The sequence below is a fragment of the Nylanderia fulva genome, unplaced genomic scaffold (genome assembly GCF_048542155.1).
Source record: "Nylanderia fulva isolate GAGA-0341 unplaced genomic scaffold, ASM4854215v1 Scaffold282, whole genome shotgun sequence".
Lineage (NCBI taxonomy): Eukaryota > Metazoa > Arthropoda > Insecta > Hymenoptera > Formicidae > Nylanderia > Nylanderia fulva.
Window position 1 is genome coordinate 12,507 of NW_028190350.1, and position 128,177 is coordinate 140,683.

At 41.4% G+C, this 128,177-nt stretch overlaps 6 protein-coding genes, 2 non-coding genes and 2 pseudogenes across 11 annotated transcripts; 5 read left to right on the forward strand and 5 right to left on the reverse strand.

Annotated features, from left to right (window-relative positions):
- The first annotated feature begins 69,056 nt into the window (after positions 1-69,056).
- On the forward strand, positions 69,057-73,646 carry LOC146722719 (uncharacterized). Its single transcript, XM_085483973.1, has 2 exons — positions 69,057-70,623; positions 71,260-73,646. The coding sequence occupies exons 1-2, from the start codon at positions 69,057-69,059 to the stop codon at positions 73,644-73,646; spliced, it is 3,954 nt and encodes a 1,317-aa protein (XP_085340099.1).
- A 2,067-nt stretch (positions 73,647-75,713) lies between these two features.
- LOC114941239 (uncharacterized) lies at positions 75,714-76,769 on the forward strand. The gene has a single exon (XM_029316163.1). The coding sequence runs from the start codon at positions 75,714-75,716 to the stop codon at positions 76,767-76,769; it is 1,056 nt and encodes a 351-aa protein (XP_029171996.1).
- A 274-nt stretch (positions 76,770-77,043) lies between these two features.
- On the forward strand, positions 77,044-79,702 carry LOC114934423 (uncharacterized). The gene is made up of 2 exons (XM_085483974.1): positions 77,044-77,909; positions 78,481-79,702. Exons 1-2 carry the CDS (start codon positions 77,044-77,046, stop codon positions 79,700-79,702), a joined length of 2,088 nt encoding a protein of 695 aa, XP_085340100.1.
- Positions 79,703-80,606: 904 nt separating this feature from the next.
- On the reverse strand, positions 80,607-102,617 carry LOC114934422 (uncharacterized). The gene is made up of 3 exons (XM_085483975.1): positions 98,922-102,617; positions 89,531-90,634; positions 80,607-80,918 (listed from the first exon to the last, which is right to left on the reverse strand). The coding sequence occupies exons 1-3, from the start codon at positions 102,615-102,617 to the stop codon at positions 80,607-80,609; spliced, it is 5,112 nt and encodes a 1,703-aa protein (XP_085340101.1).
- Positions 84,679-84,831, forward strand: LOC114932894 (5.8S ribosomal RNA). Its single transcript, XR_003819973.1, has one exon. It is a non-coding gene; the product is annotated as a 5.8S ribosomal RNA (ribosomal RNA).
- On the forward strand, positions 85,875-87,523 carry LOC146722720 (large subunit ribosomal RNA; annotated as a pseudogene).
- On the reverse strand, positions 92,141-93,789 carry LOC146722721 (large subunit ribosomal RNA; annotated as a pseudogene).
- On the reverse strand, positions 94,833-94,985 carry LOC146722722 (5.8S ribosomal RNA). The gene has a single exon (XR_014924978.1). It is a non-coding gene; the product is annotated as a 5.8S ribosomal RNA (ribosomal RNA).
- A 9-nt stretch (positions 102,618-102,626) lies between the features above and the next one.
- LOC146722723 (uncharacterized) lies at positions 102,627-103,946 on the reverse strand. The gene is made up of 2 exons (XM_085483976.1): positions 102,933-103,946; positions 102,627-102,890 (listed from the first exon to the last, which is right to left on the reverse strand). Exons 1-2 carry the CDS (start codon positions 103,944-103,946, stop codon positions 102,627-102,629), a joined length of 1,278 nt encoding a protein of 425 aa, XP_085340102.1.
- A 5,735-nt stretch (positions 103,947-109,681) lies between these two features.
- Positions 109,682-115,472, reverse strand: LOC114932892 (uncharacterized). 4 transcript variants are annotated; one of them, XR_003819968.2, is made up of 12 exons: positions 115,191-115,458; positions 114,879-115,035; positions 114,254-114,435; positions 113,977-114,081; positions 113,592-113,816; positions 112,982-113,210; positions 112,672-112,844; positions 111,985-112,146; positions 111,600-111,824; positions 110,994-111,217; positions 110,687-110,856; positions 109,682-110,172 (listed from the first exon to the last, which is right to left on the reverse strand). XR_003819968.2 is itself a non-coding variant. In XM_085483978.1 (12 exons), exons 1-3 carry the CDS (start codon positions 115,334-115,336, stop codon positions 114,289-114,291), a joined length of 333 nt encoding a protein of 110 aa, XP_085340104.1. In that variant the 5' UTR covers positions 115,337-115,472; the 3' UTR covers positions 109,682-110,172; positions 110,687-110,856; positions 110,994-111,217; positions 111,600-111,824; positions 111,985-112,146; positions 112,672-112,844; positions 113,019-113,210; positions 113,592-113,816; positions 113,977-114,081; positions 114,254-114,288. The 4 variants fall into 4 exon arrangements, 3 of the variants coding, with proteins under 3 accessions (XP_085340104.1, XP_085340105.1, XP_085340103.1); XM_085483978.1 differs by having other exon boundaries at positions 113,019-113,210; positions 115,308-115,472; XM_085483979.1 differs by having other exon boundaries at positions 111,031-111,217; positions 115,308-115,472.
- Between the last annotated feature and the right edge of the window lie 12,705 nt (positions 115,473-128,177).

Here is a 128,177-nt window from a genome sequence, read left to right on the forward strand (position 1 = left end):
AAGCATAGCGACAGTTGAGACATGGAATAGAAGGTGCGGTTTCACAAACAAGAACGTGATAATTGCAGATGTCATTAGGTGCGGATCGGGTTCTTCGCGTAATGCGACAGGTTTGGCAATAGTTATCATAAATTGTGCTTTTGTAGCATCTAGCTCTGTGCATGTTAGGAAAGAATTCTATCATTTTCTGTATTAAAGGGAACCTTTGTAACATGGTGTGGAGTTCGACAATATTAGGATGTTCGTAGTATGTGTTAGAGGCTGTTGCGTTGTGATCGCATGGATTGTTGGAAGACATTTTTTTTTAAAGTTTAAACAACTAGAGGTGGTTAAAAGAGTAGTTCTTGATTTATGCTCATTAAATAATTAGTGCAAATTATACAACTTCGTATTGGTTTGGAAATTGTTAGGAGCTCGGAACATACAGAACACTGTGGTTCAGGATAACCTAACCCAATCACAACGGCGTGAGTATACCGTGTTTGGTAAAAGGAACGTGCGGCTAGATCGAGATTTGAATAACAATTCGTGCAACGTGCAGAATTAGTGACTACATTACGATATCCGTATACCTTTACGCAGCTTGCGAATGCGAATATCTGATGTAGCGAGGAGCTTGTAGTTTGTCCTGGATGGACTGGTTGGCGATGCCAACACATCTGAAACCCAAAATTAGAAATACTGTTTTTCAACCTGGCTCTATATGTGCTAATTTTAACTTATCGATATGGACAATCCGCGGTTTATGGTCGATTAGGATTTTGGCGTTCTTTGGAAATTAGGATCTCTATTATTTCGTAGGGTCCTACATAATGTGCTAAAAATTTTCCTTTCTTCGGTTCCTTTAGTAAGAAAACGTAATCTCCTATCTTAAACTGTCGAGAATTTATACGTTGATCATAATAGTATTTGCTTCTTTCTTTGGCTCTAATAAGATTTTGTCGCGCTTCTTCGCGGACATCATATAATTTGTTAAATAAAGTATTTATATATTCTTGATAAGTAGGTTCTAGAGGTTCTTCGATAGGTTGATACGCGGATGGCAATCTGGCTAGTCGTCCGAATATTAGTTTGTATGGTGAAAATTTTGTTCCTTCGTGGACGCTTGTATTGTAAGAGAACATGGCGAGTTTGATGTATTCGTCCCAATTATCTTCCTTATCGATTTGTGTTTTTAAATATTCTACTAATACATGATGTGACCGTTCTATAGATCCATTTAATTGAGGATGGTAAGCAGTGGTTTTAAAATGCTGGATATTGAATTTCTTTGTTAGGATGCGCATTAAAGTTGATAGAAATTCAGTACCTTGATCGGTAAGGATAGCCTTGGGGGTTTCGTAAATGCAAATAAATTCTTTTGTAAAAGCGTCGGCTATCGTTAATGAAGTGGCTTTTTTTAATGGTACAGCTATGGAGTATTTTGTTAATAAATCTTGCATGGTTAAAATATATTTATTTCCGTTATTCGTGATAGGGAATGGCCCTACTATGTCTAGTGAAACTTTGTCGAAAGCTGTCCCGGGGGTATCCGTAATAATCATTGGTTGTTTGGTTTTGACGCGCGTTAATTTCTTTAACTGACATTCGCGACATTTTCTAATAAATTCTTGAATATCTTGTTTCATCGTACTCCAAAAGTAATAAGGTCGAAGTCTATTAAATGTTTTCGTAACTTCTTTATGGCCACCGTATGCTGAAGCATGGTTTTCTGAAATTAATTTTACACGTTCCGTAGGGATAGGATTGTCAACTAGATTCTGGCAAATAGTTATATTTACGCGGGTGTCGTGGAAAAATCTTTTTAACTGGTTAACAATATAAGACCAGGGAATGTCATCGAATTTATGCGTTTTACTAATGCTAAAGGAAGTTAGTTGTAATTCGTTAACACAGTCTAATAAAGAGCGTATACAATTTTTCACAGTTCGCGGTTCTATAGACAGTCGATTGTTTGTTCTTATCGGGATTGATATTAAATTATTTAATTTGATTTTCTTTACGTTAACTGTTTCAAAATTGAGATTTTTGTATGTGGGTAAAAGATTTGCAGTGGAATAAAGTTCGGCTCCCTTGTCGTAGGGTGATCCATCTAGACTTATAAAAATTACATGATTATCCTTTTGGTTTAATAAGTTGTCTCTTATTTCGCGTATTCTTACTTTACTCGGAATTACGGGAGAGGGTTGTATAATAGGTATAGTTTCAGGAACTGCTGGGTCTACGTAGTCATATTTTAAATTTGTATTTGACATATTTGCATAGTCGTGATTATCGTTATTAGGAATTGAACTTTCGTCATCTGAATCGGAATCGTTTTCGGTTATATTAACATAATTAGGATTATCAATATTGTTACTGCGGTAAGGGATTAAAGCATTTGTTTCAATTGATCTGACGGAAGGTCCTGGTCTGCTTGAAAATATGGATTTGTCGGATGATTCGTCATTGTCTGAAGCAAATATTGGTAGAACTAAATCAGTGGGTGGATTTTGCGATAAAGCATCGGCGTTGTTATTTAGTGATCCCTTTTTGTATTTAATTTCGTAATTGTATTTTGCTAGTTTAGTTTTCCACTTTCAGAGTCTGGAAGTTGGGTCTTTTATAGAATGTATTCAAATTAAAGGTTTGTGATCTGTTATTATAGTAAAAAGTCTTCCGTATAAGTAGGGTCTGAAATAGCTAATACAATATATGATGGCTAGGCATTCCTTTTCGATCGTGGAATAATTTTGTTCCGCAGTGTTTAAAATTCGAGAAGTGTATGAGACAGGAAGATCTTTTCCTACCGGTCCCTGACTTAAAATTCCGCCTATGGCATACCCTGATGCGTTGGTAGTTAGTATGAAAGGTCTAGTAAAATCGGGATATTGGAGAATGGGATTTGAACATAACGAATGTTTCAAAGAGTTAAAAGCTTCTACTTGTTTTAATTGCCAATTGAATATGCTATCCTTTTTTAATAAATCTGTTAATGGTTTTGCGACTTTAGAAAAGTTAGGTATAAATCTTCGGTAATATCCGGCTAAACCAAGGAATTGTTTTATGTTTTTCGGATTTTTTGGGGTTGGAAAGTGCATTATTGATTTTATTCTGTCCTGGTCTGGTTTGACTCCGTTTGCGCCTATTATATGGCCTAAATAAGCTACTTCGTGCCTTAGAAATTCGCACTTATCTGGCTGTAATTGTAAATTCGCGTCTCGTAATCTTTGCATTAATCTCTCATATTTGATTTCGTGTTCTCTTAATGATCGTGCGTAAATGACAATGTCGTCCATATAGACGAATAATTCGTTTCCTTGTAGTCCCGATAATACATTATCCATAAGTCTTTGGAAAGTAGCAGGTGCGTTTTTTAAACCGAATGGCATGCGCTTGAATTGATAATGCCCATATGGCGTAGAAAATGCTGTTTTGTGAGCGTCTTTAGGTGACATAGAAATTTGATGAAATCCGGTAGCTAACCTACATGAAAGACCGGTATTAACAAATATTTAATCTCACATATAATTGCTCATAAGTTAAAACATGTTTTCTCACGAATGACAATGGGAATAGCAACCCACTTTTAAGTAACATTTCTGTCATAAAAAGCATAATTAACAAGGGTGCTCCGTTCCGAATCATTCGTTAGGAAACATACAGGTTAGAGAATGATAGATATAAAATATTAAAAAAAAAATAGAAATTCGTTACTAACGCGAATTACCCATCAATTTACATATAACTATGGAATAAAAATGTAAATTGATGAGTTTTAACCGTCTATTGTGATTTTCAAATTATAAGTATAAAATATTAGAACAATTAGAAATCCATAGAAATTCGTTACTAACGCGAATTACCCATCAATTTACATATAACTATGGACCAAAAATGTAAATTGATAATAAGCTTAAACGACTTGACTACGACGTAACTAGCAATTTTATTTGATTATTTCACGACGTTTCGACCATTTGGTTGTGGTCCTTTTCAAGTGAAATTTCTACAACATAATGTTACACAATATTTTTTAACATACGAAAACTCATTTAAGTGTTAAATTAATAAAATAAGTATAAATTTTATAAACATACCATCAATTAAACCGAGGTTAACATAACATCACACCGGTGTTATTTGAAATTGCGTAAAGAATTGCGTTTATTAATTAAAATTACAAATGTATTTACTATTTAATATTTTATTACTTATTATTACTGTTTTATTTAAAAAAGTCATTTTGCTCATTGTCAGTACAAAATGACACATTACTGAAACTGCAAGAAAGCACTTTAAAATTTCTAATTGTAAATTACATACTTTTAAAAACCATTTCGTGTTTTTTTACCAATTAATTTCTTTTATTATATTGCGCATAAAAGTATTGAGATAAGATCATCGAAAAAAAGTTATTGTACGCGATATTTCACAGTTTATGTAAATTTATTTATAAATTAAAATACAAAATATTTCATAGCTATTCATTTTTTAGCTATTCTATCTTTATAATTTTTTAATGCGAGGAATCTTGCAAAAAATTGATTTATATATGTATAAGAATTAGGTTAAATATGCAGTGTAATTTTATAATCAGTAAAAGTATAACTAATCTAAAAATAAATTTTGAATTTTATTTGTATAGAATTGAAATTATAATTACAAAAATATTAAAATTTAAAAATAATTAATTTAATTAATTAATTAATTAAATAAATTAATATAATTAATATAATTAATATAATTCTTAAATATAATTTTAAAAATAATTTAATATAATTCTAATCTTATTTTAGTTATTAATAAAATTTATTAATTTTATTAATACAATATATATAAATGATTTATTTATATTTAAAAAAACTAATGTAATCTTCAAATAATCTTAAAAAGTGACTTTAATTAAAATTTAAACTAATCAACTTTTTTCCTCTCAAACCATATAAATTTTGTTTGACACATTTTTTTCTATAATGTCTTATTTTTGAGATGTTTGTGATGTACAACACATAATATATATTGTGTGTGCGTATTACATATTTTGTTCACAATTCTATAAATTATAAATCGTCTAAAACTTAAAGCATTGTTTCAAATTACAAGGTAAATCTTATCATGAGCATGAACGTAGCGAATACACTATCTCGAGTTATGAATATCGTCACAAACATTTTAGTGTTATGCGACTTAACTTTCAGCATCTCATCACAGGAGTAAGAGTATATGCTTCAGTGGACAGTGCCACATACAAGTCGTGCCTCGAACAATTAATATATAAACTTCATGACATGAATATATAAACTACATGCATACATAGCTCAAGCAAAATTTAGACCACAGAATTGTTTGCTAGGACATGAGAAAATACTTAGCTCAATAGAAATGTAAATATACATATATACAAAGTGTCCGGTAACTCGCGTTTAACATGTTAATGAGAAATTTCTAAGGTAATTTGAAGATGATTTTTCCTCAGCGAAAATGTCCAAGCACCAATAATTTTTGAGTTATAAATGATTGAAAATAAGAGCTTTTTTGTAAACTAAGCCTTGTAAAAATAAATTATTAACAAAACTACATTTTTTAATTAATTTCAGGTAAAGTTTACTCTAATAGAATTTTAATTTAAGGCTTAATTACATAGATACATGATTCAAAAATTAGAAACATTAAAAAAATGATGACTTTTTTCATCATTTTCGCTAAGGAAAAATTATCTCCAAATCGCATCAGGAATCTCCCATTAACGTGTAAAACGCGAGTCACCGGACACTCGGTATATATATATATATATATATATTCATCAAAAATACATTGTCGACGCACAAATAAAAATATTTTAATTTAACTTTATTATTTGCTTATTATTTCAAATATAAACAAATAATAGGTAATAAATTCTATAAAATAAAAAACTGTTTAATTATCATATTTTCTAATATTGATGTCTCTTATTCAATGATAAAAAGATGTAAAATTTTCGAAGAACACAACTCGATTCCTCTTATTTATATTACTCAATGAAATTCAATTATGATATAAACTTTGTATGCTGGTACTATTCAAATCACAAAAGTATCCTTTATATCAAATGTGTTAAAGATTTTATCAAAAATTGAGAGAAATTTTCCTGTTCATAAAATAAGCATTATCTTTATACTAGGAACAATAAAATAAATAATTTTGCAATGATAAATTATTACATTTAGTATACGACATATTGTTAGGACGTCAATTTAGGATCACTAGAACAGTGTATCACACATTCTCATTAAGTCATCGCAAACATTAATATCACATCAGTCTCACTAATCGTAAGATATCACAAGGGTTTTGTGAATGAGTTTAAGAATGCAAATTACAAAATATACAGAGTCCTATAATAATCATGCCACCTTATGTATCGATAGAGCGAGTTAAAACAAGTAAAAAGATTCTAGTATTATTTTGTAATCTTCGCAATAATTAATAAAAAATAATTTAAAAAAAAAATTATCCGGGCAGACAATCTATATAATATAAACTTCTTTACATTAATATTATTTATTAATCAAGCTATTTTTGCTATTTTAAAAATGTTTATTTGCATAATATGCACTATTGATCATCGATATGCAGTTAAAAAAATTCACACTTACAAAAAATTAAACATTAGAAACCAGTCAGATCTAACTCAAATCCATTTCTGACTAAATACAAATTAGATTTATTATATTAAAAATTTTAATAAAAAATTTCTGTAAAAATAATCTCTTGTCAAAAATTTTAAAACCTTAATATATTTTTTCAAAAAAAAAACATTAAAATTTTGAGACATCTGAAAAATTATTGATCGTAGTGTATTGTATTTTGCGACATTCTTTTTTTTATTATTAATAAAAAATATATCTAACAGATTTATTTAATTGAGAAATTCCTAAAATAACATTATCCCTATCGAACTTTGAATAAGATTTATAATGTAAAAAATAGAATAAAAAAGGCTAAATATTTCAGAAATTATTAATTTTAGGAAATATATACATTCGTCTAAAAATTAAAGCATTATTTATTCGAATCATTGAAAAATCAATGCAATATAAATATGTGTAAAGTTGCGAAAAAATAATTATATAACGTTGTTCCTCGAAACACTTTAGAAGCATGATGTCTCAACTTTTAAATATTATTTTAAGTTCAACGACAATTCTTATGCAGATGCTCTATTTCCAAGTCAATCGTGAAAAATCGAAAACTTCCACAATGCATTAATTAATTCAATTTACGATAACAAATTATACAATTAGCGACAAAAAACACAACTTAATTTCTAAAAAGACATAACTTAATTATAAAAAGAAGAAACTTCATACTTTCAAATCATTTAAATCAAAGTTATAATAACATTTTTTTCTTCAATATACATAATTTTAAAGTTAAAGTTTCCATCAATTTTTCACGATTGAGTTAGAAATAGTGTCATTTACATAAGAATCATTATCGAAGAAAAGGCTTTAGTCCAGTCAATGACCCATTTTAAGTAAATAACAAAAATAATTCCAAAAGTTTTGAAAAATGGTAGAGATGTTTGTTTATGCTTATTAATGAACGTCCAAAAAGTCCTGAAAATGGAAGATAAGCTGTTGTCATCTTAAAAATTAATGACATTTTTTCAGTTTTTTGCACATACTCGTAAAATATTAACTTTATTGAAAAAATAGTTATTATCGAAATGATAGAGCATTAAATTTTCTATAAATAAGATATTTATTTTTTTAAACTTTAATAATTTTCGAGAAAATGGGGCGCGAATGTTGCGTGAATCGATTCTTGGGAATGTTTGTTCTTATTGTTTATATTATCTGTACAAAATAAAAATGTTTATTGTAAATACATTAACTAAAAAAAGAATTTAATTTTAATACATTTTTTGAGACTCACTTTTTATTATAGACGTAGTTTTTTGTTAGCACATACAAGGAATGTCCTTATTTGCAATTGGAAAATGCTTCCATTGGAAACAATTTCGAATTCCTTTGTACAGGATGATGCTCTTGAGTTTGTCTCCGATTCTTCATCTACATCTTCTATTTCATCCTCTACTTTACTTAATCGATAACTATGCTACTATTTAAAAAATTTCCATGACAGTTATTGTAAACTGTTGTGCAAATGAAAAAAGTATACATTTAAAACAATACACTTTACTTGGCACTATTTACATTGGCTGCCTATAATATAGAAAGTGTTTGGAACAACTTACATAACATTCGCGGCCCATTTTCTCGAAAACTATTAAAGTTTCAAAAAGAATGAATATCTTTTTTGTAGATAATTTAATGCTCTATCATTTCGATAATAACTATTTTTTCAATAAAATTAATATTTTACGAGATATGTGCAAAAAATTGTATGCAAAAAAATGTATTTTTAAGATGACGATAGCTTACCTTCAATTTTTCAGAACTTTTTGGACATTCATTATTAAGCCTAAACAAATATCTCTATTTTCAAAACTTTTGAAATTATTTTTATTATTTTTCCTTTATTGACTGAGCTACTTAAAATTTAAAAGTTGAAACATCAAGTTTTAACATTCTTGAAGAAATATCGTTCTATCGATTATTTTTTGCCAGATTACATATATATATATATATATAAATTTCATCAATTTTGCGATTAATTTAAAATAATGTTTCAATATTTTTGAAAATACGTTAAGACTTTTATTTTTTTGATATGGTTTATGATAAATAAAGTTTAAAATTTATCACGTTTTTATATATTTACAGAATCTTGGCAACTGATTATTAAGAGCATCAACGTACCAGACATTATAAAAGTCAGTAATGATTACATTATTCTCGACTGCGATTACGATCTCGAGAATACATCGAGCAAGGGCCTCGTCATCAAATGGTTCTTCAATACCAACCGAGTAGTTTACCAGTGGATCTATGGTAGACACCCATTAGCAGTTGAACCGGCTGCGAAATATGTCGATTTAACATACAAAGCCAGCGATGACCCATATACTGAGTACCGAGCTATGAAATTGAATAAACCAGGCATCGATCTTACTGGCGAGTACACATGTGTTATATCTACATTCGAAGATGAACGAACGGCAAATGCATCAATGATAGTGTACTGTAAGTATAACTTTATTTTTAAAAATATATAATATTTACATATCTATTTTTATTATAATATACAATGTATAATTCGTAATCACAGCTGTATATGACAAATTTAAGTAATAGTAAGAGGAAAATATGCTAAATTGTACCATTCGTTAAATCGTACTTCTATAAACAAAATTAAAATATTTTAGTATATTATAGTTGTTGAGGGGATCCCTCAGCAAATGACGAACACCGACAAAATAGCAGCACACATATCTAAAACATATGCATGTATACACAATACACGCACATATACGTATAAATCGTATTTCTAATTACAAATTTTTATTAGACTTCTAATCTAAGTTTAGAGGATAACAGTGCTTTCTTTCGTATCCTCTAATCCCAAGGAATGTTCATTGTTATTCAATATTACAAAGTACATATGTTTTATATAATATAAAACACATATTATGATGAGGTTGACAGTTTGTCTGCAATACAAGATGTCAAATCGAGATAAAAATAAATAAAAAAAATTGTTATTTCTCATTTTTTATATCAAATCGAATTTCCCTGGGATTATTGATGCAAGTATTGCAATCGTAGAGAAGCATTTTTAATTATATAAAATTAAAAAAAGATACTAGAAGTACGAAAATATATGATTTTGTCGATAAAACAGAAATCGTGAGGGATCCCCTTAAGAGGATGCCGGAGGTATACTTTTACCGACCTAACCAATTATATTTTTCCACAATCAAGAAGTTTTTATTGCGTTAATAAAATAACAAATGCTTTTCCACGATTAAAGTTAATACAATAATAAAGGAGGGAGCGGTCTGAATTTGTGATAAAAAGACAAAAAATTTTTAAATACGAGTTTTTTTTGGCTTTTCGCGTCACGTCATAACAATATTTGCTTGTATAAAAGTTTCACAATTTATACGTACAAAATAAGACCGCTTTCTTCAAAAGATTGCATAAAGGAATATTAGTGAACTTGCAGAAATAGGTTTAGAAGTCTAATAAAAAAGATCTCGATTGTGGAATATTTCATTCAAATGTGTATGTGCGAAATAACATTTAGGAATAAAACAGAGCAGAAAATTAGTTGCGCCATGTAGCGATAGAGGAAACTGCAATCGTGCAGTTAGACAAGGACAGACAGTCATATCTTCGTCTCTCTCATACATAGAATAATATAACGCAAAACGTCTGCCTCTTTGTCAACATAGAGTTTCTTTCAAGAAAGGCTGGATGAAAAAGTTAGTATATTTCTTTATATGCATGCATGTTAGTATATATATATACATATATATATATATATATATATATATATATTATATATACATATATATATATACATATATACCTATCGATATATTTAGCTATCTGCCTGTCTATCTATTGAACTATCTATCGATCTATCTATCGATCAACCTATCTATCTATCTATCTATCTGTCTCTCTGTGTTCCTGTTTCTGTCTCTCTGTCTCTTCTCTCTTTTCTACATTGTATTCTTTCATACATGGACACGTATATGTAAGTTTTTTTAAATAATCTGCATTACATAAATAAAAATAATTAAATTTATAATCTAAAAATATATAAAAATCTTTTATGAATATAATTGATTATAAAGTTTTAGTGTATAATTTTTTGTAATAAATAAATGATCTATATGATTTATTCTTATCTAACTACTGCTCAGTTTTGATAATAATAGTATTATTATATTCAATCTCTAAAATACTTTTATATAAATCATTTATTTATTACAAAGGATTATTTACTTTATAATTAATTATAATTATTATAGATAGGCCTGTTATACACATACACACACACGTCGCATATAACTTGTTAGCTAGAATGTGAACAAAAAAAATTTTTGTCACACTCACATGTGTATATATACGAGGGCAGTCCGATAAGTACTTAACCTCATCGCCCGATTGGTGCCAGTATCGCAAGAGAGTTTTACTATCGTGTAGTACATTCTCGTAGACGGCTACTGTCAAAATTTCAGCCGAATCGGACTCGTAGTTTTGTTTTGACCGTGTGGAAGCGGGCGTGTCCGCGGATTTTAGAAAAATGGAAAAAGAGCAATATCGGTCGGTGATTCGATTCTTGTTTTTGGAAGGGAAATCGCGCAGCGAAATCGAAGATTCTTCATTTCAACTCAGGTCGATAGAAATACAAATAGAATTACAAAAAACGGAGGACAAAGCGTTTTCGGTCAACCTGTATGTTTTACACTCCGACGCGTTTAAGGGCGATATTATCCTCGGTAGAGAATTCTTTGCAAACAATAATATCACCTTCGTGTACAATTTAACGGCACAAGGCAAACACGAACGAATAAATATGTTTTCACAGTCACCTCTTGGTATAGTTGGGAACTCGAATCCTAAACAAATAATGAAAAATTGCAAAACAGACTTCGAACGCGAAACAAAAATACGTTCGGAAAAACGCGCTTTGAAGAGTCAAGAGCGGGAAGCGTCACCTGTAAGGGACGACTTGGCGGTACAAGTGCACGAGCACTCTGCAAGGTATTTCCCGTTGGTGGCCCCGGATGGTCAATTTAAATTTGCCCGATTGTCTTTCGGCTATCGCAAGGCACCGACTGACAGGTTGAAGTTGCAGCGTTTCATAGCGATCGCGGGTTGTTTTAAAAAGTTTATTAGAAACTTCGCGTTAAAGTCCAAACCGCCTCAAAGTCCATTAGGTAAAGGTATCGGATATATCTTTGATGAGCGGTTCGCCCGAGTGTTTGAGCCCTCAATAAAGAGCGCGACAATTAAACGAAAAAAAAAAAAAAAAAAAAAAAAGATAGTCAACATGTAAATAACCTATATTGCATACTCTAGTAGTAATAAGTTTCGTAACCTATATTATATATCATAGTATTAATGAGTTTCAAATACGTGTTCATATAGTTAATAAGTATAATTAGGATAAGAAAAAAAAAAAAAATTATATTGGGAAAAACGGAGAATAAATGTAATACGTACCTGCGTAGAGTAATAATGGAATACGTACCTGTATAAAATAAAACCGAGATATGCGTTGTAACATGGTATTAAAATAGTAAATTTATAATTTCGAGACGAAATTGAATGCAGAATGGCCGAGCTGAAAGGAATCAGCCGATAGGCTGATTGCGCACGCGCCAATCCGACAGCTAACTGTCACCGGTAACTGCTGCCCTCGGTGATGTGCGAAAAGGGCGCAAACTAAAGCGGCGCGCGCTCGCGAGAGAGATCTGAAGGGTACTCTGGCAAACGAGCCGAGAGATCAGACACTCTCTTTCAAGACGTATACCTAAGCAGTCGAAAATTTTGTATACGGGAGTCTTTAGAAATAAAAGTGGTCTTTGTCTTTAACAGTATTCTCAGTATTTTTCTATAGTGACTTTGAAACATCCTTGCTCCGATCCACCGCACAGCCGCGCTTTCACTAAGATCAATTTAAATTTATAACGGTCATCCTCAGACATTTATTTAATTGAATTTATTTCGTTTTAAATAATCATTTCTTACAACACTAAAACTTTATAATCAATTATATTCATAAAAGATTTTTATATATTTTTAGATTATAAATATTATTTTTATTTTGGTAATGTAGATTATTTTTAAAAAATTATTATATACGTGTGCATGTATGAAAGAATGCAATGTAGAAGAGAGAAAATAGACAGAGAGATAGAGACAGATAGATCGATAGATAAATAAATAGATACATAGACATATAGACAGACATAGATAGATAGATAGATAGGTAAATCGATAGATAGTTCGATAGATAGACAGACAGATTGCTAAATAAATCGATATATATGTATATATATACATATACAGGGTGTCCCAAAAAGATCGGAACACTGAAAAATCTCGAAAAGTATACGTTTTACAGAAAAAAATTTCAGACAAAAGTTGTAAAAAATCTAATTGACCTTATCAGTTTGATCTTGGATTGCGTTACCAAGGTCAGAATAAGGTCACCTTGAATTTTTTAGATGGAATCCTATATTTTTTATTACATAATCTTGTAGCTTATCTAGAGAGCTTTCAAAACACTAATAAAATTATTTTTCATGGAATACTCTTTGAGTTACAAAGGCTAACAATTTGTTGACATATAATGTAAAATATCTTTGTAAAATATTCCATTTCCGGTAATCATATCTTTTTTTGCACATAATAATGAGACCAATGAATTGGTGTAAAAAAAACACAGTTGCTTATAAAAAAGTATGCTTGCTGCATATTGAATATTACATATTTTTTTTAACAATTATCTGTTTTTTTTTATTGATTTTATTATACTGTGCAAGAAAGTAGGTATGATTACTGAAAATGGAATATTTTACAAAGATATTTAACATTTTATGTCAAAAAATTGTGAGCTTCTAACCTTTATAACTCAAAGAGCACTTAATGAAAAATAATTTTATTATAGTGTTTTGGAAAGCTCTCGAGATAAGCTACAAGAATATGTAATTAAAAATATAGGATTCCATCTAAGAAATTTGAGGTGACCCTATTCTGACCTTGGTGACGCCGTCCAAGGTCAAATTGATAAGATTAGTAAATAGATTTTTTTCCCTACAATTTTTGTCTGAAACTTTTCTGTAAAACGTATACTTTTCGAGATTGTTCAGTGTTCCAATTTTTTTGGAGCACCCTGTATATATATATATATATATATATATATATATATATATATATCGCAAAAAATTTATAGATGGAGAAAATATTGAAAAATTATCTTTATTTTTAGAATGATATCAAGAATACAAAGTTTCACTGTGGACATCAGTTGCAGGACATCCTGCATATACATACATACATACATACATGAATAATATATATATATATATGTATAGGGTGTCCTGCAACTGATGTCTACAGTAAAACTTATATTTATATTATAAGAGTTTTAACAAGGCTCTGTAATATAAATATAAATTTAACGTATAAGACGGGCAACAAGAGCCAAATCGCGGATGACAATGCGTTATCCTAACGAAACTAAATAATTTTTCGTTAGAATTAAATACCGGTGCACAAGGCACCAAATTTTTACTTGGACACGGCCAAGATTTTAAATATGAAATAATCTCATATTTTGAGATTTAATTTCAATACCCCTTTTAACCCCCCTACGGAAAATAAATAAATGAATGCAAGAGAAAAATATAGATCCGAAAATCGCTGAATCGGGAATCGAACCCGAGACCTTTCGCTTGCCGGGCGACTGCTCTTCCAGCTGAGCTATTCAGATCCTTTCGATTCTATACTTTTCTCTGTTATATATATTAATGTTGGTAAACAAACGCATTTTTTAAGCCAGCGTGTATCAAATATAAGAGTTTTAACAAGGCTCTGTAATATAAATATAAATTTAACGTATAAGACGGGCAACAAGAGCCAAATCGCGGATGACAATGCGTTATCCTAACGAAACTAAATAATTTTTCGTTAGAATTAAATACCGGTGCACAAGGCACCAAATTTTTACTTGGACACGGCCAAGATTTTAAATATGAAATAATCTCATATTTTGAGATTTAATTTCAATACCCCTTTTAACCCCCCTACGGAAAATAAATAAATGAATGCAAGAGAAAAATATAGATCCGAAAATCGCTGAATCGGGAATCGAACCCGAGACCTTTCGCTTGCCGGGCGACTGCTCTTCCAGCTGAGCTATTCAGATCCTTTCGATTCTATACTTTTCTCTGTTATATATATTAATGTTGGTAAACAAACGCATTTTTTAAGCCAGCGTGTATCAAATATAAGAGTTTTAACAAGGCTCTGTAATATAAATATAAATTTAACGTATAAGACGGGCAACAAGAGCCAAATCGCGGATGACAATGCGTTATCCTAACGAAACTAAATAATTTTTCGTTAGAATTAAATACCGGTGCACAAGGCACCAAATTTTTACTTGGACACGGCCAAGATTTTAAATATGAAATAATCTCATATTTTGAGATTTAATTTCAATACCCCTTTTTAACCCCCCTACGGAAAATAAATAAATGAATGCAAGAGAAAAATATAGATCCGAAAATCGCTGAATCGGGAATCGAACCCGAGACCTTTCGCTTGCCGGGCGACTGCTCTTCCAGCTGAGCTATTCAGATCCTTTCGATTCTATACTTTTCTCTGTTATATATATTAATGTTGGTAAACAAACGCATTTTTTAAGCCAGCGTGTATCAAATATAAGAGTTTTAACAAGGCTCTGTAATATAAATATAAATTTAACGTATAAGACGGGCAACAAGAGCCAAATCGCGGATGACAATGCGTTATCCTAACGAAACTAAATAATTTTTCGTTAGAATTAAATACCGGTGCACAAGGCACCAAATTTTTACTTGGACACGGCCAAGATTTTAAATATGAAATAATCTCATATTTTGAGATTTAATTTCAATACCCCTTTTTAACCCCCCTACGGAAAATAAATAAATGAATGCAAGAGAAAAATATAGATCCGAAAATCGCTGAATCGGGAATCGAACCCGAGACCTTTCGCTTGCCGGGCGACTGCTCTTCCAGCTGAGCTATTCAGATCCCGTTGTTGCCCGTCTTATACGTTAAATTTATATTTATATTACAGAGCCTTGTTAAAACTCTTATATTTGATACACGCTGGCTTAAAAAATGCGTTTGTTTACCAACATTAATATATATAACAGAGAAAAGTATAGAATCGAAAAGATCTGAATAGCTCAGCTGGAAGAGCAGTCGCTCGGCAAGCGAAAGGTCTCGGGTTCGATTCCCGATTCAGCGATTTTCGGATCTATATTTTTCTCTTGCATTCATTTATTTATTTTCCGTAGGGGGGTTAAAAAGGGGTATTGAAATTAAATCTCAAAATATGAGATTATTTCATATTTAAAATCTTGGCCGTGTCCAAGTAAAAATTTGGTGCCTTGTGCACCGGTATTTAATTCTAACGAAAAATTATTTAGTTTCGTTAGGATAACGCATTGTCATCCGCGATTTGGCTCTTGTTGCCCGTCTTATACGTTAAATTTATATTTATATTACAGAGCCTTGTTAAAACTCTTATATTTGATACACGCTGGCTTAAAAAATGCGTTTGTTTACCAACATTAATATATATAACAGAGAAAAGTATAGAATCGAAAGGATCTGAATAGCTCAGCTGGAAGAGCAGTCGCCCGGCAAGCGAAAGGTCTCGGGTTCGATTCCCGATTCAGCGATTTTCGGATCTATATTTTTCTCTTGCATTCATTTATTTATTTTCCGTAGGGGGGTTAAAAAGGGGTATTGAAATTAAATCTCAAAATATGAGATTATTTCATATTTAAAATCTTGGCCGTGTCCAAGTAAAAATTTGGTGCCTTGTGCACCGGTATTTAATTCTAACGAAAAATTATTTAGTTTCGTTAGGATAACGCATTGTCATCCGCGATTTGGCTCTTGTTGCCCGTCTTATACGTTAAATTTATATTTATATTTATATTCTTGAGATCATTCTAAAAATAAACATAATTTTGAAATTTTCAAGATTTTTTCCATCTATAAATTTTTTGCAATATTCTAATGATACCCCTCTCATTCTTATTCAACATTTGTGGGGTTCAATTTTTATAAAATTTTTTTACATAAATAAATAAATATATATATATATATAATTTCGAAAAATAATAATTTTTGAAAAATAAAGTAGTCACTTGCTTATTTTAAATAGTTATTAGTAATAGAAATATTATAGTAGTAATAAATAGTAGTTACAATAGTACAATAGTAGTAATAATAGTTATAAAGTTGCAGTAGTAACAAAAAAAGATATTTTATGCCAAAGACGATCCATTCGTCTGCTAGTTGCTTCTAAAATATCTTCTTTTAGAACGATTTGCATGTGTGCTGTGGAAAAAGATATTTTATATCAGAAACGATATATTTGCCTGCTAATTGTTTCTAAAATATCTTCTCCCAGAACAATTTGCATGTACGTTCTGGTTATTAAAAAAAGATATTTTATACCAGAGACGATATATTCGTCTGCTAGTTGCTTTTAAAAATATCTTCTCCCAAAACGATTTGTATGTGCGTTCTGGTTATTAAAAAAAGATATTTTATACCAGAAACGATATATTCGTCTGCTAGTTGCTTCTAAAAATATCTTCTCTCAGAACAATTTGCATGTGCGTTCTGGTTATTTAAACAAAGATATTTTACATCAGAGACGATATATTCGTCTGCTAGTTGCTTTTAAAAATATCTTCTCCTAGAAGGATTTGCATGTGCGTTCTGGTTATTAAAGTTAGTATCCAATCGTTAGTACCTACGATGCAATGCCTGGAGTCAAATTCAAATACAGGTACGTGTAGTAAAAATGTCAAACTTTGCGAAAATAACAATCATTTTGTTATCTGGAAAATAGCCCTCTGGATATAAATCTTTTTATATGTGGAATGAACTTCAAAAATGATTCAATAATCATATAAAAGAAATAAAGTGTCAATTTAAAGATTGGAAACTCATAAAAACTAAAACCAAAGGCCAAGAGGCAAATGGCTCTAGGAATAGCACATATAAGAATGCTAGCAATGAATTCATCGATTTTCAAAAATCGGTGGAATTATTCTCAGATACGATGAATTCTAAAGTTAGTATTCAAAAAGTGTCGCCTTTTCCTGAATAATAAAAATTTATCAAATCAATAATTTGTTATATTCCAATACATATCGTTGCAAAAAAACGCCTCAATGCAAATGTCTCGTTTGCTATAATCGGATAGACGAAAAGAAAAGCATTTTGTGGCTGCGTTCTCACGGGAATGGGCGATGGAAGGGCCCACTTTTATCCTCAATATTTAAAAAAATATTATATAATATTTTTTCATTATCGAGTTACATATAATTATCAATATAATTAAATATAATTATATCAATATAATTATAACTTATCATTCACATGTGTGTGTATGAATATATTTACTGAGCATTCACATGTGTGTATAAATATATTTACTTAGTGTTCTAAATAAAATGTTACAATTTTTTATTTCTAAAAGTATAATTTTTAGAAAATAATGCTGCAAATAAAAGTTCCAGTATTTCAACGGAGATATACATATTTTGATGTTACAGAAATGTTTGTAGAAGACAATTTTCAATATCATTAGTCAACTTGATTATTTTATATTGATTAGTCTAAGTAAATATGTAAATTGATTCCTTGTAACATATTCTGCATACAGAGTAAAAGTCAATAATTGAACGGTTAACAAGATATTTTACATAATCTAACATATTTGATATAAAATATAAAAAATATTTTGTAAATAAAATATTTAGTTCGATAATACTTTTATGTATAGAATAATTATAGACAAATAAAAAAAGATACACAGTAAAAAAAATATACAATTTGCTACATGCAACTATATATTTTTTTCGTAAAAACATGTTTGTTGTTTATACCAATTGTTTCGTCTAATTATTCTATACATAAAAGCAAGACTATTGAAAACTAAATATTTTAAGAGATATTTTGTATTTTATATCAAAAATATGTCAGATTATGTAAAATATCTCGGAAACTGTTCAATTTTTGGCTACATTTCTTTATATTTTTATGCAGAATATTACAAAAAATCTATTTACATAAACGCTTAGAATAATTCCATATAAAATAATTAACTTGAGTAAATAAATAAGCTTGAAAATTGCCTCTTACAAACATTTCTATGACATCAACTATGCCTTCCTTGAGATACTAAAACTTTTATTTGAAACATTTTTTTCTACAAACATTTTTAGCGATAAAAATTTGTAATGCTTATTGAAACACCCGGTACATATTTTTTACATCTCTATTTTTCCTATATATATATATATATACCGGGTGTCCGGTAATTGTCGCCTCAACCGTCGTGTGCAGGTAAAGTGAGTTAAACCGAATAGGAAAGTCCTCTACCGTTTTGCGATTTTCGCAATAATTATTGAGTTATTAAATAAAAAAGATCGGCCAATCTACGCGAATAGAAGCGCGCAACGAGAAGAGACGTCCTACTGTAACACGATACACGAAGATTTCTCGAACACGATTCGTAGACAGTCATCGTTCGCCCCTCCTTCCGCTTTGCGGCGCGCCGTGTATCGTGTTACAGTAGGACGTCTCTTCTAGTCGCGCACTTCTATTCGCGTGGATTGGCCGATCTTTTTTATTTAATAACTCAATAATTATTGCGAAAATCGCAAGACGGTAGAGGACTTTCCTATTCGGTTTAATTCACTTTATTTGCACACGACGGTTGACAATTACCGGACACCCTGTATATATATATATATATATATATTGTAACGTGACGCTTTTGGAGCGCCGTCACAAGGGCGAAAAGCCCGATCGGGTAGGACGCGGGGATCTGGAGCGCCTCTCATTTCGGGGAGGGTGCGATCCGTTTTCGTTTATTTTGTTTTATCGTATTTTTTGCGAGAATCGCAATTGCACGCAGCATCGGCCTGTCGATGCGCGTGCAACGCGATTCATAGAGAGAGCGACAGCTACGGTCCGAGAGAGCGGCCGAAGAACTTTGTGAAGCAAGAGGAAGAGAGACGGAGGATGCCGGAATGCCGCAGCAGAAAAAGAGAGATGGAGCAAGAGTGAGAGAGAGCACGGGACCTCGCGCAGATAAGTATTGAGTGGCCGAAATATAATTAAATATCTCTCGCGCAATATTTATGAGGGTAAAATATTCCAGAATACCGAAAGAACTCCGAGCAGTATAAACCCCGGGGCCGATCCTGGAGAGAGACGACGGAGGGCCCGGCCAGCCTACCGCCTATTCCCCCAGAAGAAAAGCCAAGGGCACGAACTAAGAGAAACATCCTCTCGCGCAGCAAAGATACCAGCGAGAAAATTACCCCAGCTAGGGGGAGAGTCAGGGAGACCCTAGGGCCCCCGCCATCGACCCTATCAACGATGGAATACGCGAGAGATCAGCGCGGCGATTAAGGTACCTAGGCGCGCGAGGTCCGGCTCTTCACTGTTCGGTGTGCCATACGACACAGAGGATGCCTCCACATCTCCTACTACACTACCAAGGGACGATTTCTTCACCGCCGAATATTGTAAGCCGCCTCTCGAGTAGCCGTAAATAAGTGTTGGTTGGTGCCGTGGGTATTGAGAACAAAGAGTAATTACCGTGAGTACCGTGCCTTCTCATTATCGTATCGTTTTGTGTTAAAGAGAGCGGTCTCTTTCTCTGAGTATCGTACCGCGGGGCCAGCCGACTTCGAGTTTCACGAGCCGAGCCCTCTCCGAAAAAGTGCCGCCGACAGTCAATCATTTCGAGAGCGATTACCGTAACTTTTCGTTTACCGCTATATTCAGAGTCACGTTTCTTACAAGTTCTATCATTAGATTTTCGGAATTTGCGTGCAGCCGTTCTCCGCGAGAGTGTTAAAAATTTAAATTTTCGACTCGGCGAGAGAATCGTACGAGAGAGTCACGAAATTACCGTTATCTCTTTGTTACCTTTTTTTGTATACCGCGCCGTGTCTTGACTTATATTATTGTGACCTCTGTATATACCGCGTGTCCGCGATAATAAGTTTGAACAGCACTGTTTACCGATTTTTCTTTGTAAATTCCGTTTGTATAATATTGTTTAAAATATTTAATATTGTTAAAATTAATGAGAATTTAACAAATCTATTCCGTCCTACCGATATTCGCCTATACATTTAGATTATATTATATTCTATCATACCGTTAGCCAATGTTAATGTTTGTTATCTAATTATATTGTCCATTTATATTTATTATATGTAAAATTGTTAGTCCTAAGTGTCAAATATATTTCTATGTCTAATCATATCAACATGTGTATGTCTCTTTATACCTCTCTCTCAACCATAGACTAACATTCAATAGACCCGCGACTCACTACCGAATTTTGAAGAATTACCTTAAGTACCGTTTTCATTAGTATCGTGGCGCATTCACATGCGCCTGGCGCCCAACTTTACCGTGAGTTACCGAAAGTACCTAAGTACGAGTAATTAACTCTTTTGTTACCGATTTTTACCGTTTTAGGGTTTAAACTTGTAGAATATTTAAATTGAACGCTCCCCTGTCCGAACTTGGCGTTTCGGAGCAGGAAAAGACGTTGCAATATAATATTGGTTTGTGTAAAATATCTCATAAACCGTTCAATTATTGACTTTTACCCTGTATGCAGAATATGTTACAAGGAATCAATTTACATAAATACTTATTATTAGACTAATCAATATCAAATAATCAAGTTGACTAATGATATTGAAAATATCTCTGTTGAAATACTGGAACTTTTATTTGCAGCATTATTTTCTAAAAATTATACTTTTAGAAATAAAAAATTGTAACGTTTTGTTTAGAACACTCAGTAAATATAATTATACACACACATGTGAATGCTCAGTAAATATATTTATACACACACATGTAAATAATAAATAATTATATTCATACATACACATGTGTATAATATATATAATATATATATAAGAATTGCATGTAAATATATAAGCAAAAAAACAAATATATATATAATATTATTGTGTTCAAACTATGTGATAAAGATAGACACAATTATGTATGTATGTTTTACTGCCATTAACACGCTTAGATAAATACGCGTGTGCGAGATAATTCAACAGTAAAAATATATTATGTTGTCTAAAAAAATATAATATATTGAACACAATAAAATTGTTTTTTTTTTTTTGACATGCATATAAATTTTTAATATATAGAAACTGCCGATAATAGCAAAATTAAAATTGTCGGTAATTATCGACAATTTTAGTTTCGCTTAGATAAGGGCGCTAACCCGTCGGAGTTCGGCCAACGCTCCGGCCTTCAAGCAATCTGCTGATGAGTGACATTTATAAAATTTTGTGTGATTTTCATGTAATATTCAGCACCCCGTGCCTAAGCTATCACATTTAAAAAGATAAGCAATTAAACAGAAAAATTTGAAGATAATTTTTTTAATCACAAAACAATAAAAGTTGGTAAAACGTACCACTAACTTTTCTTTATATTGTACTGGTGCAATTTACTATTTTTTTATTTATGCATTAGTTATTTTCTTTCTTTATGTTAAAATAAATAATTAAAAAAAATATTATCAAATTTTATTATTATATTGAGATAATTATAATTTTGTTATAATTATATTTTTGTGATACAACTTAATTATATTTTTGTGTGATACAAATAGTATTTTTATTAAATTTTTGAAGAGAAATTATAATTACAAATATCTTTATAGATTATATGCTTTGATACAGACGGAGAACTGTTGTAGAAAATGAAACGTTTTGTTACAATTTCTTAATTTTACTGTTTTCTAACAGTCTAATCGTACTTCTGTACGATTTAAAAACTCATGATACAATTTAGCCGATATTATAAAGCGTACAAAATACTTTTTTATTTTTAATTTGCAATATAAATAAACAATAATAAATTTGTATTAATGTTTAATATATTAATGAGAAAGAACTAGAGTTTCAAATAAATAAAAAAACATTTATCGTTTTTGTTTCGTGGCCTCGTGGCCTCCACGCGGTAATCTCCGGTGAATGTCTCGGGATCGGCGTGGTCGAGGAATAATTACACTCTTCCTCTGATTTATGTATATCTTTATTGAACGCCTCGCAACGCTGTTGAGGATACAAACACGCGGTACGCACTTATGATCGTGATTCACACGCACGACTTGGTACGGACGATGTTACTCGGTCGGATGATGAGAACGAAGAGAGCGATCATGGCACAAACTGCCGCATCACCACACATGAGACGCACGCAGAGAGAGGGGGTACTAGCGCACGCAACGCTGCTTAACGCTGGTATCGAGACTTCTCGATAGAGTCAAGTCGCGCGGTAAATGCGAATCACGCGGGAATCTCAAGTATTATTATACAGTTTCATTGATAATTTTATTGCAATTTTAATATTTACCTTAGGCAGTACAATTTAGCATACTTTCCCCTATGTAAAAAAATAAATTTTAGATATTTTTTTTAATGTAAAAATGCCAAGATTGTATTAGTACATTTATTTATATGCATATGGTGTATATGGTATTTATATTCAATGATATTAAAATGCACTGATTAATTATATTTATTGGAGAAACCACTCAACTAATCAATCATTCGAAAACACGGCGCAAAGTGCCTTTTTGATCTACCGCGCACCGTATGGAGAGGCACCCAATTAATCACATATTCCAATTGTACACCAGTCAAACCAGTTCAATTTAATCTTAATCTAACAGCTCTATTAACTTAGCCGGTCAACTTCGACTTCAAAAATTTTTTTTTAATCGTTTGTTGGTGATTATTGGCCTAATTGCAACGTTTGTTTGTTCATATTTTTTTATTTAATTAAAAAAGAAAAATTAGCATTAAGTTAGCTGGAAAAATCTCATTTTTAATTTAAAAACAGTCTAATTGATGCATAATCGTTTGTTAATGATTGTTGGTCTAATTTTATCGTTTGTTGGTTTATTATTAGTCTTAAAAACGAAAAATTATCACATTGAGGCCGCATCTACAGAAATCGAATATGATATTGGTTTATTGCTTACTGGTTTATTGATTTAAAGCTTATTTCTATAAATGTAAGACTATGAATACGGGCCTTAACATTGGCAGGAAATTGAAAATATTTATTTCCTTCTCTAATAGTAAGTTGAAATGATAAATTGCAAAATGTGAGATATTTATTAGACAAAGAATAAACTTGTATTTATATTTTTTTGTAATCTTGAAGTTTTTAGATCTGTATTATATATCATCAATAATTCAATGCTAATCAAAATATGAATTTTACATGAATAATTATAAGAAAAATATTTTGACAGATTTATACATAATAATTATACTTGGTAAGGATCCTTAGTATAATTATTATGTATAAATTTGTCAAAATATTTTTCTTATAATTATTCATGTTGAATTTATATGTTGACTAGCATTGAATTATTGATAATATATAATACAGATCTAAAAACTTCAAGATTACAAAAAGATATAATACAAGTTTATTCTTTGTCTAATAAATATCTTACATTTTGCAATTTATCATTTCAACTTACTATTAGAGAGAAAATAAATATTTTCAATTTCCTGCCGATGTTAAGGCCCGTATTCATAGCCTGTTAGCTAAGGCTCTATAGAAGTGAGTATTTTTGTCCGCTATTTTTCATCCACCGCATGGGAAGGTTAAGTTATACCTCGTATATACATATGTCAAAATGTCAATAGGTATTATCGTTGTATACCATTCAATCTCGCAGTTAATTCAAAAAGTTATGTTAATTAAATATCGAGTCTATTTAACTTAAAATAATTGTTACAACAACACATCATGTTTTCGGTGTCGCATAAAATATGATGCTTCCAGAATACGTACAATGAAATAGAGACACGATATGTTGATTAACGAAAAATATGACACTTATAAACGAACACTTATTTTGAGATTAATAGACTCGATATTTAAGATAATTTAATTAACTGCGAGATCAAAAGACGTACAACAACAATATGTTTTAACCTATGTATATACGACATATAACCTTGCGACCGACCACTGGCCGCGATTCTACGGACGTCATCCCGAACGAGAACCCAGCAATTCCCCAAACCTCCAAGGTCTTAACCGAGAAGGCCAAGGGAATAGCCGAGAACCTTACACCTGATCAAATGGATAGACACCCATCGGACACCTAGACGACATCCCAGGAGTTACAGGAGTGAGTCAGGGTCACGATGGAATCCCATTAGGCATCCCGCCTTAATGGAAAAGAGTTGGCGTAAGGTCATGTACATATGTAAATAACCAGTTTAGTTCTAAGTAGCATAGCATTAATTTGAACGTCCTAACGCGTCGATTTTATTTTATTTGTAATGGACACAAAAGCGCATCGGATTCGTACTCTCCATCGCCAGGCAAGCCAACACATGTATTAAAATGAGCCCCAGTGGATCAAACGGGCAGATTAGCTTCCACAGGTGATGGAAGGCCAAATATGGCTGGAACATGCTTGATAAGCGAGGGCGAGTGCGAGCCCGAGGCGTTAGACGTCCCAACGCGTGAAGCGTTAACTTTATTTTATTTTATGGTTAGGATTAATTTTATTGATTAATATTAATCGTAGACTTTAAGTAATATCAAATATATAATTAGGATCGTTCCAGCGGGTATCCCAGAAACACACGTTTGTATCTAGAAAAGATATCCCGCGAATAAACTACGTTCATCGATAGAGTCGAGAGGACCCGTTGTAACGACCCTAACATAAAAATCCATATATACAGAAAAATAAAGACAAAAAACAATATAGACATAACGTATAGGGTAAGCGCACAATATATCGTTCGCACATTAGTTAATAGCGTTAAGTTAATTTTGGAAGCGTAATTTTTAAGTTTATGTATTTTTATTTCAGACGGGTTGTGAATTCGTGGAACCTATACTACGCGACCACGAATCCACAATCCGACCGCCAAGAGTGATTTTAAGTTATTTTTTAAATAAGCATATATAAGGCGTAAATAATTTAACTTTAATAAATTTTTATTTATTTATTTATTAATAAGCACTTTGCAGCCTCAAGGGATGCTCGGAAACATCCAACGAGCATTTCTTGTGGTTTGAGTAATTTATTTAATAAAAGGAACTCTTGTCGAGTCGAGTTTACCAACGAAATAGGCAAAGAAAGAACTCTTGCGGAGCCAGCGCTATCCGACCTCGCGATGATTCGTTCCGAGTCCCGCGGTGGGGCGGCGTTGCCCGATTGGCCGGCGGGTCGATGGAGGGGCAAGCGCGCGGCATCGCGAGTGCTATAAAAGCCCGAGCGACTATCGCTCGACACACACACACAGTAACTGGCTGCGAACGCAGTGACACGCTACTGCGAAGTACATAGTGCGACACAGTAACCGGCTGCGAACACAGAGTAACAGACAGTGCGTGTCCGGGACACCATCCAGTCTCGTTAGAGATTTTTGTCTCGTCGCGACAACCGATCGTTAGTACGTAGCCGTACGCGAGTCCAACTTGTACCGCTCGTGCGTGTAGTCGGAAGTGCCCGAGATAACCGTCTCAATCAGGACGACAGATAACGCGAAGTCTCTTCGCGAATCGATCTGTCCATTGGATAGAACGCGAAAACTTATAGGCGTCACGACGTGTGTCGCAAGCGTTAATTCGCGAGTGTTCGAACCCAATGTAACTAGTTAGCGCCTAGTCTAACAAAGCGTGTAAAGTGTTAACCGTCGATCATTCGTGTGTAAACCGTAGGCGATTGTATAAGACAAGTGATTACTGAACGCTTGATAAGAATAAACTTCTTGTGCAAAGTTAAACAGTGTATACCTCACTTACCTGCGTTTCCGAATCCCTCGGTGATCCTCCTGCAGTTGTAATTCCGCGTCAAGGACGACATAAAGGTCTGGCGGTATCCTGAAACAAAGGAGAAGTAACACAATTAAGATCCTGCGGCAATCCTTTGTCCGCGAGACATCTGAGCAGTTCCGAACTGCGCAACCGTGGCGGCAACCTTCAGAGGGAAGCGCGGCGCCTCACAAAGGGAACAAAGGGACACGGCGTCTCAATCCTCCCTACTTCAAAGGATCTACATCAAACCAACCACCTTCTTGCTTATTTAGGCCAAAGCAAGTGGCGACCATTCAGGTGAAAGCGGGGCATCTGATGACCGATAATACGAGTGAGGGGCCATTCTCATATTACCGTCCGGTCACAGTGAAATAGTGCTAGTCACAATGCCGCCGTGAGTATTGCCTAATGTTTCACCGGAGATTTCTATTGCCTTATAGAAGTCCAAAGCCCCACAGTGGCGACCGTGACAGCCGTCGAAGCGTAATTCGACGGTCCTTTGGTTAAAACCTGTAGTCTTCGGATACGAGCCACAATGGTCTAAAAACCCACACAGTGGAGACCGTGACAGCCGCCGAAATATAATTCGACGGTTTCGTATGGGTAAAATTGGTAATCTTCGGATTCAAATAGTCAACATTGGCGACACGAGTCACACAAATAAATCGCGAAACAAATAAGCAGGAAATTACAAGAAGTACGCGAAGATATGTAGCGTCTGTAATATTCTGAAGCTAAAATCGCGACAACAAAAGATTTTCGCGGAGATTGAATTCAAAGTGAAAATAAAGTTAGTCACCTTCGCTGTAATCAGCGGTGCATTTTTAAATTCTCTTTTGAATAGATTAAATTCGAAACAAAAAGAAGCAAATCTATTGATCGAAATATCATAAAACTAAATTCGCGTGTAATTCTTTCGATTAAGTATCGCAAAATTATTGATCGAAATATCATAAAACTAAATTCGCGTATAATTCTTTTAATTAAGTATCGCAAGATTGTTGATCGAAATATCACAAAACTATTTTCGCGTGTAATTCTTTTAACTAAGTATCGCAAAACTATTGATCGAAATATCACAAAACTATTCACGCGTGTAATTCTCTTGATTAAGTATCGCATAATTAAGCAATCGGAAAATTGTAAAACTAAAAATTGTTTTCTCGCAGAGATTAACTTCAAAGCGAAAAACTCGAAGAGTTAGTCACCCTTGCCTTAAATGGTGGTGCATTTAGCAAATCGTTTCGTGCGAAGATAAAAATCCGAAACGATCGCGTGAGAAAGTTACGCATCCGACGGCAGAATTCGTATAGATTAAATTCGAACCGAATAAATTCTAGTAAATCCGTCATAATAATAGCGTGTGTCAATAAGTCGCTTAACGATCAAACAAATAATAATCCGCGAAATAGCACATCGGCTACATCCCTGAAAATACGTGAAAGTTATGTAGCGCCTGGGACAAGCCGTAACAAAGTAAACGGATTAAAAATATAAACCGACATTTTGCATGGAACGTAAGTGCACATCTAAAACACCTGCCAATAAAAGAAGACGGACAAATTGTTGCGTCTGGCTAATGGTGTAGTGCATGCAAGAAAATTCCCATTTTCCTTGTATTTTCATAAAAATATGCAAAATAAAAAACGTTGGGAAGGCCAATAAAAGAAAGCAAGAAATTGCTTGGCCAATTATACAAATAAATTGTGATTCTAATTACAGTTTATTTCAGAGAGAAAAAAGAAAATTCTTTCTAGATTTTCGATCAGATCAAAAGCGCGGACCACGAAGAGTGTCCTACCGCTCGAACAGAGCGCGGACCACGAAGAGAGTCCAAGCGTACGAACAAAGCGCGGACCACGAAGAGAGCTCCAAGAGAAACGCTCGACCAAAGCGCGGACCACGAAGAGAGCCCACAAAAGAAATCGCGACAAACGCGCTTGAGCAAAGCGCGGACCACGAAGAGAGACCACCTCGAACTTCGAAGAAAAATCGCGATAGCGCTAAGCAAAAGCGCGGACCACGGAGAGTGCCCCTAAAACACTTTCTACTTAAATAGTCTTTTAGCTAATAATTATTCGTGATAAATATCGGGTAATTAACTAATAGCAATCCGTTTTGAATTAATTTCACTAAAAGTCATAGGGTAAAGTCAGTTTGACAATAAATAAAATTAATTTCTTTCTTAATTAGAATAAATTAATAAATTCGGTTTCGTACTAATATTCGGTAACGATGGACAACAACGAAGACCAGAAAGAACAACCTTTCAAGGGAGTACAACACTCACCTGTCTCAACCTTAAGATCCGGAAGGATGAGGAACCCAGTACACAAATCCGAAAGTACGCTACAGGGAACATCTTCAACGAAGACACCCTTACAAATGGCCGAAGAAAGAATCAAAAACCTAGAGGAAGAACTCGAAACCGTTCTACGAGCGCTAAAAAACGCCAACGCTTTCAAGTTTCGATACGATTCGCAGAATTCTGTTGCAGAATCAGACGATGTTACAAACGTGGTCGACTCAAAGCAGTACGTAGCTCCGATGAATGGAATTAGATTACCGAAAGGTGGATGGTTAAAAAATCCCTTCGACGAAATTAAATTCAACGGAAAGACCGAAGAAATGAACCCAATAAGATTCATTAAAAAATTTAATACGATCGCACTCTACGAAAAGATTGAAGATCGTGATTTGCTACATTTCTTTGGAAGAAGTCTTAAGGATCAAGCATCGATATGGTTTGAAATCCAGGACTTCGCGCACATAAACGAAGCCCGCGAAGCGTTTATCCAACACTATTGGGGCGAAAATCAGCAAGCGAAATTTAGAGAGAAACTCTACATGGGACAGTACCACGCGACGAAGACAAGCAATATGTCCGACTACGCGATGGACTTGGCAAGACAGGCTAAACACCTCAACCCACCCATGGGAGATGTTGAAATAATCCGGTGCATAAAGAGACACTTTGACAAAGATGTCTCGCGAGAGATTAAGTGGTCTACCACAAAAAACATCTCAGACCTGACTGCGATTCTAGAAGAAATTCAAGATGAGAGGCAGGCCGCAGCTGAAACAAAGTCTGCAAGAGAAAGATCTTCAGACAAATCAACAACCAGAAGCGCATCCAAGAAGAAGCAAGATACACCAACATCCAATCGCAGACCGCAATGGAATGTGAAGAATAACCCATACAGCCGAAGAGGAGAAACGAAAGCACTCCCATGGTATGGACAAAACGTAGCGAAAAAAGCCAAGCCTAAAGTGGAATTTCCAGATTCTGACAGTGATCAGACCCGGAATAAAAACGCAGCGCAATCAAAGGGAGGCGCGAAAGCAGAAAACAACCTTGAACTTTGAGACGAAAGCGCCGGGAAAGAAGGGAATTTCATCGATACGGCAGAAGCAAACATCGTCTACAGAATCAATCTCGTCCTCGGATGAAAGCTCACAATGCAGCGAACCGACGGAGAAATACGAGATAAAACAGGTCTCGATCATGAGAACCAAAAAGATCTTAAAAGATCTAAGTGACGATAACGTCACAGACCTAGACGACAAACAATGTCACCCAATTATTGACATAAATGTCGGAAAAACCGAAATCAACGCCCTAGTAGATACAGGTGCTGAGATTTCAGTAATGTCAAGAATGACATTAGAAAAGCTAACAAAAGCCGGGGAAATCATCAACAGAATCCCAATACGAAAATGCAAACTTAAAGGTGCATTCGGCGAACAAGAGCTAACCATAGCCTGCAAGATACAAACAACTCTAATCATCGATAATACGCAACTGGTACACGAATTCTACGTAGTGGACAGACTTGCGTTCCAGATGGTACTAGGTCACGATTTTCTGGTGAAATTTGATGCAAGAATAAATTATCAGAATGATAATTTCATCGTCAAGTTTCAAAACGCCAAAAATCCAACGAAACTAATATCAACCATCAGCAGAGAAGAAAGAAGCAGAATGAACAAGCGCAAACACCAGCTCGAGAAACAAATACGACAGTTAGAGAAAGAAAAAACTCGAACAACAAAAGAATCGCGAAGAAGAAAGAAAATATAGCCAACTTAGAAGCAAGACTGCGCGATATGAAACTGTCGAATCAGCAGAGAACACCCAAGAAGAAAGACAACAACAATGTGTACTCCACTAACAATGATAAGTGGAATAAAAAAACAAAACATAACCAGAAACCACACAACAACAAAAAAAGACCAAAACCGAAATGGGTCAATAGTATATCGGTTAAACCGAAAAAGAAAACCCCAAGAAAATCTAACTTGGAAGGGGGCAATTCATCAGCCCAAAAATTAAATCTTCCATCAACTTCGAGAATGGAAGGGGGCAATTCAGCAGCCCATATATCAAGTTTCCCATCATCTGTCAGATTAGAGAAAGACAAAAGAATTATTACAACAACCCAACGACAGAGCACACATCAAGAAGAAATCCAACAGCTAAAGGAAGAAGTAAATAAGCTTCAAGCTGAAGCGAAAAAATTTAAATACTTACGTGCTAAAACATTCAAAAATATTGCACAAAAAGAGAGAACCATCAAAAAATTATCTAGTCTCCAGGAAAACCAAAAACCCAAAAACATGAGTTGGAGACAAAATAACAACCTGAATCATCTAAAGACACCTGAACAACAACACAAACGTGAAAACGAAACGTCCAGCACATCTTCGGAACAAACTTCATCAGAACCGAAAACAAACAAAAGTAATAACCCAAAACAAGATACGTTTCATACAGAGAATTTAAGTCAACCAAAAATTTCACAAGAACAGCTTAATAATAAATTATTAAGACTAATAAACAAAACGGGAAAATTACTGGATATTGATACATCGACATCTGAATCAGAAACAACATCCACAGATTCGTCGAGTGAGATAACCATCGATCCGGAGGAGATCATGAGTTTCTTCATTAAAAAAGATGCCGAATATCAAAAACGTCAAACAACTTCCCAACCCACACGGAAAGCTTCTAGAAGAATAAAAACTAGAAGGGGGCGTAGAATCTCTAATAGAAAACTCAAAAAGAGAAAGGACAGAAAATAATTCATTTTTCTGCCATAGACAATGTAAATATGTATAAAATAACATTATTATTAAAATTTTCTAACTTAAGACTAAATAAATATTTAAATGTTAATCTCTCTAGATATTCACAAAGTAAAAATTTTTTTTTTTACATGTATGTATAAAAATATAATATACTATAAATTAAGTTTAGATAAAACATAGTTATCCCTAAATATAGTCAATAATGATAAATAAAACGACGAGGTATAATCAATCGTGAATTGAAAACATTTTTATTTCAAATTTTAATTCCAATTTAAGTCCAAATTGGAAGGGGGTGTAAAAAGCCCAAGTTAAATATATAATAATTTAATTTATTTTATGTAAAAGGAACCTCGTAACAAAATTTTATTATTTACAAGAACACAAAATTATTTTTTATTTTACAACAACTTAATTTCAAGTTTTTGTTAAATTTCGTTTATCTCAGTAATTAAGGTTTTCGTTATTATTATTTCGCTTATTTTATGTGATTCGCTCATTATAATATCACGTTACACATAATTTATAAGACAATTCCCATTTTAATATGTATATATAAATAATAAATGTTTTATGGCAAATTGTTTACATATAATGCAGCGGATCATTAGACAACAATATTATTTTAAAATATTTTAGTAACTTTAAATATTATACTATTATTTTAAATTTAGAAAATAAGAATTAATTTTAAGACGCATACTAAGAATTAAAATAACTTTAAGTCAAGTAAAATAAGTTAAGTTAAGTGAACACAAAATCGTGCAAACTGACAATTTATTTTAATCAGATCAAATTAGGTAAAACATACTTGTGTCATTATCTAGTTTTAAATTTCAAAATATTACTTTATTTAATTATAAGTATTAGATAACTATATCCAATTACAATAAATTTATTGCTTCCATAGTATAAGGTTCTTATTTATATTAATATAATCTCAGTTATACAAATTGATAATAAGCTTATTATTTAGAGCTACATTAATTTTAAGTCTAATTATTATTAACCTAGAATGTAAGAAACAAATATAGAAATAAATTTATATTAGATACAAGTAGAAACACAAAATCAAGTACGTATCCAATACACGTTAGGAGTCTAAAAAGTCTGGAAATCAAATAATACAACATTAGACAATGCAAAACTCACATTAAATCTACCCCAGCGTAAAAGACTCAAAAGTCAAAATACTTACCCAATGAGACATCTACCCAAGTAAAAATAAAGCTCCCGACGTCAGAGAAGAAACCCCAGCGTGCAAAATCCAGGAAGGAGGGAAACAGCTCACTTACCACGAGACGCTGTCAGAAGAAAGCAGCAACATCACCGAACCTAAAAAAAAAAAAAAAAAAAAAAAAAAAAATTAAAATATCTCTCCCCAGCAAGCGACGCTAAGTACACCCCTGTGAAGCGCGTGGAGAGGGAAGTCCAAGCAGACGACGCACCGTACCGCGTCATAACGACAGCACGTAACGACGCGTCAAACGATAGTTACGCGTCATACGAAACACACGTGTCGACATATATCAATTACGCGTCACGCGATCAACACCTAATTACGGATAATAAGTGCGCATCACACACGCAACACGTACCGATAGACAATTCGTGTGCAGCGGCTAATACTCGTGCGTTAGTAAATTATCACCCAGTATCGGATAAAAATAAAAAACTGAACAGATTGACGACAAGTTAAACATCTTGTCAAAGCAGGAACTCGAATTGACTAAACAAATTCAACAAGAATTAAAGCGCCGACAAACAGCGCGAAAGAAGAGTCGCATCCAAAGAATGCAATCAGCTTTACAAAACCTTCAACAAGCTCCTCTCTTGGACACCGAGAGTGAAGAAGAAGAGATCCTAAACGGCATCAAAGCCCAAATAATTGAAGACACGTCAGAAACGCACTCACATATGGACAAATTTACGCTCGTCGATTATTCGGACAACACGGTCGTTACAATTACATCCAAGACGACAGTGACGTGCAATAAAAACTTTGACATTTTCCAATATAAACCAGTCATCGTCACCCAAGAGATTACCGGAAAGGAATCGGCTAAAAGAATACACGCCGACTGGGCAGACAAGTAATCAACGGTCATCCTAGAAGGTCCAAATAGAAACAGACATTATATTATTTACGACAAAAAAGGTCAGCATTGCGAAGATCATCCGGAAGCGAGCATCTATGACCCAGAAGCCATTCGACAACTCCGAAACAGCAAGCCATTAGCATCGGTAGATGGAGATACACCGATACAGCTAGCATACAGGCATCCATCTACATCATCAAAAAGTACAACACTTGGAACGCCACCGACAAGCGAAAAGGATAAAGATCCACCTAAAGCTGTCAAGGACAAGAAAAAATCAGGTCCAGCGAGCAAAGAAAAAAATTCTTCCACGGTGTCGGAACCAAAACCCAAATCATCAGGAAAGAGAGCCACACCGGAAGTAGTCGAAGTTCACGCTAAGATAAACAAAAATAAAGATCTAAAGATGCAACACGCTACGCCATCAACATCATTCTCAAAGTCATCCAAGCGAGCTAAGGACTATAAACGGCCCATAATAATTTCGGACTCTGAAAAGGAAGATGACGAAAACCGTCCTCCCAACGGACAGGAAACACGAAAACGCCTTTCACCCAAGTTCACTGATGCAAAACTAAAAGCTACACCGGGCATCAGGATCAAGAGCATTCAACCAGTATCCAAGGAGCTGAGATGTCTCATCAAGGATGCCGGAGCTCTCAAATCGATCCCAAAACAACGGATTAAAAGAAAAATATCATATACAGAGGAATCCTCCCAAGAAACCGACGAAGAGGACATTGTACAACTAAAATCGTCCAAAGCTAAGAAAAACAGAAGTGACGAAGGACAAAAACTCAATTCAACAACATCGTCCGAGATACCTCCTACGAATTCCATGGAGATATCTCCGGCAGCCAGCAAGCAGGCTCCCGAAGGTATCGAAGGGGGTATGCGACCGACCACTGGCCGCGATTCTACGGACGTCATCCCGAACGAGAACCCAGCAATTCCCCAAACCTCCAAGGTCTTAACCGAGAAGGCCAAGGGAATAGCCGAGAACCTTACACCTGATCAAATGGATAGACACCCTATCGGACACCTAGACGACATCCCAGGAGTTACAGGAGTGAGTCAGGGTCACGATGGAATCCCATTAGGCATCCCGCCTTAATGGAAAAGAGTTGGCGTAAGGTCATGTACATATGTAAATAACCAGTTTAGTTCTAAGTAGCATAGCATTAATTTGAACGTCCTAACGCGTCGATTTTATTTTATTTGTAATGGACACAAAAGCGCATCGGATTCGTACTCTCCATCGCCAGGCAAGCCAACACATGTATTAAAATGAGCCCCAGTGGATCAAACGGGCAGATTAGCTTCCACAGGTGATGGAAGGCCAAATATGGCTGGAACATGCTTGATAAGCGAGGGCGAGTGCGAGCCCGAGGCGTTAGACGTCCCAACGCGTGAAGCGTTAACTTTATTTTATTTTATGGTTAGGATTAATTTTATTGATTAATATTAAACATAGACCTTAAGTAATACAAAAAATATAATCAGGATCGTTCCAGCGGATATCCCAAAAACGCGCGTTTGTATCTAGAAAAGATATCCCGCGAATAGACTACGTTCAGCGATAGAGTCGTGAGGACCCGTTGTAACGACCCTAACATAAAAATACATATATACAGAAAAAATAAAGACAAAAAACAATATAGACATAACGTATAGGGTAAGCGCACAATATATCGTTCGCACATTAGTTAATAGCGTTAAGTTAATTTTGGAAGCGTAATTTTTAAGTTTATGTATTTTTATTTCAGACGGGTTGTGAATTCGTGGAACCTATACTACGCGACCACGAATCCACAATCCGACCGCCAAGAGTGATTTTAAGTTATTTTTTAAATAAGCATATATAAGGCGTAAATAATTTAACTTTAATAAATTTTTATTTATTTATTTATTAATAAGCACTTTGCAGCCTCAAGGGATGCTCGGAAACATCCAACGAGCATGTCTTGTGGTTTGAGTAATTTATTTAATAAAAGGAACTCTTGTCGAGTCGAGTTTACCAACGAAATAGGCAAAGAAAGAACTCTTGCGGAGCCAGCGCTATCCGACCTCGCGATGATTCGTTCCGAGTCCCGCGGTGGGGCGGCGTTGCCCGATTGGCCGGCGGGTCGATGGAGGGGCAAGCGCGCGGCATCGCGAGTGCTATAAAAGCCCGAGCGACTATCGCTCGACACACACACACAGTAACTGGCTGCGAACGCAGTGACACGCTACTGCGAAGTACATAGTGCGACACAGTAACCGGCTGCGAACACAGAGTAACAGACAGTGCGTGTCCGGGACACCATCCAGTCTCGTTAGAGATTTTTGTCTCGTCGCGACAACCGATCGTTAGTACGTAGCCGTACGCGAGTCCAACTTGTACCGCTCGTGCGTGTAGTCGGAAGTGCCCGAGATAACCGTCTCAATCAGGACGACAGATAACGCGAAGTCTCTTCGCGAATCGATCTGTCCATTGGATAGAACGCGAAAACTTATAGGCGTCACGACGTGTGTCGCAAGCGTTAATTCGCGAGTGTTCGAACCCAATGTAACTAGTTAGCGCCTAGTCTAACAAAGCGTGTAAAGTGTTAACCGGCGATCATTCGTGTGTAAACCGTAGGCGATTGTATAAGACAAGTGATTACCGAACGTTTGATAAGAATAAACTTCTTGTGCAAAGTTAAACAGTGTGTATCTCACTTACCTGCGTTTCCGAATCCCTCGGTGATCCTCCTGCAGTTGTAATTCCGCGTCAAAGACGATATAAGGGTCTGGCGGTATCCTGAAACAAAGGAGAAGAAACACAATTGAGATCCTGCGGCAATCCTTTGTCCGCGAAACATCTAAGCAGTTCCGAACTGCGCAACCGTGGCGGCAACCTTCTGAAGGAAGCGCGGCGCCTCACAAAGGGAACAAAGGGACACGGCGTCTCAATCCTCCCTACTTCAAAGGATCTACATCAAACCAACCACCTTCTTGCTTATTTAGGCCAAAGCAAGTGGCGACCATTCAGGTGAAAGCGGGGCATCTGATGACCGATAATACGAGTGAGGGGCCATTCTCATACTACCGTCCGGTCACAATGCAAGAATTCCCCGAAAAAAGGGGGAAATTGTACGGCTTTCGAAATAATCCCTGAAACAAGGTTTCGGGGTTGTTTGCTCGAGACACAACTGTTTTTATCGACGTAAAAAGAAAGCTAAAAAAGGGAAAAGTTGCACGCGTTTCATTTACACGCTGGCAACATTTTTTTCCCGGTGTATTCAGTGATGATCACTATTCCACAAAAAGGATTTTTAACTCGCACAATACCCTTATGGAGGGGAAAAAAATCCCAAGTAACGGGGCCCCTCAAAAATTTTCAAGACGTGGAAAATAAATTCGGGGCTGAAAAATTTGGGTCCCCCAAATATTTGGGGGGTCGTTATCACCAGATATTTAACTGGCCAACGTACGGGGAACTTTTGAAAAAAAAATTTTGCTTGTTTTTTTAGAAAAAGTGCCATTTATTGAAAGAAATAAATGTTCTTCACAAGAGGGTTTGCTGGACCACACAACGCCAGGATGGTAACAAATACTTGAACGAGCTTTTCCCCTGGACTTTGGGATGGTCGATACGCGGTATGGCCCTTTAGTTGGCCCGCAAGATCCCGGACCTAATCCTCTTGATTTCTTTATGGGATAATGTAAGGAATAATAAAACAAACGCTTCCCCGAGGCCCCTCGACACTGGACAGATTGCGATATGAAATTTTGGGAAAAATATCGAAGGGGGAAAAAAAAAAAGGGAAAAAGAACCCCCCCCCAATTTAAAAATTTATTAAACGAAATGGGAGTATGCTTAGATGGTTTGGTGGTCATTTAAAAGCACCTTTTTAAAAAATAATCCCCCTCTTTTTGGAGCGCCCAAAAGTAACCCCCGCCCTTTTCAGACCCCGACCAAGTCAACCCGCTCTTTTAGACCCGACAAACATTTAACAGGGAAAACATCTTTTTCCCCAAAACTTTTAATCTTTTTTCTCACTTCCCCTTAAAACAAAAGGGGCCCAAAAGGGGGCGGATATGTTAGTCATAAAAAAAATTTTATTATAACGTATTAAAATACGTTACAATATGCCTTTTTTATAACATAATTATTAACGTTTTAATACATGTTCGATCATAACACGTTCGCAACGCCGCGGATTGTTATCGTCTAGACGTGTCGCGAGCGTCGGACCCCGTCGCGTGCCCCGTCGCCGCAGTCTTTTGTCGTGCCCTTTGCCGTTAAACTATTGTCGCCCACCCGAGAAACTTTGTCCCCTTTTTACAAGAATTTTTTTAATAATTAACCCGGTACATGAAAAAATTTTCTTTTAAATTTACAAAAAGTTATGGTAATCGTGGGACAATACGTATGAAAAAATTTTTTTAAAATTTCTGATAATATTTATCACATTAAAAAAAATTTATCTATCACTTTAAATTGAAATAGGGTGTATTAATTTTACTAAACTGTATTAAAATAATCAAACATATTTTATATTTATTGTGATAAAAATTATTATATTTTTAATATAAATATAAAGAATTCTAATAAAAATTTTTTTCACATCAAAAATGTCCTACGATTACCTTTAATTTTCAAAGAAAATTCTAGAGAAAATTCTCTTAGATTGTGTTTATGATGGTCTTTGTCCTTGCCGTTTTAAAACTATTGCGTCCGCACGAGTAACTGTGTCGTGCGGCCGCGGTTTACAAGTATTTTAAAAATTATCAACACGGGAGAGAATTTTTTTTTAGAAGTTACCCAAAAGTTATGGTAATTTTAAAAAAAATAAGTATGGAAAATTTTATTAGAAAAAATTTGTCGCACTGACAAAATCATATGCCCCCATATGCGTAATAACATATTATCCGGCTCCTACCATATCAAAGTATCTATTAGCTATGCAATGTGGATGCCAATGCGAATGAAGTGTTAACTTAGTCGAAGGGACAGGTTTTAGAAATTCATTCTAAGAGCCATAAACTCTCTAGTCATATTTACATATAACTATAAAAAACTGTGATGTAAATTGATAAGTTTACCTGTCTATACATATTATCAAATCATAGATATAAAATATTAGGAAAATTAGAAAATTCGTTCCTCATGCAACTTCTCTATCAATTTACATATAAACTATGAAATATAAATGTAAATTAATAGTTTTAACCTCCATCGCGATTTCCAATGATAGATATAAATATTAGAAAAATTAGAAATTCCATGTCCTGATGCGAGTTATCTATCAATTTACATATAACTATGGAATGTAAATGTAAATGATAAATTTTTACCCGTCTATCATGATTAACAAATTCTAACTATAAAATAATAGTAGAAGTTACAATTAAATTTTCTACATTTACATTCAAATATGAATATAAATTAAGGCAAATAGATTATTGTGATCTATAACAAATTTACGAAGTAATAGCATTTTATTCAAATCCGCAAAGGAATCGACATATTCTAAAGGAATAATACCTAAAATATATAGATACCGCTAGTAAAGTAGTATACTATTATACAATAATAAGATAATTAGGTATGAAAACCGCTTTATTATGTGAACTCCGGCTTTACTCTCAGAAACATCTAAAAGATATCTAGAAGGTTCTAGAAAGACGTTGAGAACCGTTACCTTCCAGAAGCATGATGCATGCATGATGCAACGCTGATGTTAACACGTTGCAACCCCGCAAACCATTATAAAAAGCCGTTAAGAATATCACTACCAAGAATAGATAGGAAGGCCCGTTGCAAGGCCGCATAGCGGTGAGTCACCAAGAAGCACCGCTATCGCACTAAGAATACGATAAAAAATCAGAGCGCATAGCGATGAGTCATCAAAGAAACACCGCTATCGCTACCGAGAATAAAGGACGGTTGAAACCGTTAGCGATGAGTCACCAAAGGAACACCGCTATCGCTACTGAGAAGCCATCTCTCCGGGACTTAACCGACGCATCTCTACCAGGAACAGATTATCTCCGGTACTTCCCGGCGTATCTCACTTGCCATTGGCTAAGTCGCATCGCCCGATGGGAGGAGCGAGCCAATTTTACGGTATATAAACCCTGCATCCAGCACGAACGGCGTTTGTTCCGCCAGCCACACAATCAAGTTCAGTACTTCTAACAGCAGTCATCTAACCAGCTATTACTACGGGGTCCGAAGACGACGAGACATAGCCGCCATTCGGACCGAATGTACCGCTGGCTCCTCAGATCTTCAGACTCAGAGGGAAGAACACAGTAGCGAAGTGTACCATAGCAAGGCACATTAGACATAGTTCTAACCTTGTGATTATTTAAGCCAGTTCACATATCCCTAAATAGTAAAGCGCGACGGACACTCATTATATTTAATCATTATATTTAATATCCAATATTAACTCAATCTTACATTACATTCCGAACTCTGAATTTGAATATAGACCTAAGCCATATATTACTCTGCATTTCCGATATTATTCGATCCACGTATTGCATCTGCACACGTCTGCGTTACAATCGTCGATTTATTCAATATTTTACTCAATACTATTTGATACTATTACCAATATCGCATACTACTACTCAATTATTATAATAAATAACTTATGCATTTTATTGTATCACTGCTTATTTATATATGTATGTAACTCTGTATCCTACCACATATTAGACGAATTGAATGCCGCTAATTCCTCTGTTACACATTAGAAACTATATCCTGTCAGAAGGTATATTCGCAAGTCATTGCGACCGACGGCTGGTCGCAGTCCAGAGAGAGCATCCAGCGTCCAGGAATCAACAGCAATCTCAGAGATGATCACGGAACCAACGACCCAGAGATGACATCCCGGCGACGGAGCACGAGAAGACTGTAAATATTATTAGTTGTAAGGGTAAAAATTGCATCACCTAAAATAATTAGCAAGCAAAATTAAATTATGACTCAGTTGCATAATTTGTCTAAGTTTATTCAGATACGCTTGAGAGAGAAATAATAATTAAGTTTGTTTTGTAAATTAAAATTAAACAAAAATCAAGGGGATTATTTTTATGTTTAACAAATTGACAAACAAAGGTCTCACGTTGCCAATTAGTTTAGTAATAGTTTAAGTGTATTGACAAGATAAAAATTAAGTTGGATTTAAATTTTATAATTTTAGTTAGAATAGCGAAAATATGTGCACAAACTGGTTACGCAGGGCTAAAGGTGATTGCCAATACTTAGTTGAATTAAATTCAAAGTTTATCTATTAAGTTCAATCGCGACAGGATTTGCCAAATACAAATGTTAAATCAGACACTAGTCTTGAGCTAAGCCCAACTCACAAATGTGATTAATTAGCTTTAATTTTGGGTATATTTTTTTTTCTTTTCTCGATCGTCATAAACATTATAATACGTAATATGATATCTAGTTATTTTTTACCAGTAAGGGCGTTTCATACGACATCGTGATATTTTAATTTATTATTAATTTCTTAGTTTAAAACAAGTCTGATTCGGCTAAATCAACAGATCGTAATTAATCTTATATACTAAGGTGCAGAAACATTTAGATTAGGTCTAATGTCATTTTAATTTTTTGCGAAGGAAAGTATTCAAGTTCAGGTTAAAAATGTTAAGGACAAACAATTTATTCATTTTCGTTCAAAAGTTTTTGTAAATAGTTATTTTATAATGCATCTGTAATAAAGATTAAGTATATAATAGTTTTCCTAATAATCACAATTATACTGACGCGCGGAGTAATCACATTAAGTTTAATGTCTAATATTATTTTGATATATAAATGTTAATTTTACGTTGAAAAATATTTAAACAAATCTTTATTTTAAATGAGAGGTCTCAGTTATTCTAAAAACGCGTACGTAATATATTTTACTTATATTTAGCATAATAATGATTTCAATAAAAGGAAACTCTTGATGAGTTAAGTAGATCCTATAGCGTGGCGCGCGATGGGTCGGAAGTCCCGGTGGCGGAGGCGCCGCTCCATGATTGGCCGACGGGTCAGTGGTGGGCGACGCTCGGGATGAGGTATAAAGCCCGCGGCACAAGAGAGCTCGAGGGCCTTTGCTCTGGGCTTTTTGCTCTTAAGACATTGTGCCCGTGGCATCACTGGATGGACTGTTACTTAGTAAGCCTTTATGGTAATCTGATTAGTTTTAGTCGCGAGATAAAAATTCAGTAATTTAACTGAAGCGCGATTAATGAAGTGGCGAATTATTGTGCGGGACATTCAAAATTGTACTGAAGAATGTTACCTGCAAAGGAAATAAAAGTTTTGTAAAAACCAGAACGAACGGCTCAGTGCATTTACCTGCAATTCGTGGTTCCCACGACGATCCTTTCCGGCAGCAAAAGTCGACGGCGATCCAACGGCTAGGTCCACAGCATCCCTCGATGTCCTGGAAGAAAAGGAGATAATTAGAATAATCCTAAGTCGAAAACCCATTGTGTGTGACGACAAAGCGTTGCGTTACTTACCAGGCGGAAACCTGATACGGCGGCCATCTTAAAATTCTTTGAGCGGCAAGCCGACAAAGCAGCGACAGGGATCCCTGTATCCAGCTATCCTGTAACAAAGAAAGAGGGTCATCGACAAACTACCTTGACACTGTATAGGTTAAAGTGTCTGGCGACCATTAGTAAGGCAAAGCGGTGCGTTCTGCTTCCGGTAAGTTGATTATCGATAATTGTCCGTCACAGTGTAATAAGCAACCGTTAGTATTGTCAAATGCCTGTGCGGTATCGCAGCTTCGCGCATTCTATTGTAGCGAAGAGTTAAAAGCACGATATTTAGCCAAAACACGTGGCGACCGTGACGTGTCGGTATATAAAACCGACAATACGCCTTTTGGACATAATCTGCAAAGATCGGTCTAAATTAAAAATGATCAAAGCGATATATAATTCGCACAAATGTACACGTTACCACAAATTCTAAGGAATCACGTGGCAGAATGTGACAACGTCATCAATATGATTGACAATACGCAATTGAAAATGATGTCAAACCAATCAAGCGAAATAAAAGCGAAAAAATCGTAATATTTTGGCAATTAACGCCATACGAGTAAAATCTACTTAGGTCAAAACGCGTAAACATAAGTTTTTTTAACTCGGTTTGTAAGACGCATAGAAACAAATTTAGCTCGGTTGATAAGACGCTTAAGAATTAAAATTCTATATGGTTAACTAAGTCGCCATAAGAAATTCGCGATTTGGATTGCGCGTGAATCCTGTACGGTAGCATATACAAAAGCGCGTGTATTGTGCATGAATAGTCGTAAAATTGCATGGATTTTGAAGAGAAATAGATCACACGCCCAATAAAAAAAAGGGGATCTTAAAAGTATTTCCTGGCGATTGTGGGAAATTGTATCGAGCAAAAAACCTCGATACCTTTAATATAATCTATTAAAAAGCCAATGGCTAATTAACGTGTAATCCAAAAGGCCAATTAAAGAAGGTGAGCGATTCGCCTGGCAAAAAGTGAGAATCCAATAATAATCAAAATCAAAGGAATATAAAAAGCGCGGACCATAAAGAGTGCCAATAAGGGCTCGAGCAAAAAAGCGACGGCGGTTACCCCTAAAGGGGGAGTGCCTAAGGCATTCAACCAATCAGAACGTCCAGAGTTCGTTCAAAGCGCGGACATACGAGTGTCCTTCAGGCATCCAGCGCGACATACGGTGCCGCGCAAACACTTATATCAAAAAAGGCATCCGGAAAAATAAGAGCGCGGGACCATTTACGAGTGGCCAAAAATTTCAATCATTAATTAAATTGATAATCCGTTCTTATTAATAATCCAGCGATTAATAAGTCAAGGCAATAATTAAAAAATTGGAGAAACTAACGGCAAATCTAATTAAATTTAGAAATAATTTTGTTAACTCGAAATACGTTCATAAACTCGGTAAAATAAAATAAAACAACAAGATGGACAACAAGGATGACAAAAACCAAACCGCGTTCAAGGGAGTACAACACTCACCGCCAGCGACGCTTAGATCTGGGAAAACCCGAAATCCACAAGAAAAAAGCCGATAAACCTCAAGAGGACACTGCATCGAAGCAATCCGAGGATCAAACTGAAAAAGATTCAGAAAACCTCGAACAAAAGTTCGAACCATTCTCAACATACTTAAAAACGCTGACACCTCGAAACCTCGATACGATTCCGCAAGAATCTTTAATGGAAAGCGAATATACAACCAAATGTGGTCGACACGAGGCCGAACGTCATACTGAGATGATGGGATTAGGCTACCAAGAGGGGAATGGATCAAGAGCCCATTGACGAGCTGCGATTCAACGGTAAACAAGATGAAATGAATCCAATGAGGATTCATCAAAAAATTCAATACGATCGCGATATACGAGGATATTGAAGATAAAGATTTGCTGTACTTTTTCGGCAAGTGTCTACGAGACCAAGCCGCAATTTGGTTTGAAATCCAAGATTTCGCGCATATTAATGAAGCCCGAGACAAGTTTATCGAGAACTATTGGGGCGAAACACAGCAGGCCAAGTTTCGAGAGAAACTATACATGGGCCAAATACAAACCAAGCAAATCCACAACCATGTCGGATTATACACTGGATCTAGCCAGAAAGGCTAAGTTTCTAGAACCGCCTATGGCAGATCTACGAGATAATCAGATGCATTAAAAGACACTTGAAAAAGATGTCCGCACGAGAAATTAAGCTCGCTACAGTTGAAGAATATCTTCGAATTAACATCGATCCTAGAAGAAATTCAGGACGAAAAGAAAGCCTAGCTGAAAATAAATCTACAAGGGAAAGGAACACAGAAAAACCAAGTACCAGCGCATCAACCAAGAAAAAGCAGCAAGATAATTTCCAAAATCGCAAACAAACATGAAACATTAATACAATATCCTAAATTCCAAAAAGGGGAGCAAAAAGCGTTTACCCTGGTACGGAACCAACAAAGAGGATAGAAAAACGAGAAACCCGAACCGAAAGGAGCAAGTATCGTCATCCGAAGATGAGTCCAGTAGGGAGAAAAGCCAACAACGACGAGCGAAAAATCCCGAGAAGAGAGACCTACAAGGAAAGCACGTTTCCATAATGCGAACCAAAAAGATCATCAAGGATCTTGAGGAAGATGACGTCCAAGAAGAGGATACATCAAAAGTTGTTCCGGTTATCACAATTAAAATCGGAAAAACCGAAGTACGCACTCTAATTGATACGGGGCCGAAATATCGGTTGATGTCTAAATACACGCTAAATAAATTCATAAAAGGGGGGGAGCAATACGATAAAATCCCATTAGAAAATGAGATGCGAGGGCATTCGGCGACAAAGTTAACGATTGCGTTGTAAAAAGACAAGTCACAATCGAATCTTAACGAAAAGAATATTTGGTATACTTCACGCATTTAGTGGGGATCGAGTAGCATACCCGATGGTATTGGGAAAGATATGTGGAAGAAAATTCAAAGCGAGAATCAAAGAAAGGACAAAAAACTATGTCACCTAAAGACGCTCACAAACACAGCATTATTTTCTACCGCCATTATGGGCATATCAATTCAAGAGCATGACATTCGTTTTTTTGGTTAAAAAACGCCTGCGACTTTCCAAAGACTATGGATAATGTTTTTTAAATATTATCGAGATTAAGGAAACGAATTATTCGTCTATATGGACGACATTGTCATTTACGCACGATCATTTAAGAGAAACACAAATCAAATGTGTGAAAGATTAATGCAAAGATTACGAGACGCGAATTTACAATACAACCAGACAAGTGCGAATTTTCTAAAGCACGAAGTAGCTTATTTAGGCCATATAATAGGCGCGAACGGAGTCAAAACCAGACCCGGAAAAATAAATCAATAATGCACTTTCAAACTCCAAAAAATCCGAAAAACATAAAACATTTCCTTGTTTAGCCGGATAATTACCGAAGATTTATACCTAACTTTTCTAAAGTCGCAAAACCATTAACAGATTTATTGAAAAAGGATAGCATATTCAATTGGCAATTAAAACAAGTAGAAGCTTTTAACTCTTTGAAACATTCGTATGTTCAAATCCCATTCTCCAATATCCTGATTTTACTAGACCTTTCATACTAACTACGACGCATCAGAGTATGCCATAGGCGGAATTTTAAGTCAGGGACCGGTAGGAAAAGATCTTCCTGTCTCATATACTTCTCGAACTTTAAATACCGCGGAACAAAATTATTCCACGATTGAAAAGAATGCCTAGTATCATATATTGTATTAGCCACTTCAGACCCTACTTATACGGAAGACTTTTTACTAAATACTGATCACAAACCTCTAATTTGGCTACTTCTATAAAGACCCAACTTCCTCCAGACTCTGGAAGTGGAAAACTAAACTAGCAGAATACAATTACGCAAATTAAATACAAGAAGGGAGCACTAAATAATTAGCCGATGCTCTATCGCTGAATCCACACACGGATTTAGTTTTACCAATATTCGCTTCAGATAATGATGAGTCATCCGATGAATCCATATTTTCAAGTCAGACCAGGACCTTCCGTCACAGATCAATTTGAAACAATCTGCTTTAATACCTTACGCGCTAGTAATATATTGATAACCCTACTTTAGTTAATATAACCTAAAAACATTCTGATTCAGATGATGTAAAGTTCAATTTTTAATAACGATAATCACGACTATTGCCAACTATGTCAAAATTCAAATTTCAGATTACGTTATTCCCGTCGTTACCAGTATTCAAGCATAACTATATTCACCATTATACCTATTACTCTCTCCAAGTTTAATTAGATGTAAAGTAAAAATACGTAGAATAATAAGCGACAACTTATTAACACTTTTTAATAAGGCTAGAAATCATGGAATTTTTTCTAAGTTTATTGATGGTTCTACCTTGACCACTACGCACCCCCCAAGAGAGTTACCAGCACACTTGTTCCACACACTGCAAATCTTTACTCCACCATTTATCGAAAAACCTCTCCATTTTTTGAAAAGACCCGCTTTATACCGTAAAGAAAATCACCCAACATTTTACCCCTAATCATTGACTTTATCTCAATCCCGATATTTAGAACAAGACACTCCCTGAATTCCGTGTCCTACTTTTAGAACCGCCAACTGTTTGACAACTTGTCTACGCTCTTTATTAGACTGACCCGTTAACGACTTATCAATTAAATTTTCCATTTCGTTAGCATTAATAATTCAAGTTCAAAATTCAATGACATCCACCATCGGTCTTGATCTAGTGTTACCCCGTTAAAGAAACATTTTCTTCATCGACTTTTGTCCCGTTTAAATCTAACTATTTGTCATAATTTAGTCGCTTTAATCTTTGCTCCCCCTATCCATACCGAACTGGTTCTTATCTTAATAACTTTCCCCCAGACAATCACACCAGGCCCACTCAGCATGCGCGCTCCGGCCATTTCTAACACAGGCAGTTACGAAATTATCACTTTAAATAATAAACTTGACCTCCAGTACCTGGGTCACCCGTACAACAATTGCAACACGATAATTCAAGAACTTTCCACTTATGCAATGTCCCCCGCACCGCACCGTTGTCCCGTTAAAGAAAATTTTCATTACGCGCATCAATTTAAACCATGATACACCACACATGATTCAGTACGGGATTACCGTTCCACGCTTACGATAAAGTCTTCTACTAGACATTGTAGCCTAGGTGCATGTCCATTTCATTTTCGAATATACGGAATATAAATATTTATTTTAACCCCCAATGTCACTGATTTATAACAAAATACTCCAGAGTGTACCATTTCTTAAATGTTTACAGCCACATTCTTTTCCTTATTAACGCCTGGCTTAGCTTCGATTCGGCTTTACAAAACTGATTGTTCATTTTTTTTGCTTTATTTACGGAACTACAGCGGCTATCCTTATCCGATCAATGTTGTATTAATTGTCTCTCAACCTTTGATACGCCCATTCCTAATTTTTCATAAGAATTTATTCATTTGATTCGCCATTTTTTAAAACACTGCTTACCTCCATCAAATTCAATTATTGGAGCTAAGGACACGGTCCCCCATCTTATGCTATAGAGAATGACCCTAATTTCAAAAACCATCATGGGATAAAGAAGCCTATTTATCATTGGACTCCATGAACTACATAAAAACTAGCCATTTTGTTTTCTTTATCCTCATAATACAAGTGTTCACGAATCCTGGTACAAAATTCTTCACCCTATGATCTTTTCCCGCTTATATTCGACGATCTAGCAAGATGCCATCCGCCGCGATCCACCCTATTGAAGAACTCTACCGAACATACTACCCAAGATATATAAAACTCTTATTTAACACAAATTATTGACTATCCGCCCCGAAGATTCAGAAGCGCGACCAATTTTAATCCTTATAATAGTATGCTATCAAAGAACAGATAGCAAATACTACTTACGATCATTTCGCTATTATAAATCCTTTCGACGTTTAAAATAGTGGCAATTTGGATTCATGTTTTCTTACTAAAGCGAAACCGATAGAACAGGAAACTTTTCACCGCAAATACAGTAGGACCCTTTTTTCTTTTTTTTTTTTTTTGTGTAACGCCTGGGCCCGACAAACAGTCAATAGTAACCACACCTCAACTCGGGTCTTCGATGGTGAGGGTTATTTGTGCGCCGACTCACTTGTTCACCAATTGATATGAGCAACGAAGTTGCGTTAGTACCAGAGGTGCAACAACCGACACTAACATAACTAATTAACCCCGCGTGGTCCGTTACTGCCTTTTTTTTTTTTTTCTTTTTTGACGCCCCTGGCGGCAATCGTCCATTTGGTTATTCCACTCACCTCCATTCTTGTGCGTAGAGGTTTTTTCGACGGCGTTACAGGGTTATGTGGACATAATTGTTACCACTGGATCACTGAGACACGAATTGTGTCTCGACCACGGGCGCCCCCACATGACCTTTTCTCCCTTCCAATACCTACAATTCTTAAAAATCCAAGCGGGTGTCACTGCCCCATGGGTTCGACTTGGACCCTACGGCCGGACGGCCCCTCCGCAATGCTTTGGCCTCCTACTCACCCATGACGACCGCGCCCCCCCGCATGCCGTTTCGGGGAGGATGCCATCCGGCACTTGCACGACTACAGAGATTTCCACTACACTTTCACGAACGCCCACACACACGTCAAATGAATGTTGCCGGTTTCCCTCAGGTGTTGCCGGCGCAGAGCGGGACACCAGCACCCATACGATCGTTTTCGCCCTTCTCCCAAACGAGTTTTGGTCGGGGATGTTTTGGGCGCCTGGCTCCGAGATCTACCAAGCTTACCTCGCCAGCAATCAGCCCTTACGCCCCCCACGGTGGGCTATTATGACGTCCCCCGGTTAAAACCCCAAGACGGCCGTGGTTTTTTTCAGCTCCTATGGCGTTCACCCCCCAGTTTTTGTGCGAGCCCCCCCCCTTTCATTTAGAGGCGTACTATCCATTGAAGGCAGAGACTAACACCCTTTTTCCATCGTCGTGAACGTAACAGTTTGTATCCACCTCACACACCACGTCGTACTGCCGTCTGGCTCCCCGGTGCTGGCAGCAGGGCAATCCGTACGTCCACCTGTTTTCTTTCACGTAATTCTCGAGGAGGGAACACAGGCCGACACCCCGGGTACCCCCCGCATCGGGTGGGCCCCAACACCACCGCCAAAGGACATTTCGCGGGCTCCACCCTCTCAATGGACAACGCTGCCACCCCTCTCGCCCCCCCCCCCCGACTGCGGGCTCCCCTCCTGCCTCCCTTGGAGTTTTGCTCCCAGGAGCTGTCGCTTCCTCCTCCCAGGAGTCTCCCTCTGGCACCATGACTAGCGTGTTCATCCGCATAGAAGATGACCCAGTCACAGCCCGGGGGGAAAGGGCAGTCCTCAGGGGTCACGTCGTCAGGCGAGGTTCCACATGAGGGGGCCCCAATCTGACCCATTGCGGAACTACCGCACGACACTTCGACCCTGCGCATCCATCCGGCGTTCGGTCCACCATAGACCAGACCTTCTGTCCCGAAAATAGTCCGAAATTATTGACACCAGGTAGGGGGGAACCCTGTGGTATTTCAGGGGCATCTCCCACCCGGTGCCATGGCAGGGTGTTGAAGGCGTTTTTGATGTCTAGTGAGACCGCCAACAACACCCCGCCTTCCCTCACGACGGCTTCCGAGACCAAGCGGACACGCAAAATTGTGTCAACTGTTGACCGCCCGGCCCGAAAGCCGTACTGCTTCTCGTCCAAGTTCGGACCATCTCGGGACAGGTGGTGGACGAGGCGGGCAGCGATGATTCTTTCCAGAATAAGCTTAAACGACTTGACTACGACGTAACTAGCAATTTTATTTGATTATTTCACGACGTTTCGACCATTTGGTTGTGGTCCTTTTCAAGTGAAATTTCTACAACATAATGTTACACAATATTTTTTAACATACGAAAACTCATTTAAGTGTTAAATTAATAAAATAAGTATAAATTTTATAAACATACCATCAATTAAACCGAGGTTAACATAACATCACACCGGTGTTATTTGAAATCGAAAGTTAAACGTTAAAAGAGGAACACGTTCCATCGTTGTGATGTTAAAAGTTAAAAATTAAAAGAGGAACACGTCCCATCGTTATGATGTTTCGTCAACGACTAAACTTGAAACGCGCCACTAAACAATCTTTATTATTTTGTCGTAAATGTTTGTCAAATTCTCGGTGTCTTTCTGTAAGTTAACTGTATTGTCATGCTTCTTTATAAAGAACATTTCAGCAATCTCTCTCTTTCTTACATGTTTCTCGTTATTTAAAATTGTCGGTGATTTCCAATCAAAGTTATGCCCAAAATCACATCTGTGTTTGCTCAAAACCGAATGATTAGATTCATGTAATTTAATATTGCTGGCATGTTCCTTCACTCTAGTGCATAAATGTCTTTTTGTTTGTCCAATGTATGATGCATTACAATTTTCACAGTTAATCTTGTAAACTACATTTGTTTTAATATCATTAGTTATTAAATCTTTACCTCGTTTTATCAGCCTATTCAACTTTTTTGGCAAATTATAAACGACATTTATGTTAGCACTATTAAGTGACCTTTTAATACTGTCGCTAACGTCTTTAACGTATGGGAGTGGAATTACATAATTCTTATCTTGAGCCGAATTCACATTAACGTTATTATCTAAATCATTACTCAAACTGTCGTTATTATCCGCATTGTGACCGTTACCATTCCTGTTGTTATTCAGTACATTAATTCTTTTATTTACATACTTATTAATAATATGATCCGGAAAACAATTATTAATTAAAATGTTCTTTACAATCTCAATATTCGTATTATGAAATTGTTCGTTAGAAAGTAAAATTGCATGGTCTACTAAATTGTAAATCGTATTAATTTTGTACTTAATAGGATGACTCGAAAGAAAATTGATGTATCTGCCAGAACATGTAGGTTTCCTAAACCAATTAGTTGTCAATTTATTCCCATTGCGGATAACTGTAGAATTTAAAAAATTAATAGAAGAATTGGTCTCTATTTCATGTGTGAATTTTAAATTCATTTTAAGTTCATGATAATTATTAAATGTACTTAAAATTTCATTTATTTTAGAGTTAGGTAAAATAACAAAAATGTCGTCCACATATCTATAAAAAGTCTGAACTTTAAAACTTAAAGAATTTAAACAATTTGTTTCCAAGTCATCCCTTTTATAATATTGCTAGTTACATTCATGAGATATTAGTTAAGTCTGTTAAGAAACCGGATTCTAATGTTAAAGATGATTGGACGTTTGTGAATACTATTAAAAATACAAGGGTTAATGACGATGACGTAATGATTTCCTTAGATGATGGTTCGTTGTTTACAAATATTCCAAAAGATTTAGTTTTTTCTGCAATTGAAAGTCGTTGGAGTGACATAAGTCTAAAAACTAAATTTAATTTGCAACAGTTTCTATACGCTATTGATGTAATACTTACTTCAACTAGTTTTCAATTTAACGAGCAGTACTATGAACAGATTTATGGAAGCCCTATGGGATCCCCTCTATCACCGATATTAGCTGACTTGGTAATGGATGACTTGGAAACAAATTGTTTAAATTCTTTAAGTTTTAAAGTTCAGACTTTTTATAGATATGTGGACGACATTTTTGTTATTTTACCTAGCTCTAAAATAAATGAAATTTTAAGTACATTTAATAATTATCATGAACGTTTAAAATTTACACATAAAATAGAGACCAATTCTTCTATTAATTTTTTAAATTCGACAGTTATCCGCAATGGGAATAAATTGACAACTAATTGGTTTAGGAATTTTCTTTCGAGTCATCCTATTAAGTACAAAATTAATACGATTTACAATTTAGTAGACCATGCAATTTTACTTTTTAACGAACAATTTCATAATACGAATATTGTGATTGTAAAGAACATTTTAATTAATAATTGTTTTCCGGATCATATTATTAATAAGTATGTAAATAAAAGAATTAATGTACTGAATAACAACAGGAATATTAACGGTCACAATGCGGATAATAACGACAGTTTGAGTAATGATTTAGATAATAACGTTAATGTGAATTCGGCTCAAGATAAGAATTATGTAATTCCACTCCCATACGTTAAAGATGTTAGCGACAGTATTAAAAGGTCACTTAAAAATGCTAACATAAATGTCGTTTATAGTTTGCCAAAAAAGTTGAATAGGCTGATAAAACGAGGTAAAGACTTTAATAACTAATGATATTAAAACGAATGTAGTATACAAGATTAATTGTGAAAATTGTAATACATCATACATTGGACAAACGAAAAGACATTTATGCACTAGAGTGAAGGAACATGCCAGCAATATTAAATTACATGAATCTAATCATTCGGTTTTGAGCAAACACAGATGTGATTTTGAGCATAACTTTGATTGGAAATCACCGACCATTTTACATAACGAGAAACATGTAAGAAAGAGAGAGATTGCTGAAATGTTCTTCATAAAGAAGCATGACAATACGGTTAACCTACAGAAAAACACCGAGAATTTGACAAACATTTACGACAAAATAATAAAGATTGTTTAGTGGCGCGTTTCAAATTTAGTCGTTGACGAAACATCATAACGATGGGACGTGTTCCTCTTTTAACTTTTAACTTTCGATTTTAAATAACACCAGTGTGATGTTACGTTAACCTCGGTTTAATTGATAGGTATGTTTATATAATTTATATTTATTTTATTAATTTAACACTTAAATGAGTTCTCGTATGTTAAAAACTATTGTGTAATATTATGTTGTAGAAATTTCACTTGAAAAGGACCACAACCAAATGGTCGAAACGCCGTGAAATAATTAAATAAAATTTGCTAGTTACGTCGAAGTCAAGTTTTCTAAGCTTAATTTCTCAGATTTTGTTTTTCTAAAGCATTCATACTTTAAGTTTACTTTTCTATTTTTGCAATGTGATACAAGTAGAATCATACTTTGTGATATAAAGTACAAAATTAGTTGTTAAGTTCTTGAATAAGAAGAAATCTGTTAAGCTTAATTTACTAAAATTTAAGAAAAAACTGTGTTGATTAGTGTTTAGGATTGAGATGAATTCGCCGCGTTCGATAAAGCAAAAATTCATATCTCGATCGAAAATCTAGGTAAGCGATAGTCGCGGGCCTAACGCGGCAGCACCTCGCGGCACGCACCGCGGGAAGCGCCGCGGAAGCCAAATTACGGCCAATTAGCGCGTTCTGCGTGTGTCCGTCGCGAGCACGCGGTCGATAGCGTGATCGAAGTACGCATTCCGTCGGAGACAGTCGTCATGGAGAGAGAGTCGATCGGGTGGTCGCAAGTCAGACTAAATATTCGTTTAATGAAGTACGAAACAATTCGCGTTACGGTGTAATATAATAAGTACGTGAATTTATGATAGCGACGGATACGAGAAGCATCGCGCGGTATTCTGTGACATATCGAGTGTTAAAGTTAGCGGTTAATCGGATCTCGTTCGCGACGCAACATACACGTTCTCGCGACGAATTCGCCGCTATATTGTGCACGCCACGTGCACGTGATTGAACATTACGATTATTCGGATCCTGCTGGAGGATTCATTACGATATTCGCGTGCAGACGAATGCATGTCGTGCATTCTCTCTCTCTCTCTCTCTCTCTCTCTCTCTCTCTCGCTCTCTCTCTTTCCGTCTCTCTCTCACAAGTGTCGTAACACGCTCTCGCGACGAATTCGCCGTTGTATTACGCACGCCACATACACGTGATCGGTCCTTGCGAATATTCGAATCCTGCTGGAGGATTCACTACATAATGTTAGATTATGTAAAATATCTCGTAAACCGTTCAATTATTGACTTTTACCCTGTATGCAGAATATGTTACAAGGAATCAATTTACATAAATACTTATTATTAGACTAATCAATATTAAATAATCAAGTTGACTAATGATATTGAAAATTGTCTTCTACAAACATTTCTGTAACATCAAAGTATGTATATCTCTGTTGAAATACTGGAACTTTTATTTGCAGCATTATTTTCTAAAAATTATACTTTTAGAAATAAAAAATTGTAACGTTTTATTTAGAACACTCAGTAAATATATTTATACCCACATGTGAATGCTCAATAAATATATTTGTTGAAGATTCGTTCTTCGGAGCGAATCCTCGAGGACGATCGAATTTTCTAGAATGTTTTTTTGTGAAATTCCTTAGTGTTTACGCCAAGGAAACACGTGAAATCAACGTGTACACTCGCCGCTAATTGGCGTGTGTACATCGCCTGATTTTTGATGGTCCAATCGAGGACCCCGATCGGCTGCCGCCCTACGCGAGCTCCGAAATTCGCGCAGCCCTCGAGTCAGTCCTCGAGAGAGCGAGCGCCAGCGCCGAGAAACATAAGTCTCAGTACGCGACGAACTTTTAAAAAGTGAATAAACTAAGTTAAACCGATTCAAAACGCGTACAATTATTTGATCACGTTAACCCGGCATCCTACAACGTTAAATCTTATACATATAATTGGTCCTCCGAGCCGGATATTAAAAAAAAAAAAAAACCGATCGAGTGATAGTGAAATCGCGAAAAGAACGGGCTCCTTCGTTTCGTACCTTATTCGAACGATTGACAATTTCTGCCTCGTGTGTCTATATCGGGGCAGTAAATTTAAAAACGCAGTGATCCGCGGCACGAGAAATCCGCTAATTACGCGTTCTCGTTTGGAGTAGAAAGACTCCGTGTGCGGGAGTGAGACCGCGCTACACGACAATTAGCCGTCGCGCGCGCTCCGAAACAGTCTCTCTCTCTCTCTCTCTCTCTTTCTCGTTCTCTCTCGAAGACGCGAAGAAGAGCGAGAGAGACGAATCGCCGTCGCGCGCGTTCCGAAGACCTCTCTCTCTCTCTCTCTCTCTCTCTCTCTCTCTCTCGCGCGCTCTCTCCAAGACGCGAAGAGCGAGAGAGACGGTATCACGCCGCGCGCTCCGAAGATCTCTCGCTCTCTCTCTCTCTCTCTCTCTCTCTCTCTCTCTCTCTCTCTCTCTCTCTCTCTCTCTCTCTCTCTCTCTCTCTCTAGTTGCGGCTCTCTCGATCACGCGCCTGCCGTTGCTCCGGCCTAAGCCGCGGCGCTCCGGCCACGTGACGGTCACGCACCCTCACGTACCCGGTGTACATCGAATTCTGCATTTGAGTAGACAGAATTTCGACGTTGAAGTGTCACTTGCAGTGCAAGCGCCGCTATCACGCGCTTCGCAATTTTGCATTCGGACAGCAGTTAAACGCCGTTCGAGATTAGTGACTGCACGTGTACTCCGCTACTCGCGCTCAGTGACTCTCAACTCCGGCGCCGCTATCACGCGCCAGTGATTTTCTTAATTGAGTGCGGTGAACATTCGCGAGTTATCCGCAAGCGCCGCAAGCACGCGCTTTGCGTTGCGACATTCGCAGTGACTCTCAATGATTAATCGTGACTCTTACTGATTAACAGTGACTCTCAGTGAGCGTGCGCCGCTATCACGCGCACCGCACCGGTGAATCTTAACCAGTGCAATTTTTCTCACTGACTTTTGACTCTCGCAGAACTCAGTGCAAACGACCACGAACGCCGCTATCACGCGTACGCGTCGTGCATCTCTCTGTGACTCTCTCGATCATCTTGTTGATTTTCGACGTTTCTAAACATTTTAAAAGGTGCGCGACTTGCTATCTCGACGCCGCTATCACGCGTCCGCGTCGTGCATCTCTCTTTGACTCTCTCGATCATTTCGGTGATTTTCGACGTTTCTAAAGATTAAAAAAAAAAACCACGCGATTTGCAATTTCGACGCCGCTATCTCGCGCCACGCAATCGCTTCGTGTGAGAAAGACAGCCGATAACGGCTTAACGTGACGGTGCGCTAACTCGCGCTCGGACTCTCACTCTCTCTCGCGCGTCAATCCGCGGGCGCTTCAAGTCTGCGCGCGCGCTTGAATATTTCGCTTTAGTAGCGAATAATCGATAAACGATTCAACAATCCGGCATCGATAATCATGTCGACTGCCGTGAGTGACCTGCTTATCGAGCAGGGAGCTTGTATTGACGAGATCAAACGAAATCTCGTCAACTTCAAGAAGCTGGCCAAATCAAACGTGACACTCGCCAAGACGCGAAGTAGGCTTGCCAAGTTGGAGGAGCACTGGGCCGCCTGCCGCGGTCTTCATGTCAAACTGCTTCAAAGGACGACCACGGAGCAGCAAACGACCTTGCCGTACTTCACTCTGGAAGAGTTCCTGAAAGCTGAGGATGTCTACATCGACACGGCCGATCTGCTGCAAGATACGATAAGTCAATTATCTCCTAATACAATTCCGTTTACCGATCGTAGTTCCGATTCCTCCGTTCGCGAAACAAATAATCATTGCTTCCAATTGCCACGCATCGCACTGCCAAAGTTTTCTGGGAAATTAACCGATTGGGAAAACTTCCGAAACATTTTCGAATCTCTCGTAGTAACTAACGACGCTCTTTCAAATTCTCAAAAATTTCATTACTTAAGGGGGGCCTCATTTACAGGGTCTACTTTTCGACCCTTACCCTTTCAAGTCAACAAAAAATTCATTTTTTGATCGGTGTAAATTTTACGGCTTTTTAAAAGCGCGATGTCCGTCAAGGTCCTTTTGGGATCCGACAGCGAAATTGACCGCTCTGGTTGGTTTTTTCCCGGCCCCAAAAATAGTGGGCCGATTACTACCTCAAGAATCTGTTTTAAACGCGTGTTGGAACAAACACCACCTTTTTTTTCCGAAAGTTCTGGAAAAGATGAGGAGATCTCGCCCCCTGCCCCCCTCACGGAGGGGGAAAAGAGGTGCGGGCTATTTCATCGCCAACCATTTTGTCCCCTCAGGGACGCTATGCGGTTCGATTCCCCTTTCAGGCATGATTTCCCGAAAAAAATCGGTGATTTTTGCACATTGCACCCGCTTTATAATAAAAGGAAGGAAAGCTACGGCTTCGTCCGAACTTCACGCGCAGTCAACGAGTTTAGAGGTAAATTCGCGGTCTATGGGGAAGGGGGGGGGAAAAATTTTTGACCGCCCCGAGTTCGACCCGGGGTATATATCCCCATCATCCCGTTTTGCGCGACTCGAGTTAACTAGAAATTGCGCTTGTCTTCCCCTTTCGTGCAAAACGAGCAATAAGATTCGTTTAAAGATCACTTACGTTTTGGTCAGAGAGCAGCAAGTTCTCCGCTATATTTTTGCGCGGGCGTAAATGGCAATTTTGTTTACACGGCGACATTGCTCAAAGGTTCCCCCCAAATTTCGTGCATCCGTCTGCCCGGGATTTTCAAAAAAATTTTTTATGGGAATTGGGCCCGAGGGCCGATTGAACACTATCCCCTTCTCCTGTAACGTACGGGTCGCCCCCGCCCGTACCTCGAAATGAGGGTACTGAAACATTTTTTTCTAATAAGGCAAAAACTACCCCGGGGCTTTTCCCAAATTTAGCGAGTCCTTCGTGGACATGCGCTTTTTTGGGGCGGGGACGATCGACTTCTTTGATGAACCGTGTCAACTAGTTGAGATCTGCGAAAGGGGGTTTTCAACTACGAAAGTGGGTTTTTCTAATCCCCTCCTTTTCTTAAAGTTTTTCGGCCATTAGCGGAAGTCCCCGATCATTGCCGTAAAAAAAGAGACCTCAAGGGGGGGGGGGGGGGTTTTTGGGGTTTTTTTTGGGGGGGGGGGGTTTGGGGGGGGGGGGTGGGGGGGAGGCGATTTGAATATTAAAAACCCCGTCCGAATACCCCCGTTGGCCGGTCGCATTCCCAAAAAACCTCGCGTTGAAATCCCAAGGGTTTTTCCGACGTTCAAAACCCCCGCTACGCGGCGGGGTTTTTTTTGAGTGCTTCCTTCGCCAACGAAGTTTTAAATCACCTTTTGCTGCTAAAACAAAGGTCGGCCCATCAAAAACCCTAAGACCCGCGCTTGGAACTGAACGCTATCGTCCTCCTCAGCCCGGGTAATTTTAAGTGGACCTTGACATCGTTGAAATACCTCCGATTCCAATATAAAGGATGGACGGATTCGACCCTCGCCCGGCTCCGTCAAAATCCTCAAATGGGCACCTACGTGGCTAACCGCGTTCCGAATGCATACCCGTCTGGGTTTTTTTTGTTGGGAAACGTTCCGTTTGAGATAATCCGGGAACTGGCCCCGCGCGGTGACCGCCTCCGACTCGTGACTCACCCGCTATGGGGAAAAGGTCCACATGGCTTCAGAAACCATCGATTTTGGGGGCCATTCTAATTCTCAGCTCCGCTCGATCGCCACCCATAGCAGGGTGGTGGAAAAAAGACGCCTGTGACGGGTCCATTTCAAGAGGCCGGGAGGGAACTCTAATAGTTTTTTACTTGGACCAAATTGTCCGGTGCGTCTAATAAAGCTTTATTTTGTGTAAAAGAAAAGAGCGCGTCTCGCCCCAACTCTCCCCCCTTTTTTAACGCCGTTTGGGTTTTGGGGAAACGGAAAAACTTTGGTTGCGCATTCAACAGAGATTCTTCGAGGGGGAAAAAACGCTCACTAAAAAATAAAAGGCACCCTACCGTTCGAGCTCGTTGAGCAGATTTATTCTTTTCTAGGAGAGGACTCTTTTCCCGCTTGGGGGGCGGGGTTTACGAATTCCGCGCTCAGCTATACGGAAAATCCTATAAAAATTTCCAAACCACTTTTCCTTCTTAATTGATCGCGCTCAAAATCCACCTCCCCGGGGGGACACAGCTGGTACTCCGTGTGCTGGTCACGATAATGGGTATTTGGGGGCCGCAGCTCAAAAAGGGCCCCATTTGAAAATGTGTAGTTGCACTGTCACGCGGGTAAATTGTCTTCTAGTTATGGACGACCTTCCAGCCGCTGTGTACCCCTTCGGGGCCCCCTTTTTTCTCATTGTGGGGTTTTTCGCCCGGGCCCCTCCACGTAATTTCATTCGTCGGCAGAGGGCAAAAGCCCGAAAGGTTTTTAAAGCTCGTTTTTTGTCTTTCTACAAGGGCGATTTACCTCGAATTAGTGGAAGTACTCCCCGCCGGTTTCTTTTGGGCCCTTTTAAGGTTCGCTACCGAAGGGTCTGGCTACATGTATCGAAAACGGGACAAATTTTATGGAGCCAACCACAACTCCTGACACTTTTAAAACCTTATCGAAGGATGGAAAATTGCGAAAACGGCCGCAGGCGAGGAGTGAACTGGATTTATTCCCTCCCTGCTCCTTCGGCGGCCTTTGGGGGGCCGGGGGTCAAGGCCTTAAAAAAAACCCTCTGGGGCGCGTTGGTTCCCACACCTTTCAGGGTGAAAAAGTGACGCTTTTAGTAAAAAAGAAGGTGCCCTTGCTCGCGACCCAATCGCTCCGTTAGGGACCCGGGTGACTTTTCCGCTACCCCCGGGGCATTTCTGATTGGGCGGGCCCTCGTAGCCGTTCGGGGAATCGGTACTCGGGTCGACCCCCGGGAGGCTCTGCGATGGCAATATCCGTGCCTGCAGGAAAAACCCTGGGGTGCTGGGCACAGGGTTTTTAAATTCCTTCAACAGCGAAAAAGGGTGCAAGCGTTCCTAAATTCGCAAAAAGGGAATTGATTAGTTAAAAGTCCCCCTGCTCCCCCCGAGCAAATGGGGCTTGCCCCAGTACAGCAGATCCATCCCCGGGTTTGAGGATCGTTCGAGTGTACCATACGCAACCCCACGGTCCCAGAAACGACCTATTGCGCAATTTTGCCGACGCCAAAGTGATAACTTAACGCTCCGCAACGGAGAAGCGTAACTGTAAAAGTTTGTAAACTTTGAGACGACTTTCTCAGTGCGAGTCGTCTTTACCTGTTGTTTTTTTAATCATCTTCCTCGACGATTCGCTCCCGCTTTGTTAATTTTTTTTCGCATTCGTTCGCTACGGGGGGGGTAGTTTAAGTTTGTTTTCGGATCGAAAACCTGGGCCGACGAATTTTCTAGAAAGTTTTTTGTTAAATTCCCTTTTTTTACGCCAAGGAAAACTGAAACCCCCGTGTACACTCGCCGTAATTGGGTGTGACATCGCCTGTTTTTGATGGCCAATCGAGGAACCCGCGGGTGCGTAACGCGAGCTCGAAATTGCGAGCCCTCGAGTTATCCTCGAGAGAGCGAGCCCGAAAACCAAGTTCGGTACGCGACGAAACTTGTAGAAAGTGAATAAATAAATTTTTCCGTTTTAAAACGCGTCAATCATTTTATCCGTTAACCCGCATCCCACAACAAGAACTTTTCAAATTTATACAACACAGTGATGATATAATATTTTATATATAAAAATTTCATTAAATATAAAGAAAAAAAAAATTATTTTATTAAATTATATATTTTATAATTATAATATATATATTATAAATTATTTGTGTTCAAACTATGTGATAAATAGACACAATTTGTATGTATTTTTATGTCATTTACAGCTTGATAAAAAAACCGGGGCGAGTGATTTTAAAAGAAAAAATATTTGTTTGGGCTAAAAAAAAAATAATATGTTGAACACAATAAAAATTTTTTTTTGAATCAGTAAATTTTTTTTATATGGAAACGCCGAAATAGCGAATTAAAATTTTTCGGTAATTATCGACAATTTTTGTTCCGCTTAGATGAGGGCGCTAACCTGTCGGAGTTCGGCCAACGCTCCGGCATCCCTCCTGTACTTGCTTGTTCACTTCTAATTTGTGTTTCTCGGGAAGACGATACGGTCTCACATTGCGGATGAGGTATCGGCGCGCGTGCTTATCTCTGTTTTAATGTTGCTGTGCATGATAGTGGTTCTCCGCTTAAATAAAACACGTCGCTATATTCTTCGCATATTTTCTGTATCGCTTTCCTTTCTTCCTCATTTAAATGTTCTGTGCGTAATAATTGTCAGATTCGTTCGTCACGCGTTAATAGATTCGGAGTCTCGTCTGTATGTATGTGTATAACTCGTGCGCGTCATCTTCGCAAACGTCTTCTACGGTTACGAGGGGTGTGTGGATCTCGACCGGTCTTATTAGTTGTATTAATTACACTGATGGGACATTGATAATTCTTCGATTCTATCAAACATCATCGATATAGATTCTTGGGGAGGCTTCTTTGGCTCGAATAATCCCTGTCTTATCATGATTTGCTATCGCTTGTATAATGTTTCACTACGCGGCTTTAAGGTAATTTGTTATACGGTTGCAACTTTAGGACGGCGTTTCCAATTTGTAATTCGCGTTTTTTGTAATTGCACGTGACTTGCTGCTTCTGAAGGAAACGATTCCTATGATCCCGTCGTATTCCATCGGGAATCATCCTTCACGACGTAAATCGCGTGTTTTATCTTGTTTCTGTTTAGCTCAATGGTCGCGTACATTTTTCCGATTGTCTTTGCCTTGTGACCGGTTATTCCAACGAGGGTTATTTTATTATTGTAAATTTCGGTCTCATCCTTCAAGTGTTTCACTTTTATCAATGAAATCGTAGCTCCCGAATCGTAAAGCATATTTACTTTTCCGTTTTTGCCTCTCGCATGGGCAGAGTAATTTATTTAAACTCGCTCTCTCTCCTCGGCGTTCGGCGCCCTGATATTCGAGCGCGCGAGTCTTCTTAATCTTATCTCCGCGCTCTCCGTCTTCATCGCTGCTACGTTCGTACTCGGAATTTCTCTTCTGCCGGATTCTTTGATTATCTATTTATTAATCGTACTTCGCGGTTTTTTCGATCCTCTGTTTGTTCCGTGGGAGCGTCTTATTTTTTGATCGCCCGTTTAACTCCCAACATTCTTCGCGGTTATGTCCACGCTTCTTGCAATAATTGCAAAATTTTTCAATGGCGGATACGCGCGAGGATTTTTCCGGTTTTCGGGAGCAAGTATTTGTGCTGCGACATTCTCGTTTGTAGTGTCCCGATTTTCCGCATTTATAGCATTGCACGGCGTTTTTTGATGGTCGCGACGGCGCTTGATCATATCGATTTTGACTTGTATAGTAACTTGATCGCGATGTGATTGTGCCCTTTACCTTTTCCTCGGCGATTGCGGCAGTTATTGCCTCTTGTAGCGTTTGGTAATTTCGAGAACAAATAAGCAGTTGTATTTTGTCTCGTAGTCCTATTTGGAAATTTGCAAGGCTTGTTTTTGTATGGTACTTAAAATAATCCGCTTTTCGATAGTGGAGTGATCTTCTCCCTCCGTCATGGATTGTATAATTTATAGCTAAGGTGTTGACGCGCGTTCCGAAAGCTTGCGCGCTTCATTTGCCTGTTGCTTTAGAGAATTAAACTCTATCTGCAAATGCGTAGTGCTTCGCCTACTCTGATACGAAAGTTCCAATTGTCGCTTGAGTTTGTCATACGTCTGTATGTCTCGCGTTTGGAAATCTAACATTGTCTTGCCCTTTAATTTCGTACACAAAATAGCTCCCACCAACCCTCTCTCGTTAGCAGGGTGTATATTTTCATAGCATAAGTGCATGCGCTTAAAAATTCTTGTAGTTTGTGTTGTGTCGTCCCGTTAAATTCCGGAATCATTTGTCGTGCTTCTTTTAATGAGATAAAATACTCATGAGAGCCTTGTCAGTGTCTAACGTCATTCTCCGTCCGTCCGTACATAAAGTCATATCTTTTGTTGTCGTACTCTGGGTATCGCGTTTCTCCCTCAAGTGTACGTGAGTGTATATCCCGGCGGATCTGATACCGTTTATCAGCGTATGCGTTAGAATCACGAATCTGTTCGCGCAATATATTTATTTCGGTGAGCATTTCCCTATGTAACTCTCGCATGCCTCTCATTATTTGGGCTAGCATAGGGTTTTCTATTCCTGCCTCCCTATAATTAGGTGGTTCGCGCACCTCGACTTCTTCAACGCGTCCATCTGTGTATCGCCTAATATTGCGAGGGTTATCGGTTCCTATATCGCGATTAGGGGGGTGGTGTATGTACATCGACTTCCACGAGTCGATTATTGTCGCGAGCTATAGTATCGTGAAGACGGTCAATCTTGCGGTCGACGACACCCTTGGATACATCCATGACACCGTTCAGCGGTGTTCGCAACATGTTCTGATATTTGCTCGAATCGAAAATACTACTGTCGTAGGACGTAAGCGAGAATTATCCGCGTTGCGACACGTTACTAGGAATTCGATTTACGCGTACTTTATTTTTGTTTCTTAATTTTATGTCGGCGTCAATTTCTCCTTTAAATAAGCTTTGTCGAAAATATCAAACGGAATTCGCGTTCGGTTTTCCCGTGAGTAAATGATTCTGAGTCGCTTTCGTTCAAGTAAAGTGCTTCTAATTTTATTTGCACCGTTTCGAGAATTTCTAAAGTCAGTGGCAATGCCTTTATTGCCTGCTCGGCTGAGTCGCTAAACAGCCACGATTTATTCGCTATCGGTTGCTGAGGGGTTTCGAGTCCTTCCGACATCCATGCAATTAATAAAATTCGATATAAAAAAAACTGTTAATCTCGGCTCGAATTATTGTGTTACAATAAAATAAAAATATCGACGGCAATCGGAGCTATGCGGATGACATGCACAAAATTAATAAATTAAAATGAGATCTCAAATCAACTCATTTATTAAGTTCTAAACGTTTCGACCCACTTCGGGTCTTCTTCAGTAGCTGCCAAAATACAAAGAAACAAAAATAGAAGATAATCGGTACAATCAGAAAATTATAAAACTCGTATACATACAATCCGCAAATAAATTAAATATAATTCTCCCCATTCAAAACCAAACCCCACTTTTATTACACCTTACACTTTTCACTGCACTTTTACACTTTTTACATCTTTATACATTTGTAATAACTTCAATTCATTAATATACATAATGTTTTTAAGAAAAATCAATATTTCCATAAAAACACATTCATTCATTTATTTGTTACATATTAATTCTTTTTGTTCTTTCGCTTTATACTTTCAATGAATAAACATTACTTTTTCAAAGATCTGGTGAATTTATTTATAAGTCGCTACAAGTACACTTTAAATCCTTTAACGAGAATCCATTGGAGGGCAAGTCTGGTGCCAGCAGCCGCGGTAATTCCAGCTCCAATAGCGTATATTAAAGTTGTTGCGGTTAAAAAGCTCGTAGTTGAATCTGTGTCGCACACCGTCGGTTCACCGTTCGCGGTGTTTAACTGGCGTGATGTGGGACGTCCTACCGGTGGGCTTAGCCTCGCGAGGGGCGGCCCAACTAATATTCCGTCGCGGTGCGTTTTACTGAGTGTCGAGTCGGGCCGGTACGTTTACTTTGAACAAGTTAGAGTGCTTAAAGCAGGCTACCTTCGCCTGAATACTGCGTGCATGGAATAATGGATCGGTTCTATTTTGTTGGTTTTCGGAACCCCGAGGTAATGATTAATAGGGACAGATGGGGGCATTCGTATTGCGACGTTAGAGGTGAAATTCTTGGATCGTCGCAAGACGGACAGAAGCGAAAGCATTTGCCAAAAATGTTTTCATTAATCAAGAACGAAAGTTAGAGGTTCGAAGGCGATCAGATACCGCCCTAGTTCTAACCATAAACGATGCCAGCTAGCGATCCGTCGAAGTTCCTCCGATGACTCGGCGGGCAGCTTCCGGGAAACCAAAGCTTTTGGGTTCCGGGGGAAGTATGGTTGCAAAGCTGAAACTTAAAGGAATTGACGGAAGGGCACCACCAAAAGTGGAGCCTGCGGCTTAATTTGACTCAACACGGGAAACCTCACCAGGCCCAGACACCGGAAGGATTGACAGATTGATAGCTCTTTCTTGATTCGGTGGGTGGTGGTGCATGGCCGTTCTTAGTTGGTGGAGCGATTTGTCTGGTTAATTCCGTTCCGATAACGAACGAGACTCTAGCCTGCTAAATAGGCGTACCCTATGGTATCGCGGAACTTTTGAAAGAAAATCTGCCCGATTTTTTAGAAGAAGTGCCACTATTTGAAAGAAATAAAATGTTCTTTCAACAAGACGGTGCTTGACCACACAACGCCAGGATTGTAACAAACTACTTGAACGAGCAGTTTCCTGGACGTTGGATGGGTCGGTATGGCCCGATACGTTGGCCCGCAAGATCCCCGGACCTTAATTCTCTTGATTTCTTTTTATGGGGATACTGTAAGGAATCAATATACAAAACGCTTCCCGAGAACGTCGACGACTTAGAAACCAGATTGCGATATGTAATTTGGAATATCGAAAAGGAAGTAATGGAGAACGTCCAATTAAATTTATTTAAACGCATGAGAGCTTGCATAATGATGGATGGTGGTCATTTTGAGCACCTATTATAAATTAATCCGCTTTTTTCAGAGCGACCAAAGTTAACGCTCTTTTTAGAGCGACCAAAGTCAATCCGCTCTTTTCAGAGCGACCAAAGTCAATCCGCTCCTTTCAGAGCGACCAAAATCAATCCGCTCTTTTCAGAGCGACCAATACATTTATACATGGAACATCTTGTTCGCAAAACATAATCATTTTTCTCACGTCTCGCTTAAAAAGAAAGGGCAAAACGGGCGGATAATGTTAAGTCATTAAAAAAATGTATTATAACGTAAAAAATTATAATACGTTATAATATGCCTTTTTTAATAACATAATTATTATACGTTTTAATACATGTCTCGCGTCAATCACATGTTCGGCAACGCCGCGTGATTGTTATCGTCTAGACGTGTCGCGAAGCGTCGCGACGCGTCGCGTCATCCGTCGCCGCAGTCTGTTGTCGTGTCCTTGCCGTGTAAACAATTGTCGTCCGCATCGAGTAACGTGTGCCTTTTTACAAATAATTTTTAATAATTAATCGGTACACTGAGAGAATTTTCTCTTTCTCTTAAAATTTACCCTAAAAGTTATGGTAATTGTGAGACAATACGGTATGAAAAGAATTTTATTAAAATTTCTCTGATTAATATTTATCACATTAAAAATAATATCTATCACAATAAAATATGAAATATGTGTGATTAATTTTACTAAACTGTATAGTAAAATTAATCAAACATATTTTATATTTTCTTGTGATACATATTATTATTTTTAATATAATAAATAGTAGAGAAATTCTAATAAAATTCTTTCTACATTGTTGAAGATTCGTTCTTCGGATCGAATCCTCGAGGACGATCAAATTTTCTAGAATGTTTTTTTGTTAAATTCCTTAGTGTTTACGCCAAGGAAACACGTGAAACCAACGTGTACACTCGCCGCTAATTGGCGTGTGTACATTGCCTGATTTTCTGATGGTCCAATCGAGGACCCCGATCGGCTGCCGCCCTACGCGAGCTTCGAAATTCGCGCAGCCCTCGAGTCAGTCCTCGAGAGAGCGAGCGCCGAGAAACATAAGTCTCGGTACGCGACGAACTTGTAGAAAGTGAATAAACTAATTTAAACCGTTTCAAAACGCGTACAATCATTTGATCACGTTAACCCGGCATCCTACAACGTTAAATCTTATACATATAAAATGGTCCTTTGAGCCAGATTTTAAAAACCGATCGAGTGATAGTGAAATCGCGAAAAGAACGGGCTCCTTTGTTTCGTACCTTATTCGAACGATTGACAATTTCTGCCTCGTGTGCCTATATCGGGGCAGTAAAGTTAAAAACGCAGTGATCCGCGGCACGAGAAATCCGCTAATTACGCGTTCTCGTTTGGAGTAGAAAGACTCCGTGTGCGGGAGTGAGACCGCGCTACACAACAATTAGCCGTCGCGCGCGCTCCGAAACAGTCTCTCTCTCTCTCTCTCTCTCTCTCTCTCTCTTTCTCGTTCTCTCTCGAAGACGCGAAGAGCGAGAGAGACGGATCACCGTCGCGCGCGTTCCGAAGATCTCTCTCTCTCTCTCTCTCTCTCTCTCGCGCTCTCTCCAAGACGCGAAGAGCGAGAGAGACGGTATCACGCCGCGCGCTCCGAAGCTCTCTCTCTCGCTCTCTCTCTCTCTAGCTGCGGCTCTCTCGATCGCGCGCCTGCCGTCGCTCCGGCCTAAGCCGCGGCGCTCCGGCCACGTGACGGTCACGCACCCTCACGTATCCGGTGTACATCGAATTCTGCATTTGAGTAGTCAGAATTTCGTTGAAGTGTCACTTGCAGTGCAAGCGCCGCTATCACGCGCTTTGCAATTTTGCATTCGGACGGCAGTTAAGCGCCGTTCGAGATTAATGACTTCACGCGTACTCCGCTATCACGCACCAGTGATTTTCTTAATTGAGTGCGGTGAACATTCGCGAGTTATCCGCAAGCGCCGCAAGCACGCGCTTTGCGTTACGATAATCGCAGTGACTCTCAATGATTAATCGTGACTTATATTGATTAACAGTGACTCTCAGTAAGCGTGCGCCGCTATCACGCGCACCGCACCGGTGAATCTTAACCAGTGCATTTTTTTCTCACTGACTTTTGACTCTCGCAGACCACAGTGCAAACGACAGCGCACGCCGCTATCACGCGTACGCGTCGTGCATCTCTCTGTGACTCTCTCGATCATCTTGTTGCTTTTCGACGTTTCTAAACATTTAAAAGGTGCGCGACTTGCTATTTCGACGCCGCTATCACGCGTCCGCGTCGTGCATCTCTCTGTGACTCTCTCGATCATCTTGTTGATTTTCGACGTTTCTAAACATTTAAAAGGTGCGCGACTTGCTATTTCGACGCCGCTATCACGCGTCCGCGTCGTGCATCTCTCTGTGACTCTCTCGATTATCTTGTTGATTTTTGACGTTTTAAAACATTTTAAAAGGTGCGCGACTTGCTATCTCGACGCCGCTATCACGTGTCCGCGTCGTGCATCTTTCTTTGACTCTCTCGATCATTTCGGTAATTTTCGACGTTTCTAAAGATTTAAAAAACCACGCGATTTGCAATTTTGACGCCGCTATCACGAGCCACGCAATCGCTTCGTGTGAGAAAGACAGCCGATAACGGCTTAACGTGACGGTGCGCTAACTCGCGCTCGGACTCTCTCACTCTCTCTCGCGCGTCAATCAGCGGGCGCTTCAAGTCTGCGCGCGCGCTTGAATATTTCGCTTCAGTAGCGAATAATCGATAAACGATTCAACAATCCGGCATCGATAATCATGTCGAATGCCGTGAGTGACCTGCTCATCGAGCAGGGAGCTTGTATTGACGAGATCAAACGAGATCTCGTCAACTTCAAGAAGCTGGCCAAATCAAACGTGACACTCGCCAAGACGCGAAGTAGGCTTGCCAAGTTGGAGGAGCACTGGGCCGCCTGCCGCGGCCTTCATGTCAAACTGCTTCAAAAGACGACCACGGAGCAGCAAACGACCTTGCCGTACTTCACTCTGGAAGAGTTCCTGAGAGCTGAGGAGTCTACATCGACACGGCCGATCTGCTGCAAGATACGATAAGTCGATTATCTCCTAATACAATTCCGTTTACCGATCGTAGTTCCAATTCCTCCGTTCGCGAAACAAATAATCATTGCTTCCAATTGCCACGCATCGCGCTGCCAAAGTTTTCTGGGAAATTAACCGATTGGGAAAACTTCCGAAACATTTTTGAATCTCTCGTAGTAACTAACGACGCTCTTTCAAATTCTCAAAAATTTCATTACTTAAAAACGAGCGTAACGGGAGACGCTTCCTTGCTGATCAATAATTTAAAAATTTCCGATGCGAATTACGAATCTGCCTGGCAATTGTTAACCAATGAATACGACGATAAGCAAGCGTTAATCTATGCTCATTTACACGCGTTTATTAGCCTTCCGGTAATGAAAAGCGAGATTGTAAGCGATTTGCGAAAATTGCGCGACACAGTGTCTGCATCGTTAGCCGTATTAAAAAATCTCGATCGTCCCGTAGAACAATGGGACGACATTCTTGTTTATACAATAACGCAAAAGTTTAGCGCGAGAACACGTACCGAATGGAATTTAACGCGAATCAAACGAAATGAGCCTTCTTCTTATCAGGAGCTTAATGAGTTTTTAACTCTCCGTATACGCGGATTGTCGGACTTTGCCGATTCAAGCAAGGACTCCGGTTCTTCGAAAAATGATAAACCGCGTTTAATGGTAAACAACGTGACTGCCTTTAAATGTATTTGTTGCTCCGGTGAGCATCACTTCTCGAAATGCGAAGACTACGCGAAGAAATCAGCTTCACAGCGCTTTGCTCTCGCGCGCCAGCATAAACTTTGCTTTAACTGCTTAAAGTCCGGACATTTCCCGTCGAAATGCCCGAGCAAATATCGGTGCAGACAATGTCGTCGCTCGCATCACACATTGCTGCATTCAGCGGCAAATCAAAATGCCTTCGATAACTTGGCCAGTTCCGAGGCTACTACCTCCGAATCTGCGTCACAAGCCGCATTTAAGGCGACTACAAATCAGACGGTCAATACGATCGCGGCCGTCCAGATAGTACCGCCCTCGCTTCAGGAACATCCAAATGTCCTCTTGGCAACGGCATGGGTCGACCTCCACACTGGGGAGGGTCGCTGCTTAAAGGTTCGCGCGTTGTTGGATCAAGGATCCACCTTTAGCTTTATATCAGAATCGTTCTCACAGGCGTTGCGCACTAAACGGCAACGAGCCGATTTACAAATTAAATGCTTCGGCGAAAAATACACGGGTACTGCGAAATCGCGCGTAACACTACAGTTAACCCCGTGTGCTCAAGCCGACCCGAGCTTTCCTCTGACGGCTTACATTTTTCAACGCATTACTTCATACGCTGCCTCGCGGATTCAGCCCTTCGATGCGTGGCCTCATTTACAGGGTCTATCTTTTGCTGATCCTGATCCTTCAAGTCAACATCAAATTCATTTGTTGATCGGTGCTGACCTTTACGGCTCGCTTCTGAAGCGCGATGTCCGTCAAGGTCCTATTGGAACTCCGACAGCGCAATTGACCGCTCTCGGTTGGATCCTTTCCGGCCCCACAAATAGTAGGCCGACTACTACTGCTCAAGCATCTGTATTAAACTGCGTGTTGGAACAAAGCACGCACTCTCTTCTCCAGAAGTTCTGGGAAGATGAGGAGATCTCGCGGCCTGTCCCCCTCACGGAGGAGGAGGAGAGGTGCAAGGCTCATTTCATCGCCAACCACTATCGTACCCCTCAGGGACGCTATGCGGTTCGATTGCCCTTCAGGCATGATTTCCCGATAAAAATCGGTGATTCTTTGCACATTGCAACCTCGCTTTATAATAAAATGGAAGGAAAGCTACGGCTTCGTCCTGAACTTCACGCGCAGTACAACGAGTTCTTACGAGAGTATAATTCGCTCGGTCATATAAGGAAGGTGGAATTATCTGACCGCTCCGAGTTCCGAGCCGGTATATATTCCTCATCATCCCGTTTTGCGCGACTCGAGTTGCACTACGAAATTGCGCGTTGTCTTCAACGCTTCGTGCAAAACGAGCAATAAGACTTCGCTTAACGATCACTTACTGATCGGTCAGAGACTGCAGCAAGACCTCTCCGCTATATTATTGCGCTGGCGTCAATGGCAATTTGTTTACACGGCGGACATTGCTCGAATATTCCGCTAAATTCTCGTGCATCCGTCTGACGCGGATTTTCAAAGAATCTTATGGCGATCGTCGGCCGATGGGCCGATTGAACACTATCGCCTTCTCACTGTAACGTACGGGCTCGCCCCCGCTCCGTACCTCGCAATAAGGGTACTGAAACAGCTTTCTCTAGATAAAGGTGACAACTATCCCGCGGCTGTTTCAATTCTCAGCGAGTCCCTCTACGTGGACGATGCGCTCTTTGGCGCGGGACGATACGACTTCATTGATAGAAGCTCGTGTCCAACTAGTTGAAATCCTGCAAAAGGGAGGTTTTCAACTACGAAAGTGGGTTTCTAATGCCTCCTCTCTTCTTCAAGGACTTTCGGCTCATCAGCCGGAAGTCACCGATCACTTACTCGTAAAAGAAGATTCTCGGGCTTTCATGGCTTGCTAAAGAGGACGCGTTCAAATTCGTGATAACTCCGTTGAGATCGGTTACGCACACGAAACGTTCCGTTCTCTCGTTCACGGCAAAATTATACGACCCAATAGGATGGGCTGCTCCGGTTGTTGTAACCGCGAAAATCTTGCTACAAGAGTTATGGCTTCTCAAATGTGATTGGGACTCCCCTCTTCCAGAGGAGTTGCGCGATCGTTGGGAGAGCTACACCAACGATTTAGAATCATTAAACCGCGTCCGAATACCGCGTTGGACCGGTCGACATTCCAATAACCTCGCGTTCAAAATCCACGGGTTTGCCGACGCTTCAAACCGCGCTTACGCGGCGGTCGTTTATATTCGAGTGCTTCCTTCGCCAACGAAGTTTCAAATCACTCTGCTCGCTGCTAAAACAAAGGTCGCGCCGATCAAAACCGTAAGCATCCCGCGCTTGGAACTGAACGCTATCGTCCTCCTCAGCCGGCTAATCAAGTGGACCTTGACATCGTTGAAATTACCTCCGATTCCAATATACGGATGGACGGATTCGACCATCGCTCTCGCGTGGCTCCGTCAACATCCATCAAAATGGAGCACCTACGTGGCTAACCGCGTATCCGAAGTGCATACCTGTCTGGATTCTGTTTGTTGGAATCACGTTCCGTCTCGAGATAATCCGGCGGACTGTGCCTCGCGCGGCTTGACCGCCTCCGAGCTCGTGACTCACCCGCTATGGTGGAACGGTCCACGATGGCTTCAGAAGCCATCGACTGCGTGGCCGATTCTGAATGTCTCAGCTCCGCTCGACACTGCCACCGATCAGCAAGTGTCGGTGGAAAGAAGACGGCCTGTGACGTTCCATGTTCAAGAGGCCGAGGAATGGGAACTCCCATATAGGTTCTCCACTTGGACCAAGCTTGTCCGCGTGACTGCCTATATGAATCGCTTTATTCTTCGTGTAAAAGAAAAGAGCGCGTCTCGCTCCCAACTCTTCCCCCTTCTGAACGCCGATGAGTTTAGGAGGGCGGAAATCTTCTGGTTGCGCTATCTGCAACAGAGATTCTTCGAGCGGGAAACGCGCTCACTAAAGAATAACGGCACCATGCCGCATTCGAGCTCGTTGAGCAAATTGAGTCCTTTTCTAGGAGAGGACTCTTTACTCCGTCTTGGCGGGCGGTTGACGAATTCCGCGCTCAGCTATGACGAGCAACATCCTATAATAATTCCGAAACATCACTTATCCGATCTCTTAATTGATAGCGCTCATAAATCCACGCTCCACGGGGGGACACAGCTAGTACTCCGTGTGCTGCGTCAGCGATACTGGATCATTGGAGGCCGCAGCTCAGTAAAGGCGCACATTCGAAAATGTGTAGTCTGCACTCGTCACGCGGCTAAATTGTCTTCTCAGTTCATGGGCGACCTTCCAGCCGCTCGTGTCACCCCTTCGGCGCCTTTTACTCATTGTGGGGTTGATTACGCCGGCCCACTCCACGTAATTTCATTCGTCGGCAGAGGGCAAAAGGCCAGAAAGGTATATATCGCTCTGTTTGTTTGTCTTGCTACAAGGGCGATTCACCTCGAATTAGTGGAAGATTACTCCACGCCCGGCTTTCTTGCAGCCTATCAGAAGTTCGCTAGCCGAAGAGGTCTGCCGCGTCACATGTATAGCGACAACGGCACAAATTTTCATGGAGCCAACCACGAACTTCATCGACACTTTCAATCCTTATGGAAGGATGCTGAATTGCGAAACGCACTCGCAGGCGACGGAGTGAACTGGCATTTCATTCCCTCCGCCGCTCCACATTTCGGCGGCCTTTGGGAGGCCGGAGTCAAGAGCCTTAAAACGCATCTGAGGCGCGCTGTTGGTTCCCACACACTTTCGAGGGCTGAACTCGCGACGCTTCTATGTAAAATAGAAGCGTGCCTTAACTCGCGACCAATCGCTCCGCTTAGGGACGACCCGGGTGACTTGTCGGCGCTTACCCCGGGTCACTTTCTGATTGGACGGCCCCTCGTAGCCGTTCCGGAGGAATCGGTACTCGCGATCGACCCGCGTAGGCTCTCGCGATGGCAACTAGTCCGTGCCATGCAGGAAACCGTGTGGCGTGCCTGGTCACAGGATTATTTACATTCGCTTCAACAGCGAAACAGGTGGTGCAAGCAGTCTCCTAACTTCGCAATAAGCGAATTAGTATTAGTTAAAAGTCCCGTGTTCCCTCCGAGCAAATGGGAGCTTGCCCGAGTACAGCAAATCCATCCCGGATCTGATGGACTCGTTCGAGTTGTGACCATACGCACCTCACGGTCCACATTGAAACGACCTATTGCGCAATTATGCCGACTGCCAATACGTGATAACTCTAACAAGTCCGCAACGGATGAAGCCGCTAACTTGTAAGAGTTATGTAATCTTCGAGACGACTTTCTCAGTACGAGTCGTCTTCACCTGTATGTTTTTTTTGTAATCATCTTCCTCGACGATTCGCTCCCGCTTCGTTTAAGTTTATTTCGCATTCGTTCGCATACGAGGCGGGCGGTATGTTGAAGATTGTTCTTCGGAGCGAATCCTCGAAGACGATCGAATTTTCTAGAATGTTTTTTTATTAAATTCCTTAGTGTTTACGCCAAGGAAACACGTGAAACCAACGTGTACACTCGCCGCTAATTGGCGTGTGTACATCGCCTGATTTTCTGATGGTCCAATCGAGGACCCCGATCGGCTGCCGCCCTACGCGAGCTCCGAAATTCGCACAGCCCTCGAGTCAGTCCTCGAGAGAGCAAGCGCCGAGAAACATAAGTCTCGGTACGCGACAAACTTGTAGAAAGTGAATAAACTAATTTAAACCGTTTCAAAACGCGTACAATCATTTGATCACGTTAACCCGGCATCCTACAACGTTAAATCTTATACACACATCATAATGTCCTACGATTACCATAATTTTCTAGGTAAATTCTAAGAAAAAATTCTCTTAGATTGTGATTATGATTGTCGTGTCTTTGCCGTGTAAACTATTGCCGTCCGCATCGAGCAACGTGTGCTGTGCGCGCCGCGCGTTTTTACAAGTAATTTTTAATAATTAATCAAAACACTGAGAGAATTTTCTCTTAGAATTTACCCTAAAAGTTATGGTAATTGTAAGAGAATATGGTATGAAAAGAATTTTATTAGAATTTCTCTGATTAATAATTATCACATTCAAAATAATAATATTTATCACTGTTTAAAACTTGGAACAAAGCTGTCGAGAAAAAAACAATATATATATATATATTGTTCTGGTTCCGAGTCGAAGCCAGGGACTCAAGGCTCGACCAACGATCGACTTTGTTTGGCACCTCGAGCGGACATCGACAGGTCAACCGGCCAGCGAATCACGATTAGCCGCGCGCGTGTCACGCGCCGAGTTCATGCAAAGCTCGTGATTTCGAATCGGTTGTCTTCCCCGAGGTTAAAAAGGGGTTCAGTTAGCCCAAAGACACAGTCGAGAGCACCCAACGATAAAGCGGTATGCTTGTAACGGATCCGCGATATCCTGTCTTTCTTTGTTCTTGAAGAACGACAATCGAACCTCAATCACGTATTCAATAGTCTATCAAAAGGGTCCGAAGCGTCGGAACCAGATACAGTGTACAAATCTGATATGATACAATAAAATTACTGTTATTAAAATTAAATAAAAGGAAAAACATTGGTCCTTCGAGCCGGATTTTTCGTTGACCCGATCATACGGATAATCAAACTACGCGAGATTCGCGTTGTGAGACGGAACGGGTGAACATTGTCAGTGAGACGTCGGACTGTGACTCCTCGTTTTACAATCGAATGAGTGCAGAAGAAGAACAAAGACAGTGTCGCGTTCACTATCCAACGGGTTTTCTCTCTGGGCTCACTCACTCTGCTTGAGCGACAAGTGGAGTTATTTTCCCGTCGTGGAGTTAACTTTAACGAACATTCCCGCGGGAATCTAAATGTTGAGCTTCGCGCCTTATTCGCGAGTTCATTTACAAGGTTCAAACGCGGGGGTCTGGTGGTGGAAACAATTCGTGAACTCAAAGTCAAAATTACATCGTGTTTCGCGGAACGAAGTGAAGTATTCCGCGAAGGTGTTGCCGTCGGCGTCGATAACACGCCCGGAACATCATACACTGTGCTAATCGAGACTGGACGCGACGATTAAAAGGGAATCGTCGCGAGTTCGACGCCGTCGGCGTGGCAATTGAACGTCACGGCGTTAATTCTTCAGGCACCGGAGAAATCCGCTTGTCGATAAGAAAACATCCGCGGAAAGGTTGCCGTCGGCGCAGCGGTAACGCTCCCCGGCATATCCCGTGTATTCTTAAGCGACATAACAGTGTCGCGATTCGACCAAAAGTCGTCGCGCATTCGTTGCCGTCGGCACCGTGCTCACGAGCCCGGTACCTTCGATCAAGTCACTATTAATAGCTCATTAACGAAGAAATAATGGCAGAATTAAGAAATTTGCTCATCTCGCAAGTTGAAACAATCGACTCGATAAAGCGAGTTCTCGTTAACTTCAAGAAATTAGCGAAAGCTAATGTTACATTAGCAAAGACGCAGGGGCGTCTTGCAACGCTGGAAACGCTTTGGACTTCCTGTCGAGGGCTACACGTCAAGCTGCTGCAAGCCACAACTTCGGAGGAGCAGAAGACTGTCTCGTATTTCCTGAATGGAGACTTCCTGAGCGCCGAGGAGATCTACCACGACACGGCCGACCTCCTTCGCGATACGATAAGTCGATTCTCAATTAATCAATCTCCGTTGTTAGAACACAGTACTGATTCTTCAATTCGCGAGGGCATTCATAATCACAATTTTCAGTTGCCACGGATCTCACTTCCGAAGTTTTCGGGCAAGTTCTCCGAATGGGAGAGTTTTAAAAATACTTTCGAGTCTCTTGTCGCGAGTAATGATTCTCTCTCGAACACGCAGAAATTTCATTACCTCAAAACGAGCGTCATCAGTGACGCTGCCTCGATTATTAGTAATTTAAAGATTTCCGACGCTAATTATGAGTCCGTCTGGCAGTTGTTGATTGACGAGTATGATGATCAACTTACGTTGATCCATACTCACATTCACGCCTTCATGTGCCTACCGACAATGAAGGCGGAAAACGTCGCGGAAATGCGAAAGTTGAGAGATACCGTGTCCGCATCTCTAGCGGCTCTCACTAATCTAAAGCGGCCGGTACGCGAGTGGGATGACATTCTCGTCTACGTCATCTCTCAAAAATTTAGTTCGAAAACAAGGAGCGAATGGAATTTAAAAATTTCGTCAAGTCGCGAGCTTCCTTCGTACAAGGATATTCATGAATTCCTCACGCTTCGAATACGAGGTCTGTCGGACTTCTCCGACAATCCTAAAGTAATCGTCAATTCTAAGAGTGACAAAACGCAGTCCTCCGTTCATAATCTTTCCGCGATTAAGTGCATTTGCTGTTCCGGCAGTCATTCGGTAATGAAGTGCGAGGAATTTCGTCGGAAAAACGCGACATAGCGGCATGTCCATCGCGCGACAGAATCGGGTCTGCTTCAATTGTTTGCGAGCGGGACATTTCACGCCGAAATGCTCGAGCAAAATTCGATGCGCTCATTGTCAACGCTCTCATAACACATTGTTACACAATGAGAGTGATCAAAATAAGGACACAGCGGAAAATTCCCGTTTATCGAATTCGAGCGTTAATGCGTCTACTACCACGAGTAAGACTGTCGTAGTCGGCGACGCCGCCGTCGCCAGCGTGTAAACTCTCAAACCTTAGAATACCACGATGCCCACCGTTCTTCTCGCGACCGCGTGGGTTGACATACACACTTCTGAAGGAAGATGTTTTAAGGTCCGCGCTTTATTAGATCAAGGGTCTAATTTTAGCTTTATTTCCGAAGCATTGAGTCAAACGCTTCGCACTAAACGACAGAGGACCGATCTTCAAATAAAAGGTTTCGGGGAGAAATATGCCGGTTCTGCGCGATCGAGAGTTTCGCTAAATTTGACGCCGTGCGAAAAATTGAATCCTGTTTTTCCGGTCACTGCGTATGTATTCCCGCGAATAACTTCGTACGCCACGTCGCGAATTCGGCCTATAGAATCATGGCCTCATTTACAGGGCCTTTCACTAGCATATCCGGATCCATCTAGTCGACATCAGATTCACATGCTGATCGGCGCGGACGTGTACGGTTCGCTCTTATTGCGCGACCTGAGACAGGGCCCCTATGGAGCGCCCACTGCCCAATCGACCTCGTTCGGTTGGATAATCTCTGGACCGACCGGAAGTAAAGAAACTACTTCACAAGAAGTAACTGTTTTGAATTGCGTATCCGCGCTGGATGTGGACTCTCTCCTCCAGAAATTCTGGGAGGACAAAGAGATTCCCACGCCAACTTCCCTCACGGAGGAGGAAGAAAAATGCGAATCTCATTTTGCTCAAACGCACAGTCGTGATCCTGACGGTCGTTATGTCGTGAGATTACTTTTCAAAAATGCTTTGCCGATCGATATCGGGGAATCTCTCTCCATAGCGCGTACATTGTACGGTCGTCTGGAAAATAAATTGAATTCAAAATCCGATCTCTGTTCGCTATACAGAGACTTTCTTACAGAATACGAGGCCCTTGGACATATGACTCGCGTTAGGCGAGTCCGAATCCACTGAGAATATACCGATTTATATTCCCCATCATCCAGTAATAAGAGAGGATAGTTGCACCACAAAGCTTCGAGTCGTATTTAACGCGTCGTGTAAAACCCGGAATGGCACGTCACTTAACGACCATTTGCTATCGGGCCAAAGTTGCAGCAGGATCTCCCTGCCGTCTTATTGCGTTGGCGTGCATGGCGCTTGGTTTATACGGCAGACATCGCCAAGATGTTTCGACAAATACGCGTACATCCGCGGGACGTCGATTACCAAAGAATCCTGTGGCGTCCGACGGATGACGCTCCGCTTACTCATTTTCGCCTTCTTACAGTGACGTATGGTTTAGCATCGGCACCTTATCTTTCGATGCGCGTGCTTCGACAGCTCGCGCTTGATGAAGGTGCAAAGTTTCCTGCCGCGGTACCGATCGTCAATGATTCCATTTACGTGGACGACGCATTGTTCGGAGCAAACGATATCGATTCGTTAATAAATACGCGAACTCAGCTCGCTGAGCTAATGAGGCGCGGAGGTTTTTTCACTTCGTAAATGGGCTTCAAACTGTAGCGAGCTTCTTGACGATTTATCCAGCGATCAATCGGACGTTACCGATCACCTTATCCTAAAGGACGAAACGTTGAAAATACTCGGATTATCATGGCTCCCTACGGAAGACTCCTTCCGCCTTACTGTGAAATTTAATTTTCCTACCGCGTTAACTAAGCGTTCAATCCTGTCGTGCATCGCGAGCTTGTATGACCCCCTCGGATGGGCTGCGCCAATTGTAATAAACGCAAAAATCATTCTGCAAGAGCTATGGCTTTTACATTGCGACTGGGATGCTCCGCTTCCGAACGAATTGAGTCAACGGTGGAATGCTTTCGCTTCCGAGTTCCCGCAATTAGAATCCGTTAGAATTCCTCGGTGGACGGGTCAGAGCCCTGATAATCTCGCGTTAGAAATACATGGATTCGCCGACGCTTCAAATCGCGCGTACGCTGCGGTCGTATACTTGCGCGTTTTCCATTTTCTTTCGGAATACCGTGTTAGCTTGATTGTTGCGAAGTCGAAGGTGGCTCCCGTCAAGACTGTTAGCATTCCGCGGCTCGAGCTCAACGCCGTTGTTTTATTGAGTCGACTCGTTAAGTGGGTAATTAAGTCATTAAATATTATTCATTGTCCGATCCATTGTTGGACGGACTCCACGATCGCGTTGGCATGGTTACGCCAACATCCATCGAAATGGACTACGTACGTAGCAAACAGAGTATCCGAGGTGCAGTGTAATCTACCCTCGGCCAAATGGAATCACGTACCGTCCAAAGACAATCCGGCCGACTGTGCATCCAGAGGGTTGTACGCATCCAAGTTAGTCTCACATCCGTTATGGTGGGCGGGCCCGCCTTGGCTTCAATGGCCTTCAACAGCATGGCCGCCACATAACATTGCTTCTCCGATCTCCACGGAGTTAACTAAGCAAATACACTCGGAAAGTCGAAAGTCCACTGTCCTTCACGTGGAAGGTACACCGGAATGGGATCTCCCTTATAGATACTCTTCCTGGACTAAGCTCATTCGAGTGACAGCCTACGCTTACAGATTTATATCCCGCTCCGCTAAACAAAGGAATTTTGAAGCTAATGTTGCGTTGTCTCTTAACGCGGACGAACTTAAACGCGCGGAAATGTTTTGGCTCTCATATACGCAGAGGAAGTCGTTCGACTCCGAACTCAAAGCATTAAAGAGAGAAGAAAACCTTTCCGCGAAAGAGCACACTGAAGCCTCTTAATCCTTTCATAAGAAAAGATTCCTTACTACGTCTCGGCGGGCGGTTACGGAATTCCGCACTATCCTTCGAGGAACAACACCCTATCTTAATTCCTCGGGGTCGAGTAGCCGAGTTATTAATTGATCAAACGCACCGAAGCTCACTTCATGGAGGAACTCAACTTGTGCTTAGAACACTCTGCCAAAAATATTGGATATTAAGTTGTCGTAATGCCGTAAAACATTGCATTAGACAATGTGTCGTGTGTGCTCGTTACGCGAACAAACTATCAAATCAACTTATGGGAGACCTTCCCTCCCCTCGCGTAAATCCATCATCTCCGTTCACGCATACGGGAGTAGATTACGCCGGGCCGTTCCTTGTTACTTCATTAGTCGGTAGAGGACAAAAGACACGTAAAAGTTACATCGCCTTGTTTATTTGTCTTGTGATGAAGGCTATCCACATAGAGCTCGTTGAGGATTATTCCTCTGCGGGATTTATAGCGGCCTTTCGAAGATTCGTTAGTCGACGAGGATTGCCACAAAAACTCTACAGCGACAACAGCACGAACTTTCACGGGGCGGACCGGGAATTAAAAACGGCTTTTGACAAATTGACCAACGACATTTCGCTACGAGCCACTCTTGCAAACGACCGAGTGGAATGGCATTTCATCCCAGCCGCAGCACCGCACTTTAGCGGTCTGTGGGAAGCGGGAATAAAGAGTCTAAAAACGCACTTGAAAAAGGTAGTGGGTCCGCGTACCTTGTCTCAGGTCGAATTTGCAACACTACTTTGCAGAGTCGAGGCATGTCTCAATTCGCGTCCCATTGCTGCGTTAAACGACGACCCGAGCGATTTGTTAGCACTCACGCCGGGTCATTTTCTCATAGGTCGACCAATAACCGCAGTACCGGAAGAATCAGTACTCGCGGTAAACGAGAATCGACTCTCTCGATGGCAGCTCGTCAACGCAATGCACGAGCGAGTCTGGCGTGCTTGGTCTCTTGACTATTTGCATTCGTTGCAGCAACGAAGCAAATGGAAGGATAAGACTGTGAGTTTTTGCGTCGGTGAGCTTGTGCTCGTAAAGAACCCACTGCTCCCTCCGAGTAAGTGGGAACTCGCTCGAGTTACACAGATCCACCCCGGATCCGACGGGCTCGTTCGGGTAGTAACGATACGCACCGCGTGCTCCTCGTTCAAGCGACCAATCACGCTGCTTTGCCGTCTCCTGATTAATTGTGATAATTAATTCCGTATTATACGAAAATTTGTAAGTGGATTAAATCTAGATTTAGGGAAGAGTTTGTATTTGTTTGCAACAGCAGTTCGCTGGTCTTTCGGTTGAAGATAACTGTGTTATCCGAACGGACGACCTTCGTATAGATATCCGTCTCTATTTGCACTCGAAATTTCGAGAAAGTAAATACTTCGCACGTTCTAAGCAAGCTGTGCTCATTGTTCGCAAATTTTATTTGTTGTCACATAGTCACGTCGTCGCGAAGATTATAAGGTTTCGCCCTTTCAAAGGTCATTCAGCGAGTTTAACATCGATTGCTCATTTTGACACATTATAACGACTCAAACCTGTGGAATGATTTCGCATCGGTTCGCATGCGAGGCGGGCGGTATGTTTAAAACTTGGAACAAAGCTGTCGAGAAAAAAAAAATATATATATATATTTAATCAAAACATCACATACCAATGCTCAAGCTCGTATGACAATAAAAACAATGATAAATTATTAAATTAAGGCCATGTGTAACGAGCAATACGATATTATTTTATTATTGAGAAGAAAATTCTTAATTTGAAATAATAATTATACAAACGTTTCGAGCTCTACTTGCTCCTCTTCAGTGCGCAAAAAAATAGTGATAATAAATAACGATAATAAATAAATACATAAAATTCTAATAAAAAATCCGCAATACATAGTCAATATAAGTTATATAGTTGAGTCATAGTTAAAACGCAAAATATATTTACAATGAATTGAGACCATTAAAATAGTTCAACAAAGTAAGAACCCAATTAGAAGCAGAATGATTCGTCCGGTTATTTATAAAATATATTAGAATTATTAATAAAAACTTGGAGTGACACTTATACATTACTCCAAATGAACCACTTATCGTTATTTGACGAAAGTCCCTCGATCTGGCAATGATTATGTTCATCCTCTCCAAATTATTTGATATTTGTTAACTGAATTTAAAGAATTTATTCAATTGTAAAATAAGATTCCACTAATGTGTATGTGAAAAAAGATTAAAAATTATAAATTAAACTAACTACTAAAATATTGAACCTTTATGCTTACAAATTGTTCCGAATAACTTGAGATGACGATGCTTCTAATTGTTGTTGGCCTTATTGTTAGTACTTGACTGTTGTCTAGTCTTTTAAAAAGTCGAATAAATAGGTGTCAGATCTCACAAAATAAACATTTACATAAGTCTAAAAATTCGATATTTCTTCTAGAATGTCGAAATACGCGTTGTTAAGCAATTCGGTGTCTGTGTTATTATTTATACCATGCCTTTGTTCCTTGATGTGTATCATTTCCGAGATAAGTCTTTTATAATAATTAGATTCAATATCAAGTATTTTAACGTTGTCCCAATCAAAAGCATGTTTTTTATCTATAATATGTTCAGAGACCACAGAATGCTTGGAGGAATCAAATTTAATATTATTCATATGCTCTTTTAGTCTAGTGCGTAATTTTCTTTTGGTTTGCCCAACATACGAAGCTTCACAATCCTTACAATTAATTTTGTAGACCACATTATTATTATTGTTATGCACGTTTTTGTCCTTGTGGACTTTAATTAATTTGTTAAGATTATTTAGACAACGGTATCCTACTCTGAAATCTGATTTTTTTATTGTCGATGCTATTGTCTCAGAAATGTTATTAATGTATGGAATGACGAAAAATTTTTTCTTTCTATTATCTTCTGCAATTTCTTTTTTTCTATTGTTGTTAAACTGACCATTGTTTAAAACTCTTATTCTCTTATTTATTTCTTTAAAGATTAAATGAATAGGGTAACCGTTGTCCAATAATATTTTAATACACAGTTCTAAATTTTTCTTATGATATATGGGATGAGATAATAACAATGCCCTATTAATAAGATTATAAAACACTTTCTATTGCAAGATCTATCGGAATGTTAGTGAATAGTGAAACAAAGTCAAATGATATTAGAATCATTCGGCTTCTAATTGGGTTCTTACTTTGTTGAACTATTTTAATGGTCTCAATTCATTGTAAATATATTTTGCGTTTTAACTATGACTCAACTATATAACTTATATTGACTATGTATTGCGGATTTTTTATTAGAATTTTATGTATTTATTTATTATCGTTATTTATTATCACTATTTTTTTGCGCACTGAAGAGGAGCAAGTAGAGCTCGAAACGTTTGTATAATTATTATTTCAAATTAAGAATTTTCTTCTCAATAATAAAATAATATCGTATTGCTCGTTACACATGGCCTTAATTTAATAATTTATCATTGTTTATATATATATTGTTCTGGTTCCGAGTCGAAGCCAGGGACTCAAGGCTCGACCAACGATCGACTTTGTTTGGCACCTCGAGCGGACATCGACAGGTCAACCGGCCAGCGAATTCACGATTAGCCGCGCGCGTGTCACGCGCCGAGTTCATGCAAAGCTCGTGATTCCGAATCGGTTGTCTTCCCCGAGGTTAAAAAAAGAGTTCAGTTAGCCCAAAGACACAGTCAAGAGCACCCAACGATAAAGCGGTATGCTTGTAACGGATCCGCGATATCCTGTCTTTCTTTGTTCTTGAAGAACGACAATCGAACCTCAATCACGTATTCAATAGTCTATCAAAAGGGTCCGAAGCGTCGGAACCAGATACAGTGTACAAATCTGATATGATACAATAAAATTACTGTTATTAAAATTAAATAAAAGGAAAAACAATCACAATAAAATATAAAATATATTTCATTAATTTTACTTTACGGTTTAGTAAAATTAATAAAACATGTTTCATATTTTATTGTGATAGATATTATTATTTTGAATGTGATAAATATTAATTAGAGGAATTCTAATAAAATTTTTTCCATACAATATTATCCTACGATTACCACAATTTTCAGGGCAAATTCTAAAAGAAAATTCTCTCAGATTGTGATGATGTGTTGTAATTTGTAATCAGTTATTTATTACAATAATTTTTAATCAAGTGCGTGAGTCAAAGTGTTAATAGAATTTATTACAAAAAAATGATTTCATTATGCAGTGTGTCACAGTGTGTCAATATTGGATTGTATCCAGTCAGGCAACAATTATTCGTCAAAGGACATCAAACATCTCTACAAGGTAAGAATCAGTGAGAGAGAGAGAGAGAGAGAGAGTGTGTGTGTGTGTATACGCGTACACACACACACACACACAAAACGCCGCGTGTAACAAACAGCTGATCGCTTCGAGCGCCCACGTAATCGCCCGCGTCGGATAATGTGGTGCGCCGCTCCTGATTACCGCCCGTACTCGTGCTGTAATTCGCTAACTATTTCTTTTTATATTTCAAAAACTAAGCTTCGGATAAAATTTTGGCAAAGAAAAAATCGTCTTTAAATTGAGTCAGGAATACGACATTTTAAAGACAAACGGTTGTTTTGAATCACCCTGTATAATACAGGAAGGATCGATGATATTTCGACTCTCTGTCAACTGTGTCGGTCCGACGGTTTCTTCAAAAAGCTTCCGCCCCGGCTCTCCCGTTGCGGTAGAGACGCTCCGATCGAGAAACACACAACTCTACCTTTGTGCCGTAGCCTTCCCTGGCGGGAGGCAGCGGTCCGCGCGCGTCCTCGGACAGGCTGATCGAAGAGCCACCACGATTATTCTCTCTCTCTCTCTCGTCCGAAAGAAGAAACCACGATGGTTGAACGAGAAGCGCGTTTCTTCGCGAACGCAAAAATTTCGAACGATTACCCTGAACGGTGAATCACTTGGCTCGTAGGTCAATGAAGAACGCAGCTAATTGCGTCAACTTGTGAACTGCAGGACACATGAACATCGACATTTCGAACGCACATTGCGGTCCACGGATACAATTCCCGGACCACGCCTGGCTGAGGGTTGTTTTAGTACCCCTAAACTGCTTGCGCCCGAAAAGCGCGCACGGCCACGACGCGGGCGACCAGAGAATGGCGCGCGCGTTGCCTGTGCCCTGTGCAACGCTTACAATGGGCGTACGAGCGATCGTTGGACGTTCGCCCGAGGTGTCTGTGCCGCGCCGACCGGCCGCGGCGCAAATCCTGGCGTCGTCTGAAATGACACACCGAAATAATAATGAGAAAGAGAAGCGCACAAGCGTGTAAAACGTTGGCAAACGCGCGCCCAGAGAATGCTGCGCAAATTAAGAGGGGGAGCGTGTTTGTGTATCCAAGTCGTGTGTGTACGCGAGAGCCGAGGAGAAATGGGATGAGAGTAAGAGCGCGCGCGAAGGGAGCAACAAACGGCCAAAAAAAGGGTCAGGGCGGTGAATGGCACCGCTTTCCCTAGAGCGGCGCGTGCGTCGTTGTCTCCCGAAAGTAGGTAGCGCATGTCTCACCGTCTCTCCTCTCCGTACATCACACAGACTGACCGACTGCTCTCGCACTCTGTGCCGCGTCTCTCGGTGCGATAGCGCTCGCGCGTCTTATGCCGAGGCGCCCTTGCCCGCACACATAACGGTATTACGGAGAAATATACGGCGCGTCGTCGTCCGGCGGAGAGAGCATTCGTAATCCTTTACCTCTTTACGGAGAAGGGTTTTGAATCGCGAGCCGACCGCGTGTCCGAGTCCACGAAATTTTCGTAAAGCAAAAAAAAAGGACCGGCGCGCCGCGTCGTGTACTCGTCGAATCGATTCCGCCCGAATTTCGTATATAAAAGAGAAAGGAGAGCCGAGAATTTCGAACCCCGCGATATATCGTCTCCATTACCACCAACGAGTGTGTGTGCGGTTAGCGCCCCGGCGATTTGCCTTCTCGCGTATTTCGTGTGCTGCCGCTGCTGCTCTCTCGTCGACGCTCTCTCTCTCCCTCTTATATATTATAGAGGAGAGACGACGATGAGCGACGCGGAGGAGGCAAACGGCTACGAAAACTCACTATGCGACGACCTCAGAGCAGGCGAGATTACCCGCTGAATTTAAGCATATTATTAAGCGGAGGAAAAGAAACTGACCAGGATTTCCTTAGTAGCGGCGAGCGAACAGGAAAGAACCCAGCACCGAATCCCGCGTTTCCGCCGCAGGGAAATGTGGTGTTTGAAAGGATCCGCTTATCCTGAGGTGCCGCGTCGCGTCCAAGTCCATCTTGAATGGGGCCACTTACCCGTAGAGGGTGCCAGGCCCGTAGCGACCGGTGCGCGCCTCGGGAGAATCTCTCCTTAGAATCTGGTTGCTTGAGAGTGCAGCTCTAAGTGGGTGGTAAACTCCATCTAAGGCTAAATACGACCACGAGACCGATAGCGAACAAGTACCGTGAGGGAAAGTTGAAAAGAACTTTGAAAAGAGAGTTCAAGAGTACGTGAAACCGTTCAGCGGTAAACCTAAGAAACCCAAAAGATCGAACGGGGAGATTCATCGTCAGCGGCGCTGGCTTCGCGTCGGTCGGCGATGTCCCGCGGAGTCCGTGCAAATCGATCGTCGGAACTGGGTATAGGGGCGAAAGACTAATTGAACCATCTAGTAGCTGGTTCTCTCCGAAGTTTCCCTTAGGATAGCTGGCACTCGGCCGTTCCGCACGGAACGCGCGCGAGTCTCATCTGGTAAAGCGAATGATTAGAGGCCTTGGGGCCAAAACGACCTCAACCTATTCTCAAACTTTAAATGGGTGAGATCTCTGGCTTTCTTGAATTATGAAGCCACGAGCATCTTCGAATCAGAGTGCCAAGTGGGCCATTTTTGGTAAGCAAAACTGGCGCTGTGGGATGAACCAAACGCAGAGTTAAGGCGCCCAACTCGACGCTCATGGGACACCATGAAAGGCGTTGGTTGCTTAAGACAGCAGGACGGTGGCCATGGAAATCGGAATCCGCTAAGGAGTGTGTAAAACTCACCTGCCGAAGCAACTAGCCTTGAAAATGGATGGCGCTGAAGCGTCGAGCCTATACTCTGCCGTCAGTGGCAAGTGGGGCGGCAACCGGGAGCGGGCGTTAGTCTTCTCTCGCGTCGTCACGAAGCCCTGACAAGTAGGAGGGTCGCGACGGTGAGCGCAGAAAAGTCTGGGCGCGAGCTTGCCTGGAGCCGCCGTCGGTGCAGATCTTGGTGGTAGTAGCAAATACTCCAGCGAGGCCCTGGAGGACTGACGTGGAGAAGGGTTTCGTGTGAACAGCCGTTGCACACGAGTCAGTCGATCTTAAGCCTAGGAGAAATCCTATGTCAATGACGGCGTACAATATACTCCAGTGTCGAGAAATAATAATAAATATTATACGAAAGACACACGCCCGTCGGGCAAAAGGGAATCCGGTTCCTATTCCGGAACCCGGCAGCGGAACCGCATACAATTCGGGCCCTTGTAAGAGTGTTCGTCGGGGTAACCCAAAATGACCTGGAGACGCCGTCGGGAGATCCGGGAAGAGTTTTCTTTTCTGTATAAGCATTCGAGTTTCCTGGAAACCTCTAGCAGGGAGATAGGGTTTGGAACGCGAAGAACACCGCAGTTGCGGCGGTGTCCGGATCTTCCCCTCGGACCTTGAAAATCCAGGAGAGGGCCACGTGGAGGTGTCGCGCCGGTTCGTACCCATATCCGCAGCAGGTCTCCAAGGTAAAGAGCCTCTAGTCGATAGAATAATGTAGGTAAGGGAAGTCGGCAAATTGGATCCGTAACTTCGGAATAAGGATTGGCTCTGAGAAGCGGGGCTGACGTGCCGGGCCTGGGCGAGGTGAACGGTCGGCGTTTTAGCGCCGGTCCCGGGATCCGAGCTCGGTCCCGTGCCTTGGCCTCCCGCGGATCTTCCTTGCTGCGAGGCTTCCGTGGCGGCGCAAGCCGTCGTGGTCGTCCTCTTCGGCCGCCATTCAACGCTCAGCTCAGAACTGGCACGGACTAGGGGAATCCGACTGTCTAATTAAAACAAAGCATTGCGATGGCCCTCGCGGGTGTTGACGCAATGTGATTTCTGCCCAGTGCTCTGAATGTTAACGTGAAGAAATTCAAGCAAGCGCGAGTAAACGGCGGGAGTAACTATGACTCTCTTAAGGGAGCCGCCGATTTTGGTGGTTTCCATGCGCCAATCCCACCTCCTCGCGGTGAGAGTCGGGCAACGTCGGAACCAACCTCCCGGCAACCAACGGGGCTCTGGCTTGGCGGAGCGGCAACGCTCCGTCCGGGTCCGTGGGGTTGCCAGCCCTTCGGGCACAGTATAAGAAAGAACAGTAGGCTCACTCAATGGCGGCTCCTTTGATCTAATGACTAAAAGATCGCCATATTGCTGGCTGTGCGCGGGTTCTAATTTGAAAGACAATCAATACAATCCAAAGAAGATATATGATCTAATATAGATCTAATAATACTTTTTTTTTTTTTTTTTTTTTTTTAAGTCAGGAAATTTGCCTAAACCAAACTTCGCCGTCCTGACCCCTGAGGGAGGGCCAGGAGGCTTCGTGGTGGATTCCCGCCCGTAGTATCCCGAGGGACTATCGGGCGGGGGACCGACCTAAAACCTGACTGAAGCCCCTGGTCATATGGGTATTGTCCACCGCGGAACCGCGTAAGCATTACTTCACGGTGGACACCCTACCGGCGTCCTTTAGGAAGGACACATCCCCCGAGAGGATACTACAGGTATCCCCCCGGAGAGGACATCCCTTGCCCCGAAAGGGCATCGAGGGGAGCCGGGCTACTAGCTCCCCCCGGACTTCCCAGGGTCGACGTGCAATGAGAGCGGGGCCCCCACCCCTCTCTCTGCCAACCCGGTAAGTGAGGTGACCGCAGTCACCCACCCACACACAAAACGTCACAGGACGATTACAGTACATAACGTGCACGAAACATGTACACAAACCACAATAATACATAGTAAGGGCCACAGGCCCAGCCCCCAAGAGGGCCCACAACAAGGCGCTATGGCCAACTACAATAAATAAAGGTGGGAGGGTTATTACACCTACCTATGACAAAAAATAATAACTATAAACAACATAAACTTGGCGTAGGGTGAAGAGGCCGCGGAGTCACCTCTCGGCAACCTCCCCGGCACTCCATCACCCATCGCCGCAACCTACAACATAAACTTGGCGGGGCAGGGAGACCACGGAGTCACCTTTCGGCAACCTCCCCAGAACTCCCCGCACCCACCGCTACACACTACGACAACAAAAAACAAAACCGACACTATCATCGGGGGCGGAACTGCAGCCCGGCACGGGGGAGCTGCCTCTCCGCGACTTCCCCCGCCCCCGGCTACAGTCTACCCTCGTCCACTCCGGGCTCGCAGGCCCCCCATCGGGGCGCCCCGGAGCCTGAACGCGCTCGGCAGCAGGCGCGCTCTCCCGACACCTCTTAGGAGGCACGCGCACGCGAGCGCAAGCCGTCGACCCACAGCGATGTCCAGAGGGTTTCCCCCTGGACGCACACGAATGACATCGGGGCGGCGCCACACAGTCGGCCGCCTTATGCCCCGATCCACCGCATCTATAGCACAGACCGCTCCGGTCTGTGTCGGCACCACAAACATTGGCCGAATGGCCAAACTCCTGACAGCGGTAGCATTGGAGGGGGCGGCGAGCTAGACGGATAACCTCCAGAGTCGCCCACCCCCCCTCAACCGACAACCTCTTCGCGGATAGTACCTTTCGCGCCACACCGATGGGGCAGCGGATCCAGATAGTGCCATTGCACGAGTTGGGAAACAGCTTGATTTCCCCAGCTCTAAGATCCTCCACTCGACAGCCCCCGACTAAGGCAACCTCTTCCAATATTCTCTGTCTTTTGACAGAGAACATTGGGCCCCTCAGTCGGATTTCCTCCAACCGAGTGGGGCGACCAACCTTAACGCCCTGCTCAGCCGGGAAGGCGTCCCTCAATTTGGACGCCAATGCATCCGCCTTCGCCGCCGAGTCTTTACCGGGGACCGACAGTAATATACTGCCGGTTGTCCCTCTCCTCATCCTCATCGAGCCGATCTCTAGCCTCTGCACATCGACCCTCGACTTGGCCTCCGAGAGGACGGAGGCATAAGACCTCGCGTCCGCCCCCCCCCGAATCGTCAGCGAAACCACTGACGCGGAGGGAGGGCGAAGAGCCGCATCTCTCCTCTTCTCACGGGTGGGCCCCCCCCTCGAGGCACCCACCTCCGCACGCCCATTCGTCTGGTGGAGTCGTCTGAGCCCCCGTCCACGACGTCTCCTCTTCTTCTTCCCAGTGGAGGCTCCAGGACCAGGGGCATCCACCGAAACCTCCGCAAGAGCGGAGGCGGTAGAGCCCCCAGGCACAGAGCCAATCCTCGGCGCAACCGCGCCACTACCGACGCTCAAGGGGGGCACGCGTATGGGATCCACTCCATAAATTGGAGTGGGCCCATCCCGCCCCCCGAGCTCCGACCTAATGGCGGCCACCACAGATAACGATATGTCGCCCCTCAAGTCACCAAAGCGACGATCCAGAAGGGACGACACACCAGCCTCCGTCAATGGATGATCATCTGCAACCGAAGCCACAGATCCTACCGCCAGTCCCGGTGGAGACCTCTCCGCAGAAGGCGGACGAGGTCTTTTCTTCCTTGCGCCTTTATCTTTGGCGCCTCTATCCGAAAAATAAAACGCCTCTATGTCCGGAATCGCCGAGCGAACAAACGCTAGCTCCTCCGTTAGACGTTCCACCTCCCGTTCCAGGTTTGAGATACGAGTCCTCAGGCCCTGGTTTTCACTCCTCAGAGCATCCATACGAGGATCGGCCTCCGAAATTGAGTTTTGAGTGAAATTGAGTGACTCCGTGGTCTCCCTGCCCCGCCAAGTTTATGTTGTAGGTTGCGGCGATGGGTGATAGAGTGCCGGGGAGGTTGCCGAGAGGTGACTCCGCGGCCTCTTCACCCTACGCCAAGTTTATGTTGTTTATAGTTATTATCTTTTGTCATAGGTAGGTGTAATAACCCTCCCACCTTTATTTATTGTAGTTGGCCATAGCGCCTTGTTGTGGGCCCTCTTGAGGGCTGGGCCTGTGGCCCTTACTATGTATTATTGTGGTTTGTGTACATGTTTCGTGCACGTTATGTACTGTAATCGTCCTGTGACGTTTTGTGTGTGGGTGGGTGACTGCGGTCACCTCACTTACCGGGTTGGCAGAGAGAGGGGTGGGGGCCCCGCTCTCATTGCACGTCGACCCTGGGAAGTCCGGGGGGAGCTAGTAGCCCGGCTCCCCTCGATGCCCTTTCGGGGCAAGGGATGTCCTCTCCGGGGGGATACCTGTAGTATCCTCTCGGGGGATGTGTCCTTCCTAAAGGACGCCGGTCGGGTGTCCACCGTGAAGTAATGCTTACGCGGTTCCGCGGTGGACAATACCCATATGACCAGGGGCTTCAGTCAGGTTTTAGGTCGGTCCCCCGCCCGATAGTCCCTCGGGATACTACGGGCGGGAATCCACCACGAAGCCTCCTGGCCCTTCCTCAGGGGTCAGGACGGCGAAGTTTGGTTTAGGCAAATTTCCTGACTTAAAAAAAAAAAAAAAAAAAAAAAGTATTATTAGATCTATATTAGATCATATATCTTCTTTGGATTGTATTGATTGTCTTTCAAATTAGAACCCGCGCACAGCCAGCAATATGGCGATCTTTTAGTCATTAGATCAAAGGAGCCGCCATTGAGTGAGCCTACTGTTCTTTCTTATACTGTGCCCGAAGGGCTGGCAACCCCACGGACCCGGACGGAGCGTTGCCGCTCCGCCAAGCCAGAGCCCCGTTGGTTGCCGGGAGGTTGGTTCCGACGTTGCCCGACTCTCACCGCGAGGAGGTGGGATTGGCGCATGGAAACCACCAAAATCGGCGGCTCCCTTAAGAGAGTCATAGTTACTCCCGCCGTTTACTCGCGCTTGCTTGAATTTCTTCACGTTAACATTCAGAGCACTGGGCAGAAATCACATTGCGTCAACACCCGCGAGGGCCATCGCAATGCTTTGTTTTAATTAGACAGTCGGATTCCCCTAGTCCGTGCCAGTTCTGAGCTGAGCGTTGAATGGCGGCCGAAGAGGACGACCACGACGGCTTGCGCCGCCACGGAAGCCTCGCAGCAAGGAAGATCCGCGGGAGGCCAAGGCACGGGACCGAGCTCGGATCCCGGGACCGGCGCTAAAACGCCGACCGTTCACCTCGCCCAGGCCCGGCACGTCAGCCCCGCTTCTCAGAGCCAATCCTTATTCCGAAGTTACGGATCCAATTTGCCGACTTCCCTTACCTACATTATTCTATCGACTAGAGGCTCTTTACCTTGGAGACCTGCTGCGGATATGGGTACGAACCGGCGCGACACCTCCACGTGGCCCTCTCCTGGATTTTCAAGGTCCGAGGGGAAGATCCGGACACCGCCGCAACTGCGGTGTTCTTCGCGTTCCAAACCCTATCTCCCTGCTAGAGGTTTCCAGGAAACTCGAATGCTTATACAGAAAAGAAAACTCTTCCCGGATCTCCCGACGGCGTCTCCAGGTCATTTTGGGTTACCCCGACGAACACTCTTACAAGGGCCCGAATTGTATGCGGTTCCGCTGCCGGGTTCCGGAATAGGAACCGGATTCCCTTTTGCCCGACGGGCGTGTGTCTTTCGTATAATATTTATTATTATTTCTCGACACTGGAGTATATTGTACGCCGTCATTGACATAGGATTTCTCCTAGGCTTAAGATCGACTGACTCGTGTGCAACGGCTGTTCACACGAAACCCTTCTCCACGTCAGTCCTCCAGGGCCTCGCTGGAGTATTTGCTACTACCACCAAGATCTGCACCGACGGCGGCTCCAGGCAAGCTCGCGCCCAGACTTATCTGCGCTCACCGTCGCGACCCTCCTACTCGTCAGGGCTTCGTGACGACGCGAGAGAAGACTAACGCCCGCTCCCGGTTGCCGCCCCACTTGCCACTGACGGCAGAGTATAGGCTCGACGCTTCAGCGCCATCCATTTTCAAGGCTAGTTGCTTCGGCAGGTGAGTTTTACACACTCCTTAGCGGATTCCGATTTCCATGGCCACCGTCCTGCTGTCTTAAGCAACCAACGCCTTTCATGGTGTCCCATGAGCGTCGAGTTGGGCGCCTTAACTCTGCGTTTAGTTCATCCCACAGCGCCAGTTCTGCTTACCAAAAATGGCCCACTTGGCACTCTGATTCGAAGATGCTCGTGGCTTCATAATTCAAGAAAGCCAGAGATCTCACCCATTTAAAGTTTGAGAATATGTTGAGGTCGTTTTGGCCCCAAGGCCTCTAATCATTCGCTTTACCAGATGAGACTCGCGCGCGTTCCGTGCGGAACGGCCGAGTGCCAGCTATCCTAAGGGAAACTTCGGAGGGAACCAGCTACTAGATGGTTTAATTAGTCTTTCGCCCCTATACCCAGTTCCGACGATCGATTTGCACGGACTCCGCGGGACATCGCCGACCGACGCGAAGCCAGCGCCGCTGACGATGAATCTCCCCGTTCGATCTTTTGGGTTTCTTAGGTTTACCGCTGAACGGTTTCACGTACTCTTGAACTCTCTTTTCAAAGTTCTTTTCAACTTTCCCTCACGGTACTTGTTCGCTATCGGTCTCGTGGTCGTATTTAGCCTTAGATGGAGTTTACCACCCACTTAGAGCTGCACTCTCAAGCAACCAGATTCTAAGGAGAGATTCTCCCGAGGCGCGCACCGGTCGCTACGGGCCTGGCACCCTCTACGGGTAAGTGGCCCCATTCAAGATGGACTTGGACGCGACGCGGCACCTCGGGATAAGCGGATCCTTTCAAACACCACATTTCCCTGCGGCGGAAACGCGGGATTCGGTGCTGGGTTCTTTCCTGTTCGCTCGCCGCTACTAAGGAAATCCTGGTTAGTTTCTTTTCCTCCGCTTAATAATATGCTTAAATTCAGCGGGTAATCTCGCCTGCTCTGAGGTCGTCGCATAGTGAGTTTTCGTAGCCGTTTGCCTCCTCCGCGTCGCTCATCGTCGTCTCTCCTCTATAATATATAAGAGGGAGAGAGAGAGCGTCGACGAGAGAGCAGCAGCGGCAGCACACGAAATACGCGAGAAGGCAAATCGCCGGGGCGCTAACCGCACACACACTCGTTGGTGGTAATGGAGACGATATATCGCGGGGTTCGAAATTCTCGGCTCTCCTTTCTCTTTTATATACGAAATTCGGGCGGAATCGATTCGACGAGTACACGACGCGGCGCGCCGGTCCTTTTTTTTTGCTTTACGAAAATTTCGTGGACTCGGACACGCGGTCGGCTCGCGATTCAAAACCCTTCTCCGTAAAGAGGTAAAGGATTACGAATGCTCTCTCCGCCGGACGACGACGCGCCGTATATTTCTTCTTAATACCGTTATGTGTGCGGGCAAGGGCGCCTCGGCATAAGACGCGCGAGCGCTATCGCACCGAGAGACGCGGCACAGAGTGCGAGAGCAGTCGGTCAGTCTGTGTGATGTACGGAGAGGAGAGACGGTGAGACATGCGCTACCTACTTTCGGGAGACAACGACGCACGCGCCGCTCTAGGGAAAGCGGTGCCATTCACCGCCCTGACCCTTTTTTTGGCCGTTTGTTGCTCCCTTCGCGCGCGCTCTTACTCTCATCCCATTTCTCCTCGGCTCTCGCGTACACACACGACTTGGATACACAAACACGCTCCCCCTCTTAATTTGCGCAGCATTCTCTGGGCGCGCGTTTGCCAACGTTTTACACGCTTGTGCGCTTCTCTTTCTCATTATTATTTCGGTGTGTCATTTCAGACGACGCCAGGATTTGCGCCGCGGCCGGTCGGCGCGGCACAGACACCTCGGGCGAACGTCCAACGATCGCTCGTACGCCCATTGTAAGCGTTGCACAGGGCACAGGCAACGCGCGCGCCATTCTCTGGTCGCCCGCGTCGTGGCCGTGCGCGCTTTTCGGGCGCAAGCAGTTTAGGGGTACTAAAACAACCCTCAGCCAGGCGTGGTCCGGGAATTGTATCCGTGGACCGCAATGTGCGTTCGAAATGTCGATGTTCATGTGTCCTGCAGTTCACAAGTTGACGCAATTAGCTGCGTTCTTCATTGACCTACGAGCCAAGTGATTCACCGTTCAGGGTAATCGTTCGAAATTTTTGCGTTCGCGAAGAAACGCGCTTCTCGTTCAACCATCGTGGTTTCTTCTTTCGGACGAGAGAGAGAGAGAGAGAATAATCGTGGTGGCTCTTCGATCAGCCTGTCCGAGGACGCGCGCGGACCGCTGCCTCCCGCCAGGGAAGGCTACGGCACAAAGGTAGAGTTGTGTGTTTCTCGATCGGAGCGTCTCTACCGCAACGGGAGAGCCGGGGCGGAAGCTTTTTGAAGAAACCGTCGGACCGACACAGTTGACAGAGAGTCGAAATATCATCGATCCTTCCTGTATTATACAGGGTGATTCAAAACAACCGTTTGTCTTTAAAATGTCGTATTCCTGACTCAATTTAAAGACGATTTTTCCTTTGCCAAAATTTTATCCGAAGCTTAGTTTTTGAAATATAAAAAGAAATAGTTAGCGAATTACAGCACGAGTACGGGCGGTAATCAGGAGCGGCGCACCACATTATCCGACGCGGGCGATTACGTGGGCGCTCGAAGCGATCAGCTGTTTGTTACACGCGGCGTTTTGTGTGTGTGTGTGTGTGTACGCGTATACACACACACACTCTCTCTCTCTCTCTCTCTCTCACTGATTCTTACCTTGTAGAGATGTTTGATGTCCTTTGACGAATAATTGTTGCCTGACTGGATACAATCCGATATTGACACACTGTGACACACTGCATAATGAAATCATTTTTTTGTAATAAATTCTATTGACACATTGACTCACGCACTTGATTAAAAATTATTGTAATAAATAACTGATTACAAATTACAACACATCATCACAATCTGAGAGAATTTTCTTTTAGAATTTGCCCTGAAAATTGTGGTAATCGTAGGATAATATTGTATGGAAAAAATTTTATTAGAATTCCTCTAATTAATATTTATCACATTCAAAATAATAATATCTATCACAATAAAATATGAAACATGTTTTATTAATTTTACTAAACCGTAAAGTAAAATTAATGAAATATATTTTATATTTTATTGTGATTGTTTTTCCTTTTATTTAATTTTAATAACAGTAATTTTATTGTATCATATCAGATTTGTACACTGTATCTGGTTCCGACGCTTCGGACCCTTTTGATAGACTATTGAATACGTGATTGAGGTTCGATTGTCGTTCTTCAAGAACAAAGAAAGACAGGATATCGCGGATCCGTTACAAGCATACCGCTTTATCGTTGGGTGCTCTTGACTGTGTCTTTGGGCTAACTGAACTCTTTTTTTAACCTCGGGGAAGACAACCGATTCGGAATCACGAGCTTTGCATGAACTCGGCGCGTGACACGCGCGCGGCTAATCGTGATTCGCTGGCCGGTTGACCTGTCGATGTCCGCTCGAGGTGCCAAACAAAGTCGATCGTTGGTCGAGCCTTGAGTCCCTGGCTTCGACTCGGAACCAGAACAATATATATATACACAATGATAAATTATTAAATTAAGGCCATGTGTAACGAGCAATACGATATTATTTTATTATTGAGAAGAAAATTCTTAATTTGAAATAATAATTATACAAACGTTTCGAGCTCTACTTGCTCCTCTTCAGTGCGCAAAAAAATAGTGATAATAAATAACGATAATAAATAAATACATAAAATTCTAATAAAAAATCCGCAATACATAGTCAATATAAGTTATATAGTTGAGTCATAGTTAAAACGCAAAATATATTTACAATGAATTGAGACCATTAAAATAGTTCAACAAAGTAAGAACCCAATTAGAAGCAGAATGATTCTAATATCATTAGACGTGGTTTCACTATTCACTAACATTCCGATAGATCTTGCAATAGAAAGTGTTTTATAATCTTATTAATAGGGCATTGTTATTATCTCATCCCATATATCATAAGAAAAATTTAGAACTGTGTATTAAAATATTATTGGACAACGGTTACCCTATTCATTTAATCTTTAAAGAAATAAATAAGAGAATAAGAGTTTTAAACAATGGTCAGTTTAACAACAATAGAAAAAAAGAAATTGCAGAAGATAATAGAAAGAAAAAATTTTTCGTCATTCCATACATTAATAACATTTCTGAGACAATAGCATCGACAATAAAAAAATCAGATTTCAGAGTAGGATACCGTTGTCTAAATAATCTTAACAAATTAATTAAAGTCCACAAGGACAAAAACGTGCATAACAATAATAATAATGTGGTCTACAAAATTAATTGTAAGGATTGTGAAGCTTCGTATGTTGGGCAAACCAAAAGAAAATTACGCACTAGACTAAAAGAGCATATGAATAATATTAAATTTGATTCCTCCAAGCATTCTGTGGTCTCTGAACATATTATAGATAAAAAACATGCTTTTGATTGGGACAACGTTAAAATACTTGATATTGAATCTAATTATTATAAAAGACTTATCTCGGAAATGATACACATCAAGGAACAAAGGCATGGTATAAATAATAACACAGACACCGAATTGCTTAACAACGCGTATTTCGACATTCTAGAAGAAATATCGAATTTTTAGACTTATGTAAATGTTTATTTTGTGAGATCTGACACCTATTTATTCGACTTTTTAAAAGACTAGACAACAGTCAAGTACTAACAATAAGGCCAACAACAATTAGAAGCATCGTCATCTCAAGTTATTCGGAACAATTTGTAAGCATAAAGGTTCAATATTTTAGTAGTTAGTTTAATTTATAATTTTTAATCTTTTTTCACATACACATTAGTGGAATCTTATTTTACAATTGAATAAATTCTTTAAATTCAGTTAACAAATATCAAATAATTTGGAGAGGATGAACATAATCATTGCCAGATCGAGGGACTTTCGTCAAATAACGATAAGTGGTTCATTTGGAGTAATGTATAAGTGTCACTCCAAGTTTTTATTAATAATTCTAATATATTTTATAAATAACCGGACGAATCATTCTGCTTCTAATTGGGTTCTTACTTTGTTGAACTATTTTAATGGTCTCAATTCATTGTAAATATATTTTGCGTTTTAACTATGACTCAACTATATAACTTATATTGACTATGTATTGCGGATTTTTTATTAGAATTTTATGTATTTATTTATTATCGTTATTTATTATCACTATTTTTTTGCGCACTGAAGAGGAGCAAGTAGAGCTCGAAACGTTTGTATAATTATTATTTCAAATTAAGAATTTTCTTCTCAATAATAAAATAATATCGTATTGCTCGTTACACATGGCCTTAATTTAATAATTTATCATTGTTTTTATTGTCATACGAGCTTGAGCATTGGTATGTGATGTTTTGATTAAATATATATATATATTTTTTTTTTCTCGACAGCTTTGTTCCAAGTTTTAAACATACCGCCCGCCTCGCATGCGAACCGATGCGAAATCATTCCACAGGTTTGAGTCGTTATAATGTGTCAAAATGAGCAATCGATGTTAAACTCGCTGAATGACCTTTGAAAGGGCGAAACCTTATAATCTTCGCGACGACGTGACTATGTGACAACAAATAAAATTTGCGAACAATGAGCACAGCTTGCTTAGAACGTGCGAAGTATTTACTTTCTCGAAATTTCGAGTGCAAATAGAGACGGATATCTATACGAAGGTCGTCCGTTCGGATAACACAGTTATCTTCAACCGAAAGACCAGCGAACTGCTGTTGCAAACAAATACAAACTCTTCCCTAAATCTAGATTTAATCCACTTACAAATTTTCGTATAATACGGAATTAATTATCACAATTAATCAGGAGACGGCAAAGCAGCGTGATTGGTCGCTTGAACGAGGAGCACGCGGTGCGTATCGTTACTACCCGAACGAGCCCGTCGGATCCGGGGTGGATCTGTGTAACTCGAGCGAGTTCCCACTTACTCGGAGGGAGCAGTGGGTTCTTTACGAGCACAAGCTCACCGACGCAAAAACTCACAGTCTTATCCTTCCATTTGCTTCGTTGCTGCAACGAATGCAAATAGTCAAGAGACCAAGCACGCCAGACTCGCTCGTGCATTGCGTTGACGAGCTGCCATCGAGAGAGTCGATTCTCGTTTACCGCGAGTACTGATTCTTCCGGTACTGCGGTTATTGGTCGACCTATGAGAAAATGACCCGGCGTGAGTGCTAACAAATCGCTCGGGTCGTCGTTTAACGCAGCAATGGGACGCGAATTGAGACATGCCTCGACTCTGCAAAGTAGTGTTGCAAATTCGACCTGAGACAAGGTACGCGGACCCACTACCTTTTTCAAGTGCGTTTTTAGACTCTTTATTCCCGCTTCCCACAGACCGCTAAAGTGCGGTGCTGCGGCTGGGATGAAATGCCATTCCACTCGGTCGTTTGCAAGAGTGGCTCGTAGCGAAATGTCGTTGGTCAATTTGTCAAAAGCCGTTTTTAATTCCCGGTCCGCCCCGTGAAAGTTCGTGCTGTTGTCGCTGTAGAGTTTTTGTGGCAATCCTCGTCGACTAACGAATCTTCGAAAGGCCGCTATAAATCCCGCAGAGGAATAATCCTCAACGAGCTCTATGTGGATAGCCTTCATCACAAGACAAATAAACAAGGCGATGTAACTTTTACGTGTCTTTTGTCCTCTACCGACTAATGAAGTAACAAGGAACGGCCCGGCGTAATCTACTCCCGTATGCGTGAACGGAGATGATGGATTTACGCGAGGGGAGGGAAGGTCTCCCATAAGTTGATTTGATAGTTTGTTCGCGTAACGAGCACACACGACACATTGTCTAATGCAATGTTTTACGGCATTACGACAACTTAATATCCAATATTTTTGGCAGAGTGTTCTAAGCACAAGTTGAGTTCCTCCATGAAGTGAGCTTCGGTGCGTTTGATCAATTAATAACTCGGCTACTCGACCCCGAGGAATTAAGATAGGGTGTTGTTCCTCGAAGGATAGTGCGGAATTCCGTAACCGCCCGCCGAGACGTAGTAAGGAATCTTTTCTTATGAAAGGATTAAGAGGCTTCAGTGTGCTCTTTCGCGGAAAGTTTTCTTCTCTCTTTAATGCTTTGAGTTCGGAGTCGAACGACTTCCTCTGCGTATATGAGAGCCAAAACATTTCCGCGCGTTTAAGTTCGTCCGCGTTAAGAGACAACGCAACATTAACTTCAAAATTCCTTTGTTTAGCGGAGCGGGATATAAATCTGTAAGCGTAGGCTGTCACTCGAATGAGCTTAGTCCAGGAAGAGTATCTATAAGGGAGATCCCATTCCGGTGTACCTTCCACGTGAAGGACAGTGGACTTTCGACTTTCCGAGTGTATTTGCTTAGTTAACTCCGTGGAGATCGGAGAAGCAATGTTATGTGGCGGCCATGCTGTTGAAGGCCATTGAAGCCAAGGCGGGCCCGCCCACCATAACGGATGTGAGACTAACTTGGATGCGTACAACCCTCTGGATGCACAGTCGGCCGGATTGTCTTTGGACGGTACGTGATTCCATTTGGCCGAGGGTAGATTACACTGCACCTCGGATACTCTGTTTGCTACGTACGTAGTCCATTTCGATGGATGTTGGCGTAACCATGCCAACGCGATCGTGGAGTCCGTCCAACAATGGATCGGACAATGAATAATAGTTAATGACTTAATTACCCACTTAACGAGTCGACTCAATAAAACAACGGCGTTGAGCTCGAGCCGCGGAATGCTAACAGTCTTGACGGGAGCCACCTTCGACTTCGCAACAATCAAGCTAACACGGTATTCCGAAAGAAAATGGAAAACGCGCAAGTATACGACCGCAGCGTACGCGCGATTTGAAGCGTCGGCGAATCCATGTATTTCTAACGCGAGATTATCAGGGCTCGGACCCGTCCACCGAGGAATTCTAACGGATTCTAATTGCGGGAACTCGGAAGCGAAAGCATTCCACCGTTGACTCAATTCGTTCGGAAGCGGAGCATCCCAGTCGCAATGTAAAAGCCATAGCTCTTGCAGAATGATTTTTGCGTTTATTACAACCGGCGCAGCCCATCCGAGGGGGTCATACAAGCTCGCGATGCACGACAGGATTGAACGCTTAGTTAACGCGGTAGGAAAATTAAATTTCACAGTAAGGCGGAAGGAGTCTTCCGTAGGGAGCCATGATAATCCGAATATTTTCAACGTTTCGTCCTTTAGGATAAGGTGATCGGTAACGTCCGATCGATCGCTGGATAAATCGTCAAGAAGCTCGCTACAGTTTGAAGCCCATTTACGAAGTAAAAAACCTCCGCGCCTCATTAGCTCAGCGAGCTGAGTTCGCGTATTTATTAACGAATCGATATCGTTTGCTCCGAACAATGCGTCGTCCACGTAAATGGAATCATTGACGATCGGTACCGCGGCAGGAAACTTTGCACCTTCATCAAGCGCGAGCTGTCGAAGCACGCGCATCGAAAGATAAGGTGCCGATGCTAAACCATACGTCACTGTAAGAAGGCGAAAATGAGTAAGCGGAGCGTCATCCGTCGGACGCCACAGGATTCTTTGGTAATCGACGTCCCGCGGATGTACGCGTATTTGTCGAAACATCTTGGCGATGTCTGCCGTATAAACCAAGCGCCATGCACGCCAACGCAATAAGACGGCAGGGAGATCCTGCTGCAACTTTGGCCCGATAAGCAAATGGTCGTTAAGTGACGTGCCATTCCGGGTTTTACACGACGCGTTAAATACGACTCGAAGCTTTGTGGTGCAACTATCCTCTCTTATTACTGGATGATGGGGAATATAAATCGGTATATTCTCAGTGGGTTCGGACTCGCCAACGCGAGTCATATGTCCAAGGGCCTCGTATTCTGTAAGAAAGTCTCTGTATAGCGAACAGAGATCGGATTTTGAATTCAATTTATTTTCCAGACGACCGTACAATGTACGCGCTATGGAGAGAGATTCCCCGATATCGATCGGCAAAGCATTTTTGAAAAGTAATCTCACGACATAACGACCGTCAGGATCACGACTGTGCGTTTGAGCAAAATGAGATTCGCATTTTTCTTCCTCCTCCGTGAGGGAAGTTGGCGTGGGAATCTCTTTGTCCTCCCAGAATTTCTGGAGGAGAGAGTCCACATCCAGCGCGGATACGCAATTCAAAACAGTTACTTCTTGTGAAGTAGTTTCTTTACTTCCGGTCGGTCCAGAGATTATCCAACCGAACGAGGTCGATTGGGCAGTGGGCGCTCCATAGGGGCCCTGTCTCAGGTCGCGCAATAAGAGCGAACCGTACACGTCCGCGCCGATCAGCATGTGAATCTGATGTCGACTAGATGGATCCGGATATGCTAGTGAAAGGCCCTGTAAATGAGGCCATGATTCTATAGGCCGAATTCGCGACGTGGCGTACGAAGTTATTCGCGGGAATACATACGCAGTGACCGGAAAAACAGGATTCAATTTTTCGCACGGCGTCAAATTTTGCGAAACTCTCGATCGCGCAGAACCGGCATATTTCTCCCCGAAACCTTTTATTTGAAGATCGGTCCTCTGTCGTTTAGTGCGAAGCGTTTGACTCAATGCTTCGGAAATAAAGCTAAAATTAGACCCTTGATCTAATAAAGCGCGGACCTTAAAACATCTTCCTTCAGAAGTGTGTATGTCAACCCACGCGGTCGCGAGAAGAACGGTTGGCATCGTGGTATTCTAAGGTTTGAGAGTTTGCACGCTGGCGACGGCGGCGTCGCCGACTACGACAGTCTTACTCGTGGTAGTAGACGCATTAACGCTCGAATTCGATAAACGGGAATTTTCCGCTGTGTCCTTATTTTGATCACTCTCATTGTGTAACAATGTGTTATGAGAGCGTTGACAATGAGCGCATCGAATTTTGCTCGAGCATTTCGGCGTGAAATGTCCCGCTCGCAAACAATTGAAGCAGACCCGATTCTGTCGCGCGATGGCATGCCGCTATGTCGCGTTTTTCCGACGAAATTCCTCGCACTTTATTACCGAATGACTGCCGGAACAGCAAATGCACTTAATCGCGGAAAAATTATGAACGGAGGACTGCGTTTTGTCACTCTTAGAATTGACGATTACTTTAGGATTGTCGGAGAAGTCCGACAGACCTCGTATTCGAAGCGTGAGGAATTCATGTATATCCTTGTACGAAGAAAGCTCGCGACTTGACGAAATTTTTAAATTCCATTCGCTCCTTGTTTTCGAACTAAATTTTTGAGAGATGACGTAGACGAGAATGTCATCCCACTCGCGTACCGGCCGCTTTAGATTAGTGAGAGCCGCTAGAGATGCGGACACGGTATCTCTCAACTTTCGCATTTCCGCGACGTTTTCCGCCTTCATTGTCGGTAGGCACATGAAGGCGTGAATGTGAGTATGGATCAACGTAAGTTGATCATCATACTCGTCAATCAACAACTGCCAGGCGGACTCATAATTAGCGTCGGAAATCTTTAAATTACTAATAATCGAGGCAGCGTCACTGATGACGCTCGTTTTGAGGTAATGAAATTTCTGCGTGTTCGAGAGAGAATCATTACTCGCGACAAGAGACTCGAAAGTATTTTTAAAACTCTCCCATTCGGAGAACTTGCCCGAAAACTTCGGAAGTGAGATCCGTTGCAACTGAAAATTGTGATTATGAATGCCCTCGCGAATTGAAGAATCAGTACTGTGTTCTAACAACGGAGATTGATTAATTGAGAATCGACTTATCGTATCGCGAAGGAGGTCGGCCGTGTCGTGGTAGATCTCCTCGGCGCTCAGGAAGTCTCCATTCAGGAAATACGAGACAGTCTTCTGCTCCTCCGAAGTTGTGGCTTGCAGCAGCTTGACGTGTAGCCATCGACAGGAAGTCCAAAGCGTTTCCAGCGTTGCAAGACGCCCCTGCGTCTTTGCTAATGTAACATTAGCTTTCGCTAATTTCTTGAAGTTAATGAGAACTCGCTTTATCGATTTGATTGTTTCAACTTGCGAGATGAGCAAATTTCTTAATTCTGCCATTATTTTTTCGTTAATGAGCTATTAATAGTGACTTGATCGAAGGTACCGGGCTCGTGAGCACGGTGCCGACGGCAACGAATGCGCGACGACTTTTGGTCGAATCGCGACACTGTTATGTCGCTTAAGAATACACGGGATATGCCGGGGAGCGTTACCGCTGCGCCGACGGCAACCTTTCCGCGGATGTTTTCTTATCGACAAGCGGATTTCTCCGGTGCCTGAAGAATTAACGCCGTGACGTTCAATTGCCACGCCGACGGCGTCGAACTCGCGACGATTCCCTTTTAATCGTCGCGTCCAGTCTCGATTAGCACAGTGTATGATGTTCCGGGCGTGTTATCGACGCCGACGGCAACACCTTCGCGGAATACTTCACTTCGTTCCGCGAAACACGATGTAATTTTGACTTTGAGTTTACGAATTGTTTCCACCACCAGACCCCCGCGTTTGAACCTTGTAAATGAACTCGCGAATAAGGCGCGAAGCTCAACATTTAGATTCCCGCGGGAATGTTCGTTAAAGTTAACTCCACGACGGGAAAATAACTCCACTTGTCGCTCAAGCAGAGTGAGTGAGCCCAGAGAGAAAACCCGTTGGATAGCGAACGCGACACTGTCTTTGTTCTTCTTCTGCACTCATTCGATTGTAAAACGAGGAGTCACAGTCCGACGTCTCACTGACAATGTTCACCCGTTCCGTCTCACAACGCAAATCTCGCGTAGTTTGATTATCCGTATGATCGGGTCAACGAAAAATCCGGCTCGAAGGACCAATGTTTTTCCTTTTATTTAATTTTAATAACAGTAATTTTATTGTATCATATCAGATTTGTACACTGTATCTGGTTCTGCTGATCCTGATCCTTCAAGTCAACATCAAATTCATTTGTTGATCGGTGCTGACCTTTACGGCTCGCTTCTGAAGCGCGATGTCCGTCAAGGTCCTATTGGAACTCCGACAGCGCAATTGACCGCTCTCGGTTGGATCCTTTCCGGCCCCACAAATAGTAGGCCGACTACTACTGCTCAAGCATCTGTATTAAACTGCGTGTTGGAACAAAGCACGCACTCTCTTCTCCAGAAGTTCTGGGAAGATGAGGAGATCTCGCGGCCTGTCCCCCTCACGGAGGAGGAGGAGAGGTGCAAGGCTCATTTCATCGCCAACCACTATCGTACCCCTCAGGGACGCTATGCGGTTCGATTGCCCTTCAGGCATGATCTTCCCTCACCGGAGAAAGTGCGTGAGGTCAGTGGAGATGAGGACCGGCAGGCTGCGGGACCCTCTGCTCTCTCCATCTCATCCCCTTCCTCTGCCGAGGATGTGATGGATGTGGAGTGGACTCCACACGATAAGAGGCTCCTGACTGGGAGGAAGCAGTACCCAGTCAGGGGTTCAGGTAAGTCGAAAGCGCGTACTGAAAAGCGGGGTCGCCCCAAAAAAACTGGGGATTACGCTGGGCTGGCTGAGGCTAAGGAGCGCCTCAACAGAGCGGTGGAGCGGGAGCTCCAACTTGCGGACATTCGCAGAGTCTTGTATCCAGATCTTGGCCCGGAACTGTCCGCTGTAGGTGTAGAAAATATCCCGTCAAGCGATGCTTTCCGTGCCAGCCTGCAGAATGTTACCAATCTGGAGCTTCGCAGGTTGGAAGAGATGTCCGTTTCCCAAGTGGAGAAGGTGTCTGAGGTCACTGGTCTCGATCCAATCGTGGCCAGGGATCTCCGGATCTCTTCGATGAGACTCGGGAACATCTTTCATGAGATGGAGGGACGAATTGTCCTTGAGGCGGACCCCCAGATTGAAGCTCTTCGGAGTGAAAATCTGGGGCTCAGAGAGAGGATTTCGGCCCTCGAACGAGAGCGTGATAGGGTGGCTCGTGAGATGGCTGCCTTTCGGGCAGTCATCCCGGACCTGTACGCGAAATTCTTCTGCGATAGGGTTCCTAGGGCATCTAAAAAGAGGCTACGTGCGGCGTCTTCTCCGGAATCATCGAAGGATGCAACGGAGCGGGAAGAGGTGCTGCCGGGGTCGCAACCTCTTACGGTTGCGGACCTCTCGGCTATACTGGACAGGAGGTTTGCTGACTTAAGGGTCGACATCTCTTCGTCGGTATTGGCCAGTATAGGGTCTTTGCTTGCGGGGCGGCCTGGGATCCCTCCATTTGGAGGGGTCTCCATGGGTGCGCCCTCGGCGGGCTTAGGTGGTGGAGCCAATACTCCAGGGTCTGGTCCCCTGGCTGGGGGCTCTGCCGCCTCCGCTCCTGCGGAGGTTCTGGCGGATGCCCCTGGCCCCGGGTCCTCCAAGAAGGGTGGGAGGCGACGTCGTAGGCGTAGGCCTAGACGTGCCTCCTCTAAAAACGGAGCTGCTCCTTCGGGTACTTTTGCCCAAGGGGAGAGGCGGGTCTGTCCTCCTCCCAAGCACCCCTCTAAGTCGGTGGTCTCGCTGACGATTGAGGGGGAGGTACGGGAGGAAACGTATGCGTCGGTCCTGTCCAGAGCTATGAGGGAGATTGATCTTTCCAGCCTTGGGATCGTCAACTCTCGCCTGCGTCGAGGAGTTACGGGCAGTATCTTGGTGACCATCCCCGGGAGGGATTCTGCCGGCAAAGCGGATGCCCTATCGGGTGAGCTCCGGAAGCTGTTCTCGCCTGGGGGTGCCGTGAAGGTTGGCCGTCCTTCGCGTATGGAGGAGATACGCGTTCGGGGGATACTGGCCTTTATGTCGAAGGAAGATGTTTTGGCTTCTGTTGCTGCAGCTGGTGAGTGCGGGGTGGCAGACTTGAGGGCGGGGGAGATCCGTGTATCTCCCAAATCAAAGATTGGGTCTCTTTGGGTCCGTTGCCCGGCTGGAGCTGCGCGTAGGCTGGGGATCCTGGGCAGTGTTGGTATGGGGTGGACGAAACTGACGATTACTCCGTTGGCTCGTCGCCCCATACAGTGTTTCAGATGCCATGCCTTTGAACACTCGTCCAACAGGTGTGGCTCTGAGGTGGTTCGCAGCAACTGCTGCTTCAGATGCGGGAAGGAGGGACACCTGGCGGCCAAATGCGAGGCGCCGCCCCATTGTGTCTCCTGTGCTTCCGGTGGAAGGCGAGCAAACCATCGCGCGGGCTCGGGTGCATGTTCCAAAAAGCATGTACCCCCTCGCAGGACGGATGGAGGCAAGGTGAGCGCTCCCTTGAATCGCGCGCAGGTTTTGGGGCGCCCTGATAGGCGGATTGGGGAGCAACCCCTCAGTCCAGTGGCGGGCCCGTCGGGGATTGCGGGGGGGCGGCGGAGTGTATCGAGAGGTGCATCCGTGGCTTCCTCCTGTGCCCCGACAGAGTTGATGTCTGACTCGTGATTGTCTACTGTTGTTATGAGGACTGCGGCCATGCTGTTCCCCAGTAAGATGGGGACTTTTGGTCCGGTTACGTTCTCTGTCCTTAGTCCGATTTCTGTATAGTAGGTAGCGGCGATGGGGGATTGGGTGCCGGGGAGGTTGCTGAGAGGTGACTCCGCGGCCCCTTCACCTACGCCAAGTTTATGTTGTTCTGGTCCCTTTGTCTTTCGTCAACAGGTGGGGTGTACATCTCTCCCCACCTTTATTTGTTTGTTGGCCTTTTAATGTAGCCTCTCTCTAGGAGTCGGGCCTGTGGCCCTTACTTGGTCTCTATTTATTACTGTGGTTGTGTATACATGTAGTGTACACGTCGAGTTCGTGATGTCCCGTGACGTCATTTCATGTGGGGCTGATGACTGCGGTCATCTCGCCAACCAGGCTGGCAGGGAAAGGAGTGGGGGCTCCAATCCCATTGCACGTTGGCCTCGGGATGGCCGGGGGGTGAGCTGATAGCCCGGCTCCCCCCCTTATTTACCCTCTCGGGGTGAGGGTATTGGACGGGTCAACTTTCCCAGTTGCCCCGGGGATGTGTCCTTAACAGGACCAGGTCATGGGTGTCCACCGTGAAGTAATGCGTTTGCGGTTCCGCGGTGGACAATACCCGTCAACGACCAGGGGCTATAGTCAGGTTTTAGGTCGGTCCCCCGCCCGATAGTCCTTCGGGATACTACGGGCGGGAATCCACCACGAAGCCTCCTGGCCCTCCCTCAAGGGTCAGGACGCAAAGTTTGGTTTAGGCAAATTTCCTGACTTAAAAAAAAAAAAAAAAAATTAGTGACGCGCAGAGTCCGTCGAGAGACTATGTCCTCGGTACACGTGTACTAAGTACGCTCTGTATAGTAGTACGTATTAAAGTAATTTAAAGTGCGTTCTGAGTGCAAAAAACAGTTCTGGTCTATTGTTTGTAGTGCAAAGACCAACAGCAAATGGAGACAAGTTGTTTAAACAATTATTTTATTTGTTATAAGCCTCCAAAGTTTTCACACGTGCTCTGCCTGTCTAGTGAATTTTTGACAGGCAGCTTGACACTTAAAGTATGAGTTAAAAGTTTATTAGAACTGATGTATTTTGTCCTGGGATTACTTGTTGCATCGAACTCTATCATATATATAAATTCCAGGCAATTCTATAAATTATTTAAGTGAAAATAAGTGATTTTCTGTTGAGACTACTGATGTCTCTCTCGCACCAATAGATATATACTTCAAGTGCATATTGTGAATCCTGAACAGTTGTTAAATGTGGGGAAGTAATTTTAATACATTCCTATTGATAATAAGTAGCGTCTGTGGAAATTTGCAACGTTAGAATTGTATAATTCTGTTTAAAACAGTAGTTTTCAACTTTGATTGTCGCTGTCTCTCTCACTCCTATGGATCTGGAGTAAAAGTTTACTTTTACGGTGATACATATTTCTCTCACATGTGAATACATTTTTAATGTATTGTTGCTGTCATTTGTCAACGTTCAGTGAAATTCTGATAGTGAAAACTTGTTAGTTTAATTATAAAAGGCAGCTAAAATCTTGGACTATTGCTATCCTTGTTGCACTAGGGGCAAAACTGTCAAATATTTTTGGAGCCTCCAACAGCCCAATCTGGATTTTCACGGTAAAGTGAATATTTTATATAAGTTCCTTATGACGGCAAGAAGTTATTTTGTGATTGACAATTGTTGAAATCATTCCGGTTATTGTTGAATTAGCTTTATAAAATCAACAAATTTTCTCTCTAGATCAATGCGCTCGCGCGTTCAATTCTGAGTTGGCCACATTGCCTCTACAATTGTTGGCGACATATTATTGGCCTGGTTATTTATGGCTATGGTCGTTTGAAATGTGTTATTTTAATTTGATTATTAAGGATACTGCCTTTTTTCTTTGACTTATCAACACTGTTATCATAGCTACAATAGCATAGTGCATATACAAATCATTTTAATTGGTCAATTAGACTTAATTTAAAGAAATTATTAAATTAGCACGTGGCGTTGAGATTATACGGCGCATATGATCTGCGCAGTGCGCGCGTGTTCAGGTGGGTTGGCAGCTTGCTGGATATGTGCTGGCAAGCCATAATTGGCTGATAACATTAAACCGCGTAATTTTGAACTATATAACAAGTGTCTTATTAAATAATATTAATAAAGTGAAGTTTTTGACTAGTTTTTGATGAATAAAAATCAACACTAGCTGTTGAATCGTCAAATATTTATAATCCTACAATACTCTATATAATTACTGAACTGTGTGCTTTTGAATTACACTACCTGTATAAGTAATTATTAATAACTAATATATTATTAATAAAAGTGGAGTCTCGGCTAGTCATTGTCTAATAAATAACCAACACTTGCTGTTGTGTTATAAACAATAACAATTTAATTTGGTTATACATAATATAATTGATATGATATTGGGATAATGGACTTATAAGTGTCTTAACAAATAGATAATATTAAGCAAACTATGCTAAGTTTAAAAGAGGGAACTTACTGAAATCAAATATACATGATTTGGTTTCGCAGATACTATAATTCAATAAATTTTGAATACTTATCATATAATAAACTAGTAATATAAATTAACCTGTGCATTATAGTCTTATAAACGTACTAAAAGTAAATACAGTATAAAGCTTTTAGCTGATTTACAGTGTTTTATCTAATTAATTAATAATATATGATAAATATATAATAAATGTGATTTAAGTGAAAACCTAATATTATCTTCGACGCATAATGCGTAAATCGCTGGGATTTTGTCTATTGCTATAACATTAGTAGAATGAATCATGTATGCCTTGTTGCTTCCTTCTTTCTTCTGAGCGGCGTAATAATCGCCTTTCATCTACAATAGAGAAGAAGAAAAGTTTAGTGTTGTTTTTGTTGATTCTATTATTATTAATCTAAATTGACTCTAAAGATATATATAATATTAAGAGGTGAACTATGGAAGTCAAATTAGTAATTGACTATTTACAGTGAGATTGATTATATCTCCTGTGATAAATAAAGTTGTTATTTAAACAATCTAGTGGTGAAAACGCTGCTTTTTGTTCCCTACAAGATACTATGATTTACCTTTATTGAGAATCTATATATTGGCGATATCGTTGAGTGCTTCTGTGTGTTAATAAAGGAAGACTTTATATATATGAAAATAATCTAACGTATTGACCTTAAAGATACATATAATATTAAATAGTAAATTATGGAGTGAAATTAAAGTTAAACTAGTAATTGACTATTTACAGTGTGATCGATTAATTAATCATATATCTCCTGTGAGAAATAAAAGTTTTATTCAAATAATCTAGTGGTGGAAACATTTCTTTTGTTCTCTACAAGATACTATTATTTACCATTAGTGAGAATTTATACCCCGACGATACCGGAAAGTGCTTTTGTGTGCTAATGCAGGGCGTAGTCCTGTTGCCCACCAATATTGACTCTGAATCTCATAATGATCAGCTCAATGTTTTTATGCACTTCATGCATAATTATTTATGGGCAATTCACTTTGCCTTGCAATCTGAAACAATAACAAAGGAGTTGATTAACACATCTGAGTAAAGACTTTATATATATGGAAATAATTGTCTCGTGAAAACGGAAATCAATTCCTAATGCTTTGCTTATGATTTGAGTGATAAAATCTGAATAACTAACATTTAGTATTAACAGGACATTAGATATACTATATTACACTCATGTTTAGCTAATCAACAAGTCACATCCATTTTGATGATTGAATAATTTTTGTAGTTAAGTGCGTGATCAGGCTGCTCATAGAATTCTATTTTGTCAGTGAGTCTTCGTAATGCTCGGCCCTACGGCATGATATAGCTGGATATGGAATTTGTTTTGACATCTTGCACTCTATTTTTCACAAACTGAAACATTAAAATTGTTAAATAAACAATTTATATTATAACTAGCCAAATAATACAAAATACTTTATAAATCTGGAAATTATTAACCAGTGTACAGTTTATGATCCTGAACTATTAAACCGGAAGTACAAACATTTGGTATTAATTAGATAACAGATAATTTTCATTTACGTTTAACTAATCAAGTAATTAATTCAATAATTGAACACCTATAGAAGGTGATGAATGAAGAATAATATATAAAAGGCATGGAAATCAATAATAATTTCATGATCCTTGTGTGGACTCCAATACAATATATTTAGACTTACATAAATATTTTAACAAATCTTAATATTGTTTGTTACGAGTGGCTAATAGGTATTACCTATAATTAACATACCTTTAATAAAGTTTGGAAACTATAATCCAAATAATTTAGTAGTGTAAATATTCTGGTGTCTAAACATCCACGGAAGACAATAGACTATGAATTATAGTGAATTGTGTGATCCGCTGCCTATAAAATACTATTTCCTTTTTGTTTTTGAGTCCTTACAATTTTCAGTTCGACTGGATATTATATTGGGGTGTCAATTTATTATGGCACTATATACTTTGTGTCCACCTGAAATGATAAAGTGAATAAATCGGTCACTGAGAACAATCTTAATAAATAAATAGAATATTTTCTATAAGACTTAAATCACTACAATATAACTTGTAGTGAAATAATTGTCTGCTACAATTATTCCAATTCTTATTATTTGGTAACAATTAATACTTACTAAAATCTGATAATAACATAAGTGAAAACCTAATATTATTTTCGACACATAATGTGTAAATTAGCTGGGATTTTGTCTATCGCTATAACATTAGTAGGATGGATCATGTGTGCCTTGTTCCTTCCTTCTTTCTTCTGAGTGATGTAATAATCGCCTTTTCATCTACAATAGAGAAGAAGAAAAAAGTTTAGTTTTGTTGATTCTATTATTATTAATCTAAAATTGACTTTAAAGATACATATGATATTAAGAAGTAAACTATGGAAGTCAAATTAGTAATTGACTATTTACAGTGAGATTGATTAATTGATCAATATATCTCCTGTGTTAAATAAAGTTGTTATTTAAATAATCTAGTGGTGGAAACACTGCTTTTTGTTCTCTACAAGATACTATGATTTACCTTTATTGAGAATCTATATCTTGGCGATGTCGTAAAGTGCTTCTGTGTGTTAATGAAGGAAGACTTTATATATATGGAAATAATCTAAAGTATTGACTTTAAAGATACATATAATATTAAATAGTAAATTATGGAGTAATATTAAAAGTTAAATTAGTAACTGACTATTTACAGTGAGATTGATTAATTAATCAATATATCTCCTGTGAGAAATAAAAGTTTTTATTCAAATAATCTAGTGGTGGAAACATTGCTTTTGTTCCCTACAAGATAATTCTATTTACCATTAGTGAGAATTTATACCCCGATGATACCGGAAAGTGCTTTTGTGTGCTTATGTAGGGCGTGATCCTATTGCCCACCAGTATTGACTCTGAATCTCATAATGACCAGCTCAATGGTTTTCTATGCACTTCATGCATAATTATTTATGGGCAATTCACTTTGCCTTTGCAATCTGAAACAATAACAAGGAGTTGATTAATACATCTGAGTAAAGACTTTATATACATGAAAATAATTGTCTTGTGAAGACGGAAATCAATTCCTAACGCGTTGCTTATGATTTGAGTGATAAAAATCTGAATAACAAACATTTGGTATTAACAGGACATCAGATATACTATATTACATTCGTGTCTAGCTAATCAACAAGTCACATCCATTTTGATGATTGAATACTTTGTAGTTAAGTGCGTGATCAGACTGTCCATAGAATTCTATTTTGTCAGTGTTATTGAGTCTTCGTAATGCTCGGCCATATGGCATGATATAGCTGGATATGGAATTGTTTTTGACATCTTGCACTCTATTTTTTCACAATCTGAAATATTAAAATTGTTAAATAAACAATTTATATTATAACTAGCAAATAATACAAAATACTTTATAAGTCTGGAAATTATTAACTAGTGTACAGTTTATGATCCTGAACTATTAAACCGGAAGTACAAACATTTTGTATTAATTAGATAACAGATAATTTCCATTTACGTTTAACTAATCAAGTAATTAATTCGATAACTGAACACTTATAGAAGATGATGAATGAAGAATAACATATAAAAGGCATGGAAATCAATGATAATTTCATGATCCTTGTGTGAACTTCAATACAATATATTTAGACTTATATACATATTTTAACAAATCTTAATATTGTTTGTTACGAGTGGTTAATAGGTATTACCTATAATTAACATACCTTTAATAAAGTTTGGAAACTATAATCCAAATAATTTAGTATTGTAAATATTCTGGTGTCTAAACATCCGCGGAAGACAATAGACTATGAATTATAGTGAATTGTGTGACCCGCTGCCTATAAAATACTATTTCCTTTTTGTTTTTGAGTCCTTATAATTTTCAGTTCGACTGGATATTATATTGGGGTGTCAATTTATTATAGCACTATATACTTTGTGTCCATCTGAAATGATAAAGTGAATAAATCGGTCACTGAGAACAATCTTAATAAATAAATAGAATATTTTCTATAAGACTTAAATCACTACAATATAACTTGTAGTGAAATAATTGTCTGCTACAATTTTTCCAATTCTTATTATTTGGTAATAATTAATACTTACTAAAATCTGATAATAACATTACTTTATACGATAAACATCATCTTGATACAGTCCATAAGATACACTGATATAGGTGATCATGCCTTGACATTGATATTCTATAACCTGTAGCAGAATAATAGTTTTGTCTCAATAATCTGTCTCAAACTAGCTGTACTTAGTTTGTCAAATTTAAGTGATAAATGTCTTACGGGTTACAAGTACTGTTTTACAATACTGGAATTCTAATAATCAGTGATAAATAAGTGCGCCTACGTCCACATTTATTGATGAATACCTGTGATTGGAAGTGAATGAAGCCTTCTATATGTGTCAACTAATGCAGAGGTGCTTTTCGGAGGCGTCTAGACTTTTCTTCCAGACATTGTTACTGCGGATGTACTGAGGCTCTGGGGTTTGATGGTGGTCTACGTCAACCTTATGTGGAGCCCTCGCAACCTTGAAGTTCTCTTCCGCTCTCTAAAAGATAAGTGAAATTAGTACATATACAATGATAAAGGACTGATGAGCAATAATTTGTGGAGTCGTTTACACATAAATGTGTAATTCTTTAACGAACATTAATTGAAGTTGTTTGTCAATGGACTGTTGTAAATTTATATACACTTAATCTGTGATCAGCTAGTTGTAACCTATAACTGTGCTTTAAGGATACTATAATTAGAATTCTTCCAATTCTGATATATAACAAATATAATTATATAGACTTCTTGAGCTAAACAATAATCGAATACTTTGAATTTATATTAATTTTATGAGAAATATGTGCTTCTCTATATGAGGCACGCCTGCCTCGACTGGCTAAAATTAAGACAACTTTTGCAATTAATAACAACTATAATTGACTAATTAATAATCTTATGTTAAATTTCAATATTGGAATAATAATTTCAATTACTTACTTTTCTTGTTGAGTGTATAATAGTGTTGACAATATTGTGGCAACAACCCAATTGATTTGGCAACAGACACTTGCATCTTGTGTTATGAGTTATCCTTTTGGAGGTTATCCTCTGTATTAGGATGAAGTGCTCACTGTACTGTTGAGTGCGGAGATTGCTGTGTATTGATAAGCCTGGTTAATACACGTTAAGATACACATATGTATATAGGCTTATATGACTTTAATATTGTCAATATTATAAACTTTATATAAATATTCATTGGGCATATATTGACAATTAACTAATTAATTAGTAATGGACATACTGTACCTAATAATGCTGATGAAGCTTGACTCTCGCTAATTTAATCTTATTAGTATATATATAAGTGATTTTTCAGACGTTACATTATTAATATTATTATTAATAACTTAAAGTTAATATTACCTTGCACTTGTACGGTTATTATTGTCCATTTGTACAACTTGGAACCGTATTATTGCTTAAGCTCTCACATCTGGAACTGTTACATCGTTGAATGACATTTTGCAACAATTGGGGTTATGTTTCTCTCTCCCAAGAGTGTTTTCCTCTCTCGGGAATATAAATTGCGGCAAATGGACATCGACGCGCCATCTATTGCATCGTGTGTGAACCCCGTACCCAAAGTCACCAACAGTCATAAACCATGACATAGACATGCAACTCGATGTGCCTTATACGGTTTTGTCCAAAGTTACTAGATCTAGTGTTAAATTACTAAATCATGTAATTTTGTGTTTTCTTTATTAATTGAATGATTTTATATATTAAAACATCATATTATTGTATAATTAAATTGACTTTACTTAAATAATTGTGCTATACGAATATTTTGTTAAAATTTAAATATATATAAATTCAAGTGACTAAAAATTGATAAAACGAACCAGTGCTTTAAATTATAGTTGAATAATGAACTTTTGTTAATCTTCAACGAGATTGCATTATTATTATGTAATCCTCTCATGAAAAATCACTAGATCTGGAGGAATTCTTGAGGATTGGGCTAATTCAAGTTTCTTTCTTATAATAACACATTTTATTGTGTTTTCTGTGCGAACTCGGTATTAATTTGATGTTTTACGCGGATAACTACGTCTTAATGTGTTTTTTCTAAATTGTGACAATATATACTGATGATAAATGAACACTGGATATAAATAACCTTACCTATACATTGTTTATGTGTGTTACGCTATATTAATGCACCGTATGAACATTATTTCTGATAAGTTGTTCTTGATACATGTGAACTACCTAAAGCCTATAGGCGTGTTTTCATGAGTGTTGCGGCATTTCCTCTTCGAGGAATTTGAAGAATGGATAATTGCCGCAGAGTTAACACGCTTTAAGGATGATAATTTACATTAAATAATTTAACTTTGGACTGTGATTTGCTTGGTTCCTTGTGCTATTATAATAACACTAACGGAGCCTCTGCTTACCATCTATCACTGTCAATATTTTCTGCTACATCCTACTATTATTGACACCCTTAAAAATGGAGACAGTTGAGGATATTTTAATGCGACTACATAAGGCTCGCCTCACACCCACGATGTTGTTGGGGTCCGCGATTAATTCTTTAGACAAATTGCGTAATGATGGAACTTCAGTACCAAAAGAGGAACTTAATAACATAGAAGCGTGCATTCGAATTATCTATGGCCAGGGCTACAAGATGTTCTGTGCTCGGTCATATTTGCTAGGTAAAGTTTCAAGATACAAAGCCTTGTTAAATCCTGATAAAGTCGTACGGATGAACTCCTCCCCGGGGATTGATATAGAACTGAGCCTGCGTAGGCTGGATGGCACCACATCGTGTTTGTGCGACGCAACTGCAACGAACCGTACCCTGATGGAGTCAGTCGAATCTCAGCTTGCTGACCTCGACAAAATGATCAAGCTTGATAAAACTGAGGACACTCTTATCAACGTAGGTCATTCAATCAGCAATACAAGAGCTGAAATTGATAGGCTGAGCGAGGAGTTCCGCATCATCTCGTGTATGAGTGATGTTATTGATACAAACATACCGGACGGACTACAATTATGCAGACCTGCCAATCCTATGGCTAATGATTATGAGGGAAGGATACCCTCAAAAAAATCCACTTATTATACCGACATGGCTGACAAAAAGGAACAGGAAATGAACTTACCGTCACAGGAGGTTTTCGGAGCCTCCAGTGATCGGCATGGCGGAGTTGTCGTCCCCGGCTCCGCCCTGTCGTCATCAATCAAGGGGCTGACCTGCCCGTTGCCGTTGGGCGAGCAGGTTGATACAGCTACCACGGTTCTAAATGTGCATGAGCGTAAAGTGGATGATGAAGTTTGTGATCCCCTTAATAGTGCTAGAGTAGGATCTAGCACTCCATCGATGGAATTGATCGGTAGTTTGCCTCCATCTGATCATGCTTCAAAAAGGAAGGCTGATGAATCACCCAAAAATGATATTGTTTCGGTAAGTAGGAATCGCAAACAAAGGCATATAACAAGCTCTGATGAGCAAGAGGAGCAAGATGTTGCTGCTCGTAATATGGAAGACATCGAATCTATTAATGATTCACAGCAGGAAGATGCTGAATCTTCTTCCCCGGAGGAACGTAGGGTTCTTCGCAAAATAAAGAGTACTGGGAAGAAAAGACGTAGTGAAAGACTCGCTGCTGTGGAGGATAAAAGTGTGTTGTCTGAATCAAGCCCTGTGGTTATTTCAGATGAAGATGAAATGGATGTGTCTGTCCCGGGCCCTTCGAGTAGTCAGAGGATCAATGTATCAAAAAGAAAAGTATCTAAAAATAAAGATAAAAATACTTTGGCTCCTGCTTTGGTTCCTGAAAGGAATAAGGATAGCAATCTCGATTTAGATATCTCTTGCGACTTGGACGTTTCCAACAGAATCAGCATCAAAGAGCTGGTTGTCATGAATAATGGTGAAATTGCCTCATATGGTTTGTCTTTGGTGAACCAGACAGAGATTCTGCGTGGTAAGAGCAAGAATGTTTCTGGCACATTCAGCGGCCGCTGGAAGCGTTATTTGGAACAATTAGGTGACGTTGTTCGTGCCTATAGTAAAAAGGTGCAGGCCCAGGGTGATATTGGACAGCTAAAACGCGAGAATCAAGAGCTTCAAGGAAAAATCAAAGAAGTATGCAAACGCGGCGAGGATACAGAGGCTGAACTCAAGTATGTTAAAAGTATGATGACTACCCTACAGGAGGAACTTCGTGCTTTAAGAGAGGAGCGAAATAATATGCTTATATTAAATAAGGTGCCTAAGGCTAAAGTACGTGCTACTGAACATGATGACACTGATTCATCTGTTACTAGATCACTGGTGGCTGATGCGCGTAGAGAACTTGGCAACTCGAGTAGTAATGTGGACTGGGCCTTAGAGTCGACTGGACCGGCGTAGAGCCCACCACCGTCCGCAAATTTGGACAAATCACCGTATATCGCCTCAAGAGTTTTCCGCAACACAAGTGCTGAAGCAGCTTTAGACAATAAGTCCTTCCGCCCGCCCTTGAAAAGCCCTCGTGCTAAGAGCATAAAAATAGTAGAGAACAAGCAGATTGTTCCCCCAAGATTAACTTATAATAAGTCTGTCTCACCAAGAATGAAGGCTCCTGCGAGAGGTGATAGAGATTTTCCACCGCTTCCTGTCTCCTCGACGGCGCGTAGGGGTTCTGAGAGTTCGCGTATTGAGTCTGCTGGTGTTCGGCGTGATACTGGTAATCCTGGACCTGTAAACAGACCTAGGGTTGCTAGACGCAAGGTGGCGGTAGTTACAATTATGAGTAAGGCTGGCACGGAGTCCTCATATGCTGAAATCTTGGGTGCTGCTCGGCGGAATATTTCTCTTAATGATATTGGTATTAAGGAGACCAGGATTCGTCCAGCCTTTAATGGTGGATATAAAATTGAAGTGCCTGGTGAAAGAGGATTGGAACTTGCTGGCCGCCTGAAAGAACAACTAAAAGTAATATTACAGGACGTAGCTAAAGTTGACAACCCGGTTGCTAAAGGTGAACTTAAGATTGTAGGACTGGCTCCATCTACACTTAGAGAGGAGATTGGTGACCAGTTGACCTGTATTAGCAGTTTTCCTCCGGAGTCTTTTAACATTAGTGATATTAAAAGGATGCGTGATGGCATGGGGATTGCCTGGGTGCAATGCCCCCTTAATGCTGCAATCTCGATTGCAGAAATTGGTCGTCTTCGTATTGGTTGGACGTCGGCGAAAGTCGAGCTTCTCAAGAAACGTGCAGTACAATGTTTCAAGTGCTGGCGTTTTGGACACGTTAGGACGAACTGCTCAGCACCAGAGGACAGGTTTGGTTCCTGTTTTAGGTGTAGTAACAAGGAACATAAAGCCAAGGACTGTTCGGCTCCTTTGCACTGTGTCGTGTGTTCTGATTTAGGCAAAAACTGTAATCACCGCATTGGCTCTTATCCATGCTTAGTCAATAACGGTTACAAGACTATCAAACGAGTTGAGCAAAAACAACCTGAACGTTCTTTTGGATATGCAAATTAGGATCCTACAATGTAACCTAAATAGGTCATGGCGTGCTTTAGATCTATTGCGCCAGCAATCAATTGAGCTTGAAATCGATTTGGTTGCCATTTCTGAGCCACCTTGCGGCAGTAGTATTCCAGCGGACTGTTTTTACAGTAAGGATAACTCGTCGGCTATTATGCTGAATAATAATAAAGTTAAAAATAAATTATTTAGAAGTCTAGATAACATTATAATTTTCGAATACTCCGATTTCCACTTAATATCATGCTATATTTCACCTAATAGCTCAAGAATTGTCTTTGAAGCTTTTATAGATGTTTTAGATGAGCTAATTAAACAACTCCGCTGTAAGAAGGTCCTCCTCTGTGGGGACTTTAACGCCAAGTCCCACCTGTGGGGATCTAGAGACACAGATAGGCGAGGCACGTTGATTGGCCTTATGGCGGCCTCGAACTGTTTATCATTATTAAACGTGGGTAATTCCCCAACTTGTATTCGTCCACAGGGCTCATCTATTGTTGACCTTTCATGGGCATCACCTGGTATTGTTGATGATATAGATGACTGGCGGGTAATGAATGATGTTGAAACACTATCCGATCATGCTTACATTAGTTTTACTTACCTGTGCCGATCTAATACTTACCGTACATCCAACCCAATACCAGCTAGAGGTTGGAATTTTAAGAAAATGGACAAGCCATTGTTTGCGGAATGTATCGAGTGGTACTGTAATTTAAATACTATACCTGCTCTGGAAGACAATTCGGCTGATTCTTTTGTGGATTGGATCAGTCAGACGATTTCCGACGCGTGTTGTGCATCTGCTCCTAGATTAAGTATATTTAGGAAAAAGTGTTGCTATTGGTGGACGGAGGAGATATGCAACCTTAGGAGGACTACCATCTCTCACAGACGAGCTTTTACCCGAGCCAGGAGGAAGGGAAACGATACCCTTATCAGGATTGCTGCAGATAACTACAGGAGATCGAGGCGTGAACTATGATCAGCCATTAATAAATCCAAAAATTCCGCATGGCAGGAACTTATTGGCACCCTAAACGATGACCCATGGGGGTTGCCGTATAAAATGGTGTTAAATCGTTTACGCAGGTCTGGCAGTAATTTGGCTGCGAATATCTCGAGTGATGAATTGTCCGATCTGCTTGTTAGGCTTTTTCCGTCTAACAGACTTGATACAAGTCTCCCTTCCCAGGATGTTGAGTGGAATGAAGAATGGGACATAACACCCGGTGAAATTCATGGTCTGTTGAAAAAGCGTCTAGCTCGAAACGTTGCACCGGGTCCTGACGGGATTAAGTCACTGGCATTGAAGATCATGCCATGGTCCATGATCCGGATTATGGCTGTGTGTTACACTCGTTGTCTTAGAATGGGTGTTTTTCCAGACAAGTGGAAAATGGCCAATCTGGTGCTTATCCCTAAGGGGGCTGTGGTGCCGGATGCCCCAATTAAGGCCAGACCCATTTGTCTTCTTGACGAGTTAGGAAAGACATTTGAGCGCGTTATTGTCGATAGAATCCAGTTTTGGCTGAAAGAGAATCCAGCCTGTGATTTGTCTTCTCAACAATACGGGTTCAGAAGAAACAAATCCACAGTTGACGCCCTTATGGACCTCAGACAATTTACATCTTCTGCTCTAGAGGAGGGCAAAAAGGCAATAGCTGTAAGCCTCGATATCAAAAATGCGTTCAACTCGGTCCCATGGGGAGTTATAGCAAACGCCTTACGTGAACGCAATATTCCGATGTATCTGTGCAACATTATTAGTGGCTATCTGTCTAATAGATATGTTATTTACCAGGATGGAAATGGTGTTTCACATAAGAAAGTGGTTGATTCTGGTGTTCCACAGGGCTCTGTTCTGGGGCCTCTGCTTTGGAACCTCGCTTTTGACAATGTGCTCCGTCTGCAGCTTGAGCCTGGGTGTCGTGTCATCTGTTATGCAGATGACACGTTGGTTGTTTCCGTTGCTGATACCATCCTCGGAGCGGCCCTTAAAGCTGATATCCAGTTGGCGAGAGTCCTTCGCTATATTCGCCGCATCCAGCTCGATGTGGCCGAGGATAAAACAGAGGCAGTTCTCTTTAGTTATAGGGAGCCACGCGATCGACCCTATATTATGTGTGGCAACTCTCGAATCAAGGTGGGTTCCGCTATGAAATACTTGGGTGTTGTCATTGATAGCAGATGGTCCTTTTTCGATCACTTTCGTTATATTGAAGAAAAGGCCTCAAAAGTTCAAAGGTCATTGGCTAGATTGATGCCAAACCTTAGGGGCCCTATAGCCGGAAAAAGGAAGCTATATGCTGGAGTCATTACATCCATTGTAATGTATGCGGCCCCTGTGTGGGCGGATAAATACTCTGTGGCGCCATACCGAGAGACGCGCTTACTACAGGCTCTTCAACGTAGAACGGCCATACGGATAATATCGGGTTATCGCACGATTTCCCACCTGGCGGCCTGCCTGATCGCTGGTATTCCTCCGTGGCCTCTCCTTGCGTTATGTCGAAAACGTGTGTATCACCGTGTAATCGAATTGAGGGACACTTTGGATTGGCAACCGCAATACATCGCGGAAATTAAAGAAGAGGAAGACGTAATTATGCTTCGCCAGTGGGATATTGCCCTTAGAAGACATGATGCGCCAGGCGAGATCACCAGGTTGGCTATTAAACCAGTTTTGAAGCAATGGCTCGAGAGGAAGTTTGGCAACGTTGATTTCCACATCACGCAGGTACTTTCTGGTCATGGTTGCTTTGGCCATTACCTCTTTAGGATCAAGAGGAGACTCTCACCTGGATGCCAACAGTGTTTTAATCACGATGACACTAGTGAACATACTCTGGTTCATTGTGCTGAGTGGCTTTGCGAGCGTGCTGATTTGTTAAACATTTTGGACTTAGACACTGATTCTCTTAATTTGGAGAACATAATTAAAGAAGTGTTAACATCCGAGGACAAATGGATCGCATTTAGTGGGTATGTTAATACTATTATGCGTGGTAAGGAGGAGGAAGAGCGAAGACTGCAGGCTGCCCTTCTCTCTCCTACTTCCGATCGTTTTAGTGGAGGCTGACACGTCATTTATGATGTATGTCAGTCACTTACACTCTATTTTTGTTCTCTATGAGCGTTGTTGTCATCGTCTAATGTGGTTATGGGGGCCGCGACCGGCAATTCGCCCTGTAATGGGGCGCGGCTGGTTCGGATGCGCCCTCTGTTATTAGTCTTTTTTATCCAAGTCCACTGTTGTTATGGAGGCTGCGGCCTGCATTTTGTCTCCTTTGTTGGAGGCCGGTAGGTCCGGTTACGCCCTCTGTTAAATTGTCCTTGATGTGTCTACGTCTCTTTGTCCGTTGATATACAGATGGAAGTGTACATCTTCCCTCCATCTTATATGTGGCTGGCCATTGGGCCTTCGATGTTGGCCCCTAGAGGGCTGGGCCTGTGGCCCCTATCTTGTCTCATTGTGGATTGTGTACATGTTTTGTGCACATTGAGTTGGTGATGTCTGTGACGTCAATACGTGTTTTGTTTTTGTCGTAGTGTGTAGCGGTGGATGCGGGGGGTTCCGGGGAGGTTGCCGTAAGGTGACTCCGTGGTCTCCCTGCTCCGCCAAGTTTATGTTTAGTAGGTAGCGGCGATGGGTTTGGAGTGCCGGGGAGGTTGCCGAAAGGTGACTCCGCGGCCTCCTTGCCCGCTCCAAGTTTATGTCTTTGTTTTAGTTTTTCTAGTCCTTCGTCTATAGGTGGTGTGGACATCATGCACCACCTTTATATGTTTTCGGCCACTGTGCCTTCGCTGTTGGCCCCTAGAGGGCTGGGCCTGTGGCCCTTATTTGGTTTCGTTGTGGACGTGTATATGTCTGTATATATGTTTGTCCATATAGTTGGTGACGTCCTGTGACGTCTTAAATGTGGGGTGGGCGGCTGCGGCCGTCTCACTAACCGGGTTCGGCAGGGAGAAGAGTGGGGGCCCTGATCCCATTGCACGTCGACCCAGGGAAGTCCGGGGGGAGCTAGTAGCCCGGCTCCCTCCGATGCCCTTTCGGGGCAAGGGAATGTCCTCTCCGGGGGGATACCTGTAGTATCCTCTCGGGGGATGTGTCCTCTAAAGGACGCCGGTCGGGTGTCCACCGTGATGTAATGCGTTAGCGGTTCCGCGGTGGACAACACCCATACGACCAGGGGCTTCAGTCAGGTTTTAGGTCGGTCCCCCGTCCGATAGTCCCTCGGGATACTACGGGCGGGAATCCACCACGAAGCCTCCTGGCCCTCCCTCAGGGGTCAGGACGGCGAAGTTTGGTTTAGGCAAATTTCCTGACTTAAAAAAAAAAAAAAAAAAAAAAAATTAGTGACGCGCATTCCCTCAGGGGCACTACGGACTCATCCCCGTAGTGTACGGGTGTCGCAATCCCGAGGTACCCGTGCTGGAGTGCGTGCGAAGGATGAATGAGGAGTGATGGGCGTGCAGGCCCTAAAAAGGACTTGTCCACTGCACTAGGTGAAGGAAAACACCGAAGATAACACCCGGGGGGGAGGCCCCGTTAGCTGAGTAAGGCAACCTCCTAAGGGGAAGGAAAACCCCTGACAGAAAAAACCAATTTTTCTTGTTCTAGATGAATATGTCCGACAAGAAGAGAGAAGACTTCCCAGGGTCGGATACTGGGAACCGGCGTGGGAGGGGTGTAGGCCTGGCTCCCTCCTCGTCGTCATCGAGCAACGGGTCGTCTGCGGATTTGTCGACTGGGTCCGCAGACTGGAAGGCTACAGCGTCGAAGAAGATTTACGACGAGGTAGACGTGATGTTTATCACGCTTGCCGTGAAATGGGAGGAACTGGGTCCGAATGACGATCCAAGAGAGCTGGCGGAGGATATCCACCGCCTGCTCCGGGATGAGGAGATCCGGGAGTATCGTTCCTTCGGATTGTACTCTAGATTGGTCTGGTACACCGAGGGTTTCTTGCGTGAATGTGTGTGCGGCAGGACTTCTTTCTGCCGTCACCATGAGTGTGTGCGATCTTTTGATCCCATCATCTTGAGTGATTGCTCCTCGGTGGATGAGAGTGGTGGTTTGGTGTGTTTCACCAATGAGAGTGGTTCTTCTCAAACCCTCCCCTCTCCTGAAAAGCTGAGGGGAGATAGTAGTGATGGGGAGATGGAGGTCGGTGAACCGTCCTTCGTCACGGTCTCGCCGCCGAGCTCTCCCGATGCTAAAGTGGGCAGACGGGATAGGGACGACTCATGGGCTCCAGACGACATGAGACTGATTACTGGCAGGAAGCAGTATCCGCGAAAGAAAGGTAAGCCTACCACGCGTAAGAGAGGGCGCCCAATTAAAACGGGTGATTATTCGAATCTTGCCCAGGAGAGGGAACGCCTTAATGCAGCTGAAAGAGAGGCTCTAAGGCTTGAGTATGCGCGAAGGGTTCTGGACCCTTCTTTTGGTCCAACCCTTACTGCTGTGGGCTCGGAGGTAGCACCCACAGACGCGGCGTTCTCTGAGGAGCTTCGGAGTATAACCACTCTGGAGCTCCGGAGATTAGGTGAGACTCTCGTCACTCAAGTGGAGAGGGTGGCTGGGCAGCCGGGCCTTGTGGAGCCTATGGCCGAAACGCTCCGAGCCTCCTCGAGGAAGCTGGGTGGCGTCATTAGCGAGGTACTTAGTCGCACATCCACCGTCGACCCGAGGATTGATGCGATAAGAAGCGAGAACCAGGGCCTTAGGAGTCAGATCTCGGCCTTGGAAAGGGAGGTCGATCGTCTGTCTGGGGAGTTCGGTTATCTGCGGTCGATGTTCCCCAAGTTTGAAGAATTTTTATGCGGGAAGAAAGGTGCGAAGAAGAGACCCCCTCCACCATCTTCTTCGGAGGGGTCTCCGCCAAGCGCGATGGCGATTTTGACGGCTCCTGATGTGGAGGATCGCCCAATTATGGGGTCTGACTTGGCGTCCCTTTTTGACCGTCGCTTTGGCGACTTGAGGGACGACATGTCGGTTGCTGTAAGGGCTGCTGTTAGGGCGGAACTTGCGGGGCGGGCTGGGGCCTCCTCCTCTCTGGGGGAGGTGGTTCCCATGCGTGAGCCGCCCGTAAGAAATAGCGGTGGCGTTATTACGCCTAGGGTTTGCCCCTTGCCTGGGGGCTCTGTCGCCTCCGCCTCGGCGGAGGTTTTGGCGGATGCCTCTGTTCATGGGGCGGCCAAAAAAGGTAGACGTCGTCGTGGTCGCGGAGGAGGACGGAAAAAAGCGAAGGTGGAGGGCCTATCCTTGGGTGCCCCCTCTACAGAGGGAAAAGGGACTCAGGTCTCCCTTTCTTCCGGGAGAAGAAAGTTGAAGAGGAGCCGTATTTCTCCCCCTTCTTCCTCGTCGGTGATCTCGCTGACGGTTGGAGGGAAAAAGGAGGATCGAGAAAGGACTTATGCCTCGGTTTTGTCGGAGGCTAAGTTCAAAATCGACATTAAAGAAATGGAGATTAGCTCCATGCGCATGCGCAGAGGAGCTACGGGCAGCATTTTGCTGACGCTTCCGGGACGTGACTCAGCCTTAAAGGCGGATGCACTCGCCTCAAGGCTTAAAGAAGTGCTCCCCTCCACAAAGGGGGTTAGAGTGGGTCGTCCTTCCCGGATGGAGGACATTCGACTGAGGGGCCCGATGTTTTCCGTTAGGAAATCTGAGATTCTGGAGGTAGCCGCCCTAGTTGGGGGTTGCGGGGTAGAGGATCTCAGGTCTGGAGAGATTCGGTTGTTCCCAAGGTCGTGCGTGGGGACAATGTGGATGCGCTGCCCCGCCGGAGTAGCGCGGAAGCTTGTGGCAGCTAGGAGGTTGTCGATTGGGGGGGGCTGGGCGATGCTGGATGTTATTCATCTGGCTCGTCGCCCTCTTCAGTGCTATCGATGCCACGACTTTGGCCATACGGCCAATTGTTGTGGTGCTGAGGTGGACCGCGGCGGCCTTTGTTACAGGTGTGGTGGTTCGGGGCATAGGGCAGCCAGTTGCGTGGCGCCGCCCCGCTGCCATTCGTGCGCGTCGAGAGGGAAGCCCGCCGGGCATCGAGTCGGGTCGGCGGCTTGCGCTCGCGTACGTGTGCCTCCCGAGAGGCATCGTGAGGGCGCGCTTGCTGAGCGCGTAAGGGCTCCGGGGTGCCCTGATGTGGGGCCCGAAAGCCCGGAATGGGTGAGGGTGGATTGCAGCCTGCTCCGGGGGAAGTCGCCGAGAGGTGGTTCCCCTGTGCTGGGCTGCAGCTCTGCCCTCGATGCTTAGTGTTGTTTCGTCCAATGGTCGTAATGCGTAGCGGTGGATGCGGGGGGTTCCGGGGAGGTTGCCGAAAGGCGACTCCGTGTCTCCCTGCTCCGCCAAGTTTATGTTTATATGTAGTAGGTAGCGGCAATGGGTGATTGAGTGTCGGGGAGGTTGCCGAAAGGTGACTCCGCGGCCTCTTCGCCCGTGCCAAGTTCATGTAGTCTTAGTTTTGTTTGTCTTTCGTTTATAGGTGGGAGTAACAACCCTCCCACCTTTATTGTGGTCGGCCATTGTGCCTCTCCGTTGGCCATTAGATGGTTGGGCCTGTGGCCCTTATTTGGTTTCTGTTGTGGATGTGTACATGTCTGTCCACGTAGTTGGTAACGTCCTGTGACGTTTAAGTGTGGGGTGGGCGGCTGCGGCCGTCTCACTTTCTGGGTTCGGCTGGGAGAAGGGTGGGGGCCCTGATCCCATTGCACGTCGACCCTGGGAAGTCCGGGGGGAGCTAGTAGCCCGGCTTCCTCCGATGCCCTTAATTGGGCAAGGGAATGTCTTCTCCGGGAGGATACCTGTAGTATCCTCTCGGGGGATGTGTCCTTCCTAAAGGACGCCGGTCGGGTGTCCACCGTGAAGTAATGCGTGAGCGGTTCCGCGGTGGACAATACCCATACGACCAGGGGCTTCAGTCAGGTTTTAGGTCGGTCCCCCGCCCGATAGTCCCTCGGGATACTACGGGCGGGAATCCACCACGAAGCCTCCTGACCTTCCCTCAGGGGTCAGGATGGCGAAGTTTGGTTTAGGCAAATTTCCTGACTTAAAAAAAAAAAAAAAATATTAGTGACGCGCATGAATAGATTAACGAGATTCCCACTGTCCCTATCTACTGGCGAGGTGGCCATGTCTCTTGTCTCGGCTGCAATGTTGCACCGGGGGCGGGGTGGGCATATGAGCTTCTCCTTGTATCGAGGGAAGGTGCCGCTTTTGCGGGAGCCCAAGTGTTTAATCCATCGTACAAAGCACAGGGATAACTAACTGGTGCCGGCGTCGGCAATTCGCCGGGCTAAGCGGCAAGATGCGCACAAAGTGGCGATGAGGATATGCTGCAACCAATGCTGCAGCTGGAGAAGAGTTGGCAACTGTGTCCAAAAGGACCGTAGTTAAACACAGACCAGAAACTCGTAGGAAGGGTAAATACCGAAATCCTGATGGCATGGCTTGCTTACCGGCCTCGGAGAGGTATACCCCTCTGAACCTGAATGCTCCTAGGCACGAGCTCCTGACTGGCTAAGCGGAAACGTATGGGTTTTTTGGGGTGAGTGTCCATTGGGTCCCGGAAAGGGGGAGGGGATCCACGTCGGTGATGGAGGCTCTCCCTGGCCCGGGCTCAGTTCGACGGGGCATCAAAAACATGAGTCGCCCCCTTATACCTCCGCATGGGGTTAGCAAAGTGCGAAAAGGCCAGGCGGTGGTGTTACGTAACACCGCGGTC

Excerpts from the sequence above, each read along its gene's own strand:
- LOC146722723 (XM_085483976.1), bottom strand. The coding sequence starts at position 103,946 with ATGGCAGAATTAAGAAATTTGCTCATCTCGCAAGTTGAAACAATCAAA. Across the intron at positions 102,891-102,932 it reads GCTGTTCCGGCAGTCATTCG|CGGCATGCCATCGCGCGACA; the intron begins GTAATAAAGTGC and ends AACGCGACATAG.
- LOC114934423 (XM_085483974.1), top strand. The coding sequence starts at position 77,044 with ATGCCCACCGTTCTTCTCGCGACCGCGTGGGTTGACATACACACTTCT. Across the intron at positions 77,910-78,480 it reads GGACATATGACTCGCGTTAG|CGAGCTTCTTGACGATTTAT; the intron begins GCGAGTCCGAAT and ends TTCAAACTGTAG.
- LOC114934422 (XM_085483975.1), bottom strand. The coding sequence starts at position 102,617 with ATGCCAACCGTTCTTCTCGCGACCGCGTGGGTTGACATACACACTTCT. Across the intron at positions 90,635-98,921 it reads GCAAATGGAAGGATAAGACT|GCCGATCCTCGTATGGATGC; the intron begins GTGAGTTTTTGC and ends TCAATTTCGGAG. Across the intron at positions 80,919-89,530 it reads CCATCGGTGTGGCGCGAAAG|GAGACGGCAAAGCAGCGTGA; the intron begins GTACTATCCGCG and ends ACAATTAATCAG.
- LOC114932892 (XM_085483978.1), bottom strand. The coding sequence starts at position 115,336 with ATGGACAATAATAACCGTACAAGTGCAAG. Across the intron at positions 115,036-115,307 it reads AATAACCGTACAAGTGCAAG|CAATCTCCGCACTCAACAGT; the intron begins GTAATATTAACT and ends ATCAATACACAG. Across the intron at positions 114,436-114,878 it reads TTATACACTCAACAAGAAAA|AGAGCGGAAGAGAACTTCAA; the intron begins GTAAGTAATTGA and ends CTTATCTTTTAG.
- LOC146722719 (XM_085483973.1), top strand. The coding sequence starts at position 69,057 with ATGAAAAGCGAGATTGTAAGCGATTTGCGAAAATTGCGCGACACAGTG. Across the intron at positions 70,624-71,259 it reads CCGCTCCGAGTTCCGAGCCG|AGGACGCGTTCAAATTCGTG; the intron begins GTATATATTCCT and ends GGCTTGCTAAAG.
- LOC114941239 (XM_029316163.1), top strand. The coding sequence starts at position 75,714 with ATGGCAGAATTAAGAAATTTGCTCATCTCGCAAGTTGAAACAATCGAC.